Source organism: Pipistrellus hanaki (assembly GCF_964339955.1).
Source record: "Pipistrellus hanaki genome assembly, chromosome: 4".
Taxonomy (NCBI): Eukaryota; Metazoa; Chordata; class Mammalia; order Chiroptera; family Vespertilionidae; genus Pipistrellus; species Pipistrellus hanaki.
In genome coordinates this window covers 94,809,554-94,917,130 of record NC_140506.1, presented here as the reverse complement: position 1 = coordinate 94,917,130, position 107,577 = coordinate 94,809,554, and the positions used below count along the sequence as shown (strand labels likewise).

At 46.1% G+C, this 107,577-nt stretch overlaps 1 protein-coding gene and 1 pseudogene across 2 annotated transcripts; both read left to right on the top strand.

Annotated features, from left to right (window-relative positions):
- The first annotated feature begins 6,297 nt into the window (after positions 1-6,297).
- Positions 6,298-61,281, top strand: LOC311622130 (acyl-coenzyme A synthetase ACSM1, mitochondrial-like; annotated as a pseudogene). The gene is made up of 14 exons (XR_014797052.1): positions 6,298-6,353; positions 6,654-6,891; positions 24,497-24,706; positions 31,713-31,920; positions 35,305-35,445; positions 37,310-37,469; positions 38,154-38,233; positions 41,202-41,325; positions 43,602-43,682; positions 44,175-44,276; positions 54,852-54,979; positions 55,972-56,071; positions 57,442-57,561; positions 60,937-61,281. The product of XR_014797052.1 is annotated as an acyl-coenzyme A synthetase ACSM1, mitochondrial-like (transcript).
- A 29,001-nt stretch (positions 61,282-90,282) lies between these two features.
- On the top strand, positions 90,283-91,830 carry NUPR1 (nuclear protein 1, transcriptional regulator). Its single transcript, XM_084881757.1, has 3 exons — positions 90,283-90,652; positions 90,847-90,994; positions 91,560-91,830. Exons 1-2 carry the CDS (start codon positions 90,538-90,540, stop codon positions 90,981-90,983), a joined length of 252 nt encoding a protein of 83 aa, XP_084737883.1. The 5' UTR covers positions 90,283-90,537; the 3' UTR covers positions 90,984-90,994; positions 91,560-91,830.
- Positions 91,831-107,577: the final 15,747 nt, after the last annotated feature.

Sequence of the window (107,577 nt, the reverse complement as noted above, 5' to 3'; positions counted from 1 at the left end):
ATAGTGGGTTCACATTATATAAAGGGCGTGGCTTTCGTTTTCTAAACAATTTTCATACCTAACAGGGAGGTGGGCTTTAGAAATTGCTGGGTGTCACAGGGCACCTCAACATTTATTGGTCCCTTACCCTTATTAGACACAGTGTCTATTGCACTTGGATTGTCACTGGCAAAGAGATTTTTGTACATTATCTTACTAATCCTGTGGGCAGCTGGGTGGTAGGTGTTGTTACTGTGCCTTCAAGTACAGAGACACAAATAGTGGCCAAAATCACTCAGCTGGTAGGCAGTGGAACCAAACTTGACTGTGTAACTCTAAGATCCCCTGGGATACACTAAGTCTGTTATTTGATAAAATAGGTTTTTTTCCAGGCTAAAGTCTGGTGAAATCAGAGCTCTGTTGCTGAAACTCAAGGCACGGTGGGCCTGGGCATAGAGTAGTGGGCTGAGCCACCTCTCAAAACCCAGCGCCAAACTGAAATACACCTTAAAGCATTTCAAAGTATTATATACATATTTAATTTATTTCAGAGAGGGAGGGAGAGGGAAAAAGAGATAGAAACAAAAAGAGATGATGACAGAAAGTTATTGATGGGCTGCTCCTGCACGCCCCACACTGAGGATTCATCCTGCAATCTGGGCATGTGCCCTGACTGGGAATCAAACCTCAGCCTCCTGGTTCATAGGTCAACGTTCAATCACTGAGCCACACCAGCCAGGTTCAAATGATTGTTCTTTAAAAATTTTTTTGACAAGTGATTTTTCATTATTTTTATCCCATAGCACACATATACTAATTACTATAACTCGGGGCACACCAAAAAATATCCTATATATTTTTTCCCAAGCTGACCAAAAATTGGTATAATTTTTATTCATCCACACTAGCTGACTATTATTGTGTTGGCTGTTGTCATTTTTTAAAATTGACACTCTAAGGGAAAAGAGGTCAGGTATTGCATGTTTTAAAAATTCTTATGGTACACAGGTTGAAAATCACTGCCTTAGCTGAAAAAGGCCAAAAGGATAGGAACTCTTGCAGCCTAAATAATCTCTGATGTTCCAAAACCACATGTGGCACAGTAAATATTTACTGAGTGAAAAATATATTTATCTGTAGTTCAGACATTTTTATAGGCACAGTATATGTTCTCCCACAATTTTCATCTTTTAGTTTTCCAAATTATTGGAGAAAGGGAAAATCTAACATTTTATTGAGTTCCAAAGTCAAGCGTTGTGAAGAATATGTATGTATGTGTATGTATGTGTGTGTGTGTGTATATATATATATATATATATATATATATATATATATATATATATTTCCATGCATAAGATGCCCCATGTATAAGATGCCTCCCACTTTTCCAACCCATAATTAAGGAATCACTATTTTAAACATAAAACTGAACACATTTTTATTTAGTAACTAGAGGTCCAGTGCACAAAATTCATGCAATGGGTGGGGGGGGATGTGTACCTCAGCCCAAAATGCACCCTCTCCAATTTGGAAATCCCTCACAATTCAGGACTTCTGGCTCCCAAGTGCTTGCCTGCCTGCCTTCCTGATTGCCCCTAACTGCTTCTGCCTGCCAGACTGATCACCCCTTAACCACTCCCATGCCAGTCTGATTCATGTCTAACTGCTCCCCTGCCAGCCTGTTTGCCCCAACTTCCCTCCTCTGCCAGCCTAATCACCCCTAACTGCCCTCCCCTGCAGGGTTGATCACCCACAACTGCCCTCCCTTGCAGGCCTGGTCCCTTCCAACTGCCCTCCCCTGCTGGCCATCTTGTATCCACATGGGGGCAGGATCTTTGACCACATGGGGGCAGCCATCTTGTGTGTTGGAATGATGGTCAATCTTCATATTACTCTTTTATTAGATAGGATAGAAGCCTGGTGCATAGGTGGTAGCCAGCTGGTTTGCCCTGAATGGTGTCCCAGATCATGGTGGGGATTCCCTTAGGGCATGGGGAAGCCTGGGCAAGGAGCCTGTGATGGTTTTACAGGCCAGTCACGTCCCTTGGCGACCCAAGAGGAGGCCCTGGTGTCTGGGATTTGTTTATCTTCTACAATTGAAACTTTGTAGCCTGGAGCAGAGCCAAGTTTTCTGCTTGCTCCATGGCGACAGCAATTTCTGTTGGGATTTATTTATCTTCTATAATTGAAACTTTGTAGCCTTAAGTGGAGGTCTGGGCCAGCCAGGATGTCAGATATCTTGGCTTCCTCCATCTCCAGGGAAACCCAAGCCTCCCTCCTGCTCTCTATGTGGCTGCAGTCATTTTGGTTGGGTTAATTTGGATACTCACTCCTGATTGACTTCTGGGCGTGGCTTGTGGGCATGGCTTGTGGATGTAGCAGAGTGATGGTTAATTTGCAAATTTCTCTTTTATTAGATAGGATTACCACAGGAAATGTTTACATACCAGTACTATGATACTATGCAGCATATCACTTTATTCAGCCTCTATTGCATCACTGCTCTCTTCTTCATCACTATTAGTTTCAGGCATATCCATTTCTTCAATTTCTATTGTATCACTTCTGTCTTCCAAGTCACTGTCTATATATGTGAAATCATCCTCATAAACTGATTCTGATTACTCTGAGCTAACTTTGTTCGTGTTCTCATGGCCAACCCTTCTCTCCTCATGAAATTGAAGCACGATTTTGCCTTTCCTGTAAAATCAACAATCTTCATTTCATTTGCAAACATTCTTGCCTGACATTGAATAAGCTTGGTTGACACACATAAGCCACTCTGGCACAGCTCCATAACCTAAGTCTTAAGCCTCTGCTCCAAGTTTTCCCATTTTGCTGGTTTTCCTCTTCAGGCCTTCTCCTTTTTTGGCATCTTAAGGAGTTGTTCTTCCTGTTTCTACACTGTTTGATCAACTCGGTGGGAGGAGGTCCAAACTGTCTCTCTTCTGCTCTTTTCCATGCTCTTTTGCATAGCTGATTACATTTTGTTTGAATTTTGAAGAGTAAGACAATCGCTTACTGGTATTTATCCTTTTATTTTTTGCCATCTTTATGGGCTTTGAATATTCCGGTCACTGTTGCATCTATGCACTCCCCTTTCACTTCCAATTACAGCATCAGCTGATGTCAGTAACAATACGGCTCGTGATTGGAGGAAGCCTATTTGACAAGGTATGAGCAGCTAAGCACCCACGCAGCTCCTTCCTCAACTGACTTTGGTGTATGAGTCTAATGATTTTAGAAAAAAACAGCATCTTATACACAAAAAATACCATACAGAGTTACAGACACAGTGTCTGGTCACAGCCCCTCTGCTGAGGGCTGGACCTCTGTGGATGCAGGAATTGCAAAAAGACATGAGCAGCTGCAGGCATATAGGAGACTTTATTGCAGACTAAGTAGCCATTGCTAACACAGGAGCTATCAGACAAAGTAGTTCTTCAAAGCAGTTCCACAAAGCGGCCGCACACTGGCTGGTCAGCGACACATTCTCATACCAACTCAGACAAAAGAGGCCTCTTGCCAAACAGTGACATTAGTTACAGAGGATAATGGTGCACCTGCGCAGTGGGTACAGTACAACTGCTGCCATTGCCTTTGCACATCCATGTAGCAAATTAGCCGGGCGTAGTCTAGTCACTGACCCACTCACAGATACAAAGGTAGTAATAAATACCACTATAGCCGGGACCGGTTTGGCTCAGTGGATAGAGCGTCGGCCTGCGGATTGGAAGGTCCTGGGTTCGATTCCGGTCAAGGGCATGTATCGGGTCTAGTAATAAGTAATGTCGTTTTTTAACATTCGTTTAAAATCTTGCTTGGCGTTGACTTGTATTGACATAACCTTCAAACACGTGGTATCTACAGAACGTGTGAAGTGCAATTAACAAGTTTTGCTTGAAAAAGTTTGTGTTTGGTTTGGTTTTTGTTGCAAAACTAGGGCTAAGAAGATGGCGGATGAAGAGCATATTCGGCACTGCATGCTTTACGAGTTCCAATTAGGAAGAAAAGCAAGTGAGGCTGCAAAAAACATCTGTAGTGCTCTTGGTCAAGATGCAGTTAGCACCAGATAATGCCAGCGTTGGTTTGAGAAATTTCACGAGGGAAATTTTTCGTTAGATGACAAGAGTGGTCGAGGCCGTGTGTCCAATTTTGATCAAGAAACTCTTCGAGCTCTTTTGGTGCAAAATCCTCAAATTACCCAACAAGAGCTTGCGACAACTTTAAATTGTTCACAAAAAACAATTTCCAATCAATTGCATGCACTTGGCAAAGTCCAAAAGTTTGGAAAATGGGTTCCTCATGAGTTGACCGACAACAACCGTAATCAAAGAGTCACAATTTGCAGTTCGCTCCTCTCTCGTCAAAACCGTTTGCCGTTTTTAGAGCAAATTGTTACCGGAGATGAACAATGGGTGCTGTATGTTAATTTGAAAAGGCGGCCTCAATGGTTGGACAAAAATGAGGCTCCGCAGCCCACGCCAAAACCTGACTTGCATGCGAAAAAAGTGATGTTGTGTGTTTGGTGGAATTTTAAAGGAATTCTTCATTATGAACTTTTACCATCTAACCAAACCATTACAAGTGCAGTGTATAGTGCCCAATTGGAAAGGTTAGCCCAAGCTTTAAGAGAAAAAGAACCCGCGCTGATTAATCGGAAGGGCGTAATTCTTCACCACGATAACGCACGACCGCATACTGCAAGAATCACTGCTGAAAAACTGCGCCAGTTGGAATGGGAAGTTCTCCCTCAACCTGCATATTCTCCTGATATTGCCCCTTCCGATTACCATTTGTTTCATTCTTTGCAAAACTTTCTTCTTGGAAAAAAATTTAATAATGAAGAATGCCTCAAAAATGCATTGACCGAATTTTTTGCATCAAAATCACAAGAATTTTACAACAGAGGGATTAAAATGCTTCATGAGCGTTGGGCACAAGTAGTAGAAAACAATGGCAACTATATTGTTGATTAAATTTTGTTGTATTGTTTAAATAAATTCGATTTAAAAAAGTATTAGATAACGACATTAATTATTACTAGACCTAATACCTTGGTTGTGGGCACATCCCCAGTAGGGGGTGTGCAAGAGGCAGCTGATTGATGATTCTCTCTCATCGATGTTTCTAACTCTCTATCCCTCTCTCTTCCTCTCTGTGAAAAATCAATAAAATATATTTTAATAAAAAAATAATAATAAAAATAAATAAATACCACTATAGTAATTCATGGTGAGATATATCAATATCAACATGGATGTAAATATACATACAGCTATCGATGTAGTTATGGGTATAGATATGATAAAGCTACAGATAGTGACAGCAGATGTTGGCATAATTATAGATATAGATATTGACAGCTATAAAGACAGTTATACATGAAGATAGCCATGGACATGTCAGTATAGATATCCCCATGTTTAGCCTTCTTAACGTATCAATGCAGAAGCTGGACGCTGTGGTGTCTGCTCAGCATCTTATCCCTGTTCCTTCTCATTAGATACTAATTCTGTGCTTATTCTGTGTTCACATGCTTTACACAGGATGCCATCCATTCACAACTCCAGGTGTTGCTAATATTTCCATAATTTAGAGGGAGGTTAAGAAAATTGCCCAAAGCTGTGTAGATGAGAAGTGAGGGATTGGGATTTGAACCTGTGCCACTCTCAGCTCCCACAGTCCTCACAACTGGGTGCTTATGGCACTTGGGCCCCTCACATGATGAAGATTAAATCAGAATTTCAAACACATTTACAGGATAAGATAGTGCCAAACTAATTTATTTGCTGTTTGATTAAGAGAGGGGGGGGTATTGGATAGCTAGGTCTGCTGCTACAAAGAGCCACAGCCTGGGGGGTTAAATCTCAGGAATTCACTTCTCACAGCTCAGGAGGCAAGAAGTCTGAAATCAATGTGTCAGCAGGGCGTCTCTTCTTGGGCTTAGCTCTGGGCTTGAAGTTGTCCATCTTCATGTTCATACCACATTCTCCCTCTATGTGTCTGTGTCCCAATCTTTTCTTATAAGGACGCCAGTTATATTGGATTAGGATCCACCTAGTGACTTCATTTTAACTTTATAACCTATTGAAAGAATCTTCCTCCAGCCTTCTCTGGTGTGCTCAGTGGTTAGGGTATTAGAGAGAGTGCCTGTACACCCTTCAGTAACATGAGTGCGTGTGCAGAGATTGTGGGCAGCTCAGTCAGGATTAAAAAAACCCTCAAGGAATGATTGCTCAACCCTGGCCCAATGAACTTTGTACATGGAATCATCTAAAAATAGAACAGCTCCCATGAGAACAGCACAGTTGCGCTCGGCAGGAAGAGAGGTGTTAGAGCCCGGCTAGCATGGAGAACAGGACTTTCAAATGGTGAGTTTCCCACAAAGGGGCTGGTCCCATGGATGCCAACTTGAGCTTAACTCCCAGGGGGTGAGAGAAAAGGAGAAGACCCTCAGGAAGGTGTACCAACCCCATCTAGCAGCTATGATCCCTCTTTGCCTGTGGTTCCTGAGCTGGGAAGAGAAATTCTAAATCCTAAGGCACTAAGTTGTGCCTCCAAATACTGGTCAGCTGAAACCACACTCCAGCCATGAACCAGAAATGTGCCTTGCCTTGTGGAGGAAAGCCCTGTTCCACTGCTGACCTAGCAGCCATCTCTTCCCGAAGCAGGTGGTGACTGAGAAGTGCGTGCCTGCCTCCTGAGGACTGCTCCGCCATGCAGTGGCTGATGAGGCTCCGGGTCCTTTGGGGCACCCACAAATCCTTCCACGCCTTCCAGCCATCCCTTTGGCACTTGCGCTCCCAGTCTGTATCAGCAACTGGCGCCCCGCGATGGAATGACCATGACACACCTGAGAAATTTAACTTTGCAAGTGATGTCGTGGACTACTGGACTCAAATGGAGAAGGTGAGGAGAAACCTGTGATGGGGGGTGGGGATAGGCATGATCTCTCTGGCTTATCTTGTTCCTTGGAGGCTGAGGGCACAGACCCAATACAGTGTCATGGGAAAAGTGTATGTTTTGGGGTTCAATTCTCAATTCTCATGTTGGCCACTTCTGCACTTTTCTGAGCCTCAGTGGTTTTTATCTGTGAAATGGGGACAATCTCCATTAAGAAATATGACAGCAGGTAAAAGTATCTGGTACAGTCATATAATTGTGACCAAATGCAAAGTTCTAGCTACAAGGTCAGCAACTTGATGTTCATCTGAATTGTTACCTTACACTAAGGGGACTGTGAGCCTCACTGGAATTCATCTCATCAAACTTGGGCTCAACTTCAGGCTGCACAGAGGGAAGGGACCCTGACAGGTAGAACTCAGTCAGCAGTCCTCCTGTGAGGACAGGAAGGCCAGCTGCAGGCCTGGCTACCAAAGACAACGGGGGTTTGAATTGGGGTCTGTCCAGAGAAACCAGTCCCTCAGCCTCTGGAGTTTACAGGTCTCTTCAGAAAACAGCAAGTGCTTGAAACGGAAAGGGGAGCAGTGATGCATACCCCAGGGGTGGGGTGGACAATGGGTGGTGTTCCAGCTACTAAGTTTCAGCTGATGATGATCACAGTGTGAAAAGTTACCCAACACTATCTTTGTAGAAAGAGAATTCACCAGCAATGCAGCCAGAGAGTTGATGGAATTTTTAAGTTTCCAATGAATTTAACATATGCATTAACGTACTAGTGTTCAAGGCCTATATGCCTTTCATGGGGCTTCTTCCTCCTTTCTTTTTCCTTTCTCTGAGTTTTCATAACAACTCCCAGGAAAATATAGCCTTGGTTAAATTTTTTACATGCCATGTCAAGAACTTTGCCTTTAAATTCAAATTAGATGGACACTTTTATGATCCCCATTTCCCAGATGAGAAAACCGAGGTTCCAAGAGTTTTAAATAACCTATGGAAATTAGTTACCTAAGTAGAGGAGCAGAATTTTGGTTCATGTGTTCTAATTCTAAAATACATTTTTTATTTAAAAAATTTTTATTGTCGCCGGGACCGGTTTGGCTCAGTGGATAGAGCGTCGGCCTGCGGACTGAAAGGTCCCGGGTTCGATTCCGGGCAAGGGCATGTACCTTGGTTGCCAGCACATCCCCAGTGGGGGGGGTGCAAGAGGCAGCTGATCGATGATTCTCTCTCATCGATGTTTCTAACTCTCTGTCTCTCTCTTCCTCTCTGTGAAAAATCAATAAAACATATTTCTTTTAAAAAATTTTTTATTGTTTAAGTTATTACAAATAGTAGTACATATGTCTCTTTTTTTCCCCCCCACTGTTCCCCAGGTCTCCCTTACCTCCTGGCACTAGCTCTCCTCTCCCACAACCCCAGTGTCTTGAGTCTGTTGGTTGTGCTTTTATGCATGCATACCAGTCCTTCCATTGATCTCCTCTCCCGCCCTCACCTACCTTCCCACTGTAGTTTGACAGTCTGTTCAATGATTCTTTGCCTCTGTCTATTTTTGTTCAACCGTTTGTAATGTTCTTTATTATCCATAAATGAGTGAGGTCATGTGGTATTTATCTTTCACTGACTGGCTTATTTCACTTATCATAATGCTTTCCAGATCCATCCATGCTGTTGCAAATGGTAAGAATTCCTTCATTTTTATGGCAGCATAGTATTCCATTGTGTAGATGTACCACAATTTTCTAATCGATTCATCTACCGATGGGCACTTAGGCTGTTTGGAAATCTTAGCAATTGTAATTGCTACTATGAACATAAGGGTGCATACATCCTTTCTGATGGGTGTTTCTGATTTCTTGGGATATATTCCTAAAAGTGGTATTACTGGATCAAATAGCAATTCCATTTTTAATTTTTTGAGCAATTCCACAGTGACTGCCCCAGTCTGCATTCCCACCAGATTGTGAGAAGGGTTCCTTTTTCTCTTCACCCTCACCAGCACTTGTCATTTCTTGATTTCTTCATGATAACTTTTCTGTCATTTGTGAGATGGTACCTCATTGTTGTTTTGGTTTGCATCTCTCAGATGATTAGTGACTTAGAGCATGTTTTCATATGTCTCACTTGGCTTTCTGAATGTCCTCTTTCGAAAGTGTCTATTTAGGTCCTTTGCTCATTTTTTTTACTTGATTGTTTATCTTCCTTATGTTAATTGGATGAGTTCCTTGTAAATGTTGGAGATTACACCCTTATCGGATATAACATTGGCAAAAATGTTCTCCCATGCAGTGGGCTCTCCTTTGTTGTTTTGTTGATGGTTTATCTTGCTGTGCAGAAGCTTTTTATTTTAATGTGGTCCCATTTGTTTATTTTTTTCTTTAGTTTCCATTGCCCAAGGAGCTGTATCGGTAAAGATATTGCTACCACATATGTCTTGCTATTTTGCTGCCTATGGCTTCTTCTAAGATTTTTATGGTTTCTGTCTTACATTTAAGTCCTTTATCCATTTGAAGTTTATTTTTGTGTATGGTGTAACTTGGCGATCTAGTTTCATTTTTCTGCAAGTATTTGTCCAGTTTTTTTCAACACTGTTTATTGAAGAGACTGTCTTGTCTCTATTGTATGCTCCTGCCTCCTTTGTCAAATATTAATTAAGCATAATGGCTTATGTTGATTTATGGGTTCTCTGTTCTGTTCCACTGCTCTACATGTCAGTTCTTGTGCCAGTACCAGGCAGTTTTGAGAACAGTGGCTTTGCAGTATAGCTTGATATTTGGTATTGTGATCCCTTTAATATTGTTCTTCTTTCTCAAGGTTGCTGCATCTATTCTGGGTCTTTTATTTTTTTATTCCAGATGAATTTTGGAAAGATTGTTCTAGGTCTTTGAAATATGCCATTGATTTTTTAATGGGGATTGCATTGAATCTATAGATTGCTTTGGATAGTATGAACATTTTAATGATGTTGATTCTACCAATCCATAAACATCTTATATTCCTCCATTTGTTTATGTCTTCCTCTATCTCTTTTTCAGCATCCAATAATTTACTGAGTATAGGTCCTTTGTCTCCTTGGTTAAGCTTATTCCTAGATATCTTAATTTTTTGTTGCAATGGTAAATGGAATTGCTTTTAAAATTTCTCTTTCTGTGAGTTCACTGTTGGTGTATAGAAAAGCCATAGACTTTTGGGTGTTAATTTTGTGTCCTGCCACATTGCCAAATTCATTTGTTAAGTCTAGTAGTTTTTTTACGGAGTCTGGGGTTTTCTATATACAATATCATCATCTGCGAATAAGGACAGTTTTGTTTATTTGGGTCCTCTCTTTTTGCTTCTTCGTGAGCCTGGCTAGAGGTTCATCAATTTTGTTTATCTTTTCAAAGAACCAACTCTTGGTTTCATTGATCTTTTGTATTTTTTTTTTTTGTCTTTCTGTCATTTCTTTTCACTCTGATCTTTATTATTTCCTTCCTTCTGATCACATTGGGCTTTTCTTGTTGCTCTCTTTTTAATTCTTCAAGTACCAGTTTTTGTTGTTGTTTTTGTTTTTTTGAGGTAGGCCTGTAATGCATTTACAGGAGAGCTATGAACTTCCCTCTCATGACTGCTTTCACTGTGTCCAAAAGATCTTGGATTGTGTGTTTTCATTATTCTTTGTTTCCAGGAAGTGGTTTTTCTTCTTTGATCTCTTTGGTAACCCACTCATTGTTTAATAGTGTGCTATTCAGCCTCCAAGTGTTTGAATTGTTTTTACTGTGATTGATTTCTAATTTTATGCCATTGTGATCTGAGAAGATGCTTGATATGATTTCAATCCTCTTGAATTTGGAGAGACTTTGCCTGTGTTCCAATATGTGACCTATCTTTGAAAATGTCCCATGTGCACTTGAGAAGAATGTATATTCTGTAGTTTTTGGATGGAATGTTCTAAAGATGTCAATTAAGTCCATCTGATCTAATGAGTCGTTTAACATTGATGTTTCTTTGCTAATTTTTTGTTTATAGGGTTTATCCAGTGATGTTAATGGGGTATTAAAATTTCCTACTATGATTGTGCCGCTATCATTCTCTCCCTGGATATTTTCCAGAAGTTGTTTTATGTATTTGGGTGCTCCTGCATTGGGTGCATAAATGTTTACCAGAGTTATATCCTCTTGTTGTAGCTATCCATTTAGAATCATGAAGTGGCCTTTATTGTCTCTTATTATGGTCTTCACTTTGAGGTCTATTTTGTCAGATATAAGTATTGCTACCCCAGCTTCTTTTTTTTTTCATTTCCGTTCACCTGATAAATATTCTTCTATCCCTTCACTTTCAGTCTGTGTGAGTCCCTTGTTCTGAGGTGGGCCTCCTGAGACAGCATATATGGGTCATGTTTTCTTATCCATTCACTCACTCGATGTATTTTGATTGGAGCATTTAATCCATTTATGTTTAATGTTATTATTGATAGGTACTTCTTTGCAGCCATTTCTGTACTTTATGCCTGTATTCCATTCTCCCTTTCTATTTCTTCTCTTTACAGAATTCTCGTTAGCATTTATTGCATTGCTGGCTTGGTAGTGATATACTCCTTTACTTTTTTTGTTTTTGTTTTTGTTTTTGTCACATGGCTCCTGATTTCATTGAGAATGATAGTCTTGCTGGATAGAGTACTATTGGATTCAGTCCTTTGCTTTGCATAACTTTGTATACCTCCTTCCATTCCCTTCTAGTTTGATGTGTTTCTGTTGAGAAATCATTTGATAATCTGATGGGGGAATCACTTGTAGGTAACTCTCTGTTTCTCTCTTGCAGCCTTTAAGATTATCTCTTTGTCGTTAACATTTGCCATTGTAATTATGACGTGTCTTGGTGTGGGTCTCTTGGGATTCATCTTGCTTGGGACTCTCTGTACTTGTGTAACTTTTTTCTTGCCCATATCCAGGAAGTTTTCTATCATTATTTCTTCAAGTAAATTTTCTAATCCTTGCTGCTCCTCTTGTCCTTCTGGAAGCCCTATTATACATATATTACTTTGTGTCATGTTGTTCCAAAGCTCCTTAGGCTCTCCTCCTGCTTTTTAATTTTTTTCCTCTAGTTGCTGTTCAGATTGAGCTTGTTTTTCCTACCTTATCTTCTAACTCACTAACTCAGTCCTCTGCTTCTGATTTATTTCTGATTTTTGCATAGATATTTGACTTTCTCATCCATCCGGTGTATGAACTGTGTGACCATTACCCTGAATTCTTTTTCTATCATGTTGCATGCTCTTGTTTCACTAATTTTCTTTCTTGGCGACTCCTCATTTTCTTTCCTCTGGGGATGTGTCATCTTCCCATTCTGACTATCACCAGAAGGTTCAAACACCGAGTTGCATGGGCCTGGGCCTTGTGCAGTGGGAGCTTCACACCACCTGAGTGTCACTGAAGAGCTCTGACACCAAGACATATGGCTGCCATGGGTTGGTGGGAGCCATGCTTGCCCAGAATCAGAGTCTCCAGAACTCAGTGTGGCCTCAGGAGTGCACCTAGAATTAGGGAACCCACTTGCACAGCAACCCCTTTGGCATGTGCAAAAAAATCAGAGATCCCTAGAGCATGCCAGGAGTCAGAGTTCCCCTGTTCCCACACCAAAAATTGAGTATCAAGAGTGTCTGTTGCTTGGGGTGGCCTTCACCGAGAATCAGGGTCCTTGTGTGGGCATGTGCCAAGAATTGGAGTCACTGGCTCCTAGTGTAAATGCACTGGAACTCAGGATCCTAGATGCACTCAATGAGAAACAGAGTCCAGTCACTGATGTTCAGTGTTGCCTCTTGCCCAGAAAATCAGGGTCCCGGTCAGTTTGGGGGACCAATTTCATAATAGCAGAGGGATGTTCGTTTCTTTCTACTGCTGAGTTACTTACTCAGTGTTTTATCTTCTAAAACAATTTCTCAATATCCCTTGGTTTCAGATCTCACCCCTTAAAATTTTAAATTTCAAATCTGGTTCAAGGGTTGCATTTTATCTTCTCAAAAACAGCTTCATGTCAATATCACATTATCAAATGAATCCTTAGCACAGAAATACTTAACTACTAAAGTGATATCTTCTTCAAGGTGCAGGAGTTAGGATCTAACACAGTCTGAATTCTGAGCAACAATTGTTTTCTATTTACTATACCAGCTTTCCCATCATTTTAAAATTCTGCAGAAATCTTTGTACTGTACTAGGCTCCCTATCTATAAGCAGTGCACAACTTGTCATCAATACTTGTTAATATTCTTTATCCTGTTGGACAAGAATTTTTTTCACCTCACTGAATTTTTTTTAAAGCTGTAGAGACACACATGTATTTGCACATATATTAATCTTATCTCAGATGAGATACATTCTTTGGATCCAGTCATCTGAGTGTAAGGATAGTGTTTGTGCATCTGTTGGAGCAAAATTGCTGGAAAAATATACAGTAAACCATTTCAGTGCTAACATTCAGGGAGTAAGAATATAATGAGAAATTTGAAAAATCCTTTTGTTTTTAAGAACCTTTCTGCTCACAAGTTTCTGTATAGCCTGAATTTTTACTCTGAACATATTTTGTTTTGAGAATAAGAAATCTTTAAAAAACAAAACAAAACAAAAAAACCCAACCATTTTCATTATGGGAAACGTGGGGAAAATAGATGGTTGAATTAAACAAGAAAATTGACCGTAAATATTTAAACCATTTACATATGGGCACATATGTGTGCCTTGTTTACCATGGTATCCTTGTGGTCTAAGAACAGTGCCTAAGAAATAATAAGATCTAACTAATATTGAATGAATAAGTGAATAATTATTATTAAATTTGAATTATAATGCAAATATGGTTTTGCTTATATAAATTGATATTACATTGTTAGCATTTTGTTATTAAAAATATGAATTTTAAATTGGTTTTATTAATTATATAATTTGTAGGCAGCATATAGTTAGAGCCTGACAATCTTTGTCCTTGGGAAATGTAGTTCACTTACATTTAAAGTATTTACTTTATTATAGGGTAGGATTTATTATTGCCATTTTGTTAATTGTTTTCTTGATATCATAGCTTTTATTTTTGTTCATCATTTCTTTACAGCTTTTTTTGTGTTTGGTTAGGTGTTTGTTTTTTGTTTGTTTGTAGTGATATGTTTGGATTCTCTTCTTATTTCCTTCTGTATATATACTGTGAATTGCGTATATTACAAATGTCTTAAAATTAATAACAATCTATTTTATTTTATTTTTTATTATTTCATCTACTCAACAATGATTTATTGGTCATTGGAACAGTGTCAGCCACTTTCTAGGGCACATGCCCCTAGAGAGGTTGAGGGCTTGATCCCCAGTGGGGGGCCGTGCAGGAGGCAGCTGATTTATGATTCTCTCTGGTCATTAACGTTTCTCTCCCTCCCTCTCCCTTCCTCCCTGATATATATATATTTAATAAAATAAAAATATCTACACACATATACATATTACAGGGAGGAAGCACGGGGCGTGATGTCCTTGGAGGGAGAGGCTGGGGGCATAGAGTCCTCAGATGTCGAGTCCCCGGGTGTGGAGGCCCTGGGTGTGGAGGCCCCAGATGTAGACTCCCCGGATGTGGAGGCCCTGGATGTAGAGTCCTTCCTCGGGTGCATCCGCAGGTGGCGGTGGTAGGTGGAGGACTGGCGGTAGGTCCTCCAGCACTGAGCACACGTGTAGGGCCTGGTGCCCGTGTGGATGCGCTCGTGGGCCAGCAGGCTGGTCCTGTGGCCGAAGGCCCGGCCTCAGCGGCCACAGCGGAAAGGCCTCCCCTCCTCGTGGATCCGCTGGTGCGCGTGCAGGTCCGAGGCCTGGAAGACCCCTTGCTACACGGGGCACAAACGCAGGGCCGCTCGCTGTTGTGTCTCCTCTGGTGGAGCCGGAAGCGTGATAAGAACCGGAAGACCTGGGAGCACTGGTCACATGAGCATAGCTTCCCGGTGGTGCTGAGGCTTCCGCCCACCGGCTTCCCGTTCTCCTCCCTGGTCTCCTCCCTCGTCTCCTCCGGATCTCTTCTTGGGGAGGCTCTTCCTGGTCGGAGGAGGCGCCCAGACTGGCTGCTCTGGAGCTGCGTGGACTCTCCCTGGACATGGCGCCCTCCGCGGCGGCTCTCTCCCTGGAGGATGGGTGTGTGTGTGGGGGGGGGGGGGGTTGATGGTCTTCCCTGGAAAGGCTGCCGCCATGTTCACCTGCATCTCCTGGTGCTGTTGGCCGGGATGTGTCTGGGGAAGTCGGGGAGGGTGTCCCCCGGGTAAACACAGTGGGGGCTGCTCCTGAGTGCTGCTCCATGAAGTAGGCCATGACCTATCCTAAGGGCATGTTCTCCGAAAACAGGGCTTCCTGCCCCTGCATTTGGACGTGGCCTCAGTTCCTCATCATCCGGGTCCTCCATAAATGACTCCAGGTCTCTGCCACACGACTCCCACTTCCGCTGCCTCGCAGCCCTTTCTACGTGAGGCCTGTTGTGCAGGAACTGCTCCAGCGCCAGACAATCATCTCCTGCTTGCTGTTCGTCTCTGGCTTCAGCCAGTCACTGAAGGCCTGACAGAGGTTCTGAATTTGCTCCCTCCCATGTGCCTGGCTGCTGTTGTTCAATGAGATGAGCTCAGGGCTGCAGAAGCTGACCTCTCCTCCCTCCTGGTCAGCAGGTCCTCAGTGAGATTTAAACTCTAGGTTTCATAACCGAGGACCTTCGCAGGCTGGTTCACCTTGAGATGCCATTCTCCTCATAGACACAGACCTTCACACTGGGTGATCCTGGCCCAATACTGAGCTGCTGTGATGCTTGGCTGTCAGCCTGGTACCTCTGATGTGCTTCCCAAGGCTCTTTCCTTTTATAGGGCCTGGGGTCCGAGATGAGATTGAAGCCTCCTCACAGACACAGACCTTTACACTGATGATCCTGGCCCAACACGGAGCTGCTGTGAGACTTGGTTGTCTGCCCTGGTGCCTCTAATGTGCTTCCCAAGGCTCCTCCCTTTTATAGGGCATGGGATCGTCAATGAGATTAAAGCCTCAATAACAATTTATTTTAAACTAATAACTTTAATTGCTTATTAAAAAAAACTATTCCTAGATAAATTTAAGAAATAATAAAGACATATAAAGAAAAGTAAAAAAGAAAAAAAAGACTTGTGTCCAAAACATACAAAAGTCTCAAACTCAACAATAAAAAAAGAAACAACCTCTGTAAAAAACTGGCAAAAGATCTGAGCAGTTTACTTGAGAGTCTCACAGATAGCAAATAAGCATACAAAAAGATACTCAACATTTCTTGTTATTAGGGAATCTATAAATAAATAAATTCCTTTCCAGCTACATCTCATCCCCCGCTGAAAGTTGCTAACAAATTTCACTCTTTTCCTTCTGTCCCAGAGAGAGGCTGGGGACCCAGCGACACCTCCTCCCAACTCCAGGACACCGCATAAGAGAAGGGGGGGTGCAAAAGTGAGCAGAACATCACAAGATGCCCTACCGTTCTGAGTATGGCTTTAGCTGTGTGGCCATTGTTGGTTGCTACAGTTCCTTGACTGTTTGAAAGGGACCAAGAAAGCCAATTCAATCTGTTTACTTGATGTTTCTCTGAAGGAATAGGGGCCTGGACCTTCCCAGTCTGCTTCTTACAAATTTCACCGTTAGAGGTAACTTAATTTTAAAAATTAATTTCCCCAAATATTCAGAACCTAAGTTATCCTCTTGTATTGGGTTAATAGTCATATTTATTGACCACCTACTGTGCCAGACACTGTTAAGTAGACTTTACTCATTAAATAACTCCTTAGGACTTTATGACCTTCTAGGTAATATTATTTTTATTTTTTTTAATAAATTTTTATTGTTCAGATTATTACAGTTGTTCCTTCCCCCTCCCCACCCCCCTCATAGCTCCCCTCCACCTGGTTATCATCCCTTAACCCCTCCCACTGTCCTTAACCCCCCCACTGTCCTCATCCATAGGTTTATAATTTTTGTCTCTTCCCGCACCCTCCAAATTCCCTTCTCCCTTGAGAATTGTCAGTCCACTCTTTTTCTATGCCCCTGATTTTATTATATTTATCAGTTTATTCTGTTCATTAGACATTTTATTCACTTGATTTTTAGATTCACTTGTTGATAGATATGTACCTGTCATCACTTTGTTGTTCATAATTTTTAACTTTACCTTTTTTTCTCCTCTTCTTAAAGAATACTCTTCAGCATCCTATCTAATAAAAGAGTAATATGCAAATTGATCATCACTCCAACACACAAGATGGCTGCCCCATGTGGTCAGAGATGGCTGCCCTCATGTGAATACAAGATGGCCACCACAAGATAGCCTGCAAGGGAGGACAGTTGTGGGAGATCAGGCCAGCAGGGGAAGGCAGTTGGGGGTGGCCAGACTGGCCAAGTAGGGCAGTTAGGGGTGACTGGGCTTGGAAAGGAGGACAGTTTGGGGAGACCAAGCCAGCAGGGGAAGGCAATTGTGGGGGATTCAGGACTGTAGGGGAGGGCAGTTGGGGTGGGGGGAGACCCAGCAGTTGAGGGGTACCAGGCCAGCAGGGGAGAGCAGTTGGGGGGGGGGGCAGACCTGCAGGGGAGAGTAGTTAGGGGTAAATGGGCCAGCAGGGGAGGCCAGTTAGGAGTGACCAGGCAGGCAGGGGAGAGCAGTTGGGTGGACCAGGCCTGCAGGGGAGGGCACTTGGGGGCAACCAGGCCAGCAGGAAAGGGTAGTTAGGGGTAACCAGGCCTTTAGGGGAGGGATATTGGGAGTGACCAGGCTGGCAAGGGAGGGCAGTTAGGGGTTACCGGGCCAGTAGGGGAGGGAATTTGGGGGTGACCAGTCCTGCAGGGAAGGACAGTTAGGAGCAATTGGCCTGGCAGGGGAGTAGTTAAGCATTGATCAGGCTGGCAGGGAGTGGTTAGGGGGTGATCAGGCTGGCAAGCAGAAGCGGTTAGGGGCAATCAGGCAGCCAGGGAGGTGAGTGGTTGGGAGCCAGCAGTCCTGGATTCTGAGAGGGATGTTCAACTGCCTATTTAAACCAGCAGTCGGACATCCCTTGAGGGGTCGAAGTTTGGAGAGGGTGGACTGAGGGACACACACATCCCCACTCCCGTGCATGAATTTCATGCACCAGGCCTCTAGTTTCATATAATACTGGTTTGGCAGTGATGAACTTCTTTAGCTTTTTCTTATCTGTGAAGCTCTTTATCTGACCTTCAATTCTAAATGATAGCTTTTCTGGGTAGGGTAATTTTGGTTGTAGGTTCTTGCTATCCATCAATTTGAATATTTCTTGTCCACTCCCTTCTGGCCTGCATAGTTTCTGTTGAGAAATCAGCTGACAGTACTATGGGTACTCCCTTGTAGGTAACTAACTGCTTTTCTCATGCTGCTTTTAATATTTTCTCTTTGTCTTTTGCCCTTGGCATTTTAATAATGATGTGTCTTGGTGTGGTCCTCTTTAGATTCCTCTTGTTTGGGGTTCTCTGCGCTTCCTGGACTTGTAAGTCTATTTCTTTCACCAGGTTGGGGAAGTTTTCTGTCACTATTTCTTCCAACAGTTCTTTTGAGTCTCCCTTCTTCTGGCACCCCCATAATTTGGATGTTGGTATGCTTGAAGTTGTCCCAGAGGCTCCTTACACTATCTTCATATTTTTGAATTCTTTTTCTTTTTGTTTCCAGTTGGGTGTTTTTTGCTTCTTTGTATTTCAAATCTTTGAGTTGATTCTTGGGATGCTCTAGTCCGCTGTTGGATCTCTGTATATCATTCTTTTTTTCTTTTCATTTTTTAAAAAATTATTTATTGATTAAGGTATCACATATTTGTCCTCCTCTCCTCCCATTCTTATCCCAAACCCCTCCCCATGCATGCCCCCATTCCCATGTTGTCCATGACCACCAGTTAAGCTCATATGCATGCACACAAGTTTTTGGTTCATCTCTCTCCCTTATTCCCAACCTCCCCTACCTTTCCTCTAAGGTCAAACAGTAAGATTGATGTTTTCCTGTCTCCAGGTCTGTTTTTGTTCATCAGTCTCTGTTCTTCATCATTTCCCCTAGATGAGTGAGCTCATGTGATACTAGAAATACACTTATAAGAACCGAAAATGAGACAAGCAATAATGGTCATGCTTATAGGCAAATAAATCAGTCTATAGTGAGTTTCTGTCTGGACCAACAGTTCTTTTGAGTCCCAATTTCTATGCCAAATAGTTCCTTATGTGTACATGTCAGCAATGATATTTCAGTTCTGGATGGTGAACAAATGGTGGTGATGCAGGTCCGAACCTCTCTGGTTTGGTCCTGGGCAACCTTCAGTGACACAGTGCTGAATGCTAGTATGGCAAGCATCATCCATTTCTGGACTGTTTCTATTCTGTCTTCAAGGCTGGAGAACTCCTGTCAATTCCTCTCTGTTGCAGGAATTCACATGGTCTCAGAGTTGTTTTCTGAAAATATACAAACATATTCTTGACCAAAAGTTAATGAAGAAATCTTTTCTATAACTTTGACTTGTGATCCTTTTTCATTTTTTTGCCCAAATGATTTACCTTTGGCTTGTTTTGACACCATGTATGTTTTACATGGGTGTCTTGCTGTTAGCATTACAAATGAAAGTCAATTTTCTAAAGTAAAAATTTGCTAGGTGTAATTTACTTACAGGATATTTTTCCTTACATGATATTCTTCTACTATCCCCCTTTTTTCAATTTAAATATTAGGAGGCTCTTATAAATTTTATAATGTAGTCTTGATAGCTTTTAAATTTTAATTTTTTGCACTAAAACATGACTGCTTTAGGTTCATTACATGCTATGCAATTTTACCATGAGATGTACTACCAATAAAAATTTGTTAACACTTTAGGAACAGCTTTTGGTCCAGTACAATTCATTTTTCTAGTATATTTGCTTATTTCAATTAGCCAATTTAAATTAGCCTGAAAACTTGACTACTATTTTACTGCCGAATTTAATACTCTAACAACAATCTTATTTTACCCTGCAAATATTAGTGGAAATGGTCATTTGCCTTCTTGAGTAGGCCCTGAGCATTCCTGGTGGTAGGCTAGATTTAGATATAAAAAGCCCTTGTCCCTACATCATGGGTACAAGACAACTCAAACAAGTCTTGTTGTGGTGAAAGGGGAGCAGCTGCTGTTGGCCAAGTCTCTGTCTGTTATCTGGGTCCTGATTTGAGCTGGGCATGGGAAGCTAAGCTGCCATGGAGGCAGGAGACCTCCCTCAGAAGGGATGAGGGTTCAGGCCCCTGCAAAGTTAGGGGGGTGAGGGTCTGTGCCCCACCTCTGTTGACCCTCAAGTTCTCTCCTGATGGCCCCTCTGCGACTGTGCCTGTCTTAGGTTGTTCCTTTCCAGAGGAATCTTACCCATCTCTGGCTAACCAGCCATCCTCCAGGGCCAAGCAGGGTGGTGTGAGGGTCAGTTCTGTCTCCTGGTAGCCTATGCTCCCATGGCCTCCACGCCCAGCCCCTTCCTTGGGATCCCCTAGCCTGTTGGCAGGGCCCCAGCACTGATCACAAATCTTGTGGAACCCAGGTTTCTTTTTCAGGGAGGGCCCAGCTCCCCCACTGGGTGAGAGACAGATCTATGCTACCAGCCATCATGAGGCTTCAACCTCAACATGAACAGAAATCTCATGCAACAGCTGTGGGCAGTTGGATTGTGAGAAGAGGGTCCCTCTTGGCCAAAAGGGCAAGAGGGGCCGATATAGAATGCTCAGGTGCCTTCCCAGGGGGCCCTCTACACAGTAGAAGGGATTAAATCCTTGCATGTCCTTTTTAAATTGCTGCCAGACATTCAAAGAATTCGTTTGTAAGTTTGTTTGGAATAATTGTACATTATGCTGTTGTAATTCTAAAATATCTAGAGATGTGTTACCTTTGTCTCCAAGCACCAAAAAGATCATTTTTTATTGACACCCAAGTATGTGAGGTATTATTATAAGTAATGGTGATAACACAAATCTGGGAAAAAATTAGAATGACATTTTAGAATAATATTATGTAAGAATATCTTTTGCTCTAGGCCATGGTAATTCCATTTCAAACTGGCTGCCAATTTCTTTTCTTTTCTTTTTAAAAAAATATATTTTATTGATTTTTCCACAGAGAGCAAGAAAGAGGGACAGAGAGCTAGAAATGTCAACGAGAGAGAAACAACTACCAGCTGCCTCCTGCACACCCCCTGCCGGGGTTGTGCCTGCAACCAATGTACATGCCCTTGACCTTGACCAGAATGGAACCTGGGACGATGCTCTATCCACTGAGCCAAACCGGTTTCAGCCAATTTCTTTTTGTATAGACAGGTCTTAGTTACATTTTCTACACCTCTCCCAGGAGCAAGTAGTGATAGTCCCTTCCTTTGGTGTCCACATTAGCCAGAAACCTCTCTTAAATTTTATACACAAAGGAGCAGTAGTTTGATTTTGTGTCATACAAAAGAGAAGCTGGGTGGAGACCCCTGTGTAATTACACTTCCTTGCCCCACCCATGGCCCTCCTGGAAGACCAAAGTGTTTGGTATAATTGGCGATTACATTAGGCGGGGGATCAGCCCACATAAGGGCTCTTACCCAGGAAGGGTCAGGAACATAAGTCCAAAATACTTCCCCATTTGCCCCAGGTAATATTACTGTACACCTGATGACTGTTAGCGTGGCAAGAAAGATGTTCTCAGGCATTCTTGGGGTTCTGGTTACCTCACAATTTCTTTTTTATTTTTTAAACTAGAGGCCCGGTGCATGAAATTCGTGCATGGGGTGGAGTGTCCCTCAGCCCAGCCTGCACCCTCTCTAATCTGGGAAACCTCTCACAGTCCAGGACTGCTGGCTCCCAACTGTTCACCTGCCTGCCTTCCTGATTTCCCCTAACCGCTTTTGTCTGCCAGCCTGATTACCCCCTAACCACTCCCATGCCAGCCTGATTGATGTCTAACTGCTCCCCTGCCAGCCTGTTTGCCTCCAACTTCCCTCCTCTGTCGGCCTGGTCACCCCTAACTGCCTTCCCCTGCAGGTCATCCCCAACTGCCCTCCCTTGAAGGCCTGGTCCCTCTTCCTTTGCAGGCCTGGTGCCTCCCAACTGCCCTCCCCTGTTGGCCATCTTATGATGGCCATCTTGTGTCCACATGGGGGCAGCCATCTTGTGTGTTGGAATGATGGTCAACCTGCATATTACTCTTTTATTAGATAGGATAGAGGCCTGGTTCATGGGTGGAGGTCAGCTGATTTGTCCTGAAGGGTGTCCCAGATCAGGGTGGGTGTTCCCTTGGGGCATGAGGTGGCCTGGGTGAGGGGCCTGTGGTGTTTTGCAGGCCAGCCACACCCCTGGTAATCCAAGTGGAGGCCCTGATATCTGGGGTTTATTTATCTTCTCCAATTGAAACTTTGTAGTCCGGAGCGAAGCCAAACCTGTTGCTTCCTCTGTGGTGGCAGCCATTTCTGTTGGAATTTATTTATCTTCTATTGAATATAATTGAAACTTTGTACCCTTGAGTGGAGGCCTGGGCCTGCCACTGTGTGTGGAAATCTTGGCTTCCTCCATTGCCAAGGAAACCCAAGCTTCTCTCCTGCTCTCTATGACCGCAGCCATCTTGGTTAGGGTTAATTTGTATACTTGCTCTGATTGCCTGGTGGGTTTGGCTGGTGGGTATAGTGGAGGATGGTTAATTTGCATATTACTCTTTAATTAGATAGGATTTTTAATTTTTATTTTGATTATTATTTTTTTTGCATGTGTCCTTATTCCCCCAATACCTCCATTCCCCACTCATGCCCCACCCCTCTGTTGTCTGTGTCCATTGATTAGGCTCATTGCATATACATAGTCCCTTGGTTGATCTCTCCCCCTTTCTCCCACCGACCCCCTCCTTTCCTGAAGTTTGAGGTTCTGACTGACATTTCTCAGTCTCTGGATCTGTTCTTGTTCACCAGTCTATGCCATTCATTATATTCTGTATATTCTTCATTTCAGTCAGTGTAGGCTTAATTTCTGATTGGTTCTTTTTCATATCCTTGAGGATTTCACTATATTTCTCAGATGTTTATAGAATATTCTTGAGTAACCTTATAACTATGGTTTTGAACTCTATATATCCAGTAGTTTGCTATCCTCCATTTCTTTCATTTGTGACCTGTTTCTTTTGGCTGCTTCCCTGTGTTGATAGAATGGCTTTGTGTGCTGGGTGTCCTATAGGGCCCAGTGGCTCAGCCTCCCTAATTACCTGAGGTGGGCATGCTTGGTGCACTCCTTTGTGGGCTGTGTGCACAGTCTATAGTTAAGCCTTGATTGCTGTTGGTATCACTGGGAGAAATTGACCGCCAGGCCAATTGGCTGTTAGAACCAGTTGTGTCTACAATGGGAGAACTTCTGTGCTGAAGACACCCTTATGGTGCGGGCCTTGTTTCAGTGGTGCTTTGGCACTCACTGAGTCTGCTCCATGAGTGTGTCTCTTTTGGATGTAAAGTGTTGTAATCCGGATGATCTCACTCTGACCACTGGATACACTGGGTACAGTGGCAAAGTCAGCCACTGTCTGAGGCCATCCAGCAGGAGCTACAGAGAGATCTTCAATTTCTCCTCTTTGTTTGGGTTTTGGAGGTGCCCAGATGAGGCCCAGGTGTGAAGCAATGCAAGCTGCTGTGGGGTCTTGGGCCTTCTTTTGGAAGCTCTGGGACTCTTTGAGCCAGCTACAGTTTGTTAGGTTTTAGATTGCAAATGGCCAGGCCATTCATATGCAAAAGCCTTTGGGCACAGCTTGGGGGGGTTATAAATTGGGTAGGGGCAGGGTCTCAGGGAATCACCAGGGGGGAGCAAATAGCAATGGCTTCCCATCAGCCCTGACCCGAAGAGGCCCCTGGGTCTCTGTATCCTGAGGCACTGTGCAGGAACAATGAACGCTGCAGGCACCTCTGAGAGAAAGCCAGCCTCAGGTTCTGGCCCAATGCCAGACAATCCAGTTTCTCTCTGTATGAGTCTGGGTCCCCAGAGTCTCACCCCAAACTGGAGTTCAGAGCAGTCAGAAGCTTGTATCTCTCTCCTGATTGGAAAAGACATCACTTATGCAGTTGCTAGCCCCTTTTTGTCGTGACTGTACCTCCACACTTCCACACCTCCACACCTCCTACCAGACTCAATACACTTTTCTCTTTCCTTTCGTTGTAGAATTTCCACTCAGCCAGCCTTCCTATGGTTCTGGATAATATTTGTCTTGTCTTTTAGTTGTAGTTTTGATGTGGTTGTGTGCTGCAGCAAGTTCAGGTGTTTACCTATGCCGCCATCTTCGTAATGTTATTGTCCCCACTTTGTAGATGAGAATGCTGGGGCACTGTCTATATAGAACTAAGATACATGGGAATGGAGCTATTGGAAGCATGAAGCTATTTCTGGTTTTATGTGACTTGGGAGGAGGTGGCTATAGTAGACCAGAAGAAGTTGGCTGGATCACAGCACACCCTAACTTTCCTTGACTCTTTAAATGATTTATAATGGGGTCTTAGTTCCTGAGCTATGCTCACACTGGAACGTGCCTATGACTATGGGTTGGGGAAATAAGTGCCTTTTCCTCTGAAGCAGGAAGTAACACATGGTGTATGATCTTGACCAGGAAGGCAAAAGAGGCCCAACCCAGCCCTGTGGTGGGTGAACAGCCAAGGAGACGAAGTGAAGTGGAGTTTCAGAGAGCTGACAGACTTCACCTGCCGTGCAGCCAACGTCTTCACACAGACCTGTGGCCTGCAGCAGGGAGACCATCTCGCCTTGATTCTGCCTCGAGTGCCTGAGTGGTGGCTGGTGACCATGGGCTGCATGCGAACAGGTCAGTGACTCAGAGAGGCCCTTAGAGACCTTAGGGATGTCCTAGAGCCAACTGGTCCAGGAACACCAGATGCTTTCTCTTCCCCAACATTCTTTCTTCTTCACAGTCTTTCTCTTTCTCAGACTCTCACATATTTGTACCCCTTATCCCTCACTCTCTCCCTCACCCTCACATGTGCTCAAATGCAGTCATATGCACACACACACACACACACACACACACACATCTCTCTTTTTTTCATTATTGATTAAGTTATTTCATATGTGTTCTTATTCCCTTTTTAACACCCCCCAAACCTCCTGCTCATGCCTTCACCCCACTGGTGTCTATGTCTATTGGCTATGCTTATATGCATTCATACAAGTCCTTTGGTTGATCTCTATCCCTTACCTGCACCCTCCCCTAACTTCCCTCTGAGGATTGACGGTCTGATGGATGCTTCTTTTTCTCTGCATCTGTTTTTGTTCATCAATTTATGTTATTCATTAATTCCGCAAATGAGTGAGATCATGTGATATTTATCTTTCTGGGACTGACTTATTTCACTTAGCATGATACTCTCCAGTTGCATCTATGCTGTTGCAAATGGTAAGAGTTCCTTCTTTTTTTAAAATAAATATTTTATTGATTTTTAACAGAGAGGAAGAGAGAGGGATAGAGAGTCAGAAACATCCATGAGAGAGAAACATCGACCAGCTGCCTCCTGCACACCCACTGCTGGGGATGTGCCCACAACCAATGTACATGCCCTTGACCGGAATCGAACCCGGGACCTTTCAGTCCACAGGCTGACACTCTATCCACTGAGCCAAAATGGTTTCGGCCCTTCTTTTTTATAGCAGCATAGTATTCCATTGTGTAGGTGTACCACCATTTTTAATCCACTTATCTGGTGATGGGCACTTAAGCTATTTCCAAAGCTTAGCTACTGTAAATTGTGCTGCTATGAACATAGGGGTGCATATATCCTTTCTGATTGGTGTTTCTGATTTCTTGGGATATATTCTTAGAAGTGGGATTACTGGTTCAAATGGAAGCTCCATTTCTAAATTTTTTAGGAAACTCCATACTGTCTTCCACAGTGGATGCACCAGTCTGCATTCAAACCAGACAGTGGGAAGGATTTCTTTTTCTCTACATCCTGGCTAGCAATTGCCGTTTGTAGATTTGTTGATGATAGCCATTCTGACAGTTGTGAAATGGTATCTCATTGTAATTTTGATTTGCATCTCTTGGATGATTAGTGACTTTGAGCATGTTTTCATATGTCTCTGGGCCTTATGTATGTCTCTTTTGAAAACTGTCTATTTAGGTTCTTTGCCCATTTTTTTTATTGGATTTTTCTTTTCCTTTTGTTACTTGGATGAGTTCCCTATAAATTTTGAAGATTACACCCTTATTGGATATAACATTGGCAAATATGTTCTCCCAAGCAATGAGCTCTCTTGTTGTTTTGTTGATGGTTTCTTTTGTTGTGCAGAAGCTTTTTATTTTGATGTAGTCTCATTTGTTTGCTTTCTCCTTAGTTACCATTGCCCTAGGAGCTGTATTAGTAAAGATATTGCTACTACATAGGTTTGCTATTTTGCTGCCTATGGATTCTTCTAAGATTTTTATGGTTTCCCATCTTATATTTAAGTTCTTTATTCATTTTGAGTTTATTTTTGTATATGGTGTAAGTTGTTGGTCTAGTTTCATTTTTTTGTATGTGTCTGTCCGAGTATCCCAACACCATTTATTGAAGAGATTGTCTTTTTAAAAATATAATAAATCTTTATTGTTCAGATTATTACAGGTGTTCCTCTTTTTTTCCCCTCATAGTTCCCCTGCACCTGATTCCCCACCCTACCCCATGCCCTTACCCCCTCCATGGTCTTTATCCATAGATGTAAGATTTTTTTGTCCCATCTCTTCCCGCACCCCTCAGATCTCTTTCCCCCTGAGAATCGTAGGTCCACTCTCTTCTACATCCCTGATTCTATTATATTTACAGTCCATTCTGTTCTTCAGATTTTTTATTCACTTGATTTTTAGATTCACTTGTTGGTAGATATGTATTTGATATTTTTTGTTGTTCATAATTTTTACCTTTGCCTTTTTCTTCTTCTTCCTCTTCTTAAATAATACCCTTCACATTTCATGTAATCCTAGTTTGGTGGTGATGAACTCCTTTAGTTTTTTCTTCTCTGAAGCTCTTTATCTGACCTTCAATTCTGAATGATAGCTTTGCTGGGTAGAGTAATCTTGGTTGTAGGTTCTTGTTGTTCATCATTTTGAATACTTCTTGCCACTCCCTTCTGACCTGCATAATTTCTGTTGAAAAATAAGCTGAAGGTCATATGGATACTCCCTTGTAGGTACTAGCTGTTTTTCTCTTGCTGCTTTCAAGATTCTCTCTTTGTCTTTTGCCCTTGGCATTTTAATTATGATATGTCTTGGTGTGGTCCTCTTTAGATTCCTCTTGTTTGGGGTTCTGTGCACTCCCTTAACTATTTCTTTTACCAAGTGGGGAAAGTTTTCTGTCATTATTTATTTCAATAGGCCTTCAATATCCTGCTCTCTCTCTTCTTCTGGCACCCCAGAAATCTGGATGTTGGTACCCTTAAAGCCATCCCAGAGGCTCCTTACACTATCCTCACACTTTTGGATTCTTCTTTCTTTCTGCTTCTCTGGCTGGGTGTTTTGTTTTGTTTTTCGTTTCTTCATATTCCAGATCTTTGGTCTGACTCTTAGTGTATGTTGATCTATAGTTGAGTTTCTGTATATTCTTTTTTAAAATATATCTTATTGATTTTTTTATAGAGAGGAAGAGAGGGGGACAGAGAGTTAGAAACATCGATGAGAGAGAATCATCGACTAGCTGCCTCTTGCACACCCCACACTGGGGACATGCCCGCAACCAAGGTACATGCCCCTGACTGGAATCAAACCCGGGACCTTTCAGTCCGCAGGCCGACGCTCTATCCTCTGAGCCAAACCGGTTTCGGCTGAGTTTCTGTATATTCTTTATTTCAGACAGTGTATGCTTTATTTTTCAATCTCATTAAGGTCCTTGGAGGTCTCTTCAAGTTTCTCAGTGGTTTTTAGAAGATTCTTGAGTAATTTTATAAATGTGATTCTGAACTCTGTGTCATCTAGTAGTTTACTTTTCTCCATCTCTTTCATTCATGACTTGCTTCTGTGTCTCTGCATTTTGGCTGCCTCCCTGTGTTGATGGAGTGGCTTTGTGTGGTAGGTGACTTATAAGGGCCAGTAGCTCAGCTTCCCCAATCATCTGAGCTGGTTGCTCTTGGTACACCCCTTTGTGGGCTGAGTGCGAAGTCTTGGTGTAGTTAAGCCTTGATTGCTGTTGGTGCACTGGGAGGAATTGACCTCCAGGCCAATTTGCTGTGAGGATCAGCTGTGTCTATGCTGGGAGAACTGCTGTGCAGGAGACACGCTTATGGTGCAGGCCTTGTTTCAGTGGGACTTTTGTGCTCACTGATTCTGCCTCCCGAATGTGTCACTTTTGGATGTGAGGAATTAAAATCTGGTGACTCACACTGACCACTAGGTACACTTGTTTCTGGATCTCCAATGGGGTGCAGTTCAGCTACTGTCTGAGGTCACCTTGCAGGAGCTACAATAAGAACCACAGTCCTCTCCTCCCTGCTTGGAGCTTGGAGGCTTTGGAGCTGTCTGCACCAGGTTGCAAGTTTGCTAGGATAAACTGAAATAGAGAAGGTCATTCATATACAAAATCCACTGCTTGGAGATTGGGTGTGTTTGTAGATTGTGTGGGACGCAGTTTCAGGGCATCACTAGGCTACGGTGTGGCAAACAGCGATGGTTGCCAGTCAGCTGTCTCTGCCTCTCCAACTGTGCCCCCCACGTCTCGCGCCCCAGCACAGAAAACAATTATTCTTGCACACTGCTCTGCAAGCAAGCCACCCTCATCTTCCGACTTGATGGCAGAAACTGGATTTCAAAGAGATTGAGAGCTTGTCTCTCTTCAGGTTGAAGAAAGCAACACCTGCCGCTAGCCAGGATCTGCCACCAGCCTGCATCACCCGTACCTCAGTTTTTTTCTGTGCTTGTGCCCTGAATGCTCTTTTCTCTTTCAGTCTAGTTGCAGAGCTTCCACTCAGCCAGCTTTCTCTTGGTTCTGGGTGGTAGACATTTTGTCTTTTAGTTGTAGTTTTGAAATTGTGCGTGGCAGCAGTTTAGCTGTGTTTACCTATGCTGCCATCTTGGATCTTTCTCCTGATGCCACACACTTTCTCTTGCACAGTCTCAGACATTATTGCTTTTTTTAAATTCATCAACTGTTAACCTTTTGTCATATTGCAGCTCCCCACTGAGTTAGTAAAGAATCAGTTGCAGACATTGTGACACCCATAAAGAGCATGTAAATACCCATAAACCCTGGATTCCAGACATTTTCTTCACATCACCACAGCTTATCAAACAAGAAGTCTGACATTAGTATAATATATATTACCTAATAGCTATACATAGTCAACATTTCCCAATTGTCTTAATAACGCGCTTGACAACCATTCCTTTTTTCTTTAAGTCCAAAATCCAATTGAGGTTCATGCATTAATTTAGTTGTCATTTCTTCCCAGTCTCCTGTAACCTAGAAGGGTTCTCTATCCTTTTCCACATGGCAATCACATTTTGAAGTGTTGAAGTCAATTGCTTTTCAGGAAGCGCACCCGAACGTGTATTTCTGACTCTTGCTTCATGATTATATTCATCTTAAAACATCTTAGCAGGAGTGCTGGGAGGACATGTGTCTTTGTTGGCGCATCACATGCGGGGTCTATGCAATTGCTTTGTCTTCCATCAGTGACATTGTTTATCTCATTAGAAGGGTGGTAGTCAACTGTGTCAAGGCACCTTTTCTGTTCCTGACCAGTAAGAAGTCTGTGGGGTAACATTTATGAGACTAGTGAATATCCTGCTCCCTCACTGACTTTCACCCCATGGTTTGAGTGTCCACTGATGATTCTTGACTGAGTTGAATATGATTATTTGGTTTTACAAGAGAATTTTCCGTTTATAACACCCCCTCTAGTTTCATTAGTTAGCGTTCTTCTGTAGAGCCTTTCCTCTTCCTTTTAATTGCCTATCTATTTATCTATCTATCTACCTACCTATCTAATTTAAATCAGTATGGGACTTGTGGATTTTTTTTAATCACTTCAGTTGAATCACATGTTCACACAACAGTCTGTTCATGCTCTTGCTTATATATTATGCCTCTCTTTTTTCTACATAAAATAATTGACTAATCCATCTAGTTCCTGCGGAATCAAATGTTAATAGCAAGAGCAGAGGAAGCATAAAGAAGCCATGTGAGCCGAAACCGGTTTGGCTCAGCGGTAGAGCATCAATCTGTGGATTGAAAGGTCCCAGGTTCAATTCCGGTCAAGGGCATGTATCTTGGTTGCGGGCACATCCCCGGTAGGGGGCATGCAAGAGACAACTGGTCGATGTTTCTCTCTCATCGACATTTCTAGCTCTCTATCTCTCTCCCTTCCTCTCTGTAAAAAATCAATAAAATATATTAAAAAAAAAAAAAGCCATGTGACCTGAGATGGCCCATGAGAAATCCAAGATGATTTCTGGGAACAGTATAACTAAAGAGGAGTAGAAGCAGAGAAAGGGAATTCCAAGAACAGGATTGGCACATGCAAAGGCTTACAGTCAGGAGTTACCTATGTGAATGGCCATTTTGAAACAGAGAATAGAGGTATGGGAGAGATAGGTGGAGCCTGGGCAGCGTCTTCAGTGTCAGAATGGAGAGCATGGTGTTTTTCTGGAGTGAGGACATTGGTATTAAGAGAAGTGAGGTGAATAAGGTAGGCAGGCAGGCTAACTGGCCATCTCAGAAGTGATTAAGGAAAATTGAGTTTATTTAAGGAAAACAGCACTGATCCAAGGGGATGATGGTGCACCCAGGAGCAGGAGTTCCATCCTTAGATGCTGTCACAGTGGGAATCTATTGTCCTCAGTGGGTTTGGGGGCTGAGCTGGTGGGGATGGAATGCAGGTGTGTGATCAGGTGTCTTCAGGACAGTTTCACTTCCTTATATGATCTGATTCCTGGTGTCCAGCAAGCATTTCCTGGTTTTTGTTCTCCTGTGACAGAAAACTTACAAATGGCTGTCAAGGATTTTATTACCTTCTAGTCCTAACAATAGGAAATGTGGATGGAAACACAGATTATAATATGGAAGTTCCAGGGCAAGGCAACTGGTGGGGAGATTAGAATCCAATAGGTGCACACAAATACTTGAACTAATTATTGTTGACAGCTGATGAAAGGGAGGGAATGTAGAAAAGCTCAAGGGACAATGTGGTTAATTTGGACATGAGGGATGAAGGAAAGAAGGGATTCCCAATGACACAGGAATGACAGAAGCGAGTGGAGGAGAAAAGTGGGGGCTGGGATGCAGCTATTCCTGATGTCAGAGATTCTGTCTCCTTGCATCGGTGCTTCCAGGTCCTATGTAGACTCTTGAAAAGTAGGATCCACCTGTCTACTGGCTGCACCCATCTAGAGTAGAAAAGTTTAGGGCAAGTGTTTCAAATTATAACGTGCGTGGGAATTATTTGGAGGTCCTGTTAAAAGGCAGGTTCTGGCCCTACCACCTTGGCTCAGTGGTTGTACATTGACCTATGAACCAGGAGGTCATGGTTCAATTTCCAATTGGGGCACGTGCCTGACTTGTAGACTAGATCCCCAATGTGGGTGTGCAGGAGGCAGCCAATCAATGATTCTCTCTCATCACTGATGTTTCTATCTGTATCTCCCTCTCCCTTCCTCTCTGAAATCCATGTATTTTAAACAAAATTTTAAAAAATGAATGTTCTGATTGGGTGGGTTTGGGTGTGGTGTGGTGGTGCTGAGACTGGGGTCTTTGGGTAGCAAGAGGTTAGGGGATTTCTATGCAGATCAGCCAGACCTGAAGCCTATGGTTGTGAAAGAGGAAATGAAACAATTTCTTTCTCACCCCCAGGGATTGTCTTCATGCCAGGGACAACCCAGATGAAGGCCAAGGACATTCTCTATAGACTGAAGGAGTCTAATGCCAAGAGCATCGTGACCACAGATGCCCTTGCCCCGGAGGTGGAATCTGTGGCTTCTCAGTGTCCTGCTCTGAAAACCAAGCTCCTTGTGTCTGACCACAGCCGTGAGGGGTGGCTGGACTTCCGATCTCTGATTAAGTGAGTTTCTGGTCTGATGGAGGTGCTCTCTGAGGAATAGTGGGAGAAGGCCATGCACACCAAGACAGACAGCTGGTGGTGGTAGGAAGTTCATCAGGCCTGGCTCCAGAAACCTCTTCCCAGCTATGTCCCTGACCTGCTGGGTGACCCTAGGCTACTTCCTTCCCCTTTATTAGCCAAGGTTGCTTCATCTGTAATATAAGGACATTGCACTTCTATGCTTCTCTCCCTAAAGTTTGGTCACCCCTGGGATTTGAAAGGAGGTGTACTGTGAGGATTACTGTGTTTCAAGCTTCTAGTAGGTGGGAGTCTAAGACACTATCCTATGTAATAAAGAGGAAATATGGTAATTAACCCTCACACCCTCACAAAGATGACGGCCTGTAAGGAGGGAATATGCTAATTGTCTGCCCTGCCCTCAAAGTTGGCAGTGCCCACCACCCCAAAATGGCAATGTGCAGTCCTCTCAGCCCTGCCATGTTGGCAGGTGTGTGACACTGCAGGGCCCACCACCTGTTGAGTCCAGCTGCTCCTCATGGTTGTGTCCAGAACCCCCCAGTCCCCTCAGTCCCCCAGCCACCCAGGGCCGGTACAAGGTGCAGGTAAGCCTCAGATGGCAGCACCCCAAGATACAGGCAAGCCTCTGATTTCAGATGCCTAGCCAATGCCCAAGGGGCAGGCAAGCATCGGATGATGGCTGCCTAGCCTACCAGTGTGGCCCAAGGTACAGGCAAGCCTCAGGTGGCGGCTGCCCAGCTGCCCAGGGCCAGGCCAAGGTGCAGGTAAGTCTTTTATGGTGATTACCCAGCCGCCCAGAACTGCCCAAGGCTCAGGTAACTTGGGATGGCTGAGGCTTGCGCTGCCAGCAGTGGCAGCAGCACAGGTGTGATGGAGGTGTAACCTTCCCCAGATCACTGGCTCGCCTCCTCCTCCTGAGGGCTCCCAGCCTGTGAAAGGGGGAAGGTCAGGCTGAAGGAACCCACTCTCCCATCCAGTGCATGAATTTTCATGCATCAGGCCTCTAGTTCATATATAAATATAAATACATATATGTGAATAAGTTGAATGAGAGGTTATAATGGGTCCCTAAGGTGAAAGTTGAGATTGTAATAAAAAAAAAAAAATGAGGATGTGACTGGCAGGGGCTTTTGGGAGCAAAAATCTCCCAAGTGTAGGTGCCCTTAGAAAGTTAGGAAAATGCCAGGAGGTCAGAGAGAGAGACCCTCTACCTCCAATCCTTTAGTTCTGTGAGCCTTTAGGTGTTTTTTACACTGTCCATCTAAGAAATGCCCAAACCTGCAGGAAACTTTTATGAGTTTATTTGAGCCAAACTGACAACATACTAGTATGCAGGGAAGAAAGACCTCAGATGCTCTGGAGGAAAGCTGATTTGTATCTTCTTTCATGCATTTGAAATTCAGGAGGGGATGCAAGAAAGATTAAGGTGGGAAAAGCCAGGTGGGATGTGATTACAGGATAGTTAAGATTCTCTACTCCCTTGAGGGGTCACATCCCCTTCAAGGGATATTACTTTCTGTATTTCAAGGTTTTGTTAACCTAGATGCACAAGAACTGTGGACAGGCTAGCTTACGGCAAAGATAAACCTTTCACAAGAGAAGCTCTGTGTCACGGACCTGCCTCCGCCGTGCCCTGCCAGACAGGGATTTATGATCAGATCACCTGTGAGCTTAGTTCACAGAGCCCCCATTCCATCCACAGCTCAAACCTTGCTGGGTGTCTTTTCTTTGTCTCTTTTATTTTTCTGAGGTAACACTGGTTTATAACCTATAAGTTACACTGGGTTTGTTTTCTTTAAGGAACCCTTCTGTTTTTAAAGTAAAATGTTATTCAACCCCAAAAGGGAAACACAGTGACATCACACCTTGTGGTGGACTCTAAGGTCCAGAGTTGGGGCTCTTCTTCCAGGGAACGTGCCCTCATCTCCCCCTGCGCTACCTTTTCCTCTCTCTCCTCAACGCCAAGGGCCCTTCTGTCTGAACTTGTTTGCTGAGCCAATGCAGCCCTCTGGCTCATCTCTACTACCTCTGTGGCTTCTAGATAAACTTTCTTTTATAATTTGAATAAACAAATAAAGTCAGAGAGTTAAATAAACAAAAAACTTAAAAAAATGATACTGTTGCCAAGCCCTCCTGGCTCAGTGGTTGAGCTTCGACCTATGAAGCAGGAGGTCGAGGTTCCATTCCTGGTCAGGGCACATGCCCAGGTTGCAGGCTAGATCCAAGGTGGGGGGGCATGCAGGAAGCAGCCAACCAATGATTCTCTCTCATCATTGATATTTCTACCTCTCTTTGTCTCTCCCTTCCTTTCTGAAATCAATAAAACATATTTAAAAAAATAGTACTGTTGAAAAATCCCTTAAATTGCCCAGAGTCAGGACTGTACCTTTTCCCAGCAAAAGCCAGTGTTCCCTCCAGCATTTGGATGGTCTGCAGATTATTTGATCAACACAGGAAGCTCACAAGCACAATCATCGCCGGCCAGCCCCCAGAGACTGAGTGTAGCTGCTCCCAGGAATCAAGGCCCAGTGATTCTTTGATTCTTTCTTCTTTCACTCTCACTCTCCCTCACTTTCTCATCTCCTTTCCCCTCCCCCACTTAGCACCAAGGTTATGGAGTGAAATTCCTGTAAAGTTAGCTTGTATGAAAGCAAGCTTAGCAGTGTGACTAAGAGGACAGTCTATGCAGCACACTGGGTTTGAACCTGGCTCTGCCAATTGCTGGCTGTATGTCATCAGGGAAGTTACCTAACCTCTCTGAGCCTCAGTTTCCTCATCCCCAAAGGGAGCATGACAAGTTAGGCATAATTACCTCTTGGGATTGCTCTGAAGATTGAATAAGTTCTTATTTGTAATTCGTTTACTAGTAGTGCATTTTCAGAAACAGTAAGTTTTATTTCAATGTTTGTTAAATTATAAAATACTCCTCTGTGTTTTCCTATTCTTTAAATGAAGAAATGTCAGTGTTCTTACCCAAGTCACCCATAAACTCTGTTTGATGCTTCAGACCTGAAGACCAGTTTCCCTCCAGTGTTGCAAAACCCCAGTTTTCTGCACTGGCCAGTAGCTCAGTTGTTTAGAGTCCCAAGGTTGTGGGTTTGATCTCTGGTCAGGGCACATACATGAATCAACCAACGAATGCATAAATATGTGGAAGAACAAATTCATGTTTCTCTCTTTCTCTCTCTGTCTCTGTCTCTATCTCTCTTCCTTCTTTCCTCCCTCCCTCTTTCTCCTTTCCTCTCTAAAAATCTATACAAGCAAACTAGGTTTTTTACTTTGAGCCTCATGTTGCTTCTTTGGCTTACCCTGAGGGTGGAGCCAGGAGACTTGACTTCTCTCCTTTTGTGTTCAATCCCTTTGTAGATCAGCATCCCCAGATCACACCTGCATTAAGTCAAAGACCACGGACCCAATGGTCATCTTTTTCACCAGTGGCACCACCGGCTTCCCCAAGATGGCAAAACATAGCCATGGACTTGCCTTGCGACACTCCTTCCCTTCATGGTAGGAAAGAGGGCACCAACTTAGAAGCTGGGTCACACTCTGGGGCACGGTATGTGTGTGTGTGTGTGTGTGTGTGTGTGTGTGTGTGTGTGTGTGTGTTGGGAAAGGTGTTCCAAGTAGAACCAAGTCCATCCTTCTTCTCCCTTCTGCTCTCTTTGGTTCAGACCACTGGGGGTCTCAGAGGCGAAGGTCTGGACTTCTAAGAGTGTGTTAACAGAAGCCTCCCAAAGACAAGGGGATCCTGCCTGAGCACCTTCACAGGTGTGGAGGGAACATGGGTGGAGGCAGCAGGCATTCTGCAAGCTGCACAAATGACAAGCCATGTGACTTTGTCACTGGTTCTAGGTTTGGTGGGAGGAGGACAGAAAGTTATAGCGATGTGAACTACAAATACGGAGGTTGAGTTTCTCAATCATGAGTCATTAGGAGGAAGTTATACCTGGAACCAAGCCACTGCCATTAACCTAAAATAAATAATTGTAGAGGCTGAAGAAATAGCCCTGGGTTAATGATTTAATCAATATTAAACCATCTTCTCCCTCCTACTTCCTCCTCCCCAACTAGTAATATATATTTTGTACCTTATTAAGCAGACCAGGAAGTAGAGACGATGTCTTGTGGACACTGGATATCTGTTCTAATAATAAAACTTTATTAGCAAAATCATGAAGGAATTGGGGTGGAAAGAATGGGGGGGGTGGGTTCTGTGTAGTAAGAACAACCCAAGCAAAGGCACAAAAGATATTAAAAGTAGCATAACAAAGATTTGCTGCTCAGGGTGTCCGGGAGGCACAGATGGGAGCAGCTGAGAAAGTACATGGGGCCCAGAGCACACAGGGTCATGGGGACTTTGGTGTAGAGATTGGGAAAACAGTGGGCAGAATTGAAAGGTTGTGTACAAAGGAGAGACCTAATCAAATGTGTATTTTGAAAAGATCACTGTGGCTGCAGGGTGGAGAATGGCTGGGGAAATAATAGATTTAGAAAGACCTGTTAGAGGGTCTTAGAATAATTTCGGTGCAAGATGGTGGTGGCTTGGCCAAGGTGCTGGGGACATGGAGGAAGTTAAGAAGTCTAAGATTTTAGGAGATAGAATGGGAGGGTGTGCTGGCTAGATGTGGGAGGTGGGAGGGGCTGGAGAGGCAAGGTGGACTCCTGCGTTTTGATCTTGGACAGTAATGACATTCACTGAAACACAGAGAGCACTGGAGAAGAATCAGTCCAGGGAGGCAGGAGAGATTAGGACGCTCTGAGTTTGAGATGCCAGAGAGACAACCCAGAAGAGATTCCCATTGGGCAGTTGGGTCTGCAGCTCAGAACAGAGGTCCCTAGCTTGTAATTTCCTGTGGGTGAGCCACAGCCCTAAGAGATGGGAAGAGGGGGTGTGAATGGCTCTCCAGGTCCCTCCCTACTAACAGAAGAGCTCTTCAGTGCCATAGCTTGCTAAGGAGAGAGTTGAGTTTTTCTCAAGGAATTCTGCACACAGAGGTCCCTCAGAAGCAGTAACAGTAGGTGGAGAAATGCTTCATTCCTAGCTGAGTAGCCACTGGATTCAATTTTCTGTCTCTCCATCTACCAGCTGTTTCTGTTATTTTTTAAATTTTATTTTATTTTTATTTTTGTTAATCTTTACCCAAGGATATTTGCCTCGTTGATTATAATTATTTTTTATCATATTTTTAATGGGAGACAGTGCAGGACTCAAAGTTATACTTTTTAAAATTATATTTAATTGGTTTCTAAGAAGAAGGGAAAAGGGATAGAAACATCAATGATTAGAGATTGTGCCCACAACCCAGGCATGTGCCTTGACCAGGAATGCAACTGTGGTTACAAAGCTGAGGCCACTGTATTTTGGAGTTAGCAGGAAATTATTGCAGCTGAAGCCCGCTGATGTCCTCTGGTGCCTGTCAGATCCAGGCTGGCTTTTGGCTGCCGTGGGGACCCTGTTTGAACCATGGACAGCAGGGTCTACAGTCTTCATCCATCATCTGCCCCAGTTTGACCCTAAGGTCATTGTAGAGGTAAGAGCACTAATCTCTCAGTGTCAACAAACTGCAGGAGAAACTCATGTTTCAGGCTCAAAAGCTGTCCCCTGCAGAGAATAGTGTATGGAACAAAGCAGCCCATTAGGGTGGTATAACCTGGGCTCTGGGTGTCTCAAAATGTAAGGCGCTGAATCAGTTAGTGAACCACCCAGAATACACATTTTGAGAAATTAAAGCAACCAGCACAATCTCAGGTCTCCTGGCTCCTCCAGGGCCAGGTGGCTGGTGTGTGTGTGCAAATTGATTAAAATGTTTAAAAACAGAGCCCTTGGAACACGATGGTTCCAATTCCCTTTCACACCTTTAACATTTGTTAGTGGTAACCTCACCTCTCTGAGCTTGGTCTCCTCACCTGTCAGATGGAAGTTTTAATAATTACAACCTCATAAGGTTGTTGGGAATATTGAGATGATACAGGCAAAGTGTGTAAAGTGCTTAGCCCTCAGACCTGCACCTGAAAACACTCAGGAACTGGCAGCAGTTGCTGTTGTTATGCATACATCATGGCTAAATGTGCTCTCCCAGAAGGGAGATCAGAATTAAAATGGTAATCATTTAAAAAATAGAGTTACCACCATGAACAACAAAAGAATGGTAATTATTGGGCAGTATTTTTCATCTTAACTATAAGTATAAATTTTTTCTCTGTTTACCATGTAGACACTCTTTAAATACCCCATCACCCAGTGCTTTGCTGCACCCTCTGTATTTCGAATGATTCTGCAGCAGAATTTTAGCAGGTATGTAGAAGTGGCTTGTTGTAATCACAATCTTTGGGTAGGAATTTAAGGAGTCTGTTTCACTGTGGTCTTGTTGTCAGTGGGAAACAGGTTCTTGCTTGGGATTTGGAGGAAAGAATCCCAAAGATCCATGCACGGGAGATTGCTATGTGTTCAATGTGGTTTAATTGTTGCATAACATCAATAGAGTTCTCTGGGCTTCCCAAGACCCATCTCTCTCGGCCCTGCCCTGGAAAAAGCCCAATCTCATTTTCTGGGGCCAAGGCAAAGGCCAATGCCTCGAGTCTCTGCTTCATGAGCCTTTGGGCCTGGAAGTTTCCCCCAGGCTCAGGTGCTTGTAGACCTGCACGGTCCTTTGTTCCTGAGCGGGAGGGACAAGAACATATTGGGCAAGTGTGTCCCAGGCAAGAGAGAGATCCAGCATTACCTCTCTGGTTCTCAACCAGGAGCTTTTTCAAAACAACCAGTTAACTTCCCAAGATTCCAGGGGCATGCAGTTGGCCACCCCTAGCCAAGAATCTTTTCCCAGGTAAGACTGACAGACTCTGTGGTCTAACACCTTCCTCTGTGCCATTTTGACTTTACTGGGCAGTTCCGTATCTCTCCCCCCACCCCCACCCCCGAGCTCCTTCCCACACACAATCCTGAACCAGAGGAGGGGGAGATGGGTGTTTATCCCTTGGGGGGGGGGGCTATGCCTCCATTTCTTGGGTGTGAAACTGGAGCTTCCTGGTAAGCAAACAGGCCTCTGCTTCCCAGCTGACTGTGCTCAACATTGTCAGCCTCTCCCCTGGCTGTTTCTCTCAATAACCAGCCAAGGATGGTAATGGTCTGACTGTTTCAACTCTGGTTCTTTGATGGCAGTGAGAGCTAGTGTGTGTGTGTGTGTGTGTGTGTGTGTGTGTGTGTGTGTGTGTGTAATGCTGGTAGAGATAATTGCCAGTCAAATTTGTTTATTAAGCAGAACTAAGATCCAAATGAAACAGTGAGCCTTGCATCATTGTGGGTGTTTTTCTGTTACAGAGATCCCAAACAATCAAACAATGCAGGAGTTTGGAGATTCACTTTATTCACCGCGGTGGGCTTAGAGAAAATGAATTCAAATTCTAAGCAAGGCTACAAGTAGAACTTCCCTTTTTATTAAAGAGCCAGCCCTGTGTGCACTTAGTGGTTATCTCAATGCTGGCCTTGAAAACAACACAGTTATATCCAATTAAAAAATGCACCTAGCCGAAACCGATTTGGCTCAGTGGTAGAGCGTCGGTCTGCGGACTGAAAGGTCCCGGGTTCGATTCCGGTCAGGGGCATGTACGTTGGCTGCGGGCGCATCCCCGGTAGGGGGTGTGCAAGAGGCAGCTGGTCGATGTTTCTCTCTCATCGACATTTCTAGCTCTCTATCTCTCTCCCTTTCTCTCTGTAAAAAATCAATAAAATATATTTTTAAAAAATGCACCTGGCATGGCATTGAAATTATGGGCATATCTAGTTTCTGACCTACAAGGTCATACAGCTAAGTTTATCTTCATCATTTATTCAAACAGGCTAAAGCAGGCTAGAAAGCAAAGTTATTTTTTTAGAATAAGAGGCCATCTAAGAAAAACAGCAGAAAATTCCAAACAGCACTTTTTTTTTTTTAACAAAATAGGGGTTTTCCTTCTCATTTCTTTTTTAAACTTTTTATTATGAAATAACAAACAGAAAAATACATAAGACATAAATTTGTAGATTAAGAAGTTGTTGAAAATTGACCCAGTATGTAACCACTCATTCAAGTCACAGTAAGAGAACATTGCCAGCCCCAGTGACCTCCTCAGACCTCTCCAACTCCCCTAAAGGAACTCCCTATCTTGACTTTTATGGTGTTCCCTCATTTGTGTGTGTGTGTGTGTGTGTGTGTGTGCGCGTGTGCTTTTTTTCTTTCTTCACTCACCTCCCCCCTCCCCCCCATAGTTTACCTCATAAGGAAATATCAGTCTCTTTTACTTGCTTGTGAACTTTGTAATCATATAATGCTCTAATATGCAGCTTCTTTTCCAATGTTATATTTCTAAGGTGAGCCCACATTGCATCATATTGCTATAGCTAACTTTTATTGCTGTATAATATCCCATTTTATGATAAGTCCATATATTTTTTTTTCATTTGAGGGCTATTGATGACTGACACTGTTTTTGCACATTCACCCTGTACACATAAGCTCTCACTATGTGGGGTCTTTCAGGAGAAATTGCTGAGTCACACTGACACCGCATCCTACCCCCTATTTTCCAAGTTTCCAATCACTGTGTGCGCCCACAGGCAGGGAGGCAGGGTTCCCTTGTTCCCCATCTTTGGCAACATTTGTTCCTGTCAGAGTCTTTCATTTTTACCTGTCTGATGGGTGTAGTGTTACTTTGCTATAACTTTATTTTGTATTTCCTTGTGTTTGTAGATTAATTCTGAGCTAAACTGCAATCTTGTCTTTGAACCTAATGCACACTTATACATATTTTAGAGACTCTAAAATGGAAATGGCTGCTTCAAAAATCAGACCTAATAACTTTAGACACAGAGTTAAAATGTCAAGGACTTTTACGAAGTCCCTTACAACTACCCTTACGAAGCTAACTCTGAAATACAACTTGCTTTTATTCATGAAGCCTCCATCCCAGCATGCCCTTGGAGTCTGCCTCTATCTGTATGTCAAAGCTCTGTGACAGCCACTTTATGCAACATTCCTCAGATGATGAACTTGGTCAAACCCAGTAACAATCCAATCAGGGCATCACTAATGACTCCACTGGAGACTCTGCTAAGTTTACCTACTTTGGAGAAAACTCCGGATGAGGGAGGAAGACGCTCCCAATGAAACCAGCCCCCTTGTCCACCACTCCTGGCTGTGTAACAGGAGACGTGTTGGGGGGAGGGGAGGAAGGAGGGGAGCCAGATGTCTTCTCTGAAGCTCTGTGGACACCTTGTCTCCCCCAAGCCTCAGGTTCCCCACTCTGGAGCATTGCTCTACTGCTGGAGAGGCCGTGCTGCCCGAGGAGCAAGAGAAGTGGAGAGAACGGACTGGCCTTCTGCTCCACCAAATCTACGGACAGTCGGAAACGGTAGGTGGACAGGCCGCACAGGGCCACCCAGCCCAGCAGAGCAGCTGAATCTGCCAGAGCGTGTGCACAGGCCCCACTGTGTGCACAGCCAGCAGAGGGCGGCTCTGGAGTTCCAGGCTGATTGGCCCCAAATCAGTTTGCAGACAAACCATTCACACAGACTCTTCCAGTTGTGCTGATGGCTATTGGACAAAACCTTCCATAGGGGTCTGAGGACAGGGCTACGTCCCTGGGATCAGGGAGCTGGGAAGAGCAATGGCAATGGAGGCACCTCCTGCCTCACGGAGGCCCCGCCTGCGTGTGCTGCCCATGTCACCCTCCCTCCCTCGAGCAGCAGCCACAGGGCCAGGCAAGAGCGGGCCCCAAAGCTCATCTCTGGGTGTGGATGAGGGCAGCACACACCTGTGATAGTGGGGCATGAGCAGGAGGGGAGGAGGGAGCACAGGCACACACACACACACACACACACACACACACACACAGTGTGACCCCCTAGGGCAGGGGTCTTCAAACTACGGCCCGAGGGCCACATGCGGCCCGCAGAGGAGTCTGATCAGGCCCGCCAGGTTTTTTGGGCAGTGAGCGCAGCCGAGGTGTTACAGTAGGAATTAGTAGTTCATATAGTCCGGCCCTCCAGCTCTCTGAGGGACCGTGATCTGGCCCCACTTTAAAAAGTTTGAGGACCCCTGCCCTAGGGTATTAGTAAGCACACAGTGGGCGGGCCGTGCAGCCTACTGTGCTGTCTGGACCCTCAAGGGCTTCAGTGGTAGGAGGAGGGGCTGCCTCTCTTCCGAAGCATCCTCAACCCCCTGATGCCAACACAGCCACTCGCCCGCCTCCCACCATCCCGTCAGCTCACAGAGTCACCCCTCTCAGGACCTGTAGGGCGGGATCTCTTGGTCTTAATTCACATATTTGTCTGATGGTGTGTTGATTTTGAATAAATTGCTTTATTTTAGTCAGTGAAGTGGTCTGCTTCCAGGCCTGAGAAATGGGAGGGCTCTAGGCCTGACCTTGCATGGCTCACAGTTCACTGTTGGACGAGGAGAAGCACCAGCTACACCCATAACCCCGCCCCTTAGTGTGGACTGCTTGAGCCACAGAATACTCCCTCCTGGCTGCATGGAGCCTCATTGCTCAAAGCTCTTGCAACCCGCTCACTCACCTGTGGGTGTTGCCATGTCCTGAAGTGTGAGCAGCAGCTTGGAGAGGCAGACCTTCCTCTGCCAGGAGCTCAGGTCTCAGCTCCTCTCAGCATCGCCAATGGCAGCATGAAGCCCATAGGTATATCGTGGAGCCTGCCAGAAGCTTGACTTCCCTGTCTCCAAAATGGGAATAGAATGCCGACCTTGCGGGTGGTGGCGAGGGGAGTGGAAGGGAATGTGTAAGCCCCGGAGTTACCCAGCCTGCACACCCCCCAGGGCCAGCCCGCTGACCGCACTGATGTGGGGGGTCGTGGGCCAGGTGTCAGGGGTGCAGAGCAGAAGGGGCATCTCTAAGCTCAGACACTGGGTATCTGTGGAGGGAAACATGCCCAAATGTCAGTATAAGGCCTGTTGGTGACAACAGAAATGCAGGCGAAATGCCACCGAAGGAGGATCGCCCGGGACTTCTCCTGGGGCCTGAGTCTGGGCTGGTAGCCCTAAGGAGCCAGATGAGATCACTGGTGCGGACCTGGGCAGCTTCCCGCCCCCCAGGCCCTGAGAGGGGGTGCGGCCTGGCCCCTTTGACAGGGGAGACCCAGGGCATTAACTCATCTGTGTGACTGAAGGCTTAGCTTTAGGACAGATGTTAGCTTCAGAGAACCAGGAAGGAGGCATAGTTCATCAGGAGGGCAAATGGGGGTGGGAGTGGTGGCAGAGGCACAGCCTAAGTGATTTCAGTGCAGCCCCGAGGGCAGAGGAGGCAGGTTTCTGTCAGGTTCAGTCTTGAGTAAGTGTTGGTCAAATGGACACATGTCTGGCATGCAGTGGGCACTCCCCCACCCAGCACACTCCCACAGCCCTGAGCTCAGCTCTTTGCTCCTTTCTTGGCCTCCCCCACAGGACCCTGTGGCCCCGGCATCTGGCACTGGCCCAGTGCATGTCACATGTCGGGCGCAGTGACTGTCTGCTGAAGAGCTGGGTCAATGCCCTGAGCCCAGCGCGCAGAGCTCCCAGCTCCCCCACAGGCTCTATGAACAGTGTGTGTGAGCAGCGGTGCTGTGAACCATTGTTGCTGCTCTGTGATCGGCCTGAAGCCATTGACAACTGGTCTTCTCTTCCTTTTGTGCACAGGGAATCGCATGCGGCACTGCCCGGGGGTCACAGGTCAAGCCCGGTTCCATGGGGAAAGCCATCCCGCCCTTCGACGTCCAGGTTTGGTCCTAAAGGCGTGGCCAGGGAGCACTGAGGGCTCAGCTGGGATCAACCCCGTGTGACACCAGGTGGCAAAAGAGCCGTGCCCCCTGCCCGAGTTGTCCCTCCTCCTCTCCTAGTTCCCCTCTGGTTTCCTGGGAGGGTCAGTACTGTGGGCATCAGTGCAGCTCACCGTGCCTGCCGAGGCCTCGCACACGAGGCCATGGCGCACAGGTCCTGGGGGTGCCCCACAGCTCTCTCCACCCTCCAGCTTTTAGCTTGTCCTGACCCCTGTTTTCTAGCTTGAAGACACACGCGATGTCCATACCAGGAAACAAACACACCCATGACTTGCTGATTTCAAAGACTTGACAGCTTCATTCTGTTTCCTGACAGGGATCTCTCCATAGTCCCCACTGGTGTCACACGCATAAGCCAGGCAGAGGTGGGGGGAGCAGGGGAGACAGGAGGGCTGGGAGCCCTGCAGGGGGCCTCACAGACCTCTTTCTCCAGATCATCGACGACAAAGGCAACATCCTGCCGCCCAACACTGAGGGCAACCTTGGCATCAGGATGAAGCCCACCAAGCCCATCGGCCTGTTCATGTTGTACGAGGTGAGGGCGTCCCGCCTGCTGCTCCCTGGCCCGAGCACCCCTGCAGCGATAAGGGAGGGCACCCAACTCTGCATCTTGAGACTCCTCCCATCTCCCGTTATGTGCTCCAGTTCAGTGAAGCCAGGTCTAGTTCACGCAAAGCTCACAGCCTTTCCTTTCCTGACCCACGTGGCACTGATGTGGTGGACAAGCATGGCTTCAGAATCTTCAGACTTGGGGGCTGATTAAGAATGCAGGCTTCGGCTGGGTTCACATCCTACTCTCCAATTTACCAACAGGGCGTGCGCAAACCTAGTAACTGTCCTGAGCCTCCTGAGGCCTCCCTTACCCCCACTTCTCAGAGAAAATCAGACCGTAGGAATCATGTGTTTCCCCATGTCAAATACAAGGCAGAGCTAAGGTTCAAATCCGTGTCTTTCAGCCCCAGAGCCTAATGGGAAATCCAGGGGTTACAGAAACCTGTGATGGCTCTAAGGAAACCTGCTGAGATTCCTGACCACATAAACCCTAGCCCTCCCAGGGTAGTAGAGGCCACTAAGGAGATTCTCAGCTTCCAAGATGAGCATGGAAAGGGGGGCACACCTGAAATGGATCTCAGATTCCATCTTCTTTCTCCAAAAGAACAGCCAACTCTTTTGTTGTCACTGTTGTCATCCCTGTGGCTTCCAGGGGCGGGAAAGGTGGCGGGGGGGGGGGGGGGTTGCTGCTCCTCATGTGATACTATCAACCAATAGTAAAAACCACTGGCTAAACCATTCATCAATTTTGTTTATCTTTTCAAAGATCCAGCTCTTGGTTTCATTGATTTTTTTTTTTAAGAGTCTATGTCATTTATTTCTGCTCTAATCTTTATTTCCTTCATTCTGCTTACTCTGGTCTTTTCTTGTTGTCCTTTTTCTAGTTCTTTAAGTTGAAGGGTTAAATAGTTACTATAAAATTTTGTTGTTTTTATTTTATTTTATTCTTTTAATTTTAATTTTATTAAATTGCTTAAAATATTACAAACAGTAGTACACATGTCTCTTTTCCCCCCCACTGAACTTCCCCCGGTCCTCCTACCCCCCTCTATCTTGCATCCATTGGTTATGCTTATATGCATGCATACAAGTCCTTTGTTTGATCTCTTACCTTCCCCCCCCCCAACCATTCTCAGCCTTCCTGATGTATTTTGACAGTCTGTTCCATGCTGCTCCGCCTCTGTATCCATTTTTGTTCATCAGTTTATAATGTTCTTTATTACCCATAAGTGAGTGACATCATGTGGTATTTTTCTTTCATTGACTGGCTTATCTCACTTAGCATAATTCTCTCCAGTTCCATCCATGCTGTTGCAAATGGTAAGAATTCCTTCTTTTTTACAGAAGCGTAGTATTTCATTGTGTAGATGTACCACAGTTTTGAAATCCACTCATCTGCTGATGGGCATTTAGGCTGTTTCCAAATCTTGGCTATGGTAAGTTGTGCTGCTATGAACATAGGGGTGCATATATCTTTTCTGATTGCTGTTTCTGGTTTCTTGAGATATAATCCTAGAAGTCGGATTGCAGGGTCAAATTGGATTTCCATTCTTAACTTTTTGAGGAAACCCTATACTGTCTTTCATAGTGGCTGCACCAGCCTGCATTCCCACCAGCACTGCAGGAGGGTTCTCTTTTTCTCAGCACCTTGGCCAGCACTTGTTTGTTGATTTGTTGATGATAGCCATTCTGACAGTGTGAAATGGTATCTTATTGTCATTTTGATTTGCATCTCTTGGATGATTAGTGACTTTGAGCATGTTTTCATATGTCTCTTGGCTTTCTGAATGTCCTTTTTTGAAAAGTGTCTATTTAGGTCTTCTGCCCATTTTTTTTTATTGGATTGTTTATCTTTCTTTTGTTAAGTTGTATGAATTCCCTGTAAAGGTTGGAAATTAAACCTTTGTCAGAGATAACATTGGCCAATATGTTCTCCCAAGCAGTGGGCTCTCTTGTTGTTTTGTTGATTTTTCTTTTGCTGTGCAAAAGCTTCTTATTTTGATGTAGTTCCATTTGTTTATTTTCTCTTTAGTTTCCACTGCCCAAGTAGTTGTATCAGTAAAGATATTAGTATGACAATGTCTGCTATTTAGCTGCCTATGGCTTCTTCTAAGATTTTTATTGTTTCCTATCTTAGATTTTAAGTCCTTTATCCATTTGGAGTTTATTTTTGTATCTGGTGTAAGTTGGTGGTCTAGTTTCATTGTTTTGCAAGTATCTGTCCAGTTTTTCCAACACCATTTATTGAAAAGACTGTCTTGACTCCATTGTATGCTCCTGCCTCCTTTGTCAAATATTAATTGAGCATACTGGCTTGTGATGATTATGGATTCTCTGTTCTGTTCCACTGGTCTATATGTCAGTTCTTCTGCCAGTACTAGGCAGTTTTGAAAACAGTGGCTTTGTAGTATAGCTTGATATCTGGTATTGTGATCCCTCCAACATTGTTCTTCTTTCTCGAGATTGCTGCAGCTATTTGGGGTTATTTATTTATTTATTTATTTATTCCAGATGAATTTTGAAGAGATTGTTCTAGGTATTTGAAGTATGCCATTGGTTTTTTAATGGGGATTGTGTTGAATTTATAGATTGCTTTGGGTAGTATGGATATTTTAATGATGTTGATTCTACCAATTCATGAACATGGTATATTCTTTCATTTGTTCATGTCTTCCTCTGTCTCTTTTTTCAATGTTCTGTAGTTTTTAGAATACAGGTCTTTTACATTGTTGGTTAAGTTTATTCCTAGGAATCTTAATTTTTTTGTTGTTGTTGTTGTTGCAATGGTAAATGACATTGTTTTTTGTTTTGTTTTTTTTACTTCCCTTTCTGTGAGTTCATTATTAGTGTATAAAAAGACCATAGATTTCTGGATGTTAATTTTGTAACCTGCTACTTTGCCAAATTTATTTATTAGGTCCAGTAGTTTTTTTAATGGGATCTTTTGGGGTTTTCTATGTATTGTATCATGTCATTTGCAAATAAGGACAGTTTTAATTTTTCTTTTCCAATTTGGATGCCTTTTATTTCTTCTTCTTGTCTGATTGCTATGGCTAGCACTTCCAGTACTATATTGAACAGGAGTGGTGAAAATGGGCATCCCTATTTTGTTCCCATTCTTAGGGAAAATGAGTTTAGTTTTTGCCCATTGAGTATGATGTTGGCTGTAGGTTAGTCATATAAGGCTTTTTATTATTTTATGGTATGATCCCTTGATTGTCACTTTGCTGAGAGTTTTTATCAAGAAAGGATGTTGGATTTTGTCAAATGTTTTTTTGGAATTGATTGATGTGATTTTTGTCTCTCTGTTTATGTGATGTATCACATTTATTGATTTGCGTATGATCTTTCTAATGTAATGCTGAATTCTATTTGCTAGAATTTTGTTGAGGATTTTGGCATCTATGTTCACTAAGGATATTTTGGGGGGAGGGAGAGGAAAGGATATTTGCCTGTAGTTCTTTTTTTTATGGTGTCTTTATCTGGTTTTGGAATTAGAGTAATGCTGGCTTCATAGAAAGAGCTTGGAAGTATGCCTTTCTCTTGAATTTTTTGAAATAGTCTGAGAATAATAGGTTTTAGTTCTTCTTTGAATGTTTGGTAGTACTCCCCTGTAAAGCCATCTTGATCAGGGCTTTTGTTTGCTGGAAATTTTTTTTATCTCTGTTTCAATTTATTCAGTAGTTATCGACCTATCCGTTTTTGTTTTTTTTTTTATTCTTGATTGAGTTTTGGGAGTTTATATTTTTCTAAGAATATGTCCATTTTATCTATGTTGTCTGTTTTGTTGGAATTAGAGTTGTTCATAGTATTTTTTAACAATCCTTTGTATTTCGGCAGGGTCTGTTGTTATTTCTTCTCTTTCATTTCTGATTTTGTTTACTTGGGTCCTCTCTCTTTGCTTCTAGGTGAGCCTGGCTAGAGGTTCATCAATCTTGTTTATCTTTTTGTTGATCTTTTGTATTTGTTTTTTTGTCTGTATGTCATTTATCTCCACTGTGATCTTTATTATTTCCTTCCTTCTGCTAATGCTGGCTTTTCTTGTTGCTCTCTTTCTAATTCTTTGAGTTATAAGGTTAGATAATTTATTACCATCTTTTTTTGTTTTGTGACAGGCCCGCAAAGCTATGAACTTCTCTATCAAGACTGCTTTCTCTGTGTTCCATAGATTTTGGTTTGTTGTGATTTAATTGTCATTTGTTGCCATGATGATTTTTATTTCTTCTTTGATCTCTTTGTAACCCAATCATTGTTTAATAGCATGCTATTTAGCCTCCAGGTGTTTTATTTTTTTATTTTTTTATTGTAGTTGATTTTTAGTTTTATGCCATTGTGATCTGAGAAAATTCTTGATATGATTTCTATCTTCTTGAATTTGAAGAGGCTTTGCCTGTGCCCCAATATGTGGTCTATCTTTGAAAATGACCCCTGTGCACTTGAGAAGAATGTATATTCTGTGGCTTTGGGGTGGAATGTTCTGAAGATGTCAATTAATTCCATATGATCTAGTAAATCATTTAGGATTGCTGTTTGCTTATTTATTTGCTTAGAGGATTTTTCCAGTGGTGTTACTGGTGTATTAAAGTCCCATACTATGATTATATTGCTGTCAATCTTTCCCTTGATATCCTCCAGAATTTTTTAAAACACATTCTTATTGATTTCAGAGAAGCAGAAAGAGGGAGGGAGAGATAGAAACATAAATTTTGAGAGAGAATCATTTATCTGCTACCTCTTGCAAGTACCCCATTCTGGATGGAGCCCACAACAGAGGAATGTGCCCTTGACCAGAATCAAATCCGGGACCTTTCAGTTCGCAGGCAGATGTTCTATTCACTGAGCCAAACCAGCTAGGGCCAGATTTTTTTTTTTTAATGTATTTGGGTGCTCCTGTATTGGGTGCATATATGTTTATCAGAGTTATATATCTTCTTTTTGAATTGCTCCCTTTAGTATTATGAAATGACCTTCCTTATCTCTTCTTATGGCCTTCACTTTGAGGTCTAATTTGTTGGATATAAATATTGCTATCCCAGATTTTTTTTTCATTTCTATTCACCTGAAAAACCTTTTTCCATCCTTTCACCATCAGTCTTTGTGAGTCCTTTGTTCTAAGGTGAGTTTCCTGTAGTAAATAGATATAAGGGTCATGTTTTCTTACTACTCAGCTACCCTAAGTCTTTTGATTGGGGCATTTAATCCATTTATATTTAAAGTTATTATTTATAGGTACTTGTTTGTCACCATTTTTATTCATTATGCCTGTGTTCCTTCTTCCCTTCCTATTTCTTCATTTTATAGCAGACCCTTTAGCATTTCTTGCATTGCTGATTTGGTGGTAATAAACTCCCTTAGTCATTTTTTGTCTGTGAAGCTCCTGATTTCATCCCCAGTTTTTATTGATAACCTTGCTGGGTACAGTATTCTTGGATTCAAACCCTTGCTTTGCATAACTTTGTATATTTCATTCCATTCCCTTCTGGCCTGATGTGTTTCTATTGAGAAATTAGTTGATAGTCTGATGGGAGATCTTTTATAGGTAACTTTCTGTCTCTCTCTGGAAGCCTTTAAGATTCTTACTTTGTTGGCAGTGTTTGTTGATTTAATTATAATGTGTCTAGGTGTTGATCTTTTGGGATTCATGCTGTTTGGGACTCTGTGAGCTTCTTGGATATGTGTGAGTTTTTTCTTCCCAATATCAGGGAAGTTTTCTGTCATTATTACTTCAGTCAGGTTTTCTATTCCTTGCTCAGTTCCCTGCCCTTCTGGAACCCCTATTATGCAGATGTTGTTTCGTTCTGTGTTGTCCCAAAGTTTCCGAAGGCTCTCCTCCTGTTTTTTAAGTTGTGGGGGGCGGGAGGGGGGGAGGGTTGTGTGTGTGTTTTTTTTTTAAATGCTCTGTTTGGGTATTTTTTCCTAACTTGTCTTCTAGCTAACTGATGAGGTCCTCTGCTTCTTCTAGTCTACTGTTGATGCTTTCCATTGAGTTCTTTACTGCAGCAATGCCATTTTTCATTTCTTCTTGGTTCTTCTTCATTTCCTCTTGGTTCTTACACATATTGTTGAATTTGTCTTCCATCCTTTTCAGCAACCTATGACCATTGCTCTGAATTCTTTCTCTGTCATATTGCTTGCTTCCATTTCATTGACTTCATTTTCTGGTGATTCCTCCTTTTCCTTCCTATGCAGGCTGTTTCTTTGTCTCCCCATGATCACTAGTTTCAGGATTTCTGGTTATGTAGCTCTCTCTCTCTTGCAATGATTTAAAGGCACAAAATACAACACAACAAAACACAATGCTCAGGGCACCAAAAACAAATCTATCCACAATACTCCTAAATAAAGGTGACCACCAGAAAAAAGAGAATTAGGAAATAGAGATGATTACAAAACTGATATTGAGAAAAGGAAAAAAATATAAGAGAGAAAAGAGAGAGAAGAAAAAAAAGAAGGGTAAGAATACATATATGGGGAGAAAGCTCCAATAAAATAACAACTAATCCAAAAAATGCAAACAACCTTCAGACAATAAACACCTGATGAATCTGAGGAGGCAGACCTTATTTCCAGGAGGTAAGGTCAAGGAATTGAATGAATGGGGAAATAGCCACAATTGAGTATAGAGGAGGTATAAGAAGAAAAGTAAAAACTATATACAAAAAAAGATTATATATATATAATTTCCCTCCTTTTTTAACCTATCTATCTATGTATTTGTTTACTATTGGAAAAGGAGGATAGAGAATAGATAGGCATGGGTTGGTGAATGGAATTAGTTAAGCTATTAGTAGAGGAAGAGAAGAATCGATGAGAGGAAAAATTGAAGCAAACAAACAAAAAATAAACCAATAATCAAACAAACAACAACAAGACAAAAAGAAAGAAAAATGCAAAAAAGGAAAAAGAATTTGGATAGTGAAGAAAGCAAAGAGAGAGATGTATATGAGTTTGGAGCAGGGGAGGGGAAATTAGATGAGGAGTAAGATCAATTTTTAACAGGGAGTAAAAAGAAAGGGCAGAGAAAAACTAAAGCAGGAACAGGGTAAGAGAAACTGGACAAAAAAAGGGGACGAGTGATAGAGTGTTGGCATAAAGAAAAAATTGAGAGAGAGTAAAATAATGCTAAAGGGGAAATCAAAATAGAATGTATAACATCAATTCCAAAATAAAATAAAGAAAAAAATACATAAAATAAAACTTAAAAAGGGGGTTCAATAATAGTATTAATATTAATAGTTTAAAAATAAAAATATAATAAAAATAAGGTAAAACCAAGTGAGAGAAAAAATTGGTTTCTAAAGTAAAAGATAAAAAATAAAAAATGTGAATTAGTGGAGGTCGTTCACTTCCTTCACTGTTCTGCTTGGCACGTCTTTTTTCCTTGCGGGTAGTCAGCACAGGATTGAAGTTCTCTGGGGTCCTAAGCCACAGCCCTATGTTCAAGCAGGTGGGATCTCTCTGCTCTCCGGTTCTCAGTCTGTTTTTAGTTCTTTTTACACACAAGAGTCCATTTCTGCTACAGCCCCTGGGTGGCAGTGTTTCTGTCTTAATATCCTGAGCTAAAAGGCAGCTGTACTCTGATTCTGTGCACAATTCTGTGCCCAACTCCGTGCCCGACTCTGAGACTGCCTTTCTGGGTCCAGTCTAGCTGTGGGTTACTATCTAGAGTCCCTTTCTGCCAGGCACCCTGTGGACCCCCTTCCACATGTGAGGGCTACACTGATCCCAAGAGCAGCGAATTTCGTGGGAGACAGTCTTTCTCTGAGGCTCCAGTTCCCACTGCACGGCTTTTCAGTCTAGCCTGGATCCCAAATCTCGCCTTTCTTCAGGCAATGCCAGCTGTGTTTAATTGGGCAGTTCCTGGTGGGTGCTCTTTGATTCAGCTGTTCCTACTGCTCTGTGGAAAGGAGCAGGGCCCATCCAGAATTCGCATGTTTGTCTGCCCCTGTGCAGACCTCCCAGGCACCCAGGGTAGGGGAGGTTGGAGTTCTGGTGTTCATGGATTGGCAGATGAGATAACTGGTCCCTGGGCATTTTGGTTGTACAGTCCCAGGAGGCATCGGAGATCTCCCTGGTTGAAGGTAAGGCTGGGGTTCTGACCACAATCAGTCTCTGACCTCAGCCATCTCCCCTTCAGAATGGCCTGGCCTCTGCTGCAGAGCCTGCTGCTCTGGGAGAGAGTTCAGCCTCAGTAGAGGCTGCCCGGACACGGGGGTTGGAGGATGAGGGCTGATCCTGCAGTCCCCTCCAGTCCCTTGGAGTATAGCTGTCCCTCACTCACAAATACTGACACTCCCCGCACACCCACGCACTCTCCTTTCCTTCTCTCATTCTCACACTATCTAGTAGCATGCTGTCCTGTCAGGAGCCACCTAGGATCCTTCAATTTTTCTTCTTTTGAGATATGCCTGTCATGCTATGAACTTCCCTCTGAGGACTGCTTTTGCTGTGTCCCAGAGATTTTGCGTTATTGTGTGTTCATTTTCATTTGTTTACAGGAAGGTTTTTATTTATTTATTGATTGATTGATTGATGTCATCGGAAACCCATTCTTTGTTTAATAACATCTTCTCAGCCTCCATGTGTTTGAATGTTTCGGGTTTTTTTTTGTTTTTGTTTTTTTGTTTTTTTTTACTGTAGTTGATTTATAATTGCATTCCACTGTTATATGAGAAGTTGCTTGATATGGTTTTGATCTTCTTGAACTTGTAGAGACTTGTTTTGTGTCCTAACATGTGGTCTATCTTTGTGAATGATCCACGTGCACTTGAGAACAATGTACTATATTCTGCTGCTTTGGGGTGAACTGTTCTATAAATGTCAATTACATTCATCTGATCCAGTGTGTCCTTCAGAGTCACTGTTTCTTGGACATGGTTTTGTCTGGAAGATCTATCCAGTGAAGTCAGCAGGGTGGTAAAGTCCCCTGCTATGACTGTATTGTTGTCAATCTCTCCTCTAGCTGTTAAAGTCTAGCAGTTTTAAAAATATATTTAGGTGCTTCTATATCGGGTGTATACTGTATGTGTTTACCAAGGTTCTATCTTCTTATAGAATCCATCCCTTTTATATTATGTACTAAAGTGATCTTTGTTGTCTTTTGTGATGGCCTTCACTTTGAAGTCTATTTTGTCAGATTTGAGTATTGCTAGTCCAGCTTTTTTCTTCCTTTCCATTTGCATGGAAACTGTTTTTTCCATTCCTTCACTCTCATCCTGTGTATGGCTTTTGTTCTGAGGAGGGTCTCTTATAGACAGCATATAGTTGGCTCGTGTTTTTGTATCCATTCAGCGATCCTATGCCTTTTGATTGGACCATGTATTTCATTTACATTAGAGTTATTATTGATAGGTACTTATTTATTGCCATTTTAATTCTGTATGTGTATGTTTCTCTCTCTGTTTCTCCTTCTCGTTGTTGCAGGACTTATAGCATTTCTTGTAATGCTGGCTTGATGAAAATGTACTCCTTTGGCCTTTTTTTTCTTGTCCTGGAAGCCCTTTATTTGACTATCTATTTTAAATGATAGCCTTGATTGAAATATTGCTGACAATTGGTTTTCGATCCTTGCTTTCCATTACCTTGAGTACTTCATGCTATTCCCTTCTGGCCTATAGAGTTTCTGATGATAAATCAGGTGTCAGCCTTATGAGAACTCCTTTGACGGTAACAGTTTACTTTCCTCTTGTTGCCTTTAAGATTCTCTCTTAGTCTTTAGCCGGGACCGGTTTGGCTCAATGGATAGAGCGTCGGCTTGGGGACTAAAGGGTCCCGGGTTCGATTCCGGTCAAGGGCATGTACCTTGGTTGCGGGCATATCCCCAGTAGGGGGTGTGCAAGAGGCAGCTGATCGATGACTCTCTCTCATCGATGTTTCTGACTCTCTATCTCTCTCCCTTCCTCTCTGTACAAAATCAATAAAATATATTTAAAAAAAAAAAAAAAAGATTCTCTCTTAGTCTTTAATTTTTGGCATTTTAATGATGATGTGTTGTGGCTTGGGCCTGTTTTGGTTCTTATTGCTTGGAGATTTCTGTACCTTCTGAACTTGTATTACTTTTTCCTCCACCAGGCTAGAGAAGTTTTCGGCCATTATTTCATCAAAAATTGACCAGGTGGCTTCTGCACGCCCCCTACTAGGGATTGAGCCCACAACCTGGGCATGTGCCCTGACCAGGAAGTGAACTGGCCACCTTTTGGTACATGGGATGACACTCAAGCAAATGAGCCTCACTTGCCAAGGCCACAAGCTTCCTTTGAGAATGAGATGAGATGGTACTTAGGGAAGAAAATTCATTTAGAAAAGTTTATTATCACCTTCCATCTGTTCAGCCACTGTGTTATATTAATATCAATTGTCAGTGTATTTTGTACATTAATTGACAGGTAGCATGCATTGAGTGTTTGCATGTAAAGCAAATAGACTCAGAGAGATTACAAAAGTTGCAGAAGTGCCCAGTGGAGAGAGAAGCAGGGCTCAAACCCAGATCTGAGCCCCAGGTTCCAGCTCACCATCTCTAATCTCACTGCCTTCAATAAGAGTGCTGTTCTCTCTGCAGAATGACCCAGTGAAGACAGCCAAAGTGGAGTGTGGGGACTTTTACAACACTGGGGACAAAGCAACTATTGACGAAGAGGGCTACATCTGGTTCCTGGGGAGGGACGATGACATCATCAAAGCCTCTGGGTAGGTGTGGCTGACCTGGGCCTGGCAGGCTCTAGGTTGCTGCAACATTTCTCCAAGAATTGGGGATGGGACCTGCAACCTGTTCCTGAATGCAGCCATTTCTACAGAGCCTTGGCCTGGGGTATCTGTGCATCTCTTCCAACATCAAAATAAAATTCAAGGCCTGGAAGTGCAACCGCAGTAGACATCATACAATTTAAAGAGGGGATATAGGATTAGCAAGGGAGACCTTGTTTGAGCCCCCATTTGTCGCCATTGGTTGGGGGAAATTATTCTCTGTGTTCTTCTAATGGGACATATGTCACATAACAACAGCAGCAATACCAGCTAAGCTCATGGAGTCCTTACTGTGTTCAAGTACACTACTCTGTGCTTTGTTCACCCAGTAGATGCTATTATTGTGCCTATCTTACAGATGAGAACACTGAGTCACTGACCAGTGATCTAAGTTGCTGAAAGTCTCCAAGATAGTGCAAGAGAGAGGCCCAGATTTGAACTGAGGTAGTGTGGCTCCCAATCTGTTGTCCCTACTGCTTAGGTGATGTATGGTGTAAAAGTGGCATAAGTAACAACTTCCCTTGGATGCATCAGGAAAATTAGGTTTGTTTTTCTTTTTAAATTTCTACATGAGATGCTGATGTAGTGAGACAGAATTTCCCTAAATCTTTAAGACTAAGTTTGAGGCTCCCAAGTGTACAGTAAGAGTCCTGCTGGGAAGATCCTTGTGCCACACACTCAGCCTCAGGAGAACAGCCTTCCACCCCCACTGCCCACCAGAGGCAGTGAGGGGAGGCCTTGGGAGCATCTGACCTTGGAATGCCCAGGTTTTCACATCCTGGTCCCTACAGAGCCTTTCCACAGTCCTCTGGCTCTTGTGAAGGTTGCCCTCTGCGCCCAGGGAAGTCTGACTCCCAAACATGAGATTGGAGGGCCTGGGTCACTCCAGCCCTGGCATCTGCTCAGAAGCAGAGCAGGAACCATTGGTCCCACAGGTACCGCATTGGGCCGACAGAGGTGGAGAACGCCCTGGCAGAGCATCCGGCGGTGGCTGAGTCAGCTGTGGTGAGCAGCCCGGACCCAATCCGAGGGCAGGTGAGGAGAAGGACAGGAGGTCATGGGGTCTGCATGTGGGCACTGGAAGGCTGGTGCAGGGGAAACTTCCAGAGCAGTGGGTATGCACAGCGTACTTACACTGTGTGGGCAGCAGGAGGCACTGTGGCATCATCTGTGACAATCCTGATTAAATACTGGCATCCTGGCTCATTTAACCCTCACAACAACTTAGAGACTCTTACTTATTATACCTTTTTAATAGACAGAGAGGCAGCATAAAGAAGTTAAATAACTTGCCCCAATTATACTGTGGTGGAGCCAGGATGGAAATCTGAGCACTCTGTTTCCAATGCATTCACTGGATTTATTGAGCACCTACTAGGTATAAGGCCTATGCAATTCAATGAGGACATAAACCCTATATAATAAAAGGTTAATATGCAAATCACCTGAATGGTAGTACAATCAGTAGCCAGGATTCACACTAACCACTAGAGGGCAGACGCTCAATGTTGGAGCTTCCTCCTGTTGATCAGTCCTGGGCTCAAGGCAGGTGAGTGTAGTGGCAGTGTCAGGAGCCTCTCTCACCTCTGAGGGGAGTGGGCCTAAGCTGGTAATCGGATATTCCCCAAGGGCTCTGGACTGCCAAAGGGAGCAGGCCAGGCTAAGAAATACCCCGCCCACCCCCACCCCCCAAGTGCATGAATTTCGTGGACCAGGTGTCTAGTAACAATATAAAAGCAATAAGTTCAGCCCAGCCAATCTGACTCATTGGTTGAGTGTTGACCCAAGAGCCAGGGTTGATTCCCAGTCAGGGCACATGCCAGGTTGTGGGCTAGATCCCCAGTAGGGGTCCTGTAGGAGGCAGCAGAGTGAAGATTCTGTCTCATTATTGATATTTCTCTCTCTCCCCCTCCTTTCCTCTCTGAAATTAAAAAATAAACAAAAAAAACATGTATTGTTTTTCAAAAAGAAACTTAAAAAATAAAAACAATAAGTTCAGTAAGTTACCAATAATTATTAAATGCCCACAGTTTCCAGGCACAGAATTATACATACATTCATGGTAAAAATGGTGATGAAAATAATTATGCTGGGGATAATAATACAGTTAAACTACATGCGTGTTTTATGTATACTAGCTCATGGAATCTGAACATAAGGCCACCATGTTCAGCTCCATGGGATGGACCTGTACTCTGCGCATGTCACAGAGAAGGAATTTGAGGTTAAGTGATTTTGCAAGAGAAAGGTAGAAATTGAAGTATTTGGATTTGAACCTAGTCTTGTATGTTTACAAAGGCTGGGGTATCAGCTTGTTTTGCCATGCATTGCATAAACACTTACTTTTTAAACCAGCCCACTGAGTGGCACTGACCCTGAGCCCCCGCTCTGGTTCTGCGTTGCAGGTGGTGAAGGCCTTCATTGTCCTGACCCCACAGTTTCTGTCCCATGACCGGGACCAGCTCATCAAGGAGCTGCAGGAGCACGTGAAGTCAGTGACCGCCCCGTACAAGTACCCGAGGAAGGTGAGTGGGGCCATGCGCGTGCCTTCTGAGCTCCGCTGCCCCAAGTCTGGTCGGGTGGCCGGGAGATGCTGAGCCCGAACACAGAAGGAGCATTTTTCTCTGCAGAAGAAGCAATGCATGCCGAAACCGGTTTGGCTCAATGGATAGAGCGTCGGCTTGGGGACTGAAAGGTCCCGGATTCGATTCCGGTCAAGGGCATGTACCTTGGTTGCGGGCACATCCCCAGTAGGGGGTGTGCAACAGGCAGCTGATTGATGACTCTCATCGATGTTTCTAACTCTCTATCTTTCTCCCTTCCTCTCTGTACAAAATCAATAAAATATATTTTTTTAAAAAAATAAGAAGAAGCAATTCATCTTATGGGGCGATGCAGCCAACTGAATGGGATGGTACCTCTGTTCTGAGTCAGAAAGCCAAAATGTGCTGCACATTACCCTGAGGGCAACAAAATCAGACCAGTGCCCAAAGCTATCCAAGAAAGCTATTTAACATTTTTAAAAATTGAAAAAGACATTTAAGTCAGCTGCTTTCTAACTATTCTTAAGCATGATTCATACTAAGAAATACATTTGATCCTGCCACTCAATACTTACTTATATATACAACGAACAAGTGTTAACAAATTTATATATATCTTAAAACGTGTAGTTCATTCTTTTTTAGATACAAAATGCATTAATATTTCAAGAAAAACAATTTTAAATATAATGTTACATGCAATAAAAATACTTGAGGAAAAATAACTTTAAATATATTACATGGAATAAACATTAATATTTCAAGAGCAAAATATTTTAAATATAATAATATTACCAAAACTGTACTAATATAATATAATATAATATCACAAAGGTTGTAGGAAATATTAGAAATCTGCAAATAACAGGATTATTTCTATTATATTCTAAATATTTTTTTCTCTGGCTTTATTTTTGTTTATCAGTCTTTGTTGTTCATTATATTCCACAAGTGAGTGACATCATGTGATATTTATCTTTCTCTGACTGGATTATTTCACTTAGCATAATACTCTCCAGGTCCATCCATGCTATTGCAAATGGTAAGAGTTCATTCTTTTTTACAGCAGCATAGTATTCCATTGTGTAGATGTACCACTGTATTTTAATCCATTCATCTTCTAATGGGCACATATGCTGTTTCTAAATCTTAGCTATTATAAATTGTGCTGCTATGAACATAAGGGTTCATGCATCCTTTCTGATTGGTGTTTCTGATTTCTTGGGATATATATCCAAGAAGTGGGATTATTGGGTCAAATGGGAATTCCATTTTTAATTTTTGGAGGAAGCTTCACGCTGTTTTCCACAGTGGTTGCACCAGTCATCATTCCCATCAGCTGTGAGGAATGGTTCCATTTTCTCCGCATCCTCTCCAGCACTTGTAATTTGTTGATTTGTTGATGATAGCCATTCTGACAGGTGTGAGATGGTACCTCATTGTCATTTTAATTTGCATCTCTTGGATGATTAGTGACTTTGAGAATGTTTTCATATGTCTCTTGGCCTTCTGTATGTGCTCTTTTGAAATTGTCTATTTAGGTCCTTTGCCCACTTTTTGATTGGATTACTTATCTTCCTTTTGTTAAGTTGTATGATTTCCCTGTAAATGTTGGAGATTAAACCCTTACCTGAGAGAGCAATTGGCAAATGTGTCTCCAATGCAGTGGGCTCTCTTGTTGTTTTGTTTATGGTTTCCTTTGCTGTGCAAAGCTATTTATTTTGATATAGTCCTATTTGTTTATTTTCTTCTTAGTTCCATTGACCTAGGAGCTGTATCAGTAAAGATATTGCTATAGCAGAGGTCTGATATTTTGCTGTCTATGGATTCTTCTAAGATTTTTATGATTTTCCATCTTGTATTTAAGTCCTTTATCAATTTTGAGTTTATTTTTTGTGTATGGTGTAAGTTGTTGGTCTAGTTTCATTTTTTTGCATGAATTGTTCCAATTATCCCAATACCATTTATTGGATAGACTGTCTTAATTCCATTGTATGCTCTTCTTTCCGTTGTCAAATACAAATTGAGCATCACAGCTTTGGTTGATTTCTGGGTTCTCCGTTTAGTTCCATTGGACTATATGTCTGTTCATGTGCCAGTACCAGGCAGTTTTGAAAACAGTGGCTTTGTAATATAAATTGATATTTGGTATTATCATCTCTCCAACTTTGTTCTTCTTCAGGATTGCTGAGGCTATTCAGGGTCTTTTTTTTTTTTTTTTTTTTTTAATCCCATATGAATTTTTGGAGAGTTTGTTCAAGGCCTGTGAAATATTCCATTGGTATCTTAATGGGGATTGCATTGAATCTATAGATTGTTTTGGATAGTATGGACATTTTAATGATGTTGATTCTACCAACGCATGAACATGGTATATTTTCCCACTTGTTTATGTCTTTCTCTATCTATTGAATCTTTCAATGTGCTGTCGTTTTCAGAGTATAGGCCTTTTACCTCCTTAGTTAAGTTTATTCCTGGTATCTAATTTTTATTTTTTTTTTGTGTGTGTGTGTGTGTGTGTGTGCAGTTGTAAATGGGATTGTTCCCATTCTGGTTTCTGCTCTCACAGCTCTAGTCCAGTTCACCCTCCCTCTGCCAGCCCTGGTTACCTTGGCTTCGGGTGGCCCTGGATGCCTGGGTAGCCACCATCCAGCACTTGTCTGTACCTTGGGCTGGCCCTAGGCAGCGGGGAATGAGGTGGCTGGGCGCCACCATTGTTTGACAGTGGGCTCCACAATCTTTGAGAGCATGGCAGTTAATTAGCATATTCCCCCCTTATTGGCTTTGGGTGCCACCATCTTTGAGGGAAGGGCAGTCAATTAGCATATGCCTTCCTTATTGGCTCTGAGTGCCGCCATCGTTGTGATGATGTGAGGGTCAATTAGCATTTAGATAGGATACTGTATATCAGGCCCCTAGAACCTTAAGAAATGGGAAAAATTCACTGTTGATAACTCATTCTCAAATTGCTCCCCTTAAAAATCAAATTGAACCCTGTGGGGCTCCATGTTGGATACCTCTTGGCTAAATGTTATGGTAAGAAACAGCCCGATTGCCGCATGGCTTATTATAAGAAAGGTGCTGTCAGAGATGGACAGAGAGGGTGGCCAGGCTCAGAGGTTCCCACTCTCCTGTGAGAGGGGGCATGCTTCACTGCACCACATTTCATTGGTCAGAGCACGTAACAGGCTGCAGCAGCTTCAGGGGGTCAGGAGGAGGACCTGACGTACTTGGCCCCCAAAATTGAGGCCAGCACCTGCTGCAGCCTGCTCGGGGGACATGCTGGGTGAAGAGAGGAATGGGGACGGGTAGGAAGTGACAGCAGGACTCACAATGGTTCCTTTTCTCCTCACCCAGGTAGAGTTTGTCCCTGAGCTGCCCAAAACCGTCACTGGCAAGATCAAACGGAGTGAACTTCGGGAAAAGGAGTTTGGTCAGATGCAAGCACAGTAAATTCAACATCCCTTCTGAGTATGACCTTGGGCACACACCTGGCTGCCTCGGTGCCCCCACATGGCTGGGGCGAAGTGGGGGTGGTGGGGCTGATTGGGAAGGACCCAGGACTGCCAGCATTCCTGCATTTCTGTTCTTTTAAGTTAACCTCAGTCACTATCCTGCCAACAAGGCTCTTGTTACTTTGGATTGCCCAGGCGAGCACTCAAATTGGGGCTGAAGATAATAAAGTGCTGACATTGACATCAAGGGTGATCCTGTGTTGTGCATTCATCATGTACATGAACCTGTGGTAAATGCGGTCCCTCCTTGCCCTCCCCTCTCCCTTTAGAGAGAGCACAGGACATGGTTCTCCCTCCTGTTGTCTGCCGCACACACCCCATTGTTCCCATGTGGCCCTGCACATCCAGTAGATGTCAAGGACCCAGATTTCCGAAAGTGATGCTCCAAGCAGCCCAGGCACTTTCCTCAGCTAGTTCCCAGCCTAGGCCCTTTGTGGGCAAGTGAGTGACCTGCTCTCCAGGAACCAGAGTTCCATTGGACTCTCCCATCCTCTCCAGGGGTGCCCAGTCCCTCATTCCTAGGAGGAGCCAGGGGCCTAGGAGTCTTACCCCTCAGCTTTCCCTCATGTGCACCCACCCACTCATTCCTTCCCAGGGATCTAGGGTCTTCCAGCCCTTCTCCCAGGGCCCAGAGTCCTCCCTAAAAACTCTCCCTCCACACTCTTTAAGTTCTTTCTGCCATCAGAGTCTTCCCCGCCTACCTCCCCCTCCCCCCACAACCTGGGCATGGGGTCCTATGAACTGACCCTTCACTTCATCCACCCTTGGAATGGGACCCACAGGGGCTCATCACAGGCTGGGAGGAGCAGGGGCAGAAGAGGCTCAGCCTCGGGGTGGGGAGGAAGCACATATTGTCTCCTTCTCCCTCACTACAGGGAGTCACTCTTAGGGAGATTGCCTCTAAAGCCATTTGCCAGGGGAACAGACACACAAATTCACAGGGAAATGTACAGACACCACAAGACAGAGACAGGCAGGCACAGACACCCCAAGGCTCACCTGGGCACTCAGGTGCAGGGATCATGGCCAGGCTCACAAAGACTCGCATTGTAAACATGGGCAATAACACCTTGAGGAGAACACACACACACACACACACACACACACTCACCAGTACAGACATACTTGGAAACAGAACACAGACATAAAAAGGAACACAAACATATAATCAGTAATATCCAAAGGGGCAGCAAATTCACACGCAAACATGCAAAACAAACACTTCCGAAATACTGAGTCATATTGATTCAACACACTAAGAATTATGATACTGCCCGGCTGGTGTTGCTCAGTGGTTGAGCATCAACCCAGGAACCAGGAAGTCAGCATTTGATTCCTCATCAGGGCATATGCCCAGGTTTCAGGTTCATTCCCCAGCAGGGGATGGGCAGGAGGCAGCTGATCAATGATTCTCTCTCATCATTGATGTGAGTTTTTTTCTGTTTTTTTTAATTGTTTAAAGTATTATATATAGTATTACATATATCTTCCCCCCCCCCCCCCCGCATTGACCTTCCCCCAGTCTCCCCCAACCTCTATCTCATGCCCTCATCTCACCCCACCCCCCAGTGTCTTGTGTCCATTTATGCATACAAGTCTGTTAATTGATCTCTTACCCTTCCTCCCCAACACTCCCCAGCCTTCCCGCTGTAATTTGACAGTGTGTTTGGTGCTTTACTGCCTCTGTATCTATCTTTATATTCATCAGGTTATAATGTTCTTTATTTTCCATGAATGAGTGGGATCATGTGGTATTTTTCTTTCATTGACTGGCTTATTTTACTTAACATAATGCTCTCCGGGTCCATCTATGCTGCTGCAAACAGTAAGAATTCATTCTTTTTTATAGCAGCGTAGTATTCCAGTGTGTAGGTGTAGCATTGTTTTCTAATCCACTCATCTGCTGATGGGCATTTAGGCTGTTTCCAAATCATAGCTATTGTAAATTGTGCTGCTATGAACATATGGATGCATATATCCTTTCTTATTGGTGTTTCTAATTTCTTGGGATATATTCCTAGGAGTGGGATCACTGGGTCAAATGGGAATTCCATTTTTAGTTTTTTAAGGAAACTCCATACTGTTCTCTACAGTGGCTGCCCCAATCTGCATTCCCACCAGCAGTGCACAAGGGTTCCTTTGGGTTCCTTTTTCTCCGCACTCTCACCAGCACTTGTCTGATTTGCTGATAATTGCCATTCTGACAGGTGTGTTTTGATTTGCATCTCTCAGATAATTAGTGACATTGAGCATATTTTCATGTGTCTCTTGGCCTTCCTTCTGTCTTCTTTCGAAAAGATTCTATTTAGGTCCATTGCCCATTTTTCTATTGGATCATTCCTTTTATTAAGTTGTAGAAGTTCCCTATAGATGTTGGAGATTAAAACTTTATCAGTGATAACTTTTGCAAATATGTTCTCCTATACAGTGGGCTTTCTTGGGTTTTTTTTTTTTGTTGTTGTTGTTGTTGTTGTTGTTGTTGTTGATGGTTTCTTTTGCTGTGCAAAAGCTTTTTATTTTGATGTAGTCCCATTTCTTTATTTTCTCTTTAGCTTCCATTGCCCTAAGAGCGGTATCAGTGAATAAATTGCTGCAGCATATGTCTGAGATTTCTCTGCCTGTGGATCCCTCTAGTATTTTTATGGTTTCCCATCTTATGTTTAAGTCCTGTATTCATTTTGAGTTTATTTTTGTGTATGGTGTAAGTTGATGATCTAGGGGTTTTTTGTTTTGTTTTGTTTTGTTTTGTTTGTTTTTGCATGTATCTGTCCAATTTTCCCAACACCATTTGTTGAAAAGACTGTCTTGACTTCATTGTATGGTCATGCCTCCATTGTCAAATATTAATGGAGCATAGGGGTTTGGGTCAATTTCTGGGTTCTCTATTCTATTTCATTGGTCTATATGTCTGTTCTTGTGCCAGTACCAGTCTGTTTTGAGAACAGTGGCCATGTAATACAGCTTGAAATCTGATACTGAGATCCCACCTACTTTGTTCTTCTTTCTCATGAGTGCTGTGGCTATTCTGGGTCTTTTTTTATTCCAGATGAATTTTTGGAGAGTTCTTTCTAGGTTTGTGAAATATGCTGTTGGTATTTTAATGAGGAATGCATTGAATCTATAGATTGCTTTGGGTAGTATGGTCATTTTAATAATGTTGATTCTATCAATCCATGAACATGGTATGTTCTTTCCTCTGTTTATGTCTTCTTCTATATCTTTTTTCAGTGTCCTGTAGTTTTCTGAATATAGGTCTTTTACCTCCTTAGTTAAGTTTATTCCTAGGTATCTTAATTTTTTTGGTGCCATGGTAAATGGGATTGTTTTTTTAACCTCTCTTTCTGTAAGTTCACTATTGGTGTATAGATATGCCATAGATTGCATTGTCTAAGTGGCAGTCAGACATCCCTCTTCCAGTTTGGGGCTCTCCTTGCAGTCTGGAACCCTTGCTCCTTAAGGCCCACCTGCAGTGGAGGCAGAAGAGGCTCTCCCCCTTCCCCGCCAGACACTGTTCTCACCAGCTGTGATCCTAGCTTCTAACTGAGCAGAGCTCCCCTGTGGGAGCACACTGACCACCAGGGGGCAGCTCCTGTGTCAAGCATCTGTCCCTGGTGATCAGTGCATATCATAGCAACCAGTCATTCCACTGTTCAGTTAACTGGCATGTTACACCTTTATTATATAGGATTTTATATATATTATAAATATATATATTTTATTCATATTATATATAGACATTTCATATATACAGGAAGACTGACTGAGTGGAAATTCTACAACTAGAAGGAAAGAGAAAAGCACATTGAGACTCAGAGGAGATGTGGAAGGCAGAGGTGCAGAGGTGGCATGCGTGGAGAGGGCTGGCAACTTAGTTTGTGGCTGGCTTTTTCAAGCCGGAGGGAGACACAAGCTTCCTGCTCTGAACTCCAGTTCCAGGTGACACTCTGGGGACCCAGACTCATAGGGGGAGAAACTGGACTGTCTGGCATTGGGTGGCACTCGAGGGCAGCTTTCTCTCAGAGGTGCTTGCAGCAATTACCATGGGATACTGAGAAGACCCGGGGCCTCTTAGGGAAGGGCTGATGGGAAGCCATTGTTGTTTGCTCCACCCTGAGACTCCACCCTATCCAAGCTGTGTGCAGAGTTTTTTGTCCCAGAGGGATTGAATGCGATCTTTGACAATTCTTGATTCATTTACAAAGTAGCAGCATTCTTCCCCCAAGAAAGACACAGGCACACCGGTTCTGTAGGGCTACTGCTGCTAAGGAGTCTACCTGCCTTTGTATAGGTGCTGCCGAAGCGAGCACAAGCCTACCTGCCTTTGAAGGGATTCAAGGGAACTTCTAATGATGGAGATACCTTCTGAAAATTCAGCAGACCATTTGTGGTAGAAATGAACGGAGGAGGAAATGCCTCCTGCTCCTGGCCCCACCACAGTGCGGACTCCCGTGCCCACTGAGAGGGGAACAAGGGCCGCCCTTGTGTGGCGGGGGCTGAGAAGATCAAGAGAGGATGCGAGTTCTCCCTGTGTTCTGATGGAAAGATTGGAGGTTAGGGAGACATAAAGACAGAGTGAGATTGACACAGGTGTAGGCTGTAGTCCCATAGAGGAGAAAAATACCCAGTGGAGGGCAGGCTAAGGGAGGGGGTAAATTCATAGATTGCGCACAGTAGTAAAGGTGTAGGAGCAGTTGAGGTAGCGGTGTGAGAGGTGTTTGTTAAACAGGGAGTGTTCTCCGTGCTGGACAAGGGGTGCAGCAGCATGATTTCCCCAAGAGACTGGTGGGTGAAGTCTCAAGAGTGATCCTGTTGAGTGACTTGGGAGGTAAAAGCTGGTCCTGAGGCTGCCACAGTGTCCCTTGTCTGGTTTTGCTGCTTTTCTGGGCCTGGAGCTGAAATATAACTGAGACGGAGATGTTATTTTAGGGGTCTCAGTTGCCTCACTAGTGACATGAAAGGGGAGAATGGGTTACCCTGGGGTGAGGTTCTTGTTTTCCCAGTTTTGCCCCTTGTTGGGTGTAGAGGCTGAAAGAAATAATATAGAAAAATTTCCCTGCTAGCCCAGACTTCCTGTGAGAATGTGACCTTTAGAACTGCCCCAGGAAAAACAGGGTATGAGCCACACAGCACCAGACCACCAGACTCAGCCCCTAGAGGTAGTAAACTTGATGTATCAATATTATCAACATCTTGCAGCGGTTCCACCCTGTTCCTTGTGATAATGTCTATCCTCCCCTCAAGGAATTCCTGTCCCTCTTTCTGGAAGACCCCCTCCCCTTGTCCTTTGTTCTAACTTTGCGGTTTTTGCCTTTATAAGCCTGTAAGAAGTTCTGCTCGGGACTTGACTTGGCTGCTCCTGCGTGAGTAACAGGTCAGGTCCCAGCGCGCTGGAATAAATCCTCTTGCTGTTTGCATCAAGTGCCGCCTCTTGCGTTTGACTGGGTCATCGCTGATCCTGGGTCAGGGCAGGGGTCTCCTTCGGGGGGTCCAACACTGGGCATCCACATGTTTCTGGTAGTTCCTGATTCAGGGGTTCAAAATAGGTAGAGCAGTGGTTAAGCTTTCTATGGCAGTTCCAACCCCTGCTGTGATGCCAAGGGTTATGAGGAGAGGGATGATCTGGACTCCTCTTTTGTGTCAGATATGATGGGTTATGGGGACAGGTAAAGACTGATTATTGGTGGCTACATCTACATTGGGTGAGAGATGCGAGTACAGGTCCCTGTCCAGCTGATGGGGAGACAGATGTGTTTTCCCCACAGAGGAAGAAAAATCCCTATCTTGGAGACGAGCTGAAAGGTGTAGGGAAAAGAGGTGGCCTAAAGGGTATAAGATTCCCTTTCCCAGTTCCACGCTCCAAGCTGAGAGGTAGTCACCAAGGCGCTACCAATAAGGGGTGATAGATGAGTGGTTGAGATTGTATTGCAGTGAATGTGGGGGGGAATGTTAGAATGGGCTGTTATCCAAGGGAACAGGGAAAGGGCGGGGGGGGGGGGGGAGAGAAGTGAAAGATGAGGAGGAGAAAAGGCCGGGGAGGAGTATGCCCTGCAGCCTGTTCCCAGGCCTCTAGCCACTTGGATTTTAAAACTGCCACATTTTCCCTAGAGATAATGATCTCAGTTTCTGATAATAGCCCGAATGTTAAGTAAGCCTGTGCAGTCTAGGAAGTAGCTCTTTGGGGAAGGTAGAGTGGGGGAGGGGAGCGGGGTGAGAAGGCGTTGAGGTCAGAGCAGTTTTCAGAGCATTAAAGGGGTGAGAATGTTGGCCTTGGGATCTAAAGCCTCAGAGAGGGGGTCCCTTTGCCATGTCACGTCACAGAGGAGCTTTGCAGAAGACTGAAGTTGTAAGCCTGGAGGCGAGAGTACCCAGTGAGCCTGAGAAAGGAAAAATTTTCTTCTTCAGAGAAGGGGACAGTCTTAGAAGAGATTAGGAGATAAGGTGTTTACAGTCCCAGGAATGGCTCTGCCTTGTGGGTGAGAGAGTGAAACTGAGGTAGGTGTCTGTGATTTGGGACAACTGGGTTTTACGCGGGGATGCGCGCTAGCCCTGGCCGGGCACTGAGGTAGAATGAGAAAAGAGTGAATGGGAAATTTTAGTAAGATGCAATGTAGAGGTGAGGTGGCTAATGGCTCTGAGACTAATCCGTCAACCCCCATAATACACTGAGGAGGGGGACAAGGGTCCCAGCGAATTCAGAGAGGGCGGAATAAGTGGCCCTAGATTAAAAAGGAAATCGGCCAAAACCGGTTTGGCTCAGTGGATAGAGCATCAGCCTTCGGACTGAAAGGTCCTGGGTTCGATTCCAGTCAAGGGCATGTACCTTGGTTACGGCATATCCCCAGTAGAGGGTGTGCAAGAGGCAGCTGATCTATGATTCTCTCTCATCTATGTTTCTAACTTTTTATCCCTCTCTCTTCCTCTCTGTAAAAAAAAATCAATAAAAATGTATTTTTTAAAACAAAGGAGATTGGCTTACCTATCACCATAGTCATTACCTGAAAATCTGTCCTGGTGATATAAGTCTCTGGGACCCTGCAAGGCAGCTTCTTCAGTGGCCAGTCCCAGGAGGTCTGGGAGCTCCAAACTGGATCCAGAGGGTGGTCATGCTGGACTGGCTGAGGTCCTACCCAGAGGGGCCAGACTACAGTTTTATTTCCTGTGTCCTTCCCTTCTGCACCTTGGGCAGGGCCCAGGCAGGGGTCTCGGGTTTGAGCAGGACTTGGCCTGTGTCCTTCCTGGATGCATTTGAAGCCCGAAGGAGGCTTAGCCCCTGACTTACCTGCGGTTGGAGGACCGGCACTTCATTTGAGGTTCATGAAAGTGGTGGCTAAGAGCTGGAAGGCCTCCTTCTTTGCCTCAGCCTTTGCCTGATCTCGCTTTTGATTTTATTTTATTTTTATTTATTTATTTTTAAAAATAATTTTATTGATTTTTCACAGAGAGAAAGAGAGATAGAGAGTTAGAAACATCGATGACAGAGAATCATCGATCAGCTGCCTCTTGCACACCCCCTACTGGGGATGTGCCTACAACCTAAGGTACATGCCCTTGCCTGGAATCAAACCCGGGACCTTTCAGTCCGCAAGCCGACGCTCTATCCACTGAGCCAAGCCGATCCTGGCTCGCTTTTGATTTTAGATTTGGGTCTCCTTGTCTCTGATATTAAAGACCCTAAAGGTCAGGTTAATGAGGTCCTTTTGAGGGGTTTGTTGGTAGATGAGTGGATAAAAAAGCTGTGGTACATTTATACAAGGGCATACTACTGGGCAGTGAAAAAGAAGAAAATCTTACCTTTTGTGACAGCATGGATGGACCTGAAGAGTATTGTGCTAAGTGAAATAAGCCAGTCAGAGAAAGACAAACACCATATGATCTCACATATATGTAGATTCTAATGGACAAATAAACTAGCAAACAAAATAAAATGAGTCATATATACAGAGAGCAGACTGACAGCTAGCTACCCAAGGGGAACTGGGAGAAAAATGCGAAGGGATGAAAGAAAGAAATAAAGGAAGGAAGGAAGGAAGGAAGGAAGGAAGGAAGGAAGGAAGGAAGGAAGGAAGAAAGAAACAAGCAAACAAACTCAGGGACACAACAAAGTGGTGATTACCAGAGGGAAAGGTTGTGGGGGGATGTAGAAGAGGGTAAAGGGGAAATAAACAGGGATAGAAAGAAAGGTGGCTTGAAGTGGTGAACACACAATATGAGATACAGATGGATACAGATGATGTTTTATATAATTTTACACCTGAAATCTATATAATTTTATTAATCAATGTCACTCCATTAAACTCAATAAAAATTTAAAAGATAATTTTTTAACATTTATAGATTTACACTATTCTTAGTTATAGACACACTAAAGGGCTGGTGCATGAAATTCATGTTCCTCAGCCCATCCTGCACCCTCTCCAAATGGGACCACCCAGGATCGGGCCTAAACGAGCAGTCAGACATTCCTCTCACAATCCAGGACTGCTGGCTCCCAACCACTCATCTGCCTGCCTGCCTGGTTGCCCCCAGCTGCCCTCCCCTGTCAGCCTGATCTCACCCCTAAATGCCTTCCTCTGCCAGCCTGGTCACCCCTAACTGCTCTCTCCTGCTGACCTGGTTGCCCCTAACTATCCTCCCCTGCAGGCTGCTCACCTCCAGCTGCCCTCCCTTGCAGGCCTGGTCCCTCCCAACTGCCCTCCCTTGCTGGCCTGATCACCCACAACTGCCCTCCCCTGCTGGCCATCTTGTGACAGACATCTTGTGTCCACATGGGGGCGACCATCTTTTGTGTTGGAGTGAAGATCCATTTGCATATAACCCTTTTATTATATAGGATGGCCTTTCATTCTCCACAGGGGAGACCAGGAGGTGGTGTCAGGGTTCTAGGAGACCAAGGTGGCTGTTGCACGGCTTCCAAAGGCCACGATCTGGGAATTCACCCTGTGTCCCTTTCTCCACATTTTATTGGTCACGGCAAGTCCCAGGCAATGGGATTCAAGGGTGAGAGAAAGACTCTCTCAGCCCCGGGTAAGAAGGGGATTGGTTGAGGGTCATTTCAAGTTGGGTAAGGTACTTGATACAATCTGAAGTGGGGGACACAGAAAGAGGAAGGAAAACCTTGTACTCAGAGTCCTAGGAACAGCTGGGGTGTTGCTGCAAGTGCACTGGGCACCTCCCACCCTAAGCACCATGGGAAATAGGGTTTGCTTAGGAGGCTGCAAAGCTCAGTCCTCGCCCATCCTGGGCCATCCTACTCTTCCAACCTAAACAAGGAAAATGCAGGGAGAGTCAAAAAGACGAGGAAAAAAAAAATAACCTACTGCCACTGGGTAGGGGTTGGAAACCAAAATGATGTTCTAAACCTCCCCCTGAAAATCCACACGGGCCCTACGTGGGCCATGTTTCCGCTTTCTTTAAAGCAGACATTCTCAAATTCCACTCCACGGGAAGCTCCAGTGGCTCTTAGGTTCTTACTGTTTTTAGAGCAATTCTGCCTCTGCTTGGGGTCTGTCCTCTTTAAAATGTTCTGCAAGAATTTATAACTTGTTCATGCTCTTTTATTTTGAAAGGGTACCTCTTTACTATTGCTTTTTCAAAAGCTATTCACCATCCTTTTCTTTGTTAAGAGATGGTGGGCTGGGGTGCTTTGCCCACACTGGCAAGATGGGGGAGGGGAGCCTACAATAAGTACCATCTTTTTTTTTTTTTTTTTTTTGGTTGGGGATTTTTTATTTTATTTTTTTTAATAAATTTTTATTGTTCAGATTATTACAAATGTGATCCTCTTCCCCCCCTCAATTGCTCCCCTCCACCAGGTTCCCACCCCACCCTCTGCCCTTTCCCCACCCCCCATTGTCCTCATCCATAGGTGCACAGTTTTGTTCAGTCTCTTCCCGCACCCCCCACTTCCCTTTTCCCCGAGAATCGTCAGTCCACTCCCCTTCCATACCTCTGATTCTATTATATTCACCAGTTAATATTGTTCATCAGATTTTTAAAATTCCCTTGGTTTTTAGATTCACTTGTTGATAGTTACGTATTTGTTGTTCATAATTTTTATCTTTATTTACTTTCTCTTCTGAAAGAACCCCCTTCAGCAATTCATATAATTCTGGTTCGGCAGTGATGAACTCCTTTAGCTTTTTTTTTATTAGTGAAGCTCTTTATCTGACCTTCGATTCTGAGTGATAGCTTTGCTGGATAGATTATCTTTGGCTGTAGGTTCTTACTATTCATCACCTTGAATATTTCTTGCCATTCCCGTCTGGCCTGCATGGTGTCTGTTGAGAAATCAGCTGACAATCGTATAGGTGCTCCTTTATAGGTAACTACCTTCTTTGCTCTTGCTGCTTTTAATATTCTCTCTTTGTCTTTTGCTCTTGGAATTTTAATTATGATGTGTCTTGGTATGGTCCTCTTTGGATTCCTTTTGTTTGGAGTTCTGTGCGCTTCCTGGACTTGTAAGTCTAATTCTTTCACCAGGTGGGGGAAGTTTTCTGTCACTATTTCTTTCAGTATGTTTTCGATATCTTGCTCTCTCTCATCTTCTGGGACCCCCATAATTCTGGTGTTGGTTCGCTTGAAGTTGTCCCAGAGGTTTCTTACATTATCTTCTATTTTCTGGATTCTCTTGCCTTCTAACTTCTGCTGAGGAGTGTCTTCTGGCTCTTTATGTTCCAAATCTTTGACTTGATTCTTGCGATCTTCCATTCTGTTTTTAGGACTCTGTATAATATTTTTTATTTCAGTCAATGTATTCTTTATTTCTTGTTAATCCCTTATCATTTCTTGTTGATTTCTTATTAATTCTAGTTGATCCCTTTTCATATCCTCATAGGTCTTATCCATCTTTTCTAGAAAATTCTTAAAAAACCTTATAAGCATAGATTTGAACTCTATATCCAGTCGCTTTTTGTCCTCCATTTCTTTCATTTGTGATCTATTTCGTCTTGGCATTTTTGCAGCTTTCCTGAGTTGGTAGCCTTAAAAGTCTCTGTGTTCTGCTTGGATGGGGTGGGGTTTCAAGGTGGAGCCTACAGCCTTGGCTTCCGTCAGCCCCGCCCTATGCGGGTCCTTCAGTACTCGCTGCCAGCACCTCTGAGAGAAAGGTGCCCTCGATTTTCGCCTGCTTCCAAACAGTCTATGCTCTCCCCCAATGAGCCCGGTATTGGGGTTCAGTTCAGTTGTAAGTGGAGTTGGAGGTGGCATTCAGGGCAGCCTGGAGCCCCAGTCTCTTTCCTGCCAGGGCACTCCTGCGGCACAGCCAACCGTCCCTTCTCTGCGCACAATGTGCGCGCCGCCGGGACCTCCTCTCGCCGCTCCCCCCGGGTTCCGCCTCGCAGCCCAGCTCCCTCTGTGTGAGCCTGGGTCCCCAGGGTCTGGCCTAGAACTAGGGTTCAGAGCAGTCGGAACTGGGGCCCAGCACAGTCGGAGCTTTTATCTCCTTCCCGCTAGGGAACGCCCTCCAGGCACTCAGCCACCCCGCCCTTCCTCTCCGGCTCCGTCCTCTCCGGCGCCGCGTGTCTCCATACCTCAGGTTTTTACAGCTCCTCCTCGCTTCTTTCTGGTTTTCTCCTTGCTTCTCGTTGTAGAATTTCCAGTCAGTTGACTTTCCTGTAGTTCTGGGTAATATCCATTTTATATTTTAGTTGTATTTTATTGAAATTGTTGTGTGCGGCTGCAGCTAGGTGTTTACCTGTCAGCCATCTTGGAACCCAATTTATAGGCACCATCTTAATATATATATATTAAGATGGTGCCTATATATATATATGGAAGTGTATGTTTGGTAAGAAAACTAAACTTTCTTAGCCCTAAAGGTGGGTAATAAAAAAAAAATGCTTAACTACCTAAGTTTATTTTATATTAAGATTATATTTGTAGGGGTGCCCCTGAGCCTTCGACTGCTGAGCGCTGGCAACGGAGCCAAGGACGGGGGCTGCTTCCTGGGCGGCGCCGACCCCGGCAACAGGCTGGGGCAGCGTGGGAGCCCGCGGAGAACAAAGGGGTGCCACAGGCCAACCTGCTGAGCTCCCAGGACAAGGAGGAAGAAACCAAAGAAGTTCTCAATGTGAAGAAATCAAGTGAGAGCAAATGATAGTAAAATTACTTAAGAAAGAATACAAAGAAGATCTTGAAAAATCAAAGACTAAGTCAGAACTCAACGCACCAGCCAACATTGCAACATAAATGCGTTTTGTTTTGTTTTTTTAAAAGAAAAAAAAAAAGAGAGAGAAAAAAGGGACAGAATGTTGGAACAGCGGCGACCAGGCCTAGAGTGGCCAGGCACAAGGCAGTGGCAGCTGGGCCCGGAGCAGCAGTGGCCAGGCCCCAGAGCAGCAGCAGCCAGAACAAGAGCATCAACGGCCAGCACTGGAGCAGCCAGACCTGGGGCAGTGGCAGCCAGGCCTGAGGCAGAGGCGGCCAAGCCCAGGGTGGCCAGTCCAGGAACACCCAGACACGGAGTGGCTGGGCCCGGAGAAGCCCGGTCCAGAGCAGCCGGGTTGGGAGCAGCCAGGCCCAGAACAGCAGTAGCCAAGCATGGAGCATCCAGGCTGGGAGCGGCCAGGCTCGGAGCAGCCGGGTCGGGTGCGGCCAGGCCCGGAGCAGCGGCGGCCAGGCTGGGAGCGGCCAGGCCCGGAGCAGCTGGGTCTGGTGTGGCCAGGCCTGGAGCAGCGGCTGCCAGGCTAGGAGCGGCCAGGCCCGGAGCAGCAGCTGCCAGGCTGGGAGCAGCCAGGTCCGGAGCAGCCGGGTCTGGTGTGGCCAGGCCCGGAGCAGCGGCTGCCAGGCTGGGAGCGGCCAGGCCCAGAGCAACAGCTGCCAGGCTGGGAGCGGCCAGGCCCGGAGCAGCCGGGTCTGGTGCGGCCAGGCCCGGAGCAGCGACTGCCAGGCTGGGAGCGGCCAGGCCCGGAGCAGCCGGGTCTGGTGCGGCCAGGCCCGGAGCAGCAGCTGCCAGGCTGGGAGCGTCCAGGCCCGGAGCAGCCGGGTCTGGTGCGGCCAGGCCCGGAGCGGCGACTGCCAGGCTGGGAGCGGCCAGGCCCGGAGCAGCCGGGTCTGGTGCGGCCAGGCCCGGAGCAGCAGCTGCCAGGCTGGGAGCGGCCAGGCCCGGAGCAGCCGGGTCTGGTGCGGCCAGGCCCGGAGCAGCGGCTGCCAGGCTGGGAGCGGCCAGGCCCAGAGCAACAGCTGCCAGGCTGGGAGCGGCCAGGCCCGGAGCAGCCGGGTCTGGTGCGGCCAGGCCCGGAGCAGCGACTGCCAGGCTGGGAGCGGCCAGGCCCGGAGCAGCCGGGTCTGGTGCGGCCAGGCCCGGAGCAGCAGCTGCCAGGCTGGGAGCGGCCAGGCCCGGAGCAGCAGCTGCCAGGCCCGGAGCAGCCGGGTCTGGTGCGGCTAGGCCCGGAGCAGTGGCTGCCAGGCTGGGAGTGGCCAGGCCTGGAGAAGCGGCTGCCAGGCTGGGAGCGGCCAGGCCCGGAGCAGCCGGGACTGGTGTGGCCAGGCCCGGAGCAGCGGCTGCCAGGCTGGGAGCGGCCAGGCCCGGAGCAGCCGGGCCTGGTGCGGCCAGGCCAGGAGCAGCGGCTGCCAGGCTGGGAGCGGCCAGGCTCGGAGCAGCAGCTGCCAGGCTGGGAGCGGCCAGGCCCGGAGCAGCCGGGTCTTGTGCGGCCAGGCCCAGAGCAGCGACTGCCAGGCTGGGAGCGGCCAGGCCCGGAGCAGCCGGGTCTGGTGCGGCAAGACCCGGAGCAGCAGCTGCCAGGCTGGGAGCGGCCAGGCCCGGAGCAGCCGGGTCTGGTGCGGCCAGGCCAGGAGCAGTGGCTGCCAGGCTGGGAGCAGCCAGGCCCGGAGCAGCGGCTGACAGGCTGGGAGCGGCCAGGCCCGGAGCGGCCGGGACCGGAGCAACCGGTCCCAGAGCAGCCGGGTCGGGTGCGGCCAGGCCGGTAGCAGCAACAGCCAAGTCCAGAGCAACTAGGTCAGGAGCGGCAGTGACCAGACCCGGAGCAGCTGGTTGTGGAACGAGCCAGAGCAACAGAGGCCAGGCCCGGAGCAGCCAGGCCCGAAACAGCTCGCTCCTCGCCTGTACCTGCCCACGGCTGCCTCTCAGACATGGCTGGAAACTTTTGCGGGAACTTGAGGGTCTGCTGAATCAAGTGATGAAGGCTTAGATCTGGATGTGTTGAGTTAGTATAGCGCTGGGGTGTTGATCTGTGAGTGCCTTGGGTGGGGCCTGGATGAGGATGGTTGACCTATTTGAAAATGTCTTTTGTGTGAAGTGTATCATTGGGCATGTGGAGGTATTATTGATATGAGAAAATGCTAAGTAACAGATTTACTATCTGAAAAGGGATTTACTATCGGGGAAAGGGAGGGAGGAAGAGACTGAACATAAACTGTGCACCTATGGATGAGGACAATGGGGGATGGGGAGGGGGCAGAGGGTGGGGTGGGAACCTGGTGGAGGGGGGAAGAAATGAGGAACCTTTGTAATAATATGAACAATAAAGATTGATTTAAAAAAATAAAAAATAAAAAAAATAAAAAATAAAAAAAAATAAAAAATAAAAAAAATAAAAAAAGATTATATTTGTAAAAAGTCCCACTGTGAACACCACGAAGCCTCCAGCGCCCCGCATGGTCCCTAAAGCAGGCAAGGACCCCAGTGCATACCTGTAAGCAAAAGGATGAGCATCATCATCATCCTCATCCTCACAGGCAGAGGTGGGGAAATACCCGGATCCCTGTGAAACGCGTTATAACAGGAACGACGCCTGGATCCTTGCATTGAGACCCTAATTGTTTGGGGTTTCCTGTCGCCACGTGTGAGAAACAGTGAGAGAGAAAAGAGTGTTTTAGACAGGCCCGGAAGTTAGGTTTAGAAAAAAATCTTAACAGTCAAGGGCATGTACCTTGGTTGCGGGCACATCCCCAGTAGGGGGTGTGCAAGAGGCAGCTGATCGATGATTCTCTCTCATCGATGTTTCTAACTCTCTATCCCTCTCTCTTCCTCTCTGTAAAATATCAATAAAATATATATTTTTAAAAATTTATAAGAAAAAAAATCTTAACAGTCAGCATCTGGCCTTTCCCGTCACACACCTTCCTCTTCGGAGTGTCCTTGGAGGGGTTACTCCCTGAACAAGTGCGAGGGAGGCAACTTGCTTCTGCACCAGCCATCCAATTCCTTCTTTTTAAAGTGAACCTGTTTTATTCTGCTTTTTCAAGTTGTAAAAACACAACTTTAGACCCTTATTCTGTGTTCGGCACCAGACCAGCCAAACCCATACTCTGTCACTCAACATTCACTCAAATCATTGCACCTCCCCCATTGTTGAATATATAACAAAAATTGGTTGTTCCCTAATGCAAAGTCAAAGGAAAATTTTTCTTCAATAATGACATCACAGTGGGTGGGAAATGTAGGGACTACCCACCTGATGATCTTGAACTTTGTGGTTAAAGACTTTGAGAGGTGACAGATTAGCCAGGGATTGGTCAAGAGTATTAATTACAGACTTTGAAATCTTGGACGGTGCCCTATCTGGTTTAGCTCAGTGGATAGAACGTCAGTCTACAGACTGAAGGGTCCCAGGTTCGATTCTAGTCAAGGCCATGTGCCTTGGTTGAGGGCACATCCCCAGCAGGGGGTGTGCAGGAGGCAGCTGATCGATGTTTCTCTCTCATTGATGTTTCTAATGCTCTATCCCTCTCCCTTCCTCACTGTAAAAAAAAAAAAAAAAAAAATCAATGAAAATTTTTTCTTTTAAATCTTGGACGGTGAAAGTTCATCACAGTGCCTCTTGCAAATATGACCAGTCTTTTCAGTACTGCTTTGATGGTGCTTAACCACAGTGTGTAAAGGATGGGGGTTTTCATTAGAAATTCCTGGTGTAATAGAGCGCATCCGAAAGGAAGAGGTATCGTTGGACTATTGTTAAAATTTGCAATCTTCCCCCACGTCTCCCACTGAACACCTGAAGTGGAATTTGGGCCGCTGCAAAGGAACTGCTCTTCACGCATTCGTGTCGCCCAGGGATGACACTCCCAGGAGGCAAAGGTGTGGCTGGTTAAGTGACTGATGTGTTTAAAGCCATGGACATAAGACATGGAAACCTGGGTGAACTGTAATGGGGTGAGTGAAAGAAATGTATGGCTGACCGAAGACGTTAAAAATGGGAGATGCCCGGCCATTGTGGCTCAGTGGTTGAGCGTTGACCTATGAACCAGGAGGTCATGATTCAATTCCCAGGTAGTGGGCTCAATCCCCAGGGTGGGAGGGGGAGGGGCATGCAGGAAGCAGCCAATCAATGATTCTCTCTCATTATTGATTTTTCTCTCTCCCTCCTTTCCTCTCTGAAATCAATAAAAATATATATATATAATTTTTTTTTAATGGAGGAGCGTAGTGTTTAGCTGGTTATGGGAGACCAGTCCCTCTGTTGATCCTCGTTGATTTTAGAACAACCTATTATTTTTGGCAATTGGTTGTGTTTTTTTCTGGCAATAAAAATGTCGCTGACATGCTGAAACCGGTTTGGCTCAGTGGTAGAGCGTCGGTCTGCGGACTGGGGGGTCCCGGGTTCGATTCCGGTCGAGGACATGTACGTTGGTTGCGGGCACATCCCCAGTGGGGGGTGTGCACAAGGCAGCTGGTTGATGTTTCTCTCTCATCAACGTTTCTAGCTCTCTATCTCTCTCCCTTCCTCTCTGTAAAAAATCAATAAAATATATATATTTTTAAAAAATGTCACTGACATCTAAACGTGGGGAATGAAATAAGACACACCCAATGCAGCGCCCCCAAAATCACTGGCTGCATCTGCCTTCTGCTGTGCTGCCTTCCCGTGTTTGTCAGAGCACACCTGGGGAGGGGGCCCTGGGGCCCCTTGCTGTTAACTGAAGAAAGGTGGCGGGTTCCACCTTCAGGTGGAAGGTGCACAAAGGTGCCAATGCCTTCCCCACCCCACCCCACCTCACCCCAGCAGCCTCCCCTCTGCTGCAGTTTGGGGGGATCAAAGGGGGAAGGCGCTGCTGGGAGAACCAGGCGGGTCTCCGCAGTTCACCTGTCCCCACCTTCCGCCAGTTCACTCGCTGCGCGAGCCAGAGGGTGGCACCCCAGGCACTAGGGAGGGGTCGGGGTCGGGTCGGGTTGGGGCAGGAGAGGACTAACGGGTAGAGAGAGGAGGAGGCGAAAGGAATACACGCTGAGGCTGCGGAATGGAGCCGCCAGCTTTGAGCCCACCAGCCCTTTTTGGAATAAGGGGGCTTCTGCCATGCTAGGTGTCTCGAGTCGGGAATTTCTAAGACGAACAAAGCCTCGCGAGGGTTATTCAAGATCCAAGGCGTTTACCCTCCCGATCCCGGGAAGCCCGAAGGCCGGGTGTGCAGTGCTTGCAGGCATCAGCCGCTGCGCCTGGCCAGCGTCGGGCCGTCCCTGGTCGCGCTTTGCAGCTGCTGGATGTGGTCACGCGGTGAAGGGTGCGCCCTGAGGCCGGCCTCCGCCTCTGACACCCCGCAGGCTCCCCGCGCGGGGGCCACCGGCTTCCATGCGGCGCCGCACAGCCCGAGGCCCGGGAGGACGCGCCCAGCCCGGAGCGGACAGCGGCGGCGAGGCGGCAGGTGGCGGCCCACCCTCATCCACCCTCATCCACTCTCGTCGGGAACCAGGGCTTCTGGGAGGCGCGCCCTCCTGGCAGGGGACTCCGTTCCCGCGGACGGTGAAAACCCGGGTGCCAGGTGGGGGAACCAAAGCACAGACGTGGCTCAGGACGCGGCTCCGTGAGTCCGGGCCTCCGGGCGCGGCCTCGGCTGCAGGGAGTGCGGGGACGTTCCCACCAGCGCCGCTGCGCCCTCCCTCCGGCCGCGCGGGAGCCGCGTTCAGGGAAGAGATGGAGCCACGCGAAGGCTCTCCCGCGGCCCGTCGACGCGGGGAGGCGGGAGGCGGGGGACGGCCGGGCCATAGGACCCGCAGGCGGTGAGGAGGCTTGGAATTTGGAGAGACCCCGGGCGCGCCCCTGCGCCTGGCGAGGGCAGGGACTGACCACGTCCCAGACCCCGCGACCTATGGGACCCCAGCATCCCGGTCCTGCCGCTCCCACGACCCACGGGGGGCGGGGGCTCCGCTCCTCCGCTCCTCCGGGTCCGGAGCGCCCGCGGCCCAGCGAGACCTGACGCCCAGCGCCCCCTCCCGCCGCCCCCCTCCGGCTCGGCCGGGTTGGGGGGCGGGGGGTTAGGGAACTCCTCTGGGTGCTGGGGCTGGACCGGAGGGGCTCGCTGTCACCCGCGCGGTCCTCATCCCAAATGCCCCGCACCGCCTGGGTGGCAGGAGCCGCAGTCCACCTCGTTGGAGCGGTTTTTCTTTTTCTTTTTTTAAATTAATTTCTTTATTGATTAAGGTATCAAATATTTGTCCTCAACCCCCCATTCTAATCCCCCACCCCCATTCATGTCCCCAACCCCCTATTGTCCTTGACTGTTTAGGCTCATATGTGTGCACATAAGTCCTTTGGTTGATCTCTCCCTTTTATCCCCACCCTCCCTTTGAGGTCCAACTGTCTGACCCATGGCTCCTTATCTCTGGGTCTGTTCTTGTTCATCAGTCTATGTCATTCACCATTTCCCCTAGATGAGTGAGATCATGTCCTACTGGAAATACACTTATAAGAATAAAAAATGAGACAAGCAATAATGCTTATGCTGAAAGGCAAATGAATCAGTCTGTGGTGAGTTTCTTTCTGGGCCAACAGCTCTTTTGAATCCCAATTTCTATGTCTAACAGTTCCTTATGTGTACATGTCAGCAATGATATTTCAGTTCTGGAAGCTGGACAAATGGTGGTAATGCAGGTCCGATCTTCTCTGGTTTGGTCCCGGGCAACCTGCAGTGATAACACAGCTGCTGTCTGCTGGTATGGCAAGACGTTGTCAGCATCTTCCATCTCTGGACTGCTTCTCTTCTGTCTTCATGGCTGGAGTAGTCCTGTCAATTCCTCTCTGTTGCCAGAGTCCACATGGTCTTGCAGTTGTTTTCTGAAAATATACAAACATATTCTCAACCAAAAGTTAATAAAGAAATATTTTCTATAAATTTAACTTGGGGTCCTTTTTCATTTTTTGCCCATATGATTTTCCTCTGGCTTGTTTTGACACCATGTGTGTTTTTCATGGGTGTCTTGCTGATAGCATTACAATTAATTTTCTAAAGTACAAATTTTCTAGATGTAATTTACTTTCAGGATATTTTTCCTTACATGATATTCTTCTACTTTCCCCCAACCCATCGCTGGAGCGCAGGGCGCGGGCACAGCGACGTTGCTTGGGAGCAGCCGTCACCACCAGGGCTTCCTTCTGCATCTCTTTTCTGCCCCAGCCCGCCCCACGGAGATCGCCAGCTTCAGGGCGCGCCGGGCCGCAGCCGGTTCCCTGGCTGGTTCCCGGCTCCACACCCGCCGGCGACCACGCGGATTCACCTTCGGCCGCCTCCTGCGATCACAGTGGATGCTTAGAACCCGGGCCAGAGCAGACCTCCCGCCTCTACATCCCCCCTGCCCTTCCCTCCCGCTGCGAAATCACCTCCGCAGCCCCTCCCCTGCCCGGCCCGCGGAGGGTGCGCGGAGGCTTCAGTCCAGGATGTGCGGTCACCGGACGGCTCTTCCTCTCCTTACAAACACACACCGCCCGGTGGCCAGCCCGCCAGACTGCACCGAGTTGGCAAAGAAAGATTTCAGAGCTAAGAACTCACATTATAAGAGAAAGCTTATTTAAAAAGTCACAGGGGTGGTAGAAGTGAGCTGGTTGGGCTGCAAAGGCTGGGGGAACAAATTACAGACGCAAAAAGGCGGGGTCCCCTGGAGCTTAGGAGGAGGGGCAAAGGTAACGCGCCACGGAAAAGCTACAATGCCTTCCTTGGCCCCACACCCCACCCCCTCCCCTTGCCCCTCACCTTTTCTCCTTACCCCATCCCCTCCCCTTAGCCCCCACCCTTTCTCCTTACCCCCCATCCCCACCCCCAGCTTCTCCTGCACAGAACCTCTGCTGAGCGGAAATCTCTCAGTGCAGTGGTCGGCAAACTTTGGCTGGCGAGCCACATGCGGCTCTTTGGCCCCTTGAGTGTGGCTCTTCCACAAAATACCACGACCTGGGCCAGTCTATTTTGAAGAAGTGGCGTTAGAAGAAGTTTAAGTTTAAAACATTTGGCTCTCAAAAGAAATTTCAATCGTATTCCTGTTGATATTTGGCTCTGTGGACTAATGAGTTTGCCGACCCCTGCGAGTGGACCGGGACCAGAACAGGGCTCCCAGCAAGCCCCCTTACGGGGCTGGAATCTAGCTCACACGGAGCAGGTACAGTAAGGAACTGAAAAGAGAACTCCAAAAACAATCCTCTTAAGAAAAGAAAGGGATGGAGCCACAGCCTCCGAATGGAGGAGAGGCGGTGCTGTGGATTTCAGACTCCATCCCCAGTAGGGGGCGTCCAGGAGGCAGCTGGTCAATGATTCTCTCCCACCATTGATGTTTCTATCTCCTTCTCACTTCCTCTCTGAAATCAACAAAAAATATATTTAAAAACAAAACGATTAGTGCCATTTGCCAACTACACCCAAGGACAGATGAAGTTAAGGAAATAAATCTCATTTTGGCACATCAGCATAGAGCTAATGAATATTCTATTGAGAATCTCCCTAAGACACACACACCCCCAACTCCCAGCCTTTAAAACCCCTCAAAGCGAAGGTCCCAGTGCCTTCTCCCCCTCCCAGGAGCACACCTGCTTCCGTCAGCCCCATCATGCTGCTTACCATGATAGAAATAATAATAGAAATAATTTAGTAGGAGAGTTATAGTAAAATACAGTTTTGAAACTATGGAAGATAAATCACTTAAATGTAACTAAGATATTAATTCTCACCCCACCCCACCCCCAAATTTGTTCCTAATAGGCTCTGACCTAGTTTCCTTACAGCACTCAAAGTATAAATCATCTTTAGGAAGAGACACGTATTATGGTGATTTCCTACACAAGGACATTCTTCATGTCCAGCCTAAAGCATTGTTACTTTAAGATGGGCCTAATACTTTTATTCTGGCCCAAAAACAGAAAGGAAACTAGCTTAGGCCATTGTGATGCTTCGAGAAAAGAAAACCAAAAGTCTACTCAGCTGAACTTGAACTTAGCAAGGCTATGTATTACAATAACCACTTAGATGTCTTTTGTGAGTAAAATTTCCTGGGTGGTTACCACATGTCAAAAACTGTACTACATTCCGGGGATAAAATGAGAATGAAACTCGATTATCTGCTTAGTCATGTCAGCTGGGGTCACACCTTCTGATGCCCTGCCCTTCTTGAAACAGAAGATGGGACTAGAACCACTCTCTTTCCTCTGCCAGCTTCTGCTTACACACACTCCGACAAAGTATCCAAACACACTCACCTGAGCACGCATTCCTGCCCCTACACACTCATGCTCCGTTCACCCCGACGTGCACTGTTGTAGATGTGCGTGTGTTTCCTCTCTTTTCTCGGCCTGTGGACAGGCCTGCAAGCCTCAGACCTAATATGGAAGATGTCAGGTATTGAACACCTTGAGCTCATTTCTGGAACCATGGCCATAGGAGCATACATGTTTATCCAGAGAAAGAAAACTATCAATCAGCTGCCTCCTGCATGTCCCCTACTAGGGATCGAGCCCAAAACCTGGGCTTGTGCCCTGACCAGGAATTGAACTATGATCTCCTGGTTCATGGGTCGATGCTCAACCACTGAGCAACACTGGCCAGGCCTTCTTTTGTTATTTGAAGTATAGAACAGATTAAAAGTAAAGTGCAGCCCTAACTAGTTTGGCTCAGTGGAAAGAGCATCAGCCTACAGACTGAAAGGTCCCAGGTTCAATTCTAGTCAAGGGCATGTACCTTGGTTGCAGGCACATCCCCAGTAGGGAGTGTGCAAGAGGCAGCTGATCGATGCTTCTCTCATTGATGTTTCTAACTATCTCTCTCCCTTTCTCTTTGTAAAAAATCAATAAAAGTATATTTTTTTAAAAGTAAAGTGCATAGGGTACTATTAAGTCTACAGCTTGCAAATAATTTACCTTGTTAGACCCTGTATTACCTACCCAGTGTGCACTGCTATAACAAAATACCATGGATTGGGGTGCTTACACAACAGGTTTCACAGGTCTGGAGGTGAGGAGCGTGGTCAAGATGTGTCTCTTTCTGATTTTCAGGCAGCTGCCTCCTTGCTGTGTCCCCCAGTGGTGGAAAGAGTGAGCTCTGAAGTCTCTTTCTCTTCTTAGAAGGGCACAAATCCCATCGTAGGGCCCACCTCCAAATTCCATCACATGGGGTTAGGGCTTCAACGCGTGAACTGGGAAAGACACAGCATTCCATTTGTGACAGACACCCGTGCAGCCACCACTTCATCAAGACATAACTCCAGAAGTGCTCGTGCCACCTCATGCCCTTGCCCACACTCCATAAGTTAACAATCATTCCTCTGCCCTCCATCTCCATAGGTTAATTTTGCCTCCTTTTGATCTTCGTATGAGTGGAATCATACAACATGAATACTTTGTTGTCTGGCTTCTTTCATTCAGCCTATTCTCTGCGAGTGCTCTCCTTCTTGTTGCATGGATGAGAAGTTTGTTCTTTTCGCCTGCTGTATAATATTCCGTTCTGTGTATCTATCACAATTTGTTTTTCCATCCTGCCATTGGTGGGCATTACGGTTATTGCCAATTTGGAGCTACTATCTATGAGGAGTTTGAAGAATAAACAAGAGTTTTTCCTGTGGAACTTGGTAGGGCAGCCATTAAATAAAACCTGCAAACCGCCTGACCTCAAGCAGCAAAGCAGTGGAAATGGGCTCATTTTGCCTGCGAGGCACACCCGATGTGCGACACTATTTGTGATGGGGAGCTGGGCCATGGACATCCGGGGGCCTCCAGATCTCTTAGGAGCCAAGGGTCCACCCAGACTTCTGTTTGGCTGTTGGTAGATGACCCAACAGCAAAATGAGGCATAAATGACATCCTCAGGGTCAAAGATCAGGCATGGGTTCTCTCGGGAGATTCTCTTCAAATGAGTCTTTCATTCTCTGATTTTAAACAAATTCTTACTCTGTCTCCTTTCAAAAACGATTTGGTGTGGTTTCTGTTAAATGTCACAAATAGAAATAACAATAGGAAACCCAATTCAAAAATTATAAAACCTAATGGAGACAATAAAGAAATTAGAAAATTAGGAAAATATAGATTGGAGCTGTGGGGCAGGGAGACTGACAAGAATAAGGAGAAGTACAGCAAACTGCATATTGAGCTTCTTGTACTGCAAAGCAATAGGAGAAATGTGATAATTTCATCAAGAGTATTGGGGGAGCCGAAACCGGTTTGGCTCAGCGGTAGAGCGTCGGCCTGCAGACTGAAGGGTCCCGGGTTCGATTCCGGTCAAGGGCATGTACATTGGTTGCGGGCACATCCCCAGTGGGAGGCGTGCAAGAAGCAGCTGGTCAATGTTTCTCTCTCATCGATGTTTCTAACTCTCTGTCCCTCTCCCTTCCTCTCTCTGAAAAATCAATAAAAAAATTTTTTAAAGAGTATTGGGGAGCTCTGGCCGAGCGGCTCCATTGGCTGGAGCATCGTCCCATACACCAAAAAAGGTTTCAGGTTCGATTCCCAGTCAGAGAATTGGTCCTATCCCTGGTTGGAGCACCTAGGGGAGGTAGCCAATCAATGTTTTTCTCTCTCTTCCCCTTCCTCTCTCTCTCTAAAAAATTCAATATATCTCAGGTGAAGATTTTTAAAAAAAGAGTACTTGGAAGAAATAATTGCATGATTTAATAACTTTATAGCTAGATATTTTTGCTTAGGTCATTCTTTATATATATATATATATATATATATATATATATATATATATATATATATATTTTTTTTTTTTTTTTTTTTTTTTTTTTCCAGAGAGGAAGGGAGAGGGGGAGAGAGATAGAAACATCAATGATCAGCTGCCTCCTGCATGCCCCCTACTGGGAATGAAGCCCCAAAGCCTGGACATGTGCCCTTATGGGAAATCGAACCATGACCTCCTTCTTCATAGGCTCTAAATCATTCTTTCTAATAAATTCTTCTGTATAAATAGCTTCTGTACAAAGCAAAGCATAGACCAAGGAGGTGTCACAAGCAGTTCAGAGCACCGGCTGCCAATGCTGGTTCCACTCCCGGCTGGTTGTGTGACCTTGGGCAAGTTACTTGGTCCTCCGTGTCACAGCTTTCCCTTTTGCAAAGCGGGGGTGATCATGCAAACTCCATTAGGTTACTGTGAAATGAATGAGCTAGCACTGGGTCTGGGAAGTATTGAGTACCAGCTACATTTTTTTTCTTTTGTTTTGTTTTTATTTATTTTTTATTTTCTAAATAAATTTTTATTATTCATATTATTATAAAAGTTCCTCATTTTTTCCCCTCCACCAGGTTCCCACCCTCTGCTCTTTCCCCACCCCCTATTGTCCTCATCCATATAGGTGCACAGTTTATGTTCAGTCTTTTCCCGCACCCCCACTCCTCTTTTCCCCCGAGAATCGTCAGTCCACTCCCCTTCCATACCTCTGATTCTATTACATTCACCAGTTAATATTAGTCATCAGGTTTTTTAATTCTCTTGGTTTTTAAACTTTTTTAAAATATATTTTTTATTGATTTTTCACAGAGAGGAACAGAGAAGGATAGAGAGTTAGAAACATCGTTGAGAGAAAATCATCGATCAGCTGCCTCTTGCACACCCGGTACTGGGGATGTGCCCACAACCACGGTACATGCCCTTGCCCGGAATCAAACCCGGGACCTTTCAGTCCGCAGGCAGACGCTCTATCCACTGAGCCAAACCGGTCCCGGTGAATTGCCTTGGTTTTTAGATTCACTTGTTGATAGTTACATATTTGTTGATCACAATTTTTATCTATATCTTCTTCCTCTTCCTAAAGAATCCCTTTCAGCAATTCATATAATTCTGGTTCGGCGCTGATGAACTCCTTTAGCTTTTTTTTATTTGTGAAGCTCTTTATCTGGACTTTGATTCTGAGTGATAGCTTTGCTGGGTAGAGTATTTTTGGCTGTAGGTTCTTGTTATTCATCACCTTGAATATTTCTTGCCATTCCCGTCTGGCCTGCATGGTTTCTGTTGAGAAATCAGCTGACAATCGTATAGGTGCTCCTTTATAAGTTACTACCTGCTTTGATCTTGCTGCCTTTAATAGTCTCTCTTTGTCTTTTGCTCTTGGAATTTTAATTATGATGTGTCTTGGTGTGGATTCCTTTTGCTTGGGGTTCTATGAACTTCCTGGACTTGTAAGTCTATTTCTTTCACCAGGTGGGGGAAGTTTTCTGTCACTATTTCTTTCAATATGTTTTTGGTATCTTGCTCTCTCTCTTCTTCTGAGACCCCCATAGTTCTGATGTTGGTTCGCTTGATGCTGTCTCAGAGGTTTCTTACACTATCTTCAACTTTCTGGATTCTCTTGTCTTCCTGCTTCTGTGGAGGAGTGTCTTCTGGGTCTTTGTGTTCCAAATCTTTCACTTGATTCTTACGATCTTCAATTCTGTTTTTAGGACTCTGTGTAGTATTTTTTATTTCAGACAATGTATTCTTTATTTCTAGTTGATCCCTTTTCATATCCTCATAGGTCTCATTTATTTTATCGGCTTTTTCTAGGAAATTCTTGAAAAACCTTATAAGCATGGTTTTGAATTCTATATCCAGTCGTTTTTTGTCCTCCATTTCTTTCACTTTTTATCTGTTTCCTTTTCTTGGCATTTTCGCTGCTTTCCTGAGTTGGTAGGGTGGCTTTGTGTGTTAAGGTGTCCTATATGGTTCAGTGGGTCAGCCTCCCAGTTATCTTGATTCACCCCTTTGTGGACTGTGTGTACAGCCTTTTGTAGTTAAGTCTTAATTGTTGTTGGTATCACTGAGAGGAATTGACCTCCAAGCCAATTGGCTGTGATTTCAGCGTCTGACCTGCTGACCAGTGTCTCAGCTGGCTCTCTTCCTGCAGGTGCTGCCCAGCTACCCAATTCACCACATGATAGGAGCACCCACCATTTACTCAGTGTTGGTACAACAGGTGATAGATTCCCAAAGTCCCTTCTCTCTCGGCCACCCTCCATCCAGCCCTCCCCCAGATTCTGGTCTTCCCTCTCCTAGCACCTGCCTGATCACAGCCAGGGAGACCTTCTTCCCTGGCTCTGTGGAGGACGCCACAGTGACTTCACAGTTCGGGGGGTGGGGACCCCTAGGATTGAGCGTCTCCATTCCCTCAGAGCAGAGCATCTGAAAGCTGAAAGAGCAGTGCCGACCATGGCATAGCTTCATGTACTCGACTAGTTACTTATTAAGTGCTGACTGTGTACCAGGCATTGGTGATACAACAATGACAAGATAGATAAGATTCCTTCCCTCGTGAATAATAACAATAGTAGCTAACATGTATTAAGTACTTACTATCTTCTAGGGCTGTACCAAGCCTTTATGATAATTGGTATTTTAATCTTCACAACAACCCCACTAGGTAGATGCTATTATTCATCCCATTTCAGAAGGAAATGGAGGCACGGAGAGGCTAGGTAAGTTCTCTAAGGCCACACTGCTAACAAGTGGAGGAGCCAAGCCTGGGCTCAGGCAGGCTGCCTGCCACGCCTGCTCCTTTAAAAAACCAAACCAGCCATCGCACCCTAGAGGGGACAAATCCTGAAGAAGTAAACAAATAAAAAAGGTATTTCTAGCCCTGGCCAGTGTGGCTCAGTTGGTTGCAGCACCATCCTGTACACTGAAAGGTTGCAGGTTCAATCGCCAGTCAGGGCACATACCCAGAGGCAACTGGTCAATGTCTCTCTCTCACATCGTTTCTCTCTAAAATCAATAAACATGGTTCTCTCTCATCATTGATGTTTCTCTCTCTCTCTCCCTCTCCCTTCCTCTCTGAAATCAATAAAAATATTTTAAAATAAATAAATAAAATCAATAAACTTTTTTTTAAAGATATTCCCATTAGTGGTAACTAATCCTACGGAGAATGTAAGGTAAAATCAGGTGGTGGGTGAAGGATAACCGGGGGCATGTGTGGTATTCTGGACAGCGATGTACATCAAGTAGCCAAAGACCCTCCCCTTCCTCCCCCCACTCCCACCCCCCAGGGCACAGAGCTTGCTCAGCACTCAGCCTGGTCCAAGGCAGGCACCAAGTACTAGGGATGGGAAGAAGGGAGGAGTAGAAGGGGGGAGAGGGAGGGAAGAAGGAGAGAGAGGGAGGGATCCTGGGCAGGTGCCTCCACACACACTGCCCGTGTTTGGCCAGCTGTGCTGATTGAGAAGGAGCCCCAGAAGAAGGTCAGGTGGGCCGTGGGAGGGTCCATCACCACTACCAGCCGCCTGACCTTGAGCAAGTCACTCTGAGTCTCGCTTTTCCTTCCTGGGAGAACTGGGCTGGGGCAGGGCAAGGGGCAGGGCAGAGGGCAGTGCATCACATGCGGGCTCTGGACAAAGCCCTGTGGCTCACACTGGGCTGTGGCTGTCTTCACTTCACAGGGTGGCCAGCTCAGAAGTGAGCCCAGCACCTCACCAGAAGCCGGGGTCCCAGAGGCCAGTAGCTGGGGTCCTGGTGACAGAGGTGAACGAGTGAAAGATCGCCCTCAGGGGCAGCTCTGGGATGTGTGGGGGTTCTTGGTCGTCACGGGGGAGGCAGAATAGAACAGTGGCACACAGAATCCCCCGACATCCTGCACAACGTTAGACAGTCCTACTGGAAATTCATGAAGCTAAAACACTCACTGACAGTGACCACCTGAGCCGCCTCCTACCCGACCTGATGCCATGACGGTGGAATGGCACTGAGTGGTAAAGCTCACCACTTCGCAAGAACACCTGTTTCCGCCTTCCTCCACCTTGAATTTGTCTTGGTGTGATCTTTGTTCAAACTAAGGTTATTTTCCTCGTTCTCTTAACACCTGATCTGCTATCAGCCCAACTCTGATTGGATTCGCGTGTGGTCCAGTCTTCACTTTCGTTTCCTGGGTGTGAGAGAACTCACAGATGACCCAGATCTGGGAAACAAAAGCTAAATTTCATTCTGGCTCAGGCCCCGGAGAAATGCAAGCAGAAGCGCTGCTTCCTGTTAGACAGAGGACAGCGGGGTTATTGCTGGGCGGGGAGGAGAGAGCTCAGGTGAGGGGGTCACGCTTCAACAGGCTCACAGCCCCGGGGGAGTGTGAGCGGAACCAGCACCTGGCCTGGGAGAGAAGACCTGTCCTTGGAACTCACAGAGTTAACAAAACAAAAACAAAACCTGGGGAGCTGGGAGCTGGTGCAGAAGCCTCTCGGGGACAACTCGGCCCACACAGATCCTTCAGGCAGGAGTGGAAAATTCCACTCTCATGCACTTTGTAGCTGAACCCCCTCCTTTAATTCATATTAAATCGCTACAAACATCTGCTTGTTCCATCGTGCCTTCTGCTTTGGCATATCCATATTTTGCAGTGCATATTATTTTATGATGAATTAATCTCTGATAGTTCCTCTATATGACAGTAGGGCTCGCTCTCCTGAGCTGTTAGGGGAGGGACTGGCTCTCACACAGTGTGGTGTGCACGGGGCCAGGCTGGACCGGGCACTGCTGCGAGTGCCTTCCCACATGATCCTCCCACCAGCTCTACTCAGCTTCAATCATTACCGTCCTCATGTTCCAAAGGGAAAAACCAAGGCACAGAGAGGTAAAGGGACTTGTCTGCGGTCACACAGGAATAATGGGCCAGGGGCTTGAGATCCAGCTCCAGAATCCGCACCTGTAACCACTCGGATATCCTCCTCTCAGGTGAAGGGAGTGACCTGGGGGCTTTCCAAGATGTTTCTTGGAAAAAAGGAGTGATTGGGGTGAGAACCACCAACCTAGTGCTAGTTTGTTGATATCCTCTCCCCATATTCCTTACTCCATATGCTGCCACACAGTGCTGAATCCGAGCCACAACTGGGGTGGGAGTGAGGGTCAGCTGTGTGACCATGACCCCATTCCCAGAAGGGGCATGGGCAGAGGGCAGCAGATGGACAGGAAGAAGTGGGCTGCCCTCAGGTCCCTGCTGGTCATGTTCCCAAGGACTATTTATGGCCAGACCTTGCCAGGCCCCTCCTCCCCGAGGGGCAGGGAATCTCCTTGGTGGAAAATACCGCGGGGGAGGAGGGGGTGAGCCTCAGGGACGGGCGGCAATGGGCTGGGACTCGGGAGACTGACTTTTCCCCTCTCACGCTTGGTGTTTACTGCGGTTCTGGGAAAGGGCCAGATTGCATCAGACAGGGCCTGCGGGCTGGGCCCCTGCCACTGAGGAGGAGACGTGGCCTTATAAGTCGGAGCCAGTGAACTGGGAAGTGCCAGGAAACCAGACACACACCAAGCTTTAGAAGGCGAGAGAGACAGTGAGGGTAAGCCAGCCATGATGGCTACCTTCCCTGGAGAAGCCAGCTCGGCCCCACAGCCTCCGAGCCCACAGGACGAAGACCCCAGCCTGGACGAGTCAGACCTCTACAGCCTGGCGTATTCTCAGCTGGGTAAGGCCTGCCCTGCCCCCTCCACTCTGACCCTCCTTCCTCAGGCAGGGAATAGGGATTGTACCCCAAAGCTCTGTGGTGACACCCCCAGCCTCCCAAGTCCAACCCAAGCTCCTTCCACCACCGCCTCCCCACCCCCTCCCTGGGGCCAGCTGCCTCCAGCCGCTCACGCTGGGCTTCTGCTGGGTTCCCAGGAGTGGGAGGCCGGAAAGGTCGCACCAAGAGAGAAGCCGCTGCCCACACCAACCGCCCCAGCCCTGGTGGGCACGAGAGGAAGCTGGTGACCAAGCTGCAGAACACGGAGCGGAACAAGCGAGGAGCGCAGTCCTGAGACAGCGGGAGGTGAGGCCCTGCCTCCAAGGGCCAGGCCTGGAGGTGCTGGTTGGGTGGGGAGGAGGGATTAAAGAACTGGTGTCTCAACACAGAAGAGAATAAGACATACATCTGACTCTGGGTTTCCTAGTGCAAAGGGGGACAGACACTGAGTGGCCAGATTATGATGATCTCTGAACACATAACAGTCTGGCCACTGTGTGTGTGTGTGTGTGTGTGTGTGTGTGTGTGTGTGTGTGTGTTAGAAGCCCAGTGCATGAATTCATGCATGGGTGGGGTCTGGCCAGCCAGGCCAGGGAGAGGGGACATGGGAGGTGACTGGCCTGCCTGCTGGTCGAGGGGACAATTTGCATATTAGCCTTTTATTATATAGGATATACACTGAGTGGCCAGATTATTATGTGTTCAGAGATCATCATCATCTGGCCAGTCTGTGTACAGACCAGGGAAATCTGGTTTACAGAGAGGGAAACAGAGGCCCAGAGAGGGCAGGGTCCTTCTCTGGAGTCACGGAGCATTAATGGCAGAATCACCCAGGCCTCTGTCTCTTGCACCAACTGCTTTCCTTCCCCAGATGCGGCTGGAGCATGCACCCCACACGGCGATGTTGGCGATGTTGGCGATGTTAGCAGGACCTGGGCCCACCCGCCCACACCACTCCCAGGACTCCCCCACCTGCCTCAGGCTCTGAGGGGCCCCCAAGGGAGCACCTGCAGAACAAGGGCAAGATAGGGAGCAAGAGGCAGGGCGTGGAGGGGCACAGCCGCGGAGGTGCCCCAAAAAGAAAGATGCCGAGGAAACCGGAGCTCCTGGGGTGGCAGCGGCAATAAAGTGCAGCAGCAGCAGCTGTGAGTCCTGTCCTCTGTGCGGCTCTGTGTGTGCCCGCCCCCCCTGTGTCTGCGGCTGTGAGGACCAAGAGCTTTGGTTCCGGTCTGCATTTGGTTACTGTCCAGGAGCCGGTGTTTCTGACTTTGCAGGGGCCGGCAGAGGGGAGTGTGTTGGTTCTGGTTCGGTTTGGGTGGGCGTGTGCTTTGGTACAGACAGACGGTCCTGTGGTCTCTTCTGGGTGCATGCACGATCCTCTGCTTCTTTTTTAATCGGCCCATGACACAGTCCCCCACCCCACCCCCGGCCCGGAGTTACAACCCTGCTGACGATGCTGTATTCATCTAAAACCTCCTTTTGGAGTGAATTTATTTACTGGTGCCAAAACGGAATAAACCAGGACTTACAACATTAAGGGACTTGCCCCAAGTGCCACAGGGCTCCCAGGATGCTCATGGTCCTCACCATGAGGGGGTCCCTTTGCTTGGGGGGGAGGGAGGGCTGCCAGGACAGGGTTCTGGGAGGTTAGCTGGGGGAGGGAGATTCTTACCTGGTGTTACCCGCCTCGAAACCAGGCCCAAGAAGAACGTGGGGCAAATTAGAGGAGCGATGGGAGCTGAACGGAAATACTGATTGAGATACGAGTTTGGGCCGAGGTCAGGAAGACTCAAAAAGAACTGGTACAAAGACATGGCACTGGCACAGATCAGCTCCCAAGGCAAGCACTGCTGGACCAAAATGGCAACGCCTTGTGTCAGGGATTCCAGCTCCTTTAGCCCTCAGTTCTGCCACCTCCGAACATGGATTCCACTCTGAGGCCCATGCTGGCTGCTCCAGGGCCAGCCGGTGGGGAGGAGCAGGGATGCGGGGAAGGGCCAGGGCAGGCCACAGCAACCCGTTTTTAAGGCCATCGCCTAAAAGTAGAACACTTCACATCCGCTCAGAACTCAGTTGCAGGGCCACACCCAGCTACCAGAAAATTTCGGAAAAGCTAATATTTAGCTGCTTAGCCACGTGTTAGCCAAACTGGGGAAGGGCGGGCTTTATTTATTAAAGAAAGCAGGAGAGAGTGGATACTGGATAAAACTAGCAAGAAGCATTTTCCTCAGACTCAGCGTCAGAGGGGGGAGGAACCCGCCAGGTCTGGCCCTGAGTGGAGCCTTTCCTCCCCGCTGAGCCCTATGCCAGCCCCCAGCCGCAGAACTTGGGCACCGGTGGTTCCTAGGGACCAAGAAATGTGGGCAGAGGAGCAAGGCGCCTGTTGGAGCAGAACCAGATTCTCAGCCGACGAAGGCCGGCTTGTGCCTTTGGCATCTCTATCCCGTGGCCTCGCCTGGGGACAGTCTGGACTGTGCCTGTCTATGCCACACAGGACCTCAGACTGAAGACATTAAAAGGCAAGGCACCTAGGCCGGCCAGTGTGGCTAAGTGGTTATGTGTTGATCCAGGAACCAAGAGGTCACGGTTTGGTTCCTAGTCAGGACACTTGCCCTGGTTGCAGGCTCCACCCCCAGTGTGAGGTGTGGCAATCAATGATTCCCTCTCATCACTGATGTTCCTAACTCCCTCTCCCTCTTTCTGTCTCTGAAATTAATAAAAATAAAAACAAAACATCTAAAAAATAAACAGACCTAGCTGGTTTGGTTCAGTGGATAGAGCGTCAGCCTGCGGCTGAAGGGTCCCAGGTTTGATTTCCAGTCAAGGGCACATGCAGAGGGTGTGCAGGAGGCAGCCAGTCAGTGATTCTCTCTCACCATTGGTGTTTCTATTTCTCTCTCCCTCTCCCTTCCTCTCTGAAATCAATAAAAATATATTTATAAATAAATAAATAAGTGGCACCCAGCCCAACCCCATCTGCTCTGACTGGTGTCACCTGCTTGCCTGGCTGTCACTGGGACAGGAAACTTGCTGCCTGGAGCTGCCTGATTCCCTCTCAAACCTGACTCCCACCACCCCTGAGCAAGCTTCTGTCTTCCTGGACCTTTCTCTCTGAGCTGCCTTTACCCCACCCGTCCCACCGGGCTCAGCTCAGATGCCTCCCCGTCTTCACAGTCGTCCCTGACTTGCCCTCACCGCCTGTCTCCTCGCCTCCCCCCCCCCCCCCAGCCAGCACCCTTCACTGGATCTCACCCATGAAGCCTGTGCCCAGAATTCACCGTCATTTGGCACACAGGTCCTTGAGATTTCCCTCAAACTCCTCTTCCCAATTGTCACTTATTCGTTCAATTAATGATTATTGGATGCCTACTGCACTCCAGTGGCCTGGCTGAGGGCAGGCACTGCACGGAGGGACAAATGGGAGGCTGGTATGATTGGAACCTGACCTTAGGGCCACTTGAACTTAGGAGGCAAACGGCAGAAGCAGCACGAGGCAGTGAGCTCTCAGCCCAGCACAGGTCTGCTAGGTCAGCTTCAAGAATCATCGCCAGCAGCTTCCATGTACTGGGCTATTCCTCAGTTACAGGAGTTCTATAGGCATTGTGTCATTTAATCCTTACAATAACCCTATAGGTGTACCACTATGGATCCCATTTTACAGACTAGAAAACTGAGGTTCAGAGAAGTCAAGTAACTCGCCCAAAGTCACACAGCCAAAACCTGCAGAAGCTGAGATTTTGAACTCAGGTCTGTCTGATTTTGTACCTCCAGGCTTTTCCCTTTATGCTACATGCCTGAGAGGAAACGTGAATGCTGACAAGGAGGAATCCTAGACGCTAGTTAATTTCTGGTCAATATTAGCATGTCCTCTAAACCTCCGTTTCTAACCTACCAGATGGTGAGACTACCCTCTCCTCTGTCTTTGTCGAAGGAAAAAACAAGCTGGAAGTGTTGTGTCCCTCGCTGGCTGTGGCCACACCCTGGACACTGGGTCCTTTGACACTTGGCCAGAAGGTCTCACATGCCACCCCTCGCTCCTGGCCTCTGATTGGTCTTCCCTGGCCACGCCCTTTTCCTGCACAGCCTATGCCTGAAGGCCTGTAAGCGGGTATTCCAGGAACCAGGCAGTTAGTGGAATTACAGAATATTTGGTCAGAAGGATCTTGGGGTTAGAGTTTCACTTTTTTTTTTTTAATTTTTTTTAATTGATTTCAGAGAGGAAGGGAGCGGGACAGAGAGATAGACTGATGATGAGAGAGAATCACTGACTGTGCTCCTACACTGAGGATAGAGCCTGCGACCCGGGCCTGTGCCCTGACCGGGAACCGAACCATCACTGCCTGGTCCATAAGTCGAGGCTCAACCACTCAGCCTCGCCGGCAGGGCAACAGGAACCCACTCTTGACTCTACCCCTCCAGACCTCCCTTCAGTCCCACCCCCTTCTCCGACACCCTTTCTTTTTCACTCCGGGTTGCGTGTAATGTCTGTTTTCCCACGTTCTTGGGTTCCTCCTGAGAAAGAGAGAGATGACTGACCGCTCCTCCCCCTCAGGGGCTTACGGAAACTTCCCCTCGGGTTACCGCGATTCATTCAAAGGATTCCCGGCTCCTTGCAGAACCCGGACACTTACCCCGGCTCTGTATTTGCTTCACGAGCACCCTGGTCCCTCCTGCCCACTCCTTTCTCCAAGGCCGGCTCTCAGACGTCGGGTTTTAAAATTTCAGAATCACCCAGAGTCTATGTGCAGCTAGCAGGCCTTCAAGATGATGCTACTCATGGTAACAGCCACAGCGGCCTTCCCTGCTGCTACGTGTTTACTTAGAATTCTAAACATGACCGCTACCTCCTCACCTCTGTACTCAAATGTATTTAAAAAGGAAACTGCATGACCACCAAAGATGGAAACCAACAATCACTGTCACAGTTAGAAGGTAACTGTAAGGAGAAACGCCTAATTATCACTTTATAACTTTCTTTTTTTTTTTTTAATATATTTTATTGACTTTACAGAGAGGAGGAGAGAGGGATAGAGAACTAGAAATGTCGATGAGAGAGAAACATCGACCAGCTGCCTCTTGCACACCCCTCACCAGGGATGCGCCCCCAACCAATGTACATGCCCCCGACCGGAATCGAACCCGGGACCTTTCAGTCCGCAGACCGACGCTCTACCACTGAGCCAAACCGGTTTCAGCTCACTTTATAACTTTCAAGTCCACCTACCATGACCTTGTGTATGAGGAGTCATGGGTTTTCCCACTTGGAGAAGCGCTGGTTGTCCATGAGCCAGCCATCCTGCACCCTGGAAGGAAGTCTCATTGTTAGCGCGAGGAAGTTAAAGAAAATCCTGATGCCTGGCTCCCACGCCCAGCGTTGCTGATTTCGTTGGTCTGGGGTACAGCTTAGGCATTGAGACTTTTTTTTTTTTTAACATATTTTATTGATTTTACACAGAGAGGAATTGAGAGGGACAGAGAGTCAGAAACATCGATGAGAGAGAAACATCAACCAGCCGCCTCCTGCACACCCCCCACAGGGGATGTGCCCGCAACCAAGGTACATGCCCTTGACCGGAATCGAACCCGGGACCCTTCAGTCCGCAGGCCGACGCTCTATCCACTGAGCCAAACCGATCCCGACTAGGCATTGAGACTTTGAAAGGTGACATGGCTTAGTGGTTGATCTTCGATCTATGAACCGGAGGGTCATGGTTCGATTCCCGGTCAGGGCATATGCCTGGGTTGCAGGCTTGAATCCCAGTGTGGGGCATGCAGGAGGCAGCCTATCAATGATTCTCTTACTCCCTCTCCCTTCCTCTCTAAAATAAAGATATCTTTTAAAAAGAAAGAAAAGTAATGGTAGTATCCAGTGGAGTTTAGGACCACAGATGCCAGGCTTTTGTCTCAGATTATCTTTACCAAAGACAGTCCCAGCAGGAGTTCCCATCCCACATGCTCTCCATGTGGTGTGGCCTTGAGGGCGTGGGACTGTGCGCCTTCCTTTTGAAAGTGCGAGGACCTTCACGGCTGCCTTGGCTGATCCAGTATGGCACGGGTGGTGCTATCTGAGAGTGTGTCTCCCCCTTTCTCCCTGGGGTTCCTGGGCCTCCGACACCCCACTCTGCAGAAGTCCAAGATCGCACAAGTCGAGAGACAAGGTAGAAACACTCAGCTCGGCTGGGGTCCCAGCGGAAAGCCATCCTCAGTGTTCAGGCATGTGAGGGACGGGAGCCTGAAGGGGTTCCTGTCCCAGGTGTCTAGTCACCTCAGATGAGGCCTGAGCTGTGGTGGAGCAGAGATAAGATAGTTTCCGAGCCCAGAATCTGGGAGCACAAACACAATTGCTATTGCACAGCACTGCGCTCGGAGATGATTTGTTACACAGCAAGAGTGACCGAGACAGCCTCAGTGTCCCCCAGACCTATGTCCACATCCAGTCTTCAAACTTGGCTGTGACCCAGGACAGTTTAGCGTTTCTCCTGCTTCTCAATTTGCACAGCTGTAAACAGGAGAGGCAAAGCGCACCCCCTCCCAGCGTGGTTTTGAGAGCACAAGGAAACTGTTTTTCAAGTGCTTAGCAGAGTCCAGAGCCGGGAAAAGAACCTGAGGAGACAGCAGAGTGGCGAACAACAGCACAGAGTTTGGCCTCTGACTCTGGGTGCAAGTCCCAGCTCTTTCACTGTGTGACCACAACCAGCTGCCTGACCTAATGATTACACTCTGACTGTTTCCCAAGCCCCGCGGGAGAGAAGAGAGCTAGGCCAGGTGCTCATCACTGCCACGGGGAGAGCCAGGAGTCCACCGGGTGTGCCACAGCCGTACTCAAACCTTCTAGAGAGCTCTGTGCACTTCAGGGAGTGCCTGGAGGGAGCAGGCAAAGAGGCAGAGAAATCCAGAGATCCCTGGGCAAGCAGCCAGGCTTGCCGAAGGAGGCCAATCCCGGGGGCCAGGCCAAGAACCCAGGCACCTGTCCGTCCAAAGCAAGCACTTCCTTTTCTTCATAAGGTTTTCCTTGCTTTTCTGATTGCAAAAGTGGTTCATGTTGTGGGAGCAGAAAGCGACCCCAGCCTCTGGTTCAGCCCTCCTGACTGACCGGGCACCCCCGCCTGCCAGCTTTTGCGAAACACGGGAGTTATAACATGAAAGTCCGGTTGTATCACTTCCCAGAATGCTCACCCCGCTCTGTGCGCCCTCGCCTGTCTCCCTTTTCTGGAGAACTGGCTTGGAGATTTTGGTTTGGTTTGGTTTTTAACTGTTGGAGATCATCATTTATTTGTTCAGCAAATATTTGAGCCAGAGAGCATTCTAAAAGCTGTGGGTACAGAAGTAAACTAGTTCCTTCCTCGTGAGCTCCCATCCTAGCGTGGCAGACAAACAGGACAGGTGCACACAGGGAACAGGATGTGCAGGAAGCCTGCCTGACAAGGTGGCATTGAAGCAAAGGCCAGAGGAAGGTAGAGAGTGACTCATGATGATAGTCCTATTTTTTAAATATATTTTATTGATTTCAGAGTGGGGAGAGAGAGAGAGAGAGAGAGAGAGAGAGAGAGAGAGAGAGAGAGAGAGAGAGAGAGAGGGAGAGAGAAAGAGAGAGAGGGAGGGAGATAGAGAGAGAGAGGAACATCCATTATGAGAGAATCATTGATCGGCTATTTCCTGCATGGCCCCTGCTGGGGTTCGAGCCCAGGGATGTGCCCTTGACCCTTCAGTCTGCAGGCCGATGCTCTATCCACTGAGCCAAACCAGCTAGGGCCTGTTTATTTTCTTAGGAGCACATAGTACTGCTTGACAAAGTGCGTATTTTACTTATTAATTTATTGTCTGGGGTCAGGAGAGATGACCCCTGGCAGCTGAGAAACCCAAGACAAGGAGAGGAGCTGAGTGGCCACAGAGAGCGGGCTTGGGGAGGGCTTGGGGCTGGGCAGGGAGGTTAACCTGCTCCCGCCACCTACTCCCCACAACCCCCCTCAGCAGCTGCCCTGTTCCTGGAGGAGACATACCCCCTGAGGCTCTGCTGCGGTCTTGTCCGAGCCACTCTGCCACCACCTTCCCAGCAGGCTCCCTGCTGCCCATTTGACACAGGACTCAACCACCTGCACTGCTTCCAAGAGCCTTTCACTGCTGCTTCCTCAGGGCTGGTCCCTGCACTCAGTAGGTGCACACAAACACCCGGGAGTGACTGTGTCAGAAATAGCCTTGCCTCACACATCCTCCTGCTGGGGACCTGTCTCTTCTCATCGTCACCTGTCAGGATTCCACTGGTTCTGAAGAAGGACCCTGTTTGCATAACGTTGCCTTTCCAGTTACAGTTTCCCCTCCCTGGTCATCCAACAGGTCTGATGTCCCAGCAAGCTCAGCAAGCAAAGGGAGCCGCCATCCCATTTTACAGAAGGGGAAGCTGAGCTTGAAAGGAACTTGACTTGCTAGGAGGCCTGCAGCTGGGTCGTGGCACCTCTGGAACGGAAGCCCCTGAGCCGGGTCCAGTCAGAGACTCTCACAGGAAGCTTCCCGATTCCTCACAGGAGCCGCCCTGTCCCACGCTCCAGGCCCCTCCGCACCTCACGCGGCAGTGCAGCCGATTTGAGGGCTGTCTGCTGCCCTGCGGGTGAAAGGAGGTGAAGGGGAGTCCCTGTAAGTTTTCTGCTTATAACTGAGCTGGCTGGACCTGCTCTGCCCTCCTCCTCCAGGGCCAGGTCAGCAGTGGCATTCTGTGTCTCAGACCCACGGAGGCAGCAGTGAGGACACTGAGGTCTTGACCAGCCAGCTCTGCGAGAGGGTCCTGCTGACTGGGCCAGTCTACCCACCAGATCTGTCACCCACCAAGATGAGTATGAGCCAGGCCGGAGGCCAAGGAGGGGAAGAGGAAGCTGACCTCTGCCCCGGCTCCTGCTTTTGCACCAAGGCCCCTGCCTTCCTCTCTCCTTGCTTCCTGGCATTTACTGAGAAAGCTTGGGATGCATATTCCTACTCCTGGGCAGGCTGGCAATTCTGGAAATTCAGGGAATGGCCATGGGACTCCTGACTTGCTCTTCTTCATTCCTCTGCCCTCTCACTGCGTTGCTGTTTCCTGCATTCTTCTTTTCACATTTTTTTGTTGTTGTTGTTGATCGATTGATTGAAGAAAGAGAGAGGGAGAAAGAGAGAGAGAGAGAGAGAGAGAGTTTGAGAGAGAGAGAGGGAGAGAGGGAGAGAAAACTCCCTGACCAGGACCTGGTTGGGGCACATGCGTGAGGCAACCAATTGATGTGTTTCTCTCACATCAATATTTCTCTCTGTCTTTCCCTCTCTCTCCCACTCTCTCTAAAAATCAATGAGAAAATATCCTCAGGTGAAGATAAAAATAAATTAAAAAAAAAAAAAAAAGAGTACGGACTCTGACTTGGCTGGTGTGGCTCAGTTGTTGAGCCACGATGAACAAGGAGGTCACAGTTCAATTTCCAGTCAGAGCACATGCCCAGGCTGTGGGCTTGGTCCCCAGTAGAGGGAGTGAAGGAGGCAGTCAATCAGTGATTCTCATCATTGATGTTTCAATCTCTCTCTCCCTCTCTTTTCCTCTCTGAAATCAATAAAAACATACTTAAAAAAAAAATGTGGACTCTTGAAACTATAGTTGATTACACTGTATTATTATAATCAAAATTTGCTAAGACCGTAGAACTTAAATGTTCTCACACAAAAAATAAATAAATTTAAGAGGTGATGGATGTGTTATCTAACTCGATGAGGGAAAGCTTTTGTAATGTATGCATATATCATATTGTATACTTTAAATAAAATAATTTTATTTTTCAATTACATGTCAATAAAATTGGGAAGAAAGAGAGTGTGGATTCTCAAGTCGTACTGTTTTAGTTCAAATTTCAGTTCTGCTATTGTTGGGGTTTTTTATAGTTTAACTAGAGACCTGGTGCATAAAATTTGTGCATGGGAGGGGGGGGCAGAGTATCCCTCAGCCCAGCCTGCACCCTCTCCAATCTGGGGCCCCTCAAGAGATGTTGGACTGCCCGTTTAGGCCCAATCTCACAATCCAGGAATGCTGGCTCCCAACTGCTTGCCTGCCTGCCTTTCTGATTGCCCCTAACCACTTCTGCCTGCCAGCCTGATCACCCCCTAACCACTCCTCTGCCAGCCTGTTTGCCCCTAACTTCCCTCCTCTGCCAGGCTGGTCACCCCTAACTGCTCTCCCTTGCAGGCCAGGTCTCTCCCAACTGCCCTCCCCTGCTGGCCATCTTGTGGGGCCATCTTGTGTTCACATGGGGACAGCCATCTTATTGGGATGAATGTCAATCTGCATATTACTTTTTTATTAGATAGGATATATCTTAATAGCAAACTTACAGAAACAGACCAGAAAACAGACAACATTAAAAATATGTACTGCCTGAGCATTGACCTATGAACCAGGAGGTCACGGTTTGATTCCTTGTCAGGTCACATGCCTGTGTTTCAGGGCCCAATCCCAGTTGGGGGGCGGGGGCAGTGCAAGAGGCAGCCAATCAATGATTCTCTCTCATCATTGATGTTTTTATCTCTCTCTCCCTCTCCCTTCATCTATGAAATCAATAAAATATATATATTTTTAAAAATATCTACTTACACGTAGGACAACTCAGAAAGTATAGTGAATGGATGGAGTCCACTTTATGATAAAAATGCTACAAACACAAAATAGTTGCCATCAATAGGAAATGTACCTATTTTGTTTTGTTCTGTTTTTAAATCCAGTAAGTGTACCTTGACCTGTGTGGCTCAGTTGGTTGAGCGTCATCCCATGCACCAAAAAGTCACCAGATCAATTCCTGGTCAGGACACATGCCCAGGGTGCAGGTTCAGTCCCCGGTCAGGGTGCAATTGTTACCTTTTGGCATGGATAGCAGGCTGGTGTCTTCCCTGACGCCACCCAGACAGGCCTCACTTGACCCTGAAAAGCGCCAGTAGCTGCATTCTGGAAGCGCAGGTCTGTTTCAAGTCCTGAGCAACTTCTTGCACCAGATGCTAGAAGGGAAGTTTTCAAATCAGATGTTTTTAAGGTGACCAGGTGTCCCACTTTTGGCGGGACAGACCTGATTTTTAACAATTTATCCCGAGAACCCGTGGCTTTTTAAAAAGTCCCGATTTTTGGAAAGAATGCATGACAAGCTAGGAAACGGCGGGAGAACGGGAAGGGAATATATGGTTTTTGGTGGCCATGTGGCTATTTAGCCAGGATATGAGTTTTATATTATTTTTGTTAATTTTATAATGTTAAACTTTAATAATAACAAATAATTGTTCAGAACTGATTATTGAGAACTGCTTATCAAAGTTCGCAACGACGAAACATTTTGTAACTATCTCGCAGACAATACACATCATACTGTGTGCTAGTAAGCTAGTTAAACAAGTGATGTCATTACAAATCAGCTATTCAGATAATTTAGGTAAGTAATTTATTTATTTACTTCATAAATACATAAATTTTCTTGAATTTAGCAGACAGTGCTCGTATTACTTATATTTTATAGTGGTGGCAAAAAGTCTAGCGCCGGCCTTGAAAGTGACACGACTTACGTTACAATTAAGTGTTGAAACTTTGAAAGCCATTTTATATGTGAAATATAATTTAACAAATTCTCGTGAAAAATTTCATGACCTTTTAAACGACAGCAATCTGCTAAAAAAAAAATTCACTCAAATGAGAAATATGCCAAAGAATAAAATAATACTATGCATAATTTTTTATTTATTATATTTGTAAATTGTACTTATGTTGAAATTTTAAAAAAATATATTACAATATTATTTTTGCATTCTATGAAAATTTTTGTTGCTCCATATGGACCAAATTTTTAATCAAGAACCCTCCGCCCGCCCCCAATCAATGGTGTCCCGCTTTACCAATGTTAAAATCTGGTCACCTTATGTTTAGTGAACTTTTGATAACATCCTGTATCAGACCTGTAAATATGAGGTTTCCTCACCCCTCCAGTAGAGGGCGCACTCTTTCGAGCGGCTTTGGTAGCCAGTGGCTTCCTTGGCTCTTTACCGCCTGTCGGTTTGTGAGCAGTCTGCTTTGTATACAGGAGCCCTGGTATAGAGACCTCTTTACTTACCCCCCCCCCCCTTCTCCTGGAGCTCGCAAGCTGGAGGTGGCACTGCTCAGTTTTCTCATCTGTAAAATGGGTTGTTTTAAGGATTACATGAGTTTATGCAGGTAAAGCTGTTAGGACAGTGACTGGCATGCAGAGAAGGCTCAGTAAATGCCACTGCTGTCCTAGGCAGTGTAGTATAGTGGTTAAGAAAGCCAGATGTCCTGGGTTCAAATCCCAGAGCTGCCATTCACTAACTTAACATCGAGCACAAAGCCTAACCTCTCTGGGCCTCAGGGTCCTCTCTTGCATAAAATAAACACGAGCAATAGTATCCACAACATAGGATTAAATGAGCCGATTATTGAAAAGTGCCTGGCACATACAAGCATTTGGGTAGATTTTTTTTTATCTACCCAATTATAATTTTAATGTTATCCATCCAGTATAAGCTCCATGAAGCCAGAACTTCCTGTTGGCTTCCTTCACTGCTGTAGCTCTGGTGCCTAGGACAGTGCCTGGGACATTGCTGTCAGTATCCCACTGTTGGCCGCGTTGGTGTTCAGTAACTACGGACCGAGCATCCCCTGTTTTCACACTGTTCCTTCTCTGTGGAGTGTGCTTGTCACTGGCTTCCTTCCACTATATTACCATCAGACTTTATCATGATTTTTAAAATCTAATCTGAGATTTTTTTATGTTGGAAATCAATCGTGAAGGTGGATCAAAGCAGAGGAGGGGACATGTGCTACCAGTTGCAGAAACACAATGCAAAGCGCCTTAAAAGCAGGAAAGGAGATTGGCTTGGGAAACTGAACGTTTCAGAATAAATTGCCAAGCCGAAACCAGTTTGGCTCAGTGGATAGAGCGTCAGCCTGCGGACTGAAAGGTCCCAGGTTCAATTTCACTCAAGGGCATGTATCGTGGTTGCAGGCATATCCCCAGTAGGGGGTGTGCAAGAGGCAGCTGATCAATGATTCTCTCATCCATGTTTCTAACTCTCTATCCCTCTCTCTTCCTCTCTGTAAAAAAAAAAAAAAAAAAAAAAAAAAAAAAAAAAAAAAATCAATAAAATATATTTAAAAAGAATAAATTTCCGCTGGAAAAGCTGGATCCAGGAGCTTAAAATACATAATAATCAAGGTGCTTATCTCCCTCAGGAGCTCTCAGCCCTGCTTTCCCTGCACCAGCTCCCGTCTGAGGCAGGTTCGGGCTCACATTCTACCGGCCTAGCAATCCCTGCAGAGAGAAAGCCTTTCCTGCCAGCAGGCCCAGGACTGACTCAGGGTGTCACGTGTCTGTCCGTGAACTGCTCACTGCAGCAAGGGGCTGGCCGGGCCTGGGTCATGTGCCCACATGGGGGTGTCAGCCTCTGGGAGAGGAGAGGATAATTCCCTAAAGGAAAATCCAGGTGCTTTTGAAAATATATGTAAAGCCCTAGCTGGTTTTGCTCAGTGGATAGAGCGTCAGCCTGTGTACTGAAGGGTCCCAGGTTCAATTCCACTCAAGGGCTCATGCCCGGGTTGCAGGCTGGATCCCCAGAAGGGTGTGTGCAGGAGGCTGCTGATCAATGATTCTCTCTTATCGTTGATGTTTCTATCTCTCTCCCCCTCTCCCTTCCTCTCTAAAATCCATTATATCTATATATACATACGTGTGTGTGTGTGTGTGTGTGTGTGTGTAAAAAGAATGATGGACAGGTGGAAATGACAGATGGCAGCTATATCCCAAGCAATGCTCTTCTCTTGTCATTCTCTTACCCTCTGACCAGTTGACCATCTTTGCTTCACGGGCTCCCAAAATTATTAGCACTTCCAGTTTCCAGATCACCAGAGCACATGTGCATGTGCTCTCTCATTCCCTGTGAGGAAGGTACTGTCATCCCCATTCTCCAGGTGAAGAGATGAAGGCCAAAAAGAGGCTCACTGGGTGTCCCAGGACCTTGCAAACTGTCCGCTCTGTCTTACTCTCTCTGGTTTCGCATATCCGTCCCTTCTTCACAGAGAAAGGGCCGCCCGGGGCCAAGAACACAGCGTCCTAATTCTGCCTTGCCCTCCGATCCAGTGGGCACTTCCTGCAGAAGCATGGGAGGAGTGAAGGTGTCCACGCCGCTTGCCTGGGGTCTGAGCAGTGCACAGGAACGCCAGGTGGGAAGGCTGAGCGGCCCAGGCTGTGGGGAGAAGGTGGGAGGCTGGATTTGTGGAGCACCAGGAAGAGCCGGAAGCCCAGCAGGAGGGCAACAGAGAAAAAACACCAGCCCGGGGAAGAAAAGTCCCGGGTTGAGTCCCGGCTCTGCTCTGCCCTTTCCCATGTATATCCTCTTGAGCAAGATGCTCAGAACACATGGTGCCTCTGTTTCCCCATCTGCAGAATGGGGCCACCTCTCAGCCCACGAGTGCAGGCAAACTTGGGAGGCTGCAGGGTGTCACAGGTCAGACAGCTCCGACACTTCCCCGTGCTGGGCTTCCGGCTCTTCCTTCCTGGCGCCCAGCAAACCTGGCCTCCCACCTCCTCCTCGCAGCCTGCGCAGCTCAGCCTTCCCACCATGCGTGCCCGTGGAGTTCACATAGAACACCCAGTGATGCCCATCTTGTCCACTGAAGGTCCTCCACCCCCTTTCTCTCAGCCCTCCCAGGTACCCGCCATGGCCTCGTGGGGAAGAGAGAGGTGGGACCTTAAAGCATTCCCCTCACCAGGCTCCCCCTCCCAGGGTCAAAGGTGGGTGGGAGGGGCAGAAGTAAATCCTGCTAGACCTGGGTGCCAGGTGGGACGGGTGCATGTGGACAAGGGGAGAGAGACCCAGTGATCATGGGACTCCAGGCCTCATCCACCCTCCTCTCCTGGGAGGGGGTGGGCAGTGCAGTGCCTAGCCTCAGGGCCTCATATCCTGTTCGGGAGACTCAGAGGTGTGGCCTCAGCTCCAACCTCACCTCCCCCAGCCTTCCCGCCTGCACAAAAGCCCATCTTGGTTTCACCCAGGGACTCGTTCCAGGCCTTAATGATGATGACATCACAGGGCCCAGGGATTCCCCTCTTGAGTTCCAGTCTTCATTCTGTCACTGCCCCACTGGGTGGCTTTGAATGAGATGTTTCCCTTCCTGATTCCATCCTGACGTCACATGTGAAGCTTCTGCCTTCTGGTTCCTGAGCTCAGGATTCACAGGCAACCCAAGGGAGTGCTCCACAGGCCAGCGCTGGGTCAGGCCTTGGAAAATCATCAGGAAATGGGTGCATGGCTCTTTCTCTTTTCAAAAATCATCTAGGGCCAAAACTGGTTTGGCTCAGTGGGTAGAGAGTCAGCCTACGGACTCAAGGGTCCCAGGTCCGATTCCAATCAAGGGCATGTACCTTGGTTGTGGCCACATCCCCTGTGAGGAGTGTGCCGGAGGCGGCTGATTGATGTTTCTAGCTCTCTATCCCTCTCCCTTCCTCTCTGTTAAAAAAAAAAAAAAAAAAAAAAAAAAAAAAATATATATATATATATATATATATATATATATATATATATATATATATATATATTAAAATCATCTAAGTTTTCATTCTCTACATAATAACAGTGGCATCGTTTGAAATTTGCTATTACTTTTCAATGAGGAAACTGAGGTCTAGACCAGGCCTATGACTCACCTGAGGCCCAGGCGTTAGCTGCACACTGCAGTCCACACGGGATTCTCGGCTTCCTTTCCCGCCGTTCTCACCCCTCACCGCATCCCTTCCATTTCCTGTCGGCCCCAGCCCAAGCCTCAGTCCACCGGCCAACATCTAATTGTGGAAACTGAGGCCCAGGTACTCAGAGACGGGCCCATCCTCCAAGGATGTGGACAGAGGCTGGTGCTGCCCTCTCCTAGCCCTCTGGCTTCTTGTCAAGGTTCTGCTACATTCATCAGCCAGGGCTATGTCCAGGTGCCCCAAGCCTTGGCCAGAGTGGGAGAAGGCTGACAGTGAGACCTCAAGGTGCAGGCTGGCCCCAGACCTGCTGCTCCTCTGGCAGCTGACAGATCACCAGCCTGAGCAGAACCTCGATGAGGCTCTCATGGCAGAAGACAGACTTGTTGGGTGCGTTAATATGAACCTGCTATTGTCAGCTACTGGGGACACATCAGGGCACAAAGCAGGCAAAAATCCCCACCTTTCTGGAACCCACTTCCTGGTACATGGTGACAAACCAAAAATAATTGAGAAAATGTTAAATATCTAAAAAATATTATATATCTAAAGGGCTATGCAGGGGGAAATGCAGGAGAGGAATAGGGAGGACTGGCAGCAGGGTTGCATTTTTGGGGAGGGTGGTCCATAAAGACCCTAATTGAGAACATGGCATTTGAGCAGCTATTGTAAGGCGAGGGTACGCTCGGCAGATATCTGGAAGAAGGGTGTTCAGGCAGAGGGAACAGCAAGTGCAAAGGCCCTGAGGCAGGAGCATGCCTGGCATGTTCTAGGAGCAACGAGGAGGCTGGCATGGCTGGAGGGGTATGATGAGGGGAGAGAGAGCAAGATAAGCAAATGTAACATGTCCATGACCCACAAGCTTTATGGCAGGAAGAATAAGCCATTCAGGGGGAAGCCTGTGACAAGGCCCAAAAGGCAGGGAGAGCATTCTAGGCAGAGACCAGCCTGGAAAAGGCAAAGAAGTATGAGGTGGCCCATCGCATTCAAGCATGAAGCTCCAGGGGCTGGAGCAGGAGTAGAGTGGAAGTGAGAGGTGAGGCTGGAGGAGCCTCATGGAGGAGCCAGGCTGAGAAGGGCAGAGAAGCAGCAAGGGCAGAGGTCTCAGGGAACCCTATGAGAAGGTTGGGAGGACCAGAGAGCAGGAGATGG

Excerpts from the sequence above, each read along its gene's own strand:
- NUPR1 (XM_084881757.1), top strand. The coding sequence starts at position 90,538 with ATGATGGCTACCTTCCCTGGAGAAGCCAGCTCGGCCCCACAGCCTCCG. Across the intron at positions 90,653-90,846 it reads CCTGGCGTATTCTCAGCTGG|GAGTGGGAGGCCGGAAAGGT; the intron begins GTAAGGCCTGCC and ends CTGGGTTCCCAG.